We start from the raw sequence: 130,078 nt of genomic DNA, 5'->3' as shown, positions 1-130,078 counted from the left end.
AATACTTCCAATACACCTGTAAAATTGCATATACCAAGACATATTTTAATATTTATTTAGTATGAATTTTTTTTTTCTAAATTAATTTTTTATTGACTTTGTTGTCTTAGTCATATTTAATTGGCGTATTTATGTGCACACATTTATTAAGCATTATCTTATCTATTGATTCAGGAAAGTAACTCATATTTACCTGTCAACTTGCCTAACCGTTAGTATGAAGCTTATTGTAAAAACTAAACCTACAAACATACAAACGATTTCATTTTGTACCGATAAGATAAGAACTTAAATAGCTTTGCAGGTCTTATTGGCACAGTCAACGCATTATTTTTAGGCCAAAATATATATTACAATTGTGATGAAACAACAAATACTTACACTCAAGAAAATTAATGTGTCACACCTTGAAAAAATTTTTTAATAAATTATCATTTATATGTACATACATTAAGACTGAAAAGTTTTCGGAAATTCTCATTTAAAATTCGCGCGCTGTATATTTTTCGATATTTTAAGTTTATGTAGTTTGGCAGCACTGTCCTTAATTACTATGCCAAAAATGAGCGCGATCTGTCAGACAGTTCGTTTACGGCAGCTGTTGAACCCAGTTCCCCTCAGTAGTGCGTTGCGAAATGTCTTCGACGGTCGTACGACCGTCCTGAAAGGCTTTGTACCACTCATAAACTTGAGTTTTCGATAAAACTGATTTCCCATAAGCCTTTTGTAGCATTCGCAACGATTCTGCACACGAAATTTCGTTCGAAACACAAAATTTGATGCAAACTCTTTGTTCAATATTTTTTTCCATTGTTTTTTCGCAACGCACTACTGAGGTGAACTGGTTTCAACAGCTGCCGTAAACGAACTGTCTGACAGATCGCGCTCATTTTTGGCATAGTAATTGTCCTTAATTGCTGCCAAACTACATAAACTTAAAATATCGAAAAATATACAGCGCGCGAATTTTAAATGAGAATTTCTGAAAACTTTTCGGTCTTAATGTATAATGGTAAAATAAAGTAGAAATTGGTAACTAAAAAATATAATATTTTGTTACTAATAATATAATAATATATGTTATTATTATTATAATATAATATAACGAAATTAAATTCTCTAATGACTTACTCATTGATATTATTCAAAAAATTTTAATTTACAGAATATATATTTAACTTACATATATGCATAAATGTCAAAATACAGTTTTATCATTCTACTAACAGTTCCGGTTTTAGTACCATCAACGCTTTATAGTAGACAGGTTTTAATAAACATAAGCTTTGAGCTACTTCTTCAATTATTACATATAATGTTAATTATAATGTTATAATGTTAATATAATGTTAATTATATTCGTTGAACTATTTATACATTTGAATATCTTTCATGACAGTTTAGATATATCTTTAGGTCACAGTCTGCTTCACAGTGTTAGTCCAATACCAAATTTTGTGAATTTTGATTTCCATAATCCTAAGGTCTGCTTCTACTACACTGAACCATAGATTCCTATACCTTTAAATTGCACTTCAGACATTTTCGTTTTCTTCTGTTTCAAGGATCGATTTCAAGTGTGTTCTCATTCGATTTTTAGATAACTTAGCCAAGATATCTTAAAGGTTGTACTGTAGCAGGCCTTATATGTGCATTGTTGGACAGCTGTTCCATTTCGGCGCAGTATAGGAGTTTAAAATTATCTACATCGAGATTTAAGAAACCATTAATTTTGTTAAATAATTTTCTATCTAAGATTGTTTGTCCTCTTAAATCTTGAGCCTTGAACTTAGGTGTTCTTAAGAATTAAACCATTTTATATATTTCAATTTTTTTTCACTTGATAAAAGTTTCGACTTATATTACTAAAGACGTGTATAATAATCGATGAATAACTCCCACTAGTGAATTGAATAACGGCTATAATAAATAATGACGTTTAGATACTTGAAATCTTGTCAGTGTTCATAATTATAGGTTATATATACCGAGATATTTGAGTTCTACTTAAAATGTTTATATGTTATAAATGTAATATGTAAATTAGTAATAATATGTTGTATGATTTAGTATAGAAACCAAAAACTTGTATAGATTTTAAAAAAATCTTAATTATAATATTGATAGTTATTAATATAAATTAATATATATATATTAACTTATATATGTATGTCTAGAATTTTGATTTTTTTAATGCTTAATAACATACAAATTATTATTAATATACTTATATTGTGTACTTAGAATAGATATCAAAGAATTAGATATAACTGAAAATAAACTTTTACCATTATTTTACGTTTTTAGTTACTCTCAACAGTATCATAGACTACTAGTACGAAAATTAATTAAGTATTATTTAATGTGATTTAATTAATTTTAAAGTAAACTATGAATAAGAAACTGAACTTCTATGTCCTTTGCCTTATGTAAGTATTATATAGTTTATTAAACTCTTTTAAGTATCTGTTATACTGAATATAAAAGACCTGCCTGCTAGTTATACTGCTAGCGCTGTACTATCAAAAGAAGATATATAGAAAATATTATATTTTTTAAAAAATTATTTTAGCAAAAAATATAGTGTTACTAATATTAAAAATTAAAAACTAAAAATTTTAGACAAGTCGTTTAAAATTTCTTTTTAGAATACATAGAAACACTGCTCATCTTTCTAATATTACCTTGCCTTGAACTTCTTAATATAAGTTTCTAATACCTTTTGACAACATATATTTTTAAATAAAGTAATCATATTATATTATATCAGTATAATTAGATTTTAGAATATAAGTCGACTGTCTAATCAAATTTCTAACAAACACTAAACATTACTGTTGTTACTTCAGTAAAATGCTTACTATCAGCTTAGTAAGCAAGTTGAAAAAATTAAAATACTTTATCTAACATTTTTGAATGGTTGTAAAACAGCAAATTCTGCTTAAAAAATTGCTGCCTTTGATTGAGTATTTAATAACGATTTTTAATTTGAGATAAGTTTGTTTGCATAGAACCTGTTAACATGTACGAGTATCTACGAGTATATAAAAACCATAATAAATAAAATAAAACAAAGTGAACTGAACTCAAGTTAAAGTAATTTATAATTCATTTACTTCTTTGAAATTGTAGTACCTACACTTGTTCGATATTTATATCTGATTTATATGTATGTGATTTTCTGATATTGGTTAGACATGATATCATCGCTCGACTAATACCTATCAAAGTGTTTTTCATTTAATTTTGAATGTCACCTTCACTGAAAAAAGAAAAAAAAATTCTTTTACTATATTTTTTAATTTTTTCTGTAATATTGCATTTGCTTGTCAGTATTTCAACGCCAAGCAGTTGTGGAAAATTTCATATTAAACCTAAGCACATAGGTAGCTAAGCAGCTACCTAGTGATATTTGCATCCATTTATGCATTTTACGATGATAGTGTGTCATGCACACTGTTGGCATCATAAAAGGGATTAACGTATAAATTCAATTATGCACATGTAGATATGTAATTTTCAGATTTATGTGCGAATATTATAGTTTGTATTGGTTTATGGAATATCACAAGGTTAAAGTGGCGTAAAATGTGAAATTTTACAGCTTGGGATAGTGTAGTAAAATGAAATTCTATTGAATTTTTTGATATGTATGTAATTTAGTTGTACATAAATGTGTACCATAAAATTTGCTCAGATTTGCATTTATAGATATATAAATTAGGACATCAAATATTATACGAATTGTGTGAAGCTTCAACCATATTGATGTTCGAGCATGTTGCTACAACACTGCAACCCACTTGAAAATGTTCGAAGATCAATTGACGTTTGAACATTTGAATTTTTATAGACCCAAACAAAAAAAAAATTTAACTTAAGACAGTTGGAACATACTATGCCCTTAATTCAAATATTTGAATTCAAGTATACACAAGTTACTCCAGCACCTAATGTTCAAAGACTTCAAGGTACTAATAAAAATACTTGCTTTAAACAAAATTTAAGACTCCTAACATAGCCAAAAATTCAGTTGTGTTAATAATAGAATAAAGTTTGATTTCAAGGTTTAAGTTAAATTAGATAAAAGAAACCTTATATAGGAATTATTCAAATAATGGATAAGGATTACAGAACTAAGCATAGCTAATCAGGGGATAACAGGGATTTATTTAAAAGTATAAATGTTAGAGTTTCTCTTCCCATACATGACCTTGATATATATGGATGCTAATTTTGGCAGGTAGAAGCTCTGTTTCGAGGAATATTATGGGCTTTACTCAAACGAGTCTTCCTTTTTGGTTAGCACCAAATAACTATAACAGCTGCATTATTTTGCTCTATAAAGGGTAGTGTTACCTGTTGATATTCAATTTGAGACTATTCTAGCACATTATTATTAGTAAAAGGGATATTACACTGCGACTTAAAATATCTATTTCGGAACATTAAAGGATTGATATACATATATATAGAATTTATGATAGTATTTTATTGTGAAAGACGCAAGTAATTCTACAGTATGTACTTCACTAAAAGTGAACGTATCATCTTGTATTGATTATAAAATTAATAATTCTTTAATGGTTATTGCGTTACTTACTCTACTGAAAATTGTTAATAGACTCGTGATAGAGAAACTTTCTAAAATTATATCTATTTTTCTTTTAATTTCAAACTTCGAGATACTGAATTAATTCGTTATATTATAACAAATCTGAGTTATGAAATCTGAGTTATATTATAACAAATCTGAGTTATGAAAACATTGTGTAGTTCTAGAATCATAAAAATTCAGGCATTCTTAGAGACAATACCCATCAAACTCAGTAAATCATCCAAATATTCTTAAATTGTGATCATTCCTACCTTTGTCTCTAAGTGGTATATGATCATTCAAATTAAATGAGAATTTTTACGAAAATTGTTTGATTTTTATAGCTTTGAGTACCTAAATTTGGTAGTAAGGTCTATTAACAAATGAATCGCATTTCTTCATATTTTTCTAAGGTGTGAATAAAGTACGATCCCAAAAGATTTTATGTTAATTGCGTTACCTGAATTTACAATTTTGTGGTATAAATAAGACTACATAGTTCAAACATTTCATCAAATGTATTTGAACTTTTGTCCAACATACACGTAAAGTTTGTTAAAGAAATTAAGAATCTTTCAAAATGAGAGTTACAACGTTTAATTTTCAATTCTACTCATACAAAATGCCAACAAATAGAGAACTCGATTATGATGATGACATGGATGTTGATATGGATAATATCGATCATAATGGTAATAATTTGCAGACAGGTCATGACACGTTTACTATCGACGAGAATAAAGAAATTCCAAAACAGCCTGCGGTTTTTGAGAGAAATCTTCCAACAAATATGGTAGCTTGTGAAAACCCTAAAGTTCGATTTCGCACTAAAATTAAGGCCATGAGCAATAATTCATCCAGTACCACCAATACAGCAAAAGCACAACATCACGAATCTAGTGCAGTAAAAACAAACTCATCTTTGGAATTACGTGAGAAAATTTTGGAAATGTCTAAAAGAAATTCTGGTTCATTTGCTGATCAGTCATCCCTCATGCAAACAGCAACATCACTACCAACGCTTAACAGTTACGCTACAGCAGGAAGTTTTGGTGCAAATACAGCTGAAGAAGAATGGAATAATGGAAATTCCATAGATTCAGTGAAAAATAAAATCGTATTTTTTAATAATATCCTTCAGCCAAAAACTACTAGTAAATTTATAAATTTATTAAAAACAACTAAAGAAATTGGTGTCGCCACTCGTGCTGTCAATAACAACCGCATTAATACTCCAATGAAACGGTCTGATGGAAGTAATAATTTGAGTAACTTTTTTCAATCATATGATCAATTAACATCAACACCCTTGATGAAAACACCAACACCTCAAAAGTTTTCTGGTTCATCTTTCATTAATGGAATGAGAAATCCAACGAAGAGCTCAACCAAACGTTTGAATACTGTACAGAATATCAATGGTGCAAAACCTCAAATGCATGCTGCCATGGAGGATCTTGACTTAGTTGTTCCTGTTAGACTCAGAGTAGCTGAGTATGAAAGACGCATTTCGATGGCTTAAAAACACTAATGTTTTTAAGTTAAAGAACTTAATTAATAATTTATGGAACTATAAAATAATGTGAAAAAAATCAAGCAACTTGAACTGAACAGTCCATTTTTCAGATACCTTTGAAGACAAATGTGTAGAGCTGGAGATATGATACAGCCGGTTTTCGATTATTTAAAAACGTTAACAATTGTTTAAGATTCAAAGAATATAATTAAAAACTTTTAACATTTATGTGTATATATAAAGCAGCATCTATAAACAACCTATGTGTAATAATGTGAAATAATTTAAATATGTAATCTTTTGTATACCATAATGTAATACTTTGAAGGTATCAAGCACACCATGTAATACTGTAATGTACATTACTTTTCTTCAAATAAAAATAACACTTGAATTTATAAGTAATGTCATTTTATTGTAATTATATCATTCGAATGAGATAATTAAGATTGAATTCATCTCGAATACAATCTATTTTAAATCTATTTATTTTATTTTCTATATTTCTATAGTTCTATATTTGTTTCCGAATAGAGTTCTATAATTTAAAAGCACAAAAAATTTATGATAAAGGAAATTTTTATTATTTTTTACCTTTTTTAATACTGAGATCCATATGTTTAAGCAAAATCATTGGATCCATGAAATGAAACACACCCACAATAATTGAACTACTGTTATTTCAATTTCTTTTAGATGTATCAGAAATAATTGAAGATTGGATGTATTGGATGTTTTGGATATGTTTGGATGATATTGCTTATAGATTTTAAAATTATGTACCTAGAAAAATGAAAAAGAAAGTTCTCACGACTTGGCATAGTGACCGACATAGGTTATTAGTCTGTAAGATTTGGTTAATTTCGAAAACCAGTTGTTAGAGTCCAAGTCTTATATGTTTTATACAAAAATAAGTTGTTGATTTTATATATCTTAGGTTTTGTTACTCTGTTCACAAATTAATCAGTTTCATCTATTGGTAACGGAGAGTACTTACCAAGCAGTGGTTTGCAACTATTCGCTTTGTTGTTGTTAAGAATTAATCTTAAATAACTTGCTTAATTATCGTAAAATACGTAGGCATAGAAAACATACATATCATTTGAATATCATTTGAATCATTTGAATACTAATAAATATTTATACATTACTTGCTTTTGCAAAAATATACGAAGTATTATTATTCTAATATTTTAAGTTTTTAAAGTATTCAAAAAGTTTTTTGAGAGTTAAAATTATTTTTAGCTCATTTATAAGAAAAAATAATAATAAAGGAACAGGGTTTCGAGCCCCATTTTTTCTAATGCTTTCAAAATGAAATTCGGTTCAATTTTTCTTAAATATGTTTAGTAAAGATACATCTTTATATTATAAGTATTTATAGTTTTTAAAAACAAGTAAATCGTAGATTCTCACTTTGTAGATTCTCACATGATAAATACCAATGGCACCATTATGATTCTACAGTTTAAGCAGCACTTCCATATTGCTTCCAAAGTATTAAATATTGAAAACCACAAAGCACTATGATCTAATTAGATCAATTGTGTATTAAAGTAGAGATGTCTTTATTATGTACTTTCGTTTTTACCGTTACTGACTTCAAATCTATATCATTTCAATGCATTATTTGGACATGATATATTACAGTTAAGAAAATAGATCTGGTTTTGGTGCTAATAGAAAGAAAAATAGATTATAAAATAGATTAAGAAAAATAGATTTGGTGCTAATAGAAATTAATTTTTGGCCGATTACATTAATGCAAAATATTTGTAATATTCATTTAATTACTTTTTGTATGTAAAGTATTATTCATATAATATATGTATATCAATATAAAATACACAGCATTTGAAATATTTTTGCCTGCTGTTTTTCTATCCTTCCACCCAACGTTACTTAATCGAAACGCAGGTGCTTTGAATATGCAAATTGGATTTTATAGAAATTAAATTCGACTATATATTGTGGTTTACATTAAAAGTACATAGGCAGATACAAAATTGAAACCAAATCACCGGATTAAGTGCATTAAATAGAGAATTTATAATTATGCTGATTTAGTGGCAGTAAAATGTGGATTGTGCTTAGTTGGCGATTTTCTCTACTGCACTTATGACAGTAAATGTACATATATATATATGTATACCATATATCGTTTAAAAAAATTTATAAAATTTTTGTGTCAGCCTTTTAACTCTGGTATTTTTCTACATCAATAGGCAAAATATTTATCAATCAATGTCAATTAGTAAGTTTAAATGTTATAAGTAGAAAATTAATTTGAACTGATTTTGGATAAAATTAATTAAAATCAAATTAGCTCTTTAAAATTGACTTAATTATTAATGTGAATTTAATTTAATAGAGATTTTCTGGTAGAACTTTTATGAGTGTAAGTGGAAGTAGTTAAAAATTGATGTGTATACTTAAAGAATATATAAATAAATTAATAATATCTATTATAAAACAATACTTAATACAATGTAATAAAATATTTTATACAAAATAAAAATAAAAACCGAAATAGGAATGGGAATAAACCCAGCTCCCAACGGAGCGGAGCACTGCGACCATTGTTAATTTTTTGGAATAGGAATAAACGGGGTACCAGCTCCTAACGGAGCGGAGCACTGCGATCATGGTTAATCTTTTGTGCTGCGATATAAAATTGTTGGTTCAATATATTAGTTATATTTAGTTACTTTATTACATATCATTGCATATTTGAATAGATGTATATGGGAGGTTTTTAGAGAAAAACTACCTCTCAACTACCTCTCAAGTATGTGTCAAAGTCTTACCGTAACTCAGCAATTAGTTGACAGCAAAAGTCACTAATTTTCAAAAAAAAAAATAGTGATGCTTATATTAAGAGTTAGCTTTTGACAAATAAAAATATCCTTGAAGCAAAAGAATGACTTATTGTTTTATTGAATTTGAACAAAGTCGTGCAGATATAAATGACACTCAATCCTTTAGGTATCACATAAACATAACAAAATTCAAAAAATTGTCAAGCAATTGACCTTAAATTGTTAATTCAAAAAAAAGACATTAAACCAATATTTAGGTTTGGCATTAATTCGGGAGTAGTAAATCGGGAATTAACTGAGAGGACAGCAATAAATGACTATATAGTATTATTGCTACATTGAGGATGAGAATATATACACATAAAAAAATTTCTTTTTCGTCATCCAGATAATATACCGTGTCCCAATTCGATGATAACAATAGCCAAATTATATGAATTGTTTTATGAATTGCTTATTGATGTATCGAATTCTCGAGATCTGGTCCTCAGCATATAATAGTAACTTGCAAATCTCTAAAAGAATGCCATAAGAAACGAAATTTGTTTTGAATAAAGCAGTAGTCGCCGAAACAGAGGTCTATTTCAAAGGTTTCAATGAATTTTTTTGTATATGTTAGGAGTAAAAATTTTAAAAGGACGTTGGGTGCAGTGAAGTTGATGATGTATAAAGGATACATATAATATTTTTAGACAGTAGAAAAAAAAAGTTTATTGAAGTGATATCAGTTAATGTATTACTCTGATAATCATTGAATGAAGTTTTTCGTAACTGGCAAAGTAAAATAAAAATGACCTATTGAATATTACATGCATCATTGCTGCATTAAGAGCTTCAATTATAACAAAATTGAATTAGAATAAAAATACTAATAAAGCTTAATTTTTTACCAAATAATAGGTTGTATTATGTCAAAACAAAATAAATTTTTTACTAACCTCTTAATAATGATTATTATACAATAAAATAAATTTATTTAATTTACATGTATTTATTTATAAATTTATTAAATTTTATAAATAAATATTTTTAAGGATTTTAAAAATTTTGTATTTAAAATTTATAAATGTTTACATGTCTATTTTTTCACAGCACCTGATAATCCAATTGCACCACCCGTTATGCCCTCACATGCTGCTGGTGGTTACACGATATCTCAGGCACGGTTAGCGGAAATACGTTCTTACTTCATGTATTGGTATTTCGATCAGGATATGTATGGCGGACGTGGCGACTATCAATTTGATATACACGCTTCAATGACACAAATACACAAAAACTTGAATTTCCAGCTGCCGTTCTTTGGTTTCCGTTTCAATTACACACGAGTAAGTTCAATTTAAATAAAATATAAATAATCATAAATAAGATAAATTAAAATATATAAATGACTTTTTTTATTGCAGCTATCACTTAATGGTTATTTGGAATTCTCAGATCCACCAGAATACTTGACATATCCTTTGGTATTCCCCGTTAAAGATTGGCCCAAAAAGAATGATCCATCTTTCATTGGTATTTGGTTTTCGAAGTGCCGTGTCGGACGCATCTACGCAACTGATATCGACCAACGTACGCCCGGTGTATATTTCCGGTAAGTTTTGTGAAATTAGTTTCCGTTTATGCACATCAAACCATTAACGTGTAACGAAATTATAAACTCTTGCACACCAGTAATTTAAAATGCATAATTTTACTTAATTTCCTTTATTCTGTGCGAAACTTTAAATTGAAAGCCATTAAAATGCAAATGAATGAATCTTCATTGCTGAGCATGTAAAGTGCCAATAATACAAATAATACATGTTCACATACATTCATATTTTCATTTAAATTTTTGCAATAATATTTTGTTTTTATTTTAATATGGCAATGTATTTCCTCTTGTTATTTATTACTTATTGTGTAAAAACTAATAAATATGAAACATTTACCTTTTATTGCATGACATTTTGCGGTTTTTACTCGTTATTATTGCCATTGCATGTTGCAAATTTACAATGCAAAACGCACCCAAACTGCACTTACGCAGGACGAGCGGGTTTGTGAGCATGTTTGCAAAGAGCCAGGGTATGTAGCAGTTTTCAAATGTGCCAAGAGGGACTTGAGGGATATGTAAAAAGTTTTTAAGTGCATAAGTATTGCATATTTGTTGTATTGCAAATAAATGCATTCTAGATTCCTTTATTTTGTTTTTGTAAGTGTTATGGATTATTCAGCTTTAGTTGTGGCTTCATAAAGGCAGTTATTGAAAGAACCAAGTAGAGAGTATTTGTTTAGAATTTGTTTCACAAATGCGTGCTTGATTGTGAAAATATTTCCATAAATGAGCACAATTTTTTTTTTTGATTTTCAAATATTTGCATACAAATTTAAAAGTCATAAATTAAGAATTGTCATTGCTATATACTGCTAAATTTCATTTTTATTTACATACACACAATAAAAACAATGCATGTGATTTAACAAAAATTTATTAAAATATTCATAGTTTATATATTAATATTATTAATTTATGCTTTATTTTTTTTATTTTAATAACAATTATAACACACATACATAGTACCATTGAATCTGAATACGGTAATAAGAAATTTGTTACTAACTCGTAGCCTACGTATTAAAAATTTCATTATGTCACAACGACGTCAACAGATAGGGTACACGTATATAGTATATTCATATTAGCTGATATTTGTTCAAATATTTCTAATTTCTAAAAATTAACTAATTTAGTTGCTTTGTTTATCTTTAAAATAGAATAAATAAATATTTGAGAAAAGAATACGTTGATAAGATGTATCATGTTGACTGTCTGATCATTCTGTTTTATTATGTAGAGTTACGAAAATGATACTTTAGTATTTAAATATGATTCTTTAATATAAATATATTAAATATTAAAAAACATTCAACAACTTTTACTTAAATAATTACGTCAAATATTAAAACTGCATATTATATTTAAATTGCTCTAAGAAATAGAATTTATACCCATAATAAATTAGAATTATTAAGAATAACGAAATAAACTCTTTCACTTCTCTCAAAATTACAGTTAATACTCGATTTATCATAAACATAAACACTAATAAAAACTAAAGTTAAAGTGCCAGTCTACAGCATATAAAAATCGAAAGCATAAAGGTTGAAATGGGAACTGGTATACTGTAAAAAATAGAGAGAAAAATCTGAAAAATATAAAAATACAGGAAATGTGTATATTAATATATTTAGTATTAATAAAGGATTTTTAATGTTTTAGTTACTCATATAAAAAATCCTATAAGTATTACTATAAGTACCTTATACATATTCGTATTCTTGAAATTTCAAAAATTATAACAATTTGTTGACGGATTCGAATAGAAAAGAAAAGGCAAGGACAAAAATTTTATTTAATTTAATGAAATTTGGCTGACCATACAACACTGTTTTGAGTATTGCCAAGTACTCATTATCAGTGGTCTTAGGTTATATTCGAATTTCTTGCTTTGTTTATACTCCGTATATAATAAGAAATTCGAATATTTTCTAAGACCACTGATGAATAGTACTTGGCAATAGTAGAAACCGCTTTGTATGGTCAGCCAAATTTCAATAAATTAAATAAAATTTTTGTCCTTGTCTTTCCTTTGCTATTCGAACCCATCAAAATTTCAAATAGTTTCTTTTCGTCATAAAAATTTCATAACAATTTTTTTTATTACTGTTCATGACTAATTTTGTGCATAATATGGGTGGAAGTAGTTTCAAGATGAAAACTAAATACAAAATAAATTTTATTTAAAAAATAGTTTTATATGAATTATATCATATATCAGCTACTACATTTCGGTGTCTGTAGAACGTTAGTGCAGGTGGTGCACAACTGGCCAACGTTCGACCTGATTGTTAAAAAGGATGCTATTGCAGCGTTTGTTTGGTGATGCTGTCACTTTCGTTTCTGCGTCCTGATTGATATCAAACTCGTTTGTTATTCTAGTAAACCACAGTTTGGTACAGTACGTGGAAGTCACCGCCGGAAGTCATCTATGTATGAAAGCATAAAGCTACATCGTAATCGCTCAAGTTATTTTCAAGGTTGCTCATTTATACAACCTAAATGGATTTAACAGTTCAGTTCAGTACTCGTTATATGGTGTGGAGGCTACTGTTATTATTTTGAGACAACAGTGCAATTTTCAATATAATTGAATTATCAAATTTTGCACATTTGTGGTCTGGAAAAAGAATTTAATGAGTGGCATTAAGTAGTTTATTTAAAAGTTGTGATTAATCTTAGAAGTCTTTAGTTGTGTTTCATTAAACACTTAATAATATTTGGTTAAATATATTATTTAAAAAAGGTGGGAGACAACTGCAATTAAGTCTCGATATAATATCAAGGCCTTTTACATTTGTTATTTGGAGAAAAGTTTATTGTTATATTTCTTATTTACAAGTATTTGATAGTTCCTTACTCAGTGAGTTTATTGTATCGGTCATTCATTAATTCGAGGGTTTACTGTAGAATAACAACTTTAATTTTGCTATAAAAGTTCTTTAAGCAAAACCTTTAAGACTTAATTGCCAAACAATATTCTCTTAATAATATTAATCTCCAATTGTTTTTCTTAAATCGATGTAGATAAATAACTTTTACAAAGAGTAAATATGTGCATTGACTATATGCACAAGTGTAAACATTTGCTAAAAGAATATTAAATATTTACTAGAAGTAAATATACAACGAATAAAACAAAGTAGTAACAACAACAAAAAACTTCACACGTATTTATAAGCCCACAAATGCCATCACTGAAATCATGGATAATAAAAACTTTTTGCCACTTTCCCAACTTTCGTTCGGAGTAGATGCATAACATACGTGTAAAACTCTGATATGTAAAAAAAATGAAACTTGTAGTAACAATGAAAATAAATAAAAAATTAATCAAAAGGAAGCTGAGGGAAAAAATGGGCGAAAATATCTTTAGTCATGCCAACTTTGCGGTAGTGAAACAAAAGCACAGATTGCATATTGCACGCTATGAAATAAATGCATTGGCTTTTGTCTACTTTCACTGTGCTTATACTGCTTTCAACCATTGCAAGTATAGTTATGACTATATATGAAATCACATTATAATTTTTATATTAAATTATTTCCTATTGTAAATTAATGGTATATATTTTTTACTATTAAAGGAGTAAAGTTCATTTAAACTTCATTAAAACTCAAAATGAATTTTATGCTCTCGCATTTGCCCTTTTTTTTATCAGATATCAGTTTTATTGCTATTGTTTCAAGTATGAATTTATAAAAAATAGTTTATTATTAAATACTTGTATAAAAAAAATAAACAGTTATTTATATGTGCGACAAAGTTTTTAAAAATTTTTTATTATGAATGTAAATTGGTTAGTAAAATATTCATTTTTTGTTGGTTACCCACTGCGTATGAGTGATTTAAATATTTAATGTACTTACGATTCGCATGACTTTTAAAATATGTTTAAAAACTTTTCTGATTAGCAGTTAATTAAAAATTAATTATGAACAAAAATTAATATAATTTTTTTTGTGTTAATAAAATAAATTAATGACATATTATTCATTGCAAGTGGATTACTGGTGATTTATAGTTGTGAACATACTTAAGCTAATAAAAATACAATATTAAATTTGTGTTAAAAAATATCAGTTTTAATATTAGTATTGCTATTACTAATTTATTAAATTTTTTTTAATACACTATTAATTTATATGGGCTTCATTTATTATTTTCCAATGGCAGAAGTTAGATATGCAAAGCAATATGCCTGCAAATTTTAAGTTATTTGAATAAAAATAAAACAAAAAAAAATTTAAAAAACTACTATAAAGAGCTACTATTTTCTAAATTTTTATTTAAGCTAAAATATTTTAACTATTTATAAATACTAAAACTAATGGAAGGAAGTTTAGTTGGAAAAGTAAAAAATACTTTAATATTAAATAATATAATATTAAAAAATACTTCATGGAATAAAGCCTAGTATAGCCTTAATGACATTACCTTTTGTTTGAGATGACAAGGGTTGTTTAATTATATTTGTTTATTTAACTGTAAATATAATTTTTCAGGTAGACTTTTCTTTAACAACCAATACATTTGTGAATATTACTCTCCCTTGTATATTTTTTAAAATTTTTTGGACTGCACTAAATAACTTTGGAATTTATAGTGCTATAGTCTGTATTTTATCAACCTTGTACTTTCATTTTTAGCAAAACCATTAAAAATAGCTTACCCCGTAAATTACCGACTAAAACTAAAATCAATAAAAATATAGGTTAAGCAATTATCTTCGGAATTTATAGTATCATTCTCAATATAATTTTTTTAATTTTTTGTAAACTATTTAGATTTACTGGCTTTTGTTATTATATATTTATTGCCATAAATGCAAAATTTTTTTTTTTAAATTTTTCTTAATTTTTTCTTAACACAACCCAATTTTCTACTTATTGAAGCTTATAGAAATACGTTATTGTGGAAGAAATATAGTTCTTCCCTCTGAACTTTATATAAGTTTAAAACAAATATTTTTATACTAATTAAAGTTAGATAAGTGTTTATTAGAGCATATAACAATAATGACATAGCATGAATGTTTACGAGTATTTAATAAGTGTACACATATATATGTTTAATTTATGATATTACACATCAGCTAACATTTGCATTAAAATTTTAATTTCTGTAAGAATATAAAGAAAACATTTCATGGTACCACAGTAAATAAAACTAATTTGCGAGAGAACCCCTCTATTGACATTAAATTTGATTAATGTACAAAAATTTAATTAGAAAATTAAATAAAGAGGAATTAAGCGAGGCTGTCTTTAAACTTAATGAAGTAATTCTATTTCAAATTTGGTATTTAAAAGGGTGAAAAATGTGAAACCCATGTACATTTTACTGGTTTACATGTTGAACACAACAATTTTCTTTGATATGCTCGACATATGACTTATGAGATTTTTTAATGTTTTACTTACTTGGCTTAAAGCAATTCACTTTGTAATTTTCCTGTTGAATATGAAATATTTTTTATATTCAACGGATTTTTTGTTTTTTTAACCCATATAACCCTGTTCGTTTTCCTGACTCACTGTTCTGTACACGCACTCATGAAAATTATGTACGTTTTTTAATTAAAAGAAATGTAAACTGAAGCATACATCACTTTTAAGGGAAATTTATTAAAAAAAAAAATATTTATGTAAATAAATTCCTCTTTAATTGTATTTCATGACATTTTTAAGTGCTTAAATGTAAAAGGGGAAAAAATGTCGCCTGATTAGGGTTTGTTTTAAAAAATAAGTGTTATATTGTGGGTAGGGTGATCATTTTTATTTAAAGGAATTCAAAATTTAATAATTTTTGGGAACTGTATTTTTTAAATTTTTTACAGCGATTAATATTTATTTTGTGTAAAAAAAGTTTAAGGACTTTATTTTTTTTTATCATATTGGTTAATTAAGGCATTTCATTTAGCAAGAAAATGAGTTTGGTGAACAGTATATACAATTTTATTTTATTTTTCTTTTATTTTATTTGTATACAGAATTTAATATTACAAAAAAATACATTATCTTGTCAAACGTCAATTTTTATTTCAAAAATTGTGTGTCTTCTTCTTCTTCTTCTTCTTGAGTTAGTGCTATTACGCACTTTTACTCTATAATGACTGGGGGGTTAATCACTACCCCACACTAGGCTTTAACTAGGCTAAAAAATCATATCATTTATTTGTCTTTTTATGTTGATGACGGACCTTTAAATCAGCATATTCTTCCATGAGAAGTCTAGAGGACTTTGAGGATTGTTAGGGCGGGGTTAATTAAAGCGATAATTAACTTAGTGAAAATTAATTTTTCGTATATTCCGTTATTAAATATCAACAGTATGAAACTAAACTTAAACATAATAAATAATATAAATCGGAAAAACAAAATATTTATTTTTAAAATAATACGTCTTTATAATAATGCTCACTTACAAAAAAATTGAACTTGACAGACCATATATTTAACGATGCCAGTTTTGTAAGCAATTAATAAACTTATAGATTTTACCTAGCCAATTGTCAACAAGAATTGGTCAATAAAGTTTTTCTACAAGAAAAGACTAATAATACATATATAAATACAACCCTAAATAATTATATATATATGTAAGAGTGATTTCAGATAAGTAATTAGTCTTGATAATATAAATAAAAATATGATTTAATTGAAAGTTTAGTTTTACTGATATATATGCATCCTTGAATTAGAAAATAATTGATTACGGAAAATAAAAAATATTGCATTTATTCAAAATGGTGCTGAGACTGTGAACTGATTTATATATTATTACAACATTTATAATTTATGTTAGATAACTAACTTGAAATAAATTAAGAATATCATTATTATATAAGATTTTTATTTTATTTATAGCTATTTTTAAGTGGGAATTCAGTACATAAGATATATTTCAGAATCTTAAATGTGTGAGATTTATTATAAAAATATACATTATATTTTAAATAAAATAAAATTATATACAGTTCCAAATGGTGCTGACTTATAAACTGTTTTATTATATTCCATTTTATTATGTTAGATAACTTAACTTGAAATAATTAGTTTCATTTTATATAGTTTTATTTTATTTATGCTATTTTAAGTAGGAATTCAGTTTACATAGTTTATAACTCTTAAATGTTAGATTTTTATTAGTTTGTGAAATTTAATTACTTTGTGACATGAAATCAACTTTTTAAATTTAATTAGTTTTAGAAAAATAATAAAACAAAAAATATGAAAAATTTAAAATTTTAATGATTTGAATATTTTATTCATTTATTTACCATAAAATGTTACTCATACGCTATGTGGTACAAACAATATACTGCTTATTAAATAAAATTAAAAATTATATGTGTTTTTTTTGGTCTTGTTTTTAAACAAATTACTTTCCTTCTTTTGCCAACAATTTATGTTATTATTTACTAAACAACCACACTTTAGAATTAAAAAAAGAAGAAAAAAAAACTGCAACTTGTCAACTGCATAATTTTGTTGCCTGCATGATTATTTCCGCTAACAACTGCCTTCATCAGCAACACTGGAAGGCGAGTAGTGTTTCGTATACGGTATAAAAATATCAACAAATAGAAAACCTCACAATGGAACATAAGTTCAAGCTTGGTTGGTGAAAGTACTTATTTGCTTTATTCCAAGAGTCGCCTTTTTATATGTGAAGTGGATCCAGTACAACTGCTTCTGCACGCCAAAACAATGCAACTACTTGCAAATGCTTGCAAAAGCCAAGTAGAAATAAGTTGGTAGCTTAGAATAAATGCAGCATGTCAAATGACAAAGCTAACAATTTGAATGCTCATGTGTGCACAATTGCAAACAACATTTGCTGCATGGTGCAATGTTATTTTATGTATGCAATGGTGAGGAAACAGTTGACGTTGCAGCCACGTTTTGTTATTTGTTTGTTGGAAATTTCAAACTTACAAGTTTCACTAAATGTTGGTATGTGACTTCTCTACTGCAATATTTGGCATAAAATTTTTTGTTGGCTTTTTTTTTTGTATATTTTAACCTATATTTTTATTGATTTTTGCTTTAGTAGGTAATTTACGAGGTAAGCTATTTTTTATGGTTTTACTAAAAATGAAAGTACAAGGTTAATAAATTTGATGCAAAATTTCAATTGGTTTGGTTATTTTTGGAGGTAATATATGTGATTTATTGGGGTTTGTGATTTATTGTGATTAACTGTGACACATATTTTTTTTATTTTTACCATCTGAGTAGTATAATTTTTCAAAAGTCATGTTTCTATTTTTTTAATATGCTAAAATACATATTTTTATTTATTTTTGCTATCTGAGTGATATAATTCTTCAGAACTCATACTTCTATTTTTTTTAATATGTTAGACTACTGTTTACATACAAATATAATTAGTACCCTGTAGAATACTAAATATTGGTGACAATAATATATATTTTTTAAAAGTAATTTAAGAAGTTGTGTATTATTTAATATTTACATTTAACAAATGTAATTAGAAAACAAATTTGAAAGACATTTGTCTTTTTTTGACAAATCCTTATAACTGATGTCAAAACAGTAGGAGGCACTTATTTGTAATACTTTAAGTAAACTAGAACAAAATCGTCCTAGTATTATAATTTTCGCTAACAACTACTTTCACCAGCAACACTGGAAGGCGAAGAGTACTTCAAATTTGGTTACATATATACACCAGCAGTTTAAATATGTTTTTAGCAGGCTCTAAGAAAGTAATATCACTAATTAAACTTTACTTAGCGAGGACTAATTAAGTTTTACAGCCTTTATATACAAAATTATAGGATAACATTTAAAAAATAAGTAAAAAACTCTTCAAAATGATTTCTCTCACTTTCAGTGCATTTTGTTAGATAGAACTTTTATATTTAATCTGCAATTTTTATTGAATGCAAAATATTCAGTGCCTTTTTTAAGTTTCCTAAAATGAAAAATTCAATTAAATGAAATTCAATTTTTACTTTGTTGCTATACGCATTAAATTTCAAACAAAACTTTACGTATTTAGCAAATGCAAACTTAAAATGTATAGTGAAAAGTTTTCGCCGCATTTAATGCATTTTTGCATGCAAAACTTTAACTTGCCAACTATGAGACTTTCACTCTTTTAATTTCATTAGCAAGTATGTAATGAATTCACATTTAATTGCATTTTACTTTCACAATGCATTTGCCGTAATCCTTGCACACATAAAACTAATTTGATTTCAAGCAGCATTCGTCCTACGGTCGTTGTTGGCATTTGGTATTTAGAATACATAATAATAAGATTAAAATGCTTAAAATATTTCTTATTATTAGAAATGTCATTTAAAGCTATTTCAACTATTTAGCATTAATACTAGAAATTTTGCTGTAATGGACAAATCAAGCATTTAAATAAATTCAAAAATTCTTTTAAAATAAAAATAAAAAAATTGAACTGAATTGAATTCTTCAAACTTGAAAGAAAGTTGTGCATTATTTCTATTCTTCAATAAATCTTAAATATTTTATTTACATATGCAACGACGAGCAACACATTTAATGCTTATAAAGCTCTACAAAATTCCTTATATATAATGAAAAAAGCAAATGAGTAAAAGAAAACATTTGAAAAACTCTTATAAGCTTACCACCAAAAGATAAATATGCTTGAAAACGTTTAACACAAGATGCGACGACCTACACTTAGTACAACACTGCGTATGAGTAACAACATTCATCAACGAGATTTTTCGTACATATTAGCAGCGTAAAAAAATAAAATAATAAATCTTATATAGCATTTAGTTGTTTACATCGTCACAGGCATGTTTTATATACTTTTATCTTTAAAAGTGAGCGCATTAGCAATAAAATTTTATGCTTTATAGAGCGTTTATAAATCTTTATAAATTGCTCCTTGGCAATATTAAAGCATAAGCAACTTAAACGGATTTATTTACTCACACATCACATATAGCTATATAGCTCACATATATGACAATTTTATAGAGTTTTATTTGTGTATGAAGAGGACAGACTGTCATACATTTTAAAGTGAAATTTTTATTGAAATTTTAAACATTTTTGCGAATTCTTAAATAATATTTTTTTAAAATTCTTAAAATCTTCTAAAATTCTGAAATAATCACTCAATTTGCTTTAGCAATGAAATCGCATTGCTGCACATGTATTCCCTTTATAGATGGATTTATACATTTTTATATGCATTTTCTTGTTGGCAATTTAAATTTTTATTACATTTTTAAATAATGCGAGTGTTTGTATTCCGCTCACATGTAATATTCCGCACAACTCAAATCATTTATCTTCATATAAACAGCAGTACTGCATCACAAAAGAGCAAACAACAGAAAAAAATTTTATATAAAATATTTATGCAAACTTTCATTTATCAAAAAATTTTTATGTATTCCATTTCTTTTGTTTGCAGTATGGAACGTGATCTGTTAACGCGAACTGATAGATTTGGTGTTGAAGTACGTGAACGCACCATGTGGGACATTCGTGATGGCGTTGTAGGAGCCGATACTTTTGTGCCAAAACATGTTGTAATAGCCACATGGAAGAATGTCTCATTTGCTGGCGGTATTGATAATTCTTTATTTAGGGTAAGTTTTTGACATTGTTTGACAGATTTTTTACAGATGGCTTCTCTTTACTTTCATCTTACAGTGTTGTATATATGCATATATACTCATATATTTATCCTTAATGTTGCTAACTGCAATCGTGCAAATTTGTGTTAATGTGCAAATTGTCAATGTCATTGTCAGTTGTTTTTATATCCTTTGATTTAGTAGTTTTTGTAGGAAATATAATGTCAATCACAATCTAAGTCAAAATTTTTTTGTAAAATCCATAAAACAAAAAAACTTTGAAAAATGATATCAAAATGAATGATATTCCACAAAACAAGAAAAAAATTATATTACTTACTTCTATTGTATTACTTCTTCTATTGTAGTAGAAAATAACGCCTATATGAACATAATTGTAATATTGATGAAAATACTTCAAAAAAATTAAATGCCTCAAAAAATTACAAAAAAATAATTGAGTTACTTGCTAAAATTAATAGATGTTATCTTGTTTTGTAAGAAAGTAACTATATGTTATGCTTGGGAATCACTAATTGACATATCAATCGCATATTTGCTTAACTAAATGAACCTAATAAGTAGTTTGTCAGACAAAATGTATTGCTTTGTAACTTTATTAGCATATCAATAGCAAGTCAGGGATTAAAGGCATAGGCAATTAAGTTATTTTCATTTCCACATATTGGCATTAAAATCTCATTAGCATTTTGTGTACATAGCAAGCGTATCTATGTATAAATAATATGATTTTCTGAATACTTACTATATAAGCATTTATATATATATAAATTGAATGTGTATTTGATTGATATATTATATGTGTTATAAGTGAGAAGTGCATAATAATTATATGACATGAATATAACATTATGTATTGGTTTAGTACAAATAATAGTATTAAAATTTTAGATTGAATTATTATACTAAGTTACTAATTTAGTATGCAATCAAGACAAGTAGACTGTTTTAATTTTCAATTACATTGAATTTTAGATTTTTAATGATTTGGTAAAAGTCTTTGTGATAGTTTTTAAGCGCATACTTGAATACATATTATAAGTCATGCAATGGAGTCTGCAGTTCTATTTCCATATTTCAAGTATATTCTATTATCAGTTTCTATTTCTGCAAATTACAGAAAAGGATTGACTACGGATCTCCTTCTGCGGTGGCCATACATTATTTCTTAATTTAAAAAAGTTTGTAACGAACAAATATAACGTTTGTTCACAATTTTATATGACTACAGAAATTAACCACTTCATTAGTACAAAATTAATTCTTCTAAATAAAATATTTAATTTTCTTTCATTTCAAAAATTTTCAAGAAAAAAGACATTAAAAAAGGTGTTTATAGTAAGCTCACCTATTAGAATTTACATGTTAGTCCAGTTAGTAAAGTAAGTCCAAAATTTCATTTGGATTAATAGTAGTGAGAGTATTACGCCAGCGGCGATAATTCTTTAGACTGTAGTTCTTTACACGGTAGTAACATGATCTATATGCTTCAAATCTATAAACTAAATCGGAAGAAACAAAATGACAGTCTCTAAAATAATACTATTTCTCATCATATACTGCTCTGTTAGATAATAAGCTATGCTTGATATGATCGTTTTTTTACTAGATCATGTGGTGTCTGATAAATCGACATTTGAGATGAAACATATGTAAGAAATAAATTTTATTTTCTTTATCAGCTTAAGTACAGAAATTAGCTAAATACTAGCGTTTCTTCATATGTCTGGCGGTTTATAAAATACCCAACCATCTTCTCAAAATTACGATGAATGCAGAACAAGAAAGTTGACTCTTCCAAAATCTGAGTTCCTAACACTATTCAATATTATTGCAAACTAAACAAATATTTAAGCATTAGATAGAATGTTATAAACTTGAAAATTTGAAAAGTGGCTTGTGAATTACAGTTATAATCTTGAGAATTTGAAAAGTAGGTTGTGAATTAATGAAGTTGGTAATAACTAGCAGCTGTACTCCGTACTACAGGTGTACTTTATTCGAGCCAGAATTTGGCAATCTATGGTATCTATCTACAATCACTTTTATTGCGAAGCAATTTTTCTTTTATTTTTTTTATTTATTATTTTTAAAATAAAATACCACAGATATCAGCAAAACTTCTTTTCAAGTTCTGAATTCTTTATAGCAGAGTTGAAAAATTATTGTGATGACCATCATTTCGCTTAACTAAAGCGCTCTAAACTTGTCACATTTAGTAATGTTGTAAATAGAAAGATCTATAAGTCTATCTGACATAATTAATTATAATTTTTTTTGTATCACTATTTTTTAATTTATACAATTTTTATATATTATTTTTATTATTTAATAATTCCGATATAATTTTTCACTTATTTCAATTATTATTTCTAGACTAACACATTCCAAATGGTATTAGCTACAGATGAAGTCTACACCTATGCTATTTTTAACTATGATGTACTCAATTGGTTGACACATACTGAAGCTGGTGGTGATACTACCACTGGTGAAGGTGGTACTCCGGCATTTGTAAGTACAAAAATATATATTTACTTTATTGAAAAATATATTTTACGTAAGAAAATATATATAAATATAAAATAAAATAATATATAAAGAGATTTTATTAAATTTTATCAATTTTATTAAATTGAGTGTATTCAATGTATATTCATTATTCATATATAAAGTTAAATAAATAAATTTACTTGAGATTTATTTTTTATCCACTTTAAATTAAATATCTATCAACTGATTGGGTTGTAATGCATTAAAGAAAACTTTAAGAGTGACTAGGAGCAATAAGTTTATGCATTTTATTTACTTCTTTTTAATAAATCCACTTGGAATGAAATAAAAATAGTACGTTTTATGGCTTTTGATTTCCAATAAAACATCAAATTCAAGTGATTTCTTATATTTTTTGCGATAAAGTGTGTACGTGCCAGCTATAAATTTCGTATATTTTTAAATACTACTTAATCGCCAATGTAGTAGAACATAGTAGTTAAGTGAAAGTTAAAAGAAATAAATATTCCAGTACTTTTATTTTGCTAGAAAATATTTAAATCAGATTTTTGCTTATTACTTTACACTGTACATGGACAATATTTAGTTAATTTCATTTTAATTAACTAAATTTAGACAAGTATTTTTTTTTTAAGAAGGCAATAATTTGATTTATTTTGGTTATATGATTTTACATGGGGAAAATAATATATAATTTAATCGTTTAAAATTCCTTTTTAAAACTTATCATATATTATTTAAGTTTTCTTTCGTAATAATTTTGTTTAATTTATAGATTTCAGAGATAAGCTTTGTTAAATATTATAAATTTATTTATATGTGTATAACATGATTAATGAAACTCCTCCTGAATTGAATAGTTTTGTTTGTTCATAAAATTTTAATACTTGCCAATATGTTTGCATTAAGTATTTATACAGCAAAAATAGATATATATATATATATGTATTTATAATTGTATGTATATTTATACATATATATAAATGCTCAATATTAAACCAAGAATTAATTATTTGAGTTTTTTTTATACATATAATTGTTTAATTAGTGCTAAAGTATTTATTATAAATTTTTATTACACTTTATAATGCTGCAGTCACTTACTTCACAATGTACAGATACTGCCAAATTGATGGACTTTATGATTTAAAAACATTATTACCATAAATAGTGTAAATAAAATTATTTAAATATGCTATAAAAACATGAATAACTTTTGATGATAAAATGAAAATTATTTTATTTATACTATTATGTAAATTTTACTTTACATATAAGCAAATAATTTATTTATTATGAACGTAAATTAAATAAACGAATATGAGTTAAATATTCTATAAATGCACATCTAAATTATATTTACATTTTTCAATTAAATTCATAAAGTTTTCATGCATAAAATTATTTATTTAATATATATAAATTTCATAGGTTGGCTTTAATGCTGGCAACGGCACTCAATCGTATGAATATAAGCCATACAGTCAAAATATGGTTATTCGTGATTTAACAGGACGTGGCTGGGCAAATGGTTTCCCCGGACGACACATATTCCGTATTGATGAACGCATATTAATTGGCTCTTGCAATAAAGATATTGGTGAGTCTGATTAATGATATTAATATTTATTATTTAAATTTTCATTGATATTTATATTGAATAAACTGTAGCAAAATAAATAAATTAATAATTTTCTCAATTAAAGATATCTTTAAATCAATATTAATATAATATATAAAAAATTAATTTAAAATGCTAATTTATTTTAATTTAATAATAATTTAAGTTTTAACAATATTTTTTTATTAATATTAAATTAATTTTTATTTTAATATTATATCATTTTTTAACGTAATTAAAATTTAACATAATTTACAATCCGTTTAAATGTATATTTAATAAAATTAAGTTGAATACAATTTGCATTTTATTAAATTTCAACTTAAATAAGCAATATTTATAATATTATAAAATTTTAAATATAATTTAATATAACTCAGTTTTATATTCAATGAATTTTAAGCAAATATATTTTTTACTCTATTTAATTATTTTAATATTTGTGTTGTTAATTTCATTAAATTTTAGTTTTAATATTTTAATAATTTATTTCAATTTTATTTACTTTTAATATTCAAAAATATATTTATTGTGTTTTACTTCATTTATAAAATGTTATGTTTAAATTAATTAAATATTTAATAATACTAACAATTATTCAATCTGAAATTAACATAATTGCTGTTATCACTACATTAGTTTTAATTTAATCGTATTTAATTTGAGAGTTGTTTTAATAAGTTTAAATTACATGTGAAATCATGTTGAAGTTTAATATGCCTGAAATTATAAATTTTGTATTTATTTTCATTTAATCTTAATTCAATTTTAATACATGTTCAAATATTAAAATTTTTTTAAAATAGCCTGTAAATAAATTTTTGATTTAAAACAATCACAGCTTGCATTTAATTAAATTTTGAAGTAATCTTTACTATACAATTAAATTTTTGCCTTCATTTATACGACTTCATTTATTGTAAATGAAATCCTTCATTAAAATTAAATAATTATTATTTGATTCTATTATAACATATTTTTGATTTAGCTTTTTTATACTTAATTCAATTCATATTATTTGGTTATAATTTAATTTTTATTTTAAAAAGTTTGATTTTATATAAATTGTATTTAATTAATTTTTTAATTTTAATCCTTCATTAAATAATTGAATAATTATTATTTAATTGTATCATAATTTAAATTCTATTTACTTTTGATTTAGTTTTCTCACACTTAATTCTATTCTTATTATTTGGTTATAATTTAATTTTTATTTTAAAAAGTTTAATTTAATATGAATTTAAATTTTTTTATTTCAATCTTAATTTATACATTTCATTAATTTAATTTCAACTTACTTATAATTTTAGCGAAATTAAAAATTAAGTTTTTGAACAAAATTAATTTTAATTTAAATTTTATAAAAGCTTAAAATTTATTTTAATTTTGCTTTTAGTTTTTATTTTTATTGAATATTATATATAAAAACAAATTATTAATACTTTCATTACAGATGCGTCACATTTACCATTAACATTTGCACCTGAATCTGGTAATATGTTGGGTGGTACTATTGTTAATATAACTGGTCCTTGCTTTGATCCAAATATACGTGTTACATGTCACTTTGATACGGAGGATGTTTTGGGTACATATATTAGCACTAATCGTGTTATCTGTGTTCAACCATTTTTGAAAGCTGAAGGATGGATACGTTTTGAGATATCTGTTGGTAATCAACGATTCAAATGGCGTGGAAAATACTTCGTAGGTAAGTCTAAATTAATCTATGCAATTCATCCTTGTAAAATAGAAACTTAGTATGTGGTAAATAAATGTATTCATTTATATTGATATGCATAGATAGGTAGATAGCGCAACATGTTCATTACATCTCCCTTTACTAACAAAATGATACACTATTTAGTCCATTTTGATGTTATATTATCACATATCATAACATCATATGATATTTTAACATATACGAGTATAACATTTAAGTGATTTCTAATGAATAAATACATTTAACAGAAACACCTGCTGCCGCTACCGAGAAAATCTACTTTGAAACTGAGGATGTACACAAGAAGGCACCCAATGAAATACAAATCAGCTGGGATCGTTATAATTTGACCACAAATTTCAATGCAAACATAATGATTTCTTTATGGGGATATCGTGAAACTACTATATAGTATGTTATGATTTTGCAGTATTTTAATATGTAAATAATATTTGTTTTATTAAATTTTAGTCCACAATTAGAATATATTGATGTCATTGAGGCTAGTCTCTCTAATGTTGGCAAATATGTGATATCACCAAGCAATTACATCAATCGAAATAATATCAATAATGATTTGCAATTCGGCTTTCTACAAATTAACTTGACAAGCCCAGATCAATATGCTGGACTAAAAATAAGTCCGTAAGTATTGTTAAAATATTTTCTCTTTTTATATAGAAGTATGTATTATAGTTAAATTTTATATAAATTTATAGATGCATTTTGATTTATAATTTTTTATAAATACAAAGTCTTATCATTTTTAATATCTTCTATATTTATTTTTATTCGCAACTCCAAATGAGTTTAGTATTTCTATTCAATGAAATTCAATTTGTAGTTCGCTTATTTCCAGCATGTCTTACTCAAGTAAATTGAATTCAGAGTCCATTGTACATGCAAATTGATTTTCTGCAAGCGAACCAATTGAATGAAGAATGAAAGGAAATATGTAGTGTAAGTGATAAGGTTAGATATTTTATTAATTTCAATAGATACACATCACCATGAATCGAAGTTTATTAAAAAGTTCTTTGTGAAAAGTGACTTTTAGTAAAAAAAAACTGCATTATGGAAGTTTAAAAACTAATAAAAAAAAAATAAAATAATATTTTCTAGTTCTCAAAATAGATTATTCAATTAATTTTATATCTAATGGTGTAAAGCAAAATATGACTTATATTATACAGATGTGGTTTATAAACATAATTTATTAAACATAACATAAAATAATTATTTATACAGTGAAATTACTTACAGAGTTTACTTTACTTGGCTAAATGTTAATTTGAATTTTTAATAATTTTGTTCAAATGAAAGAGTTTTTACTGTAGATTATTTTAGTCTATCTTATAACTTATGACTATGATTTAGAAACATGGAATAAAAACTCTTTTAAAAATAAAGGCCTTATGTTTAACATAAATCATAAAGTTAATTCTTATTAACAAAAAAAAATGCGGCCAGGTATCCTAATCTAAATGGATCTAAGCCTTTGTTATTTAAATAAACTTTTATAAGGTTAGGTTAGGTTATATCGGTGATTCTATGAATTCACTAAAGCCTATTGGCCGATTGGGTAAAAGTATAATAGATTATAATAGATTATAATGGTATGGCAATTTATAAAGGGAAACGAATAAGCAAATTATGTTTTAATATTCATATATCTAATTTATTTAACCGTGACATAATACCTTAAGTCTTCGTAACTTTTCCATTAACGAGGTTTTTAAGAAAGTATTGGGCACTCATCAAAAAAGTGAGCGACTGTTCAGGTAGCCAGATTAACTTTTAATTGCTTTTTTGATCCATAATTCATTTTGTCATTATTTCGATTTATCTGCGTAATTTATTTATATTTCACCTTGCTGTTCGTTGTGAATTTAGTTTGGATAGGTAGATATCTTTTATGGTTGGTTGGTTGGTTGCAGTGGCAGGCCGTTAGATAACTTCCATGTACCTTATTTAACAATTTTTCGCCATTTTGCTATCACATTTCTCGCAAGAACCCTAGTATAGAAGAGTAGAGACTAAATCCATCCCGCCGAATTTAGGTAATTTAATAGGTCTTTCATCGTTACCCTTGAACAGTCTGATAGACTATCAAAGAAGTATTTTTATAAGAACCTATATCTTTTGGACGCTAAGGCCGGACATTTACAGAGAAAATGTGTTATTGTTTCTTTCTCCTGCGGGTTTTCACAACTTCTGCAGTGAGGTTATGCGGAATAGGTAGTTTCTCTGCGTGAGTTCCTACACACCAATGACCAGTAAAAACTGCAGTAGAGATATCTTTTATAATCAGTTAAGTTTTCCTGCCAATCTTTTTAATGCAAAATTAAATTCCGGACTGTCATATATTATTTACAGACACAGTAAATTTTTACGAAAGTTTCACTTAAAAGGTAGTCGGCATTTAGTATGATATTTGCATTGATAGTGACCTTATTATATTCCAGTAGAAGGGCTTGTTTCTTACTTAGTTCTTTTTTTTTAATTGGCTACATATCTAAAATCGATTAGATTTTTTTGATGCCCGAGTTTAGTTACATGTCGATTTGAATAATGTGACAACTGTTGAGCCACACTGGCTTAAAATATTTAGTCACTGTGTGACTGCCTGAAGCTGCAGCCAGAGGGCCTACAATTTCATTAATAGGTTGAAAACTCTGACTGTTTTTGGTTTGCTTTGTGGGTTTTGTTGGCCTATTTTGTTTTAAAAATATAAATAAAAGTCATAAACTCATTTCTGACTTTCTAACCCTTCTAAAAACCAATTACTTTTTCTTTAAAGTTCTAGCGACATTTTTAAGAAAGTTTTATCTAATACTTAAATACACATACATACTATATATATATATATAAAAGAAATATATGAAAATGGCAGAACCATTAGTGGAAATTACGCGAAAGAGTGACAATTTTATTTGTACTTTCTACGTATTTTGTTCTTCTGCATTACTTTCTGGTACAGAGCACAGAATAATCTGCGTGTAATAAAAGTATTTACAAGTATTTTACGCCTAAAGTCACCTTGGGGTGTCGTTAGGGGCTGTCAGATGTTTAAGCCAAAGTCTTCGTTTTGAAAGGGTGACAGAAAATCACTTTTGTTATTTTTTCGCTTTTGTTACTGCGTTACTCAGCTAAAATGAAAAGTAATTGTGATTTAGCAAATATCTTTTCAAAGATTTACTACCACACAAAAGCGACATTCGGAGCGGTAATTATTGCATGCATTTAACACAGTATTTTGTATAAATTGTGCTTCTGTTTAAATCAGCGTTAAATTTATCCTCTTTATTAAAATAATAATGACTTAGGCACATTTATTTATATATATTCTATTGTTCTTTTAGCGCTTGTTAGAATGAATGAATTCATTAAAGTTTTATCATTTTTTGATTTACAGCATACTTTGGTCCAGACCAATACCACTGGCTTGGTATTTTAAACCGCAATGGGAGCGCAAGCATGGCGTTTATTGGCCACGGGCACTTTGCAATAATTGGATTCGACAAGATAGATTTTTAAGGTAATTTTACATAAATTAATTTGTATTTGCCGCACTTCAGCTGCAACAACAATTCAACGCTTTGTGGTATTTACTATGCGAATGCGTTGCAATTTGGCGCGCGTATTTTGGCCACTAATTAAAATCTGTTCTAGTGGCCTCAGAGCGTTTGGTAATGGTGTTGGTGTTGGTATTAACACGTTAGTTATAGTATTTTAATTAACGTTTTTTTGCTTTGTATACTTAACTTTGAACAGAGAATTTACCGCTGATTTGCCAATGTGTCCTTGCACACTGGAACAGGCTTTGTACGATAAAGGACGCTTCAGACCAGATCGTGAATGTGACAAGGATTCAAATCCTACTTGTTTGAGACACAAAACGGCTATACATTGTGTTGTTAGTGGTGCACCAGTGTAAGTCAAAAAAAATATGTGTTTTTATCACTTCATCCATTTAAATTTTTTTACTTAAAATTAATTTCTCAAACCTTATTCTTAAAACTGAAAACTAATGTTTAAAATTATTAAATTCATTAAAACCATCTTATTTAATTTATAATTATTATTATATATTTATGCAATATGCGATAATCATTGACATCTAAAAATCTTCAACAGCGCTCAAGGAGCTGAACAACAATGTTGCTATGATCGTTACGGTTATCTGATGTTAACTTATGATCAAATGTGGGGCTCACGTCCACGTCGTAATCACAATCTTGGTAAAATGCCTTGGAATGAAGCTGGTAAAGTACCAACACTCTCTAATTGGTTCCACGATATGCGTCCATTCTACTCCTGTTGCTATTGGCAACAAGAACAAGCTGTTGGCTGTGAAACATTTCGATTTGAAAGACGTCCATCACAAGATTGTGTTGGCTATCAAGCACCTGGTGTAGCTGGCGTCTTTGGTGATCCACATTTTATTACTTTTGATGGTTCGCAGTATACATTTAATGGATTGGGTGAATTTGTTCTAGCACGCAGTGTTGCTATTGATCGTCGTTTTGAAGTACAGGGTCGCTTCGAACAAATGCCAAAGAATCAATATGGTGCTGTTAAGGCTTCACAACTTACAGCATTGGCTATGCGTGGTAATACTACAACAACAATTGAAGTACGTTTAAGACCATTATTCTCACGTTGGCGTTATCGTCTGGATGTTTTGGCTGATGGACGTCGTATTTATTTCGATCGTGAAAGCATGAAATTCCAACATTTCGATGGTGTCACTGTTTACACCCCAACTTATTTATTGAATCAATCACAAGTCGTGGTTATGTTTGATGCTGGCATTGGTGTGGAAGTTGTTGAAAATGAAGGTTATATGACGGGCAGAGTGTACTTACCATGGGACTTTATTGTAAGTTAAAAATGTTTCTAAATATTATTTATTATTGATTATTTAGTTGAATAGAATTTATATTATAAACTTTTTGACCTTTAGAATAAAACGGCGGGGTTGTTTGGTAATTGGAGCTTTAATCCTTTGGACGATTTTGTGTTACCGAATGGACAAATATTAAACTTAAATCTTAACAATCTACAACAAATTGCAACAGAGTTTGGTATGAAATGGGCGTTAGCTGATCGAGAATTGCCGGGTGTGGGAGCAGCTTTGTTCACGCGAGAATTCGGGCGAACGGCTAGTTATTATGCGAATGCTTCGTTTACGCCGAACTATATAAAAGATCCGCAGGACTTTTTACCTGCTAATCGATCGTATGATATTCAGAGAGCGGAGGAACTGTGTGGGGAAAGTTATCAGTGTAAATATGATTATGGCATGACGCTGAATAGGGATTTGGCACATTTCACTAAAAATTATTATGATAGTTTAATTAATATTAAAACATTAAATTCGAAGTAAGTTGGTTGAAGGAAAATTTATGCATAGATACATAAATTAATTTATTATTATTATTTATTAAAATTATGTATTAATTAATTAATTCAATTAATAGACGAATAGTTTCTTGTGGTGTGTTGGAAACACCACGTTTTGGTCGCAAACTCAGCTTCAATTTTATGCCTGGAGCCAAAGTATCTTTTGAGTGTAATGAAGGTTTTATACTTTTGGGTGATCAGAGACGTGAATGTATGTCCAATGGATTGTGGAATGTGCCAGAATATGGTTACACAGAATGCTTACGTAAGTACTTAATTATTATGTTCTATTATAATATGATAATTTGAAAAATATGAAAAAAATTATACACATAAGTTTAAGTTTAAGAAATTGCTATTAAATTGCAAAAATTTTACAATGCCTGCCCTTGTTACACTCTTAGGTGAGGTCTTCTATACACGTCGCATCGCTTTCATAGCAATTGGTATTATCGTTGCTGTTATATTACCTTTAATGACTTGTATTGTTTGCTGCGTATATCGCTATCGTCAGAAGCAACTGAAGGAGGATCCACAATGGCAAATGACAACTTTACCACGCTCTCGTGCCTCATCGCGCGCTAACTTACGCCAGCTAAGTCATGGACCAGATGATGATAGCGATACAGATGCTACGGGCACATTAAAAAAAAGTAGGTCATATGATAAAGTATATCGTACGAATGAACCTCTACCGAACAAACCACGTATTGAATTTCCAGCTAAAAAATGGGATCTGGATGACGAGGATGTGACCTCATCGGAAGGTAGTGAAAATAAAGATTCAAAAGTAGCTAAGGATATTGAATACATTAATAAAACAGGTGACAAGCCGAAACAAATGGGTCGACGCTCATTGCGTTCTACTTCTGGTACTGATCAAGATCACGAAGGTTCACCCATAGACGAACATGAGGATCATGATGAGGATGGTGAAGAGGCACATGAAGTTGGCAATATACATCCAGTAGGTTACCATCAACCACCTTCCCCAGAAGAGGATGAACACAATATACATCCAGCTCTGCATCAACAATATAGTCCAACATTTAGTGGCGTTGATAGTCGCAATAGTGATGGCAGTCAAATGAGTTATCAGCCAAATGCAGCAATGCAAAATCGTTTTGGTGGTGTACCAGTACTACCAAATAATACACAATATTTTAATAGACCACCATCGGGTGTGCCAGCGAGTACACCATTGCGTCCAGCACCGAATGTTGTGCCTGTACAAACAACTGCCATGCCCATCACACAAGAAAGCGGTTTGCCATCTCCGCCACATGCTGCTTCACCAACTCCATCCGTACAAAGATCCACAGAGGTCTAAGAGTTCATACAAAACGTACCTACTAACAATACTAAATAAATAAATTTTTCAATAACAAAAGCGCCCGTCATGCATTTGTCATAAATAACCGCAAGCTTCATGAGTTCTCGTGCAGCATCATGAGTTCATACAATTTGCCGCATGTAAAAAGCTTCAAAGTTCAAATATTTTTTCATAAAAATTTCTTAATTTTATACATAACTTTTTTACACAAAATATAAATTCAGTTTGTAATGTTTTTATTTAATTTTAAGTTGTTTTATGTTTTCATTATAATTATGTTTCAACAAATATTAAAACCTAAAAAAAAACAAAACAAAAAAACTTTATGTTCCATCTCGCACATATTGTTTACTTTCCCACCAAAAAGAACCTGTTAAAGGTCATACGCCATGACCACCTACAATAAGTCCATATAATACCATAGAACATACCTGTAACTTCTGTGTGTAGTATCAGATAAATTTCTTAAATATTAATTTTACGACATAATTTATACTGTATAGCATGCATTTAACACTATTAGTTTATGTACTATGTAATTTATGTTCACATCATTCGAATGCAATAAAATTTGTTAACGGCTGGGAAAATCTATTTGATAATTTTGTTTTAATTTTATTAATCAAATTAAATTTAATAAATATATATTAATACAAATATTAACACAAATGTCCTTTTTAGTTATTAGCTAATAATTTCATTACATTCAAATTTATTTTATTTATTTTCAGTTACGATAATGCCAATTGTTATACCAAAGTGTGTGTGTATCGAAATATCTTTACTTTTTTCGAAAATAATCTAATTTTATATTTACCAAAAATTGTAAATTATTTTTATTATTATCTGAATTATTTAACAAACACTTTAGTGTAACAATTTGGCAATATGCAACAAAGAGTGAATAAAAAAATGGTAAATAACGTATTAAATTTTAAATTTTAGATATTAGAATTGTTTTTGAACAAGTACCTATATCATATAAAATCAGTTTTTTATTCTAATATATTAAATTAAAACGTAAATTAAAATAAAAATCAAGATACCAATTTCATTATCTGAAACAAAGTTTTATACATATTAAAAACAACACTAACCATGTGTAACACATATACTACACAGAATGGTAATTAGTTTAATAATTAATTAATAAAAAAAAATTATTTTTATCTCAATTTGCTACAACTTCATACGACCAAATACAGTAAGCTCTCGATAACCCGCATATTGAGCGAATTAGATATTATGATAATTGAGTCACTTTACTTATATTAATTATTATCATTATATTGTTAGGTGATGTAGCACTGCGACCGTCGGGTCTATTGTGCCCCCTTCTGAGTTTAGAGTAGATCTCTAAGCCCTGTTGCTTTAATAAAAAGTAGTATAGAACCTACTTTAAAGAGTTTTATTGTCCCTTCCGTAAGAATATACATTCCCAGGAGAGTATTCCGTACGTGCATTTTAACAGCACATTTGTGACCGATTCCTCATTGTCTTTACAGAATCTACAGCTTACATTCGTATGTATATCGTATGTATACTTACTTTATTGCAATTTATATAATCCGAAGATAGCGAAGAAAACATTGACTCAATGATTTGTGGTCAAAATTTTTTACTTTTATTTTTTATTTTATTTATTGATTTTTTTATGTACATACTATAATTACCATATGTATGTATTAGGTTATTGACGGATTGCTTATTCAACTATATTAAATATAATGATGCAATCTATATAACCCGCAGATAGCGAAGACAACATTGACTCAATGATTTGTGGTCAAAATTTTTATTTTTATTTTTATTTTATTTTATTTTATTTTTAATTTTAGATATAATATATAATTAATATATAATAAGATATCTAAGAACATTTTTTGTTTTTTTTTTGTGGAGGAGTTATATTGTGTTTCTTAGTTGTTTAGAAAATAAAATAATTTTATTAATTTTCATCTAATTATGAAAATTTTATATTACAATATTATGAAAATAGTTCACAGAAAATAGGTTCTTATTGCAAAATTAATATGGATGAAGTTGGTATATAGATTAAATAATAAGAAAATAATAAAAAGTAATATAAGAAAATTGTTATGATGTAGAAATATTCATTTATAATTATTAGTTTATTAAAAATTATTATAGTAAAACAGCGTAACCTATAAAATATTTATAAATTCATATTTATTACATTTATGAAGAACTGTTCTACTTTACAGAAAAATAAGTTCATAATTTTTTAATTTATTTCAATTTTGTTGGTAAATCTTTTTAAAATTGAAAACAGGTGATGAAGAATATCCTTTACGTGTTGCTAGTATTTCTCTCGGCATGATTTTACTCATTTTGATACCTACGTTATTGCTATTAGTTTGTGCGGCTAATTACTGGATTCAAGAAAGAATCGCCAAGGAAGAGGCGGAGGCTGCAGCCGCTGCATTAAAAACTAAAAGGAAAATCTAAATTGACGTGAATTGAAATTTATGGACTGCAACCGAAACCATGGCAAAATATTTATTTTCTCTATTTAAGTTTTAAATTTATGATTGTGTATTCAATTTAACAGTATTTAAAAAAAATGATAAATATAGATCACCTATTTTTGTTGTGATATAAAAAAAATAATTTTATACTATGTTGTATTTTTACATATATTATTTAGGTTTAATTTTAATTATGTATATTATATTGCATACTCAAATAAAGTTTTAAAAAAAAATTATTTGAAATAATTTGTTTAATATAATATAAATATATGTATGGTATATCGTATGTATACTTACTTTAATGCAATTTATATAATCCGAAGATAGCGAAGAAAACATTGACTCAATGATTTGTGGTCAAAATTTTTTACTTTTATTTTTTATTTTATTTATTGATTTTTTTATGTACATACTATAATTACCATATGTATGTATTAGGTTATTGACGGATTGCTTATTCATCTATATTAAATATAACGATGCAATCTATATAATCCGAAGATAGCGAAGAAAACAGTAACTCAATGATTTGTGGTCAAAATTTTTATTTTTATTTTTATTTTATTTTATTTTTAATTTTAGATATTATCTAAGACCATTATCTATCTAATATATAATAAGATATCTAAGAATATTTTTTGTTATTTTTTTAAAAATAAAATAAAATAAAATATAAAATAAATAAAATAAAATAATTTTATTAATTTTCATCTAATTATGAAAATTTTATATTACAATATTAAGAAAATAGTTCACAGAAAATAGGTTCTTATTGCAAAATTAATATGGATGAAGTTGGTATATAGAATAAATAATAAGAAAATAATAAAAAGTAACATAAGAAAATTGTTATTATGTAGAAATATTCATTTATAATTATTAGTTTATTAAAAATTATTATAGTAAAACAGCGTAACCTATAAAATATTTATAAATTCATATTTATTGCATTTATGAAGAACTGTTCTACTTTACAGGAAAAATAAGTTCATAATTTTTTAATTTATTTCAATTTTGTTGGTAAATCTTTTTAAAATTGAAAACAGGTGATGAAGAATATCCTTTACGTGTTGCTAGTATTTCTCTCGGCATGATTTTACTCATTTTGATACCTATGTTATTGCTATTAGTTTGTGCGGCTAATTACTGGATTCAGGAAAGAATCGCCAAGGAAGAAGCGGAGGCTGCAGCAGCTGCATTAAAAACTAAAAGAAAAATCTAAATTGACATGAATTGAAATTTATGGACTGCAACCGAAACCATGGCAAAATATTTATTTTCTCTATTTAAGTTTTAAATTTATGATTGTGTATTCAATTTAACAGTATTTAAAAAAAAATGATAAAAATAGAACATCTATTTTTGTTGTGATATAAAAAAAATAATTTTATACTATGTTGTATTTTTACATATATTATTTAGGTTTAATTTTCATTATGTATATTATATTACATACTCAAATAAAGTTTTAAAAAAAAATTATTTGAAATAATTTGTTTAATATAATATAAAAAATTAACTACATATTTTCCATAAATGGTTTAATTTGTAATAAGAGAACACTTACATTACTATATTTAATTAGTATTTGAGAAGATAGTTGAATGCAATGAATTATTCAATATGAAAATTGCTATGTTGACAGTGCGTCATGTGATATAGGATGTCCATATCTGGAATAATATAAAATTATATTATTTATGAAATTATATCACAACTCTGTATGTTAGGTCTTCTCTAAAATCGCTCTTGCAAACTGACTGGTGTGCAAAATGTTCACAGTTAGACTATTAGATTGCTGTCTTAGTTTTCTATATGCCATATAAAAGAAATTATCATTTCCTTATAAATCAAGTTGTTTATTACAGATCATAGGGTTTTGACTAATACTTCTAGTATTTTTCTTTATTTAGCATTATCATTTGGCAACATATGAAATAACTCTATAGTCTATTTGAAATAGTTTCATCTTTATTTTTAACATTGACTAAATTAAACTGAATTTTTTCAAATAAAATCTTTTTTTGGTAATACTTAAATAAATAATTAAATAAAGATGGTCAAAGAAGTAGCCCGAAATATCTGTAACATAAGTAATTTTGTATAAAAACAGTTTTTTTTATAAATTTATGTATTAAATAAACGACCTAAGTTCAGTAACAAAAATAAAAACTAATTAAATAAACTTAATTTAATAAACTTAAGTTCTTAAAAATTATTTTTTTAAATGAAATCATTTTTAAAGTTTAATTTTTATATATTTTTTCTAATACTTAAATAAATAAATAATTAAATATACTTAATAAGAGTTTCTAAAAATATTTTTTTTAAATAAAATTATTTTTAAAGTTTAATTTTTATATTTTTTGTATAATACTTAAATAAATAAATAATTAAATATACTTAATAAGAGTTCCTAAAAATATTTTTTTTAATGAAATTATTTTTAAAGTTTGATATATATTTGTTTTTTGGTAATACTTAAATAAATAAATAAATAATTAAATAAACTTAATTAGAGTTCATAAAATTATTTAATTTTTAAATGAAACCATTTCTAAAGTTTAATATTTATATTTTTTTTATAATACTTGAATAAATAAATAATTAAATAAACTTAATTAGAGTTCCTAAAATTAATTTTTTTTTAATGAAACCATTTTTAAAATTTAATATTTATTTTTTTTTTTTGTAATACTTGAAAAAATAAATAATTAAATAATCTTAATAAGAGTTCCTAAACCAAATTTCTTTTAAATGAAACCATTTTTTAAATTTTATATTGATTTTTATTTTGGTAATACTTTATTTTAAGTAATATTATTTAACATTTATGTAATATTTTACACACATGAGATATTACTGCATTTATATTATATTTCATATGCCTGTATATAAGAGAAGTATATATCAATTATTTTATTTTTGGTATTGAAAATATTCTATTAATTTTTATTCATTTTCGCTTAATAGTTTTAAAGTTTGTTTATTTTAATGAAACAAAATTTTTTGGTACAAAATTTTACACATATAATAATAATAATATCTATAACAAATATTGTATTTTGTTTATAATTTTAATAAAATGGTAAAAATATAAAAAGATGTAGTTGGGTTATTTTAGGTAATATTTTTTAAATATATTTTAGTGATTTTTTAATTATATCCTATTTTTCGTTTTTGTATTATACATCTATAAATTGCTATTAATATATACTACATATTGATTTTTCATGAAAAATGAACTTAATGTTTATTGAAAGTTAAGAAGAAATTATTTTGGGTATTGAAATTTACTTGCTTGGTATTTTTTTCTACTTTAATATTTATATTATAAATGTATATTATTATAATGAAATGAAAGATTATTAGAGTAGAGTGAATCTGAGACTGCTTTGAAATGTTTGTATGATTTAAAAATTTTTTTTTAATTTATTTATATAATTTTATATATTCTCTTTTTACTTATAATTAAATTGTTTATTGCTAACGAGACAAGTTTTCGTTAAATAAACTTTGTTTGTTTAAGAAATACTTCTTCAAGCTAAATTCCAATAAATTCATTAAATCTTCAATTTTATATTAATATGTACAGCAGCTTAGTATAAGCATAGACTTAAAATACTATAAAGCTATTCATCAGTTAAGTTTTAAGTTCTTTGGTTTTGTACCAAAAGAATATACTTAAAATTCTAAAATAAATAAATCTTCATATTGATTGCTTAAAATAGTTTTCAGTTTGCTTTTTGCAATGGTTCCATTGTGTTCAGATTGTTAAGTATGTTATTTTTATTTACTAGATACACTTATGTATACATATTATTTGCTTATTAATTTATATATATGTATGATTAAATTTAAATATATTATTTATATAATGGTTATGCTATATTTGTGCCAGTGTTCTTTTTGCTCCACATTGTATTTTTTGATTTAATTTAAGCTAACATATTTTTAGTATTTTAAAATCTTGTGCCTTTCAATAAATATTTTGCACATTCACGATCTGAAAGTTTTTTTTAGTGCTCATTAAATTCTATAGTATAATTTAGCTATTTTATATTTTTATACAAATTTTATTAATAAACTTTGCAGTTACTTTAGCAAAAGGTTCTTATAAATGTATAAATCAATGCTTTTAAGTAAAGGGAAATAATATGAAGTATTTTAAAAATAAGTTATTAATTTTAAATATAATACATTTAGTACAATTTCAAAAAATAAATATCAAATATATCGAGCATAATTAATTAATGGTAATCCACATCAAAACTGTTTTACTTACGCTCCACATACATGATGATTGGAGTATAGTATGACTTAGTTGTAATTAAATACAATAATAGTATTAATAAACAATTTGTTAAAATTAGTAATACGAGTACCATAAACAGTATTAAATAAAGAACATAAATCAATTGAAATATAATAAATGAATGTATGTTATGAAGTAATTAATAGCTAAGAGGTCAAATGATTTATGTCAGTAACTATCAAGCATTTTCTTAATATGATTATTTGTAAATAAATAAATTTAATGAATATGTTTTCAATTTAATTAGTATTATGTAGTTATCTTGTAATGCAGATATGTTTCACACAGACACATACATGTATATATAAATACATAGATGCCGGTGGCAGCCCAAGTCTTGGAAAACAAACTCCCTACCACTCTGAAAAGTGTGCCTATTGTGATACCACAGAAAAGTTTAAAAGCTCCATATTTAACTTTAGCAATTTTGGTTTGATGTCTTCATATTTTAGATGTTTTTAATTAACCCAATTAGTTAAAGTCGCAATTTTAATGTTTAAGTATCAGAGAAGTTAATATTAGTCCCATTGTACTTGCTAATATTAACATACTATTCCTAACTGCAAAAGCTGTGAATTGAGTTGTGAAACAGAAATATTCTGCAGTTAACTTAGATATATAAATTTATTAATGATTGTTTTTAATGATAACAATAATTACTAATGAATTTATGAATATATTTTACTAACTTTGAATGATGACATTTTGGATCCTTATCTTTAACAAGGTATTGGTTTGAATTTAAGAGTTTAAAGACTGAGTACCATTTAGTTCTATATAGAAGCAAATGAAATCAGTTCTATATTGCATTTTTTTATAAAAATATAAAATAATTGTATTAAAGTATTTGAACATTGTAATGCTCAAGCAGTTTACATTTACCAGAACACGAATATACGGATCGAACCCTGCAAACAGATACTCTAAGTTTAACATATAGTTTTTGTTTCGATTTAAACAAATACATATGCCACCAAATCCCAAAACAATATGTAGTATTCGAGGATGGATGATCCATTTGAATATATTCAAACACCATATTCGAACATTTAGTAACCCAAATAATATATAAAGCATTATATGAAACAGAGCTCAGTAGACATACGATTTCTCAGGAGATAATTGAATTTATTTTTTTTTAGAGTTCCGCAGTGTTTTTTACTTAATTATTTTATTAATTATTGAGCTCCTAGATATTTGTGATATAATTCAAAAGATTTACTTATAAAAACCTCGATTACTTGCGCACCTATTTTTGCGAAATGTCACTCCAGGAGTGAAGCACTCCGTTATATTTTTGAGGCAATCACCATCTTACTTCGAATATTGTTTAATTATTTTAATACATGGGACTCATTCAATAAATTAAAATTATTTTTGTTTGAAACAATAACTAATTATTTATAAAATCTATTAACAAAAAAATCAGTAACTTAAGCAATGCGAGAAGTTAAGTCATGACATTCCTTCCATACAAATGATAGAGGGTTAATGTAAATGAGGTATTATCTATAATTTAAAAAATTAAAAAAATTGTACATTTGAAATAAAAAATATTTTATTTAAATATATAAAAAAAAAAAATTTGAAAAATAGTACACAATTAAAAGAATAAAGTTAGTTTATATATTTAGTTTCTGTACAGATATGTTAACTAAAAACAAATTATAAATTATATTATATAAATTTAAAATATACAATGGTGATAAATATTAATAAATATAATATTAATAATAATGAGCAACAAAAAAAAAACACATTTATAAGAACAACATTTATATAAATAGTTTATAGTTTATTTAATAAAAATTAACAAAAAAGTTTCAAAAATTTTTAAATAATTTTTAACTATCAACAAAACGAAAATTATAAAAATTTTACTTCAATTATTCATTTTAACTATAGAACAATATTTTAATATATAATATAAAATCAAATTTATGTTTCTTCTTAGTATATGAGATTTAGGCTTATTTGTCTATTAGCACTTTATATGTTAATATTTGTTTATCTACATGTGTTAATTCTTATTAATTTACTTAGTTTATTTATATATGTTTGTTATATTTGTTATATGTTATATATGTTATATGTTTATATGTTATATATGTTTTTTAAGATCCGTTCGAACAAAAATGGAAATTATGTAAAAGAAAATTGCTTTTATTGATGTTATTATATTTATTCATAATAACATTATAACGTTTATTAAATATTTACTTAAAAATTATTTTTAATTACATTAAAGCATAGTATTGCATTAGTTTTATTTATACATAAGTAGAATAAACACATATTTTAATTAATTTAGAACTGTTCATTCGAAGAAGGCAGTTAAACTTACCAAAAATAAATTTCTTTTTATTAAATTTATTTGCATAGAAATCCTTTATTCATATATTAGATCTGAAAGAGAAGTTGTAATAAATTCGATTAATTTAATCTGAAAAATTTTATTTTCAATACTGAATTACAACAACAATATTTGTATTTTTATTTAATTGAAAATATATAATGAGTAATATATATATACCATCTTTTTTATTTTATATATTATCTACCCAATTATCTACATATTGCGTGATACCTATGTACATAACTTTTCATAGCTTTATAAAATCTATTGCTTCAACATTATACTTCAATGATTTCTAATTATCGTATCTATTTACTTTTTCGTTTAGATTAAATTATACTTTCCCCTTTTTTTTAATGGAATTATTTTTATTGATTTTTAAATATGATGACGGTTTTTAGCCATCATATTACCATTAAGCTTATCCTTTCGGATTTCCATTAAACTTATTACAACAGGCAACAGCCCAAAAAGCATGTAAATAATTTATAAAAAGTATTAGAGGCAGCCTAACATTGGCCTTAATGGATACCATTTAAGTAAGCAAAACAAATGAAGTCAACTGTAATTCGTTCTTCGTATCCTTTTGACCAGCACGTTTATTTGCATGCCGTGCACAAATTCTATTTTCCACTTTGCCTACGCATTTACATATTCAGTTCAGCCCTTTTTTCTTGCTAGAAGGCAGCACTTTAAAATGTTTATCACGTAATTTTTCCGGTAAGCCCACTTGAAATTTGATTCCTTGAAAAAATAATGGCTAACACTTTTTATTTGTAATATCCTTACGGTAATGTCATATATATTTATGTCACATAAAATTACACTTCAAGTTGGTTTGAATATTGATAAATGCATTGAAATTTTTTATTCAAGGATTTCTACTTAAAATAAGTAGGCGTCATAAAGACAGAAAATATAAAATATTTTTTTTAGAAATGACTTATTTACAGTTAGTATAAAATTTAAGTTATTTAATAAAAAATCCATATTTATTTTCTTCAAGTTTTTGGGTTAAGTCGTAGTTTAAGTAATATTTTTGTGCTAAATTTGTTAATCCTTTTAATTGCTAATTTTGTAAATAAATGCACTGTAAATATTCTTCAAGTACATGAATCCCTTAATCAATGAGTTTTCCTCGACTTATTCTATTTCCGCAATTTTCATTGCAAATAAGCCTAACCACACTGTGAAGCAAAATACTGGCCACAATTTGTAACAAATTTTTTCTGTTACTTTTTAGTAAAACCAAAGGATATTTGTTACTTTATAAATATGTATGAGTATAGGTCAATGCTGTAGCTACTTCTCTAGTTCGTTTGGTACTTTTTTATATTTTTTTTGCGAAGTGTTCAACTATAACCAAATGGATGATTGAACGAAACAGTGTTGTAAGCAGCAGCACTGAAAGGATAATCTATTCAATTCACTTAGAGCAATTTCACAGACAATTTAGCAAAATGTTGTCGAAAAATTAAAAAAAAGATAAATAAAAAATATGAAAAAAATGACAAAAACATGAACAAGTATTATAAAGGCCACTGAAAAATGTTTGAAAAAATATTGATTTATTTCCATATGTTTTTCTCATATTTTCTCTTGCAATTTGGTTTTGTGGCTTGACACAATTTAAATTTTCCAATGCATAATTTATAGGATAAGGTAATAAAAAATTACATTTAACACTTTTGTTAAATAAAATAATGTGGAACTCTTTATTTATATGTTACCTTCATTGTGAATATCAAACTTTAATGTTAAAAAATATATGAAATATATTTAATACCGCTAATTGCATTAGTATCGATGTTAATTGAAAATAAACAATTAGATATATTTTTTAAAAATTTGGACATTTTTGAACACCATATGGAATAATTTTCCTAAAGATTTGCATACCAAGGTGTTTAGAATACAGTTGATCCACAAAATTTAACCGCATGACCATATATTGCATAGAAATTCTTTAAATTGGACTCTTGAGCAACTTAAAATAGGAAAAGTCATTTTTCAAAGAAATTTATTTCTATACAAATATTTTTTAAGTTGAAGAAAGCGCTGAGTTGAATAATACTTAACATAACGAATTTGGTATGATTGCTATTATTTGTTTTATAATATGTTCCCTAACATGATTGTAAGTGTAATTTCTTTAACTGCGATGTTAAATTCATGGATAACCATTAATTCAGTTTTTCATCCTCTATCTGGTGCTAGTTTATTCCCTCAAAACTGAATGCGTTTTGGATCCACAACTTCACTCCAGAGCCAAATCGGCTGATAAGTGGATAAGAGTAGTCGAATAACGCTCAAAGCGGTGAAAAATATAACAACGTTATGATGTTCATATTTTGAGATGCGCGTGGAATTTTGTTAATCGACTATCCTAAAACTGTTCAGACCATTAAAAGCGATAGTTACATGGCCGCCCAACAGATACGTTTGGAAAGGGATATCGCGAAACAACGATCCAATATCAAGAAGAAATAAGTTCTCTTTCAACAAGACAATGCGCTATGTCACAATTTGTTGGCTGTCATGTCCAAATTGCATTGATTATACTTTGATCTGCGTTCACCGTATTTATCAAATTTAGCCCCCAGTTTTGACTACCTTCTCGTAAAGCTTAAAAAATTCTTCCGGGAAAGAAATTTGGTTCCAATAAAGAAATCATCCTCGAAACTGTCGCATATGTTAAAGTCAGTGAAGAATCATTAAACAAGAGTGGTATCTAAATGTTAAAGTAGCGCTGGAGTGATTGTATTACTCTTGAAGGGGACTATGTTGATGAATAAAGTTAAATTTTGTTAAAAGAATGATTCCATTACTCCTGAAAGAGACTACCTGGATAAATAAAGTCGAATATTGCCAAAAGAGTTGTTTAATTGGTTATTTTGGTGGTATTGGTATTGGTGGTATCAAAAATGTTAAAGTAGCGCTGGAGTGATTGTATTACTCTTGAAGGGGACTATGTTGATGAATAAAGTTGAATTTTGCCAAAAGAATGATTGTATTTCTCCTGAAGGAGACTACCTGGATAAATAAAGTCGAATATTGCCAAAATAGTTGTTTAATTGGTTATTTTACAAATTATTCGGACAATGTTTTGATTCGAGCTATAGATGCAAAAGGAATAGGTGCTAACCTATGTGGGAAAATCTTTAGAACTGTGTTGCAGAATTGAATTTATATGAATTTATTCAGAATTTTGCAGAATTTTATAATTGAAGTAATTTATATAAAATTATTTTTATGTAAAAATTTTATAAATTGATTTAAAACATTTCATATATATATATTAGTTATTCACACTCTCTATTTTAAATAAGAAATCTATGGTCATTATTTAATAACTGTTTATATTTTGTTACCGTTGTCCATCGTTATTATAAGTAAATAAGTGATTATTTTAAATAAAATACGTATTATTCTTAATATTTTATGATTTAGTTTAGAACTGAATTCCCAGCTTTTACAACACAAACATCAAATCTAGTTCTGTGCTCTTAATTTTAATCTCTAACTCTTCAATAAAGCGACTAAAACGTTTTATAAACTAAAGATTTCCATCAACAAATTAACATATATGTATATATCTTTATGAAGATATGTTTAACTGATATTAAAAGACGAAAATTTGTATTTAACATGTTGGTGATTTGAAGTGGTCACTGATATTGCATTTGTTACTCATACGCTACGTGTGCTGATTTTAATGCATGCAAATTATTACGTTGTAAAATGAAATTGGATTGCTCGTCCTTGAGTTGGCAGATTTGATTCGTTGTTGTTGTGTTTGTTTGTTTGTATGCATAGTAAATGTGTATCTTATGTATGTGTGCAATTTTGCAAACATTTTAATGTGTCTGAGTTCAAATATATTTGTTTGGTTCGTTAGTGTGTATGTAAGTATAAACCACTGAAGCTATCTGCAAATTAAACTATTAGAAATAGAACGTAAAGTTACGGAATGGAATGGTTACGATTATTGCAGTTTAAAGTATGCGATTTTAAAATTTTTAAGCACTTCTTGAAATGATATTGTTTCAGTATCATTTTATGTTCATTGTTTATAGAATCATTTCTTGCTAAATAATTTACTTAATGAATACCTGATAAGAAATTTGTTTTGCACTATTATTTTGAATAGATTCGAAATAGTTTAATTTTGTATTGAGTATTTAAATAGAAAAGTCACGAGAAAATGTTCAAAATAAATTAAAGTTAACTATTAAGGTTAACAAGTGCACAACTTTTATAATTATTATTAACTATAAATGAATACTTAATAACTCTTAAACTAAATAATATTTGATCCTCTGTCTGACATTTGGCATAACTTTAAAAGTTGTTTATACCTTGACATAAAAATAGTTTCTTACTTTTCTTAAAATAATTGTAAGCTCCTTTATAATAAACGTTTTTTGAGAAATACCTATTCTTTGTATCTATGTTCAATGGAAAGCTGAAGTTTGAAAAATGATATCCTTTGCTGCGTTTGGCATTCACTATTTTTGTTCTTTAATTTGTTATAAAATTATGCTAGTGTCAGTAGAATTTTTTGCTACCTCTTTGCACAAAAATAATGATGTTTATAATGCCAACAGAGATATTAATGATAACGAAAATGATTATCATTGTAAATGCGTTGTCTTTTAGATATCATTCGTAACTATAACATTCTTTTTAAATTAAATTTAAAATTAAATTTAAAATTGAAATTAAATTAACTTAATTTAAATTACATTTAAATCAAGTTTATTTACAATGATAATCATTTTCGTTATCATTAATATCTCTGTTGGCATTATAAACAGCATTATTTTTGTGCACAGAGAACTTAATTTGAATTTAATTTATATAAAATAAACTTAATTTAAATTTAATTTAAATTAAAATTTAAAATTAATGAAATTAAAATTTAAAATTAATGAAATTAAAATTTAAAATTAATGAAATTAAAATTTAAAATTAATGAAATTATGAAAAGAAATTCAATTAATTTTAGATTTACGAGAAATATTTAATAAAGAGAAAGGAAAATATCTTCTTTAACTTTCTTAACACGTCTTTGATACTTAAAAATATCGCAAGGAGTTTAAATAAATCTAAAACAGGTATCAATGTATCATTAAGTAAACTTTTCTAAAATTTTTCATAACATTTCATAACATTTTAACCCCAAAAATTCCTTCATCACATTCTGGAATTACAGAAAACACCCACATACTAATGCCTTCGCATGCGAAATATCTATGAAATATGCTCATAACTCAGCAGCTGTTACTGCCAAAGAAATTTATGTTAAAAGAAAAGTTTAATCCTTATCTGTTTCCAAAAAAAAAAAACCAAAAATTCCACAAATATGTGAGGAATAAGCTTACACGTAAATATTTTTCTAAAAGTTTATGTATGTGAACAAAATACGAGTCAGAAATAAAGTTTTGATTGGAAAGTAACTTTTCACGAAATTCACAGAAAACACCTCACAGCAGTGTCACAAAGAAGAGAAAAGCGGAAAACCTTGAAATTTTTCCTTGGATTTATATAAATTTCATGGAGTTATTACTGAAAATATTATAAACTTAATAAAAATGTTAACATATTTTCTTTACTTAGGATAATTTTAATTTTATATTTACGAAGACGTGATGATTGCAGCCTGATAAGCACATAGCAATGTCAAAATGGGGGAGACACTGTAGAAGTTGTGATCCAATCATTAAAACCTTTAATAAAATTCTACGGTTTGAAGATCCTTTGATTTATTTAGGACAAAGGATAACAACTTCGATATAAATTTGCTAGCTACAAGATATTAAAATATTTCTTAACATCACCAAAGGTTTGTAGCAGATTAAAAGAGGTTTTCAAATGGGTAAGGGTTGGGTATATGTATAGATATCTTTGAGTATAGTCAAGGAGTGACCATGGAACAAGACATCTTTTGCAAAAACTTGACTTTAATGCAAGTTTATTATATATATGTAATTATATACATATGGTGTAGAACCTTGGACAAACACCAACAGTGATCAGAATGTGTTAGGTGCATAGGAGAGAAATATTCTTCGGAAAATCTATGGTCTCTTAAGCGTTGACGACGAGTATCGAATTAGATGGAACGATGAACTGTATGAGCTATAATGCGACATTGACATAGTTAAGCTTGGTCATGTAGTGTGAAGAAAGTGTTCCGGCTAGAAAGGAGCATGATACCCGCAGGTGGAAAACGCGGTAGACGACGTCCGCTTCTTCAGTGGAAGCATCAGGTGACCAATGATTTGGGGGCGCTCGGTACTAGCAACTGGCGACACCAAGCAACTAATCGGGCTGCCTGGAGGAGGCTACTCGACTCACGTCTGTAATAGCCAACTAAGCACTAACTAATACACGTATATTATATATGTAGGTATGTCATTTTGTTTTTATTTTAATAAACTTTTTTCGTTTTCTAAGAAATTTTTACTTTAGAGATAATATTATTTTTAATAATGCATTTTTATTCTACACACAGAGTAACTAGGAATCTTATTACACTGCACTATAATCACGTATTTAATAAATGAGAAAATTGTTTATTAGTTTATTAAGTTTTAAAACTTGTTGTAATATAATAAGGGAAATCTTGCAAAGTAGGTTGCTTTACAATTTAATATTTTTATGAAATAAACTTTGATTACAAAGTAACATAAGTCACGTTTCACTTCACAGTACTTAAGTTTTACTTCATAAAAAATTTTTAAATAAACTTTTTCTGTGAGAAATGATATATTGATTGATGTTATATTTGATGATTATTTGATAATGTATAGTTAATCAGTTTATTAAAAAAGTTTGTAAAAGTATTTACATTTTTTTGGGAAATATTTTAAATATCGTTCGACAGCTTTTAATATGATATGTTTTCATAATAGCAACATAATATATCAAATAACTTCTACACTTCATTACCAATTTTGTCCATCCAATATATAATCGGTATCTGGTATATAAGTATATAAACATATACACGGGGTATGGAAATAAAAGACGAAAATTTTGAAAATGTAAACGCAGCATCATTTTCATCAAGTAGAATCCTATTTTTGTGTATTGGTTGTACTGTCAGTAAATAAAATATTGGCTTTCAGGCAGTTGTGGTGTTTAGTTTATGTTAACCGAGCAATTTAGTGACAACTACATTAATGTATTTGATGAATTTTTTTTTGTTTCGAATTGTCGAATTAGAGGATCTCATAAATTTTAATATATTATAATTTCATAATGTTAAAGAAGGCATTAGACGACAATACTTTACCAAACTCAGTTTTAATAAGTGGTATAATCGCTTTCAGGAATATATAAAAAGCATAGTGGGAGTAGTAATTAGTGAATGGTACAAGTTGGAAAAAATATTGAAGATGCTGATAGGTTCAGACATTTTAATATATATAACAATTACGACAACATGAAATAATTATATAGTTTTTGCTTACAAGTAGAAGAATTACGTTTAAAAAGGTTGGTGAAAAACTAGAAATAGTATGCGACTTATGCGAATAGGTTTCTACAAGTACTAAAGATATCGAATAGAGGTATCACAGCTAGGTTTAAATATTAATATTAAACTATTTTTTAATCATAGTTTTACAATCATACATAATTATATTTGTATTTTTTATACAAAATATTATAAAGATCGTGATCCTGACAATCAAGGAGAGTCGAAATATAGTATATATTGAAAAATATTAAACAAACGTTGAATTATTTAACAAAATGTGTCCTATAGCTGGATAAAAAGATATATAAAAACCATTGCAAAAAAACACAGGTCGATAAATAAATTCAAAATTTTATTTTATATAAAGATATACTATTATTATTATCTAACAGATTTTATATAAGCATAATATTTTCTAAGTGGACCATAGGATCTGAATAATTCCTTTAAATATTATTCTATTGCCTGCTCCTCCCGTGATTTCGTTCCAGACGTACTGTGTGTCTTTAAGCTTTTGGTCCACGGCTGCCTTGTCCTTTCCACCGTAGGTCTTGCTTTGTTATGCAACATGATGACGCAATGATGCTATTCTTTATATATTTTATATTATATTATATTATATTATATAATATTATAGTATTGTATATTCTTTATATATTCTTTACTCTTTATATCTACCCTGTGACTTTTTTCTTTTTGTCCAAACTCAATAAAATAAAAAAAGGCCAAATATTTTTATCAATGGATGAGATTTAAACATAATCCCAGAACGCCTAACAAGAAGTACCAAAAGTGCTTCTGTAAAAGGGAATTGACATAAGTGTACAATCTCAAAGTGGAACCACTTTGAAATGGATAAAATAAACATTAAAGATAAAATAAATTCTTTTTGAAGTCATTCCTTTTTGATCACAACTGCAATATATTTTACATATTTTTATGCGATATATTTATTTTCTTTAATTTTTATTTAAAAGTCACTATTTTTCCCCAAACGTCCTCTTGTCATTCAAAATTCGTACAAAATATTCTTCTCTGATACAATCTAAGTGTAAAGAATTTTTGTGACCCCTTTCATGTGAAAACTTCTGTACTGAAATTCCATTAACACTTTTCAAATTTTCCCTCTACATTAACCTTTGTGTCCTTTCCAAAAACAAAGCAAATTTCTTCATGCATGTGGGTGTCGATTATAGAAAAAACAGAAGATAAAATTCTACTACACAATATTTTGATTGCTGTGAAATTTGAAAAAAGCACTCCAAACTGCTTCAATATAAATTGAAAGTAAAAACTGCATAAAAGTTCAGTTAACAGAAAAAGGACAATTAAAATCACAAAGTAGGCACACAATAACCTGACGACCATTTTTAATTAAAGTCGCCTATTTGGTGTTACCGACACTTAAAAAGGAATAACAGCCTGAAGGATATTTTTTGTTTGCATTTTTCTTGTTCGTTTATTTCTGTTTATTTATTTTTCATTTTTTTTTATTAGTAAATTTTTGTTTAAGAGTAAAAAATGTTTACTTAAAAAAGAAAACAATAAAAAAAATAGCAAATTTACCATGTTTATTTACTTTTTTTACACGGAAGTGCATATTTTTATGGTTGGCTGCCATATAACTTCCAGAAAGAGAATATTTAATAATAAGACAAGGAGTGTGAGGGTTTTAAATTTCACAAAAGTTAAAAAAAAATTAAATTTCAGATTAAATTTAGTTATAAGATAATATTAGGCGGCAGGTAGGATAGGTGAGCGTGGTTGTCGACTTCTCAATGTGACTTGTTAAGTGACTTACAAAGCTAACATACTTAGATCAATAGGATCCTTAAACCCTTAATAATAATAACACAATATTAGGAGGCAGGGAGGAGCCTGATTATCGGCTTCCCTATGTGGCTTTTCATTCAGATTAATAGGACTCTTAACCTTATGCTCTGCTGTTGTTATTAGTTAATAATAATAAGATAATATTAGGAGGCAGGTAGGATAGATTAGTGTGGTTGTCGACTTCCCAATGTGATTTTCATTGAGTGACTTTCAAAGCTGACATACTTAGATAATAGGATCCTTAAACCTTATACTCTGCTGTTATTATTAGTTAATAATAATAAAACAATATTAGGAGGCAGGTAGGATAGATTAGTGTGGTTGTTGACTTCTCAATGTGATTTTCATTGACTGACATTCAAATCTAACATACTTAAATCAATAGGACCCTCAAACCTTATCGGATTTTTGTTGTTATTAGTTGTGTTAACATTTAAAATAATAGTAACACAAATTATTTTGACTTTACTTATCGTTAATTTGATATAATTTATTTTGTAATTTATTATACATTCACAATCTCTGACATTGTAAATGTAAATATATATTCCATTTATCAACTGATAGAGAACGTGTTTTAATACCTTTTGCAAGCAAATATTCAAATGAATATCTTCCATTCATTTAAATTTAATTTGATGATAATCTTCGTCATCGTTACAAAAATGTCAATTCAAATATAGCAACATTAATAGTGCAAATGGCACACAATACATATTTTATCAATATTCGATTTGCTAGCATTCCTTTTGTGTGATTATCATATGTAATGTGTTTGCCACTTCAAATACATAAAATTCTAGGGTATGTGCCCGAAGTGGGCGTAAATCCATATCGGAATACACTATTAACATTAATTTTATGCTTTATTTGTTTTGTCATTGTAGGGCTATGAATGCATAAACAGGCTCAAAAATGGGCTTTTTATTGTCATATTTTGATCGCAAATACAAAGCGAAATATTTGTGGCCTACCATTTATAGATTAAATGGCAAAAATTATTATGTGATATTTGGAATAAATCAACACAATGTATAATCATAATATGATGAATATTGAATGCAAATTACTTAACTTGATTATGAGTCTATTTTATTTTATTTTTTTTATATATTATTATTATATCCGCATTATTATATCCGTATCCGTAGTTGAAACAATTTTAATAAGGATTGTTAAAATTAAGTTTGCGAGTAATACTAGCATGACTTTCTCAGTATTACGTACCTAGATTAGGTCCTATACATAAGAAAGAATATATAAATCATGCAACAAATAATGCCTCTAGGAACAGAATAGAATTGAAATTTAATAATAAAAAATAAAAATATATAATTAATTAATTCAATTAATAAACACAGCAATTTGTTAATAAAACTTTCGCAGCAAATCAACAAAACTCCAGAAAATGTGCGAACATAAAAGTCAAGTATGGCTTTGAATCAGTTGGTAAAAGAGCGCTGACTCTGAACTTCAAATTTGGCAGGGCATGAGTTCTACCTTGGTACATGCAGTTTTAAAAAAAATTATTTACGAATAATTAAATACAAGAATTATTTCCAAGACCACTGATAATGGATATTTGGCAATACTGGAAACAGCTGTATTGTCAGCCAAGAAATTAATTAATTAAAATAATAAAATATGGAATTTTTGTTGTTGCTTTTCGAAAATAACCTATTTGTGAAAATAGTTGTATTGAATCAAATGTAATAAAGTAGTGAAAAGGATGTTTACAGGGTAATATCACTTCTGTGGTTATTATTTTCAACAATACCGTTCTTTCTCTAGTTAAGTGTTTACCCATTATGTTTAAAGTTAAAACTAAATTGCATCTAGACCTATTCAGCGGAAATGGTATTTATTTTAGATCCTTTTAAGCATTCCAAGAAGAATTGTTTCGCTTCATTAAATAACATTGACTCAACGTAATTGGAATTGCATAATTCAGTCTAATTTACATCAAAATAGCATAAATTTTGAGTTACATTAGAAAGGTAAGAATGGACATTGTTACATTTTGAAATTTTTTAGCACTTACGTCAATTGCACTTGCTTCAATTTACACTAAGAGCATTTGCAATTCCGTAAGCAGTTGAACATTTAATACGATTTACCTTGACTAATGATCCATCCGCACTTATACAAGCCATACCCGACAAATGTCACGTGACAGCGATTCACGCGTACTTAAAGTATGTTTCAGCAACAGCAGGACGAATCTTTGCACATTTCCTATGTCTCAGTGGTGGCATTGGCACCGACAACTGCGCCTGTAGCGACAGTTGTGATGGCAGAAGTCGATGATGACGGTGTGCCCACATTCGAATTAGGAAAGAATGAGTTACTCGCTGTGTATTTGTCAGCGTTAGGCGTAACTGGAGCCGTTGTGATTGGCGGTGTAGTGGTCGTTGACGGTAATGTTGGTGTTGGTGGCGGTATTGGTGAGTCGATGCTTCCGGCAGCAGTTGTGTTACGCGTCAGAAACCAACAATCCATTGGTGTTGCCTTACCTTTCATAACAACCGGTCCACGATACTCAAGATGAAATGATTCGTCCTGGTTAATCTCCTCACATAGTAGCCTGCAATGAGCAATAAAAAAAAAATAAACATAAAATTAAAAATCATTTTATACTCTATTAGGTTGTAGAAGTTAATTTGATGCATAGAAGTACGGTGGTTAGATCTGAAAACAGCCGTTGCTGTGACTTATTAAATTGAATTTAAAAGCTACAGGTTTATGCTTTTAAGGGGAAATGCCAAACACGAATGGAAGTGAGAAAATATTTTTTGTTTTATTTTTATATAAAGTAGTGGAATAATTAAATTTGTTAAATATATTTTGCTATACAAAATTTGTATGGAAGTCTTTTTTGCAATACGTTTTTTATAACATTTGCTGGTAATTTGCTGAAGACGTGTCAGGATGCTGTGAAGATCCATCTGCCACTTAGCCGGGAATATTTATTCGGATCATAGTTGCAAATTTGCTTGTAATGCATAAAACATGTTGCTTGATGATAAGACGATTTATTCCATTTTACTGGGCACTTTGCCTTCTGTGTATGTTCGCATTTGCATGCACATTTTAAGTTTCTCTCCATGCAAATATAAGTAAATTCGTATGTTTTACAATTGAAGGCATGAGTGCACCACACAAGGACAATGACTACTACTGCATCCACTATGACTACGATAAGAACGCAAAGTCTGAATATATTGCAGTATATTGCCGGAATTACTTATTTCTGATTTTTCTAACAATTGTGCAAATGCGATACTGCTGCCATGTAAAAAATATAAATAAGCAAGGAACTTGTCATTGCTGCTGTTGTTGTTGTTGCTGTTATCCTTTCTTTATTTTTTTTATTTTATACATATTTTCATCATTTACGAAATATCTCTCATATGGAAAATTCTACATAAGCATTAAAACTTTTGCAGCTTTTTGTGTAATCCTCCGGAAATGCAATTAAACCACTTCGTTCTCGTGATAACTTCTGTAAAATTTTTGATTGCAACAGAAATGCATTTCCTAGCCATGAGAGAACCTTTTTTGTGCTTCAATTATTCATCAACACTTATAGTAATTGAAAATGAAATTTTAAATAAAAATACAAATTTTTTTAGTAATTTGCTTTGGTATCATTGGAAGTTCAAAAATGCTACTATTTAAGTTGTATCCATGAAATTAAAGCTAATATTTTAGATTTTAAAATTTAACAGATTTGTCTCCACGCATAAATCAACTATAGTGCGTTAACACTGTCTACATAGACGGGATTTAAGAAATTGTAGATTGATAACAATGATCTCGTATTCAGGATATATAAGTGAACTGTTATATTATATTAATTTTATTAATTAAAAATCATATTAATCATATTAAAAGAGATATATTTAGGATTTCTTTCAGATCATAAGAGTGTTTGCAAATTGTTTATATAATAATAAACTGTTTTAGAGACAAACAATTGCAGATCCTCCTGAAAAATTTTGTTTTATTGCATACCTTCCATTAAATTTAGTAAAATTGGATAGATATAAAATTAGATGAACTTTATTGCCGACTTAAAATAGGAAACTAATAGATATAAGAACAACCGAAATCCTCAAAATTATTTTTCATTTAATTATCTATTTTATGTACGAAACCATACACAAAGACTTGTACTTGTAGATGGCGGTTCTACTAAAATGAACAGGAAGAATTATCAAGCCTCTTTCTTATAATCAGATGCTTAGCTCTAGCAACGACCAGAGTTACATTTCTTGAAAAACTAGTCTTAGAGGGCATTGAAGAACTATCAGAAACACATATTGGAAGCGTTACAAAATCTGAAAAGAAAATGAGTTATTGTTAGTGATGCAGGTAACTCTTAAATCGGAAATACAAATATTAAAGTACTTCTCTTCCCAAAGGAATAGTAAAATTAGTAAAAGTATGGGCACCTTGGTTAAGAGCTCTATGGTAGCGAAATTGACCCATAGGCGGTCTATGTGGTATCTGTTACATAGATTCACCTAACCTAAACCGTACCTAACCTATGTTATCACGAAATACATTTGACTTACTACTTATAAAATTATTCAGAGAATTTATTTAATTCAATAGTAAATTAAGTTGTCTGAATATTGTCATAAAAAAACGGAATATCGATAATTTATCGATTTATGTTTTCTATAAAAGTATAGGTTGGCTTCCCCGTTTTAGCTTAAATTGATCATTAATTACTATCACAGCAAAGGGTATGATTTTGTATAAAGTTTTATTATTGTTTTTAAGACAATTGAATTATTAACACTTCAATCATTATGTAAACAGTTAGTACCGAATTTGACACATATGTATACATACATATACATATGTATACATATATTATAATTATACACACTCGTTAATAATATAAAACAGATTGTGCCAGTTATTAGCATTAAGGAAATGTCATATTACAATTTAAAAGTAATGAAAAAGAAAGCTAAAAAAATATGTAATTGAAATAAGAGAAAATTGTTCAAAATAAATTTATAAAAAACTTTTCTAACATATTAATATCTGTGCTGCAACGTAACATTAATTTCCCTTCCATCGCTGAATATGCAACTATGTCTATACAAATATTTTCATTGCAATAAAATAAAATTTTTCTTTAATTATAACTTAAAAAGAAGAATATTTTTTTATTTATATATTTTTTTAACAAAAGTATAATCCACTCAATATAAATAAATAAATATATATTTTTTCAATCCATAAATACATAACCAATAACATTTTATTTAACATATGCATGAATAACATTTATTTTTTAACAGAAAATGTTAGTTTCGAGTAATATTACAGAAAACTTTTTATTTGGGAGTCGCTGTGCTTTCTTGTGTAAATAAACAAATTTGACATTTGCTCTGCTGTTGTTGACATATGCGTTGTTAGTTTTGTTTCTCGCTTTTGTGTATGCGTTTTGTTTTGAGTCGAAAATAAATAAATTAATAAAATTTTTGAATGAAATTCAAGCAATTCTGTGAAATTATCTAAAAATATGATTATTCTTTTAATTATTGTGTGAAACTTATGTAAAAATAAATTATAATTCAAAAAATGTAGCAAACATTTTGTTATGTACGCAAAAACAAGTTCAATGTACGGGTGGTAAAGTTATGCGGTCAAAAAAGTGTTTTATTGGGCAATTATTAAGTGTTACATTACATACATATAATGCCTAATATTTTAAATAATTTCAATAATCATGTGCAACTTTTTTAATAACTCAAAATGAAATTATTTATATTTTGCTTAGCATAAAGTAAAATTCATTGTTTTGTTTACAAAAAATTTTGACAGTCACTATGCTCTGCTCTCTGCTCAGTGCGCAGTGTTGCCAATGTTAAAAAAGCTTTTAACATTGTACACAAAAATAGTGAATATATTTTCTGCATACTCTGCTATTGATTTTAAGAGCATAGCTTTATTGCTACTCTTTAGCTTTTTGTTTTCTTATTAAATTTACAATATACGTAGCCGCCTAGAAGAGCGCACCAATTTTTCTGTCCTTTGCATTTGAAGTTTAGTTATCTTTCAATATTCGCATGCGATACATAAAGAGGGAATTTTCGGATTGTAGCAAGTAACGTAGCTTAAGTAATATTGAAAGGATTTTATTGAGTTGTAAATGTGCGATAAGTTGTTGCTGATTTTGCTCTAATACGACGAGTAAATGTTAAAGTGCCGGCAATCATTGCGCGCCATTCACAGCGATTTTGTGTGGTTTTGCGATAACTTTTTTCAATGAAAAAATTATATTAAAAATTTAAAATAAAATTACCAATTTGAGATAAAATTGTAAAAAAAAAAAATAATATAATTTAAGATATTTTAAATATTTAAACGATATATAAAAATTATATTTAACTTAATTTAATCGATTTGATGTCTCACCGCCCGACCGCTCATATTTCTTTGATTACAAAAGGTCATTGTTAAAGCATTTACGTGAAATTGCATATTTATGGCTTCCTAGTAGTGCACAAGAAAGCCTATGTCATTTTCTTTTCAATTCATAAAGCTATTCGCTTCCACAAAACTGCCTACAAAACGTTCCTATCAGAAAATCACGAACCGTCAAATCAAAATGGAGTATATCTTCGAATGTTTCTTCGAGGATACCTTCGAGAAAATCACACGTAATGGCCTCCAGGACCGGTCGTCACGCCGTGATGTCTTGGATCATTTGAACGCCGTAATTGGTGGCTGCAGTGATGGCAAGTATTTCTCATAAACTTCTCATAAATATTGGTATAAAAAGAAAATCAATAAATTAAGTTAAAAATGGTATGAAATGTGTTAAAAAAAATATTTGCTAAAAAAATTAAATTATTTGGATTTATATGTGTTTATTACATTACTGCAAATATTTATTGATTGCAATAATTCAATGACATTCTTTTTATTATTTAGTTATTGAAGTTAAATTGATTTTAATGAAGTACAAAAATATTTTTTTTTTTTCTACATTGACAGGACAAAATATGCACACAGAGGAAGTCGCTCGCATGGCCGTGCTTGCTGCGGTTCGCTATCATCGCGAAAAAAAGAATGCCAATGGTGATGTATGTAATATCCTGTTATTATTCTTTTATTTTTTTTAAGAATTTTTTTTTTGTTAGGAAACAATAAAAAAATAATTTAATAAAAAAAAAATTATTTAATAAAAACAAATAATTTAATAAAAAAAATAATATAATAAAAAACAAAATAATATAATAAAAAAAAAATAATAAATCGAATATAATATCACAATGATTTTTATTTGATTTATTATTATTATGAATACTATTATAAATATTATTATTATTATAAATATTATAATTATTATTATAATTTTTATTATTATTATAAATATTATTATTATTATTTAAAAATAATTTAATAAGTAAATAATAAATCGGATATTATGTCATTAATGAATGCACAAACACTTGTTTATAATTTCACAATAATTTTTATTTGATTTTTTATTATTATTATTATAAATATTATAATTATTATTATTATTATAAATATTATAATTATTATTATAAATATTATAATTATTATTATAAATATTATAATTATTATTATAAATATTATTATTATTATAAATATTATTATTATTATTATTAAAAATTTATTATTATTAAAAAATAATTTATAAAAAAATAAATTAATAAAAAAAATAATTTAATAAATAAATAATAAATCGGATATTGTGTCATTAATGAATGCACAAACATTTGTTTATAATTTCACAATAATTTTTATTTGATTTATTATTATTATAAATATTATTATTATTATTATAAATATTATTATTATTATTATAAACATTATTATTATTATTATAAATATTTTTATTATTATTATATATATTATTATTTTTATTATAAAGATTATTATTATTATTATTCATTGTATTCTTGGTGTTAACCGAATATAACTTATCTTGATTATTAAAGAATAACACTTCCGAGCTTTCTAAATGTATGTATAAACACATTTCCTAAGTTGTCTGAATGTTAATACAAATATTACTTCTGATTCTAGAGGTAGTGAAAATAACGCTGCTCAAATATATAATACTGCTGATATCTACAACATTCTTCATTCGATTAAGAATATATCACCGTTAGACATTTTGATTTGGACCCACTTCGTTTTGGAGATGCTTATATTAAAACCTGTTTTAACCGATTCTCTGATCAATATAACTAGTTTAGGTTGTATATGTACATATCTCTGAGGAAGCGACTCTATAGTCTCTAATTAATATGAATGTTTTACTGTTAAAACTTCCTATATCCAAACCAAGTCTATAATCAAGACCAACAAGGATAAAAAACATGTCTTTCTTTAGGTCCGTGGTCCATACAAATCTGACGCTGCACAATAAAGTGCTATTGTGAAGTTTTCTGAATATTGAATGATTTGCTACTCATTTCCAACCGAACTGATTATTTTCTGAGAAATGTCAAACACATTGGAGAGATTTCCAAATATATGTTCTTTCAAGAGAGTCGAAAATATTGTATTGAATTATTAACTATTTTTGCATCTTTGGTGCCCATGAACTAATACTATCACAACTGTTTATTCTAAAGTTTATGTATTAGCTTATCATTTATTGTATGACTTATGGTCAATTAATATATTTCTGTAAACCACAAAACTCTCATGTGATGTAAATATACTAACTTTCTTAAACCGAGTTGAGAATATTGGATGAGAGCTTCAACGGCAGCCATTTTGGCCCTTTTTAGAAGGAGTAAATGTATTCTGTTCGGTAAGGATTAATTGTAAAAAAATCTTCTTCATAAATATATATTCATTTTTTCTTAAATTAATCTTATTTAAGCTTTCTTTTATTATACTAAAAATTTTACAATCTCATAAATATGTTATAAAAGGGAAGATTTTAAAAAATTCAAAGGATTTTAACTTTACGAACTTTCATTTAAATACTAAATATATACCTAAATAAATAATTTTATTTAGTTTTTTACATTTCCTGCATTTTCAGAAATAATTTGTAGCTTTTACATAAATTTATATTTTGTATTTCTTCCAGGTGTGTTTAATGGGAAAATTTCATAATATTTTGTATATTGCCTTACGCACCTGCTGGGATTGGGGAGTACGAGATTCCGCCGTGGTGGTCGAGCTTTTGGGTAAGCAATTGTTATGTGGTCTCGAAATAAAAATCTCTAATTTATTGACTTTTATGATTTCGGCAAAAGATTTGATGTTTGTGTAATAAAATAAAAATTTTTGTAATAAAAATGAATGAAGAAAATATTCAAAGATTTGTATTTGGATTTATAAAAACATACAGAGAAGTTACAGAAAAAATAAAAGATTTATTTATTTTGTTTCCTTTAATTTAAATAAATAAATTTTGTTCAGTACAAATGGCAATTTAGTTAAATGTAAATCATAAATAAAAAGTAATAAATTTTATGCATAAATTGCTGGTACATTTTATATAAATGTTTGTAAGACTATATATAAGAAGAATATTTTGAATATAATTTAATTTTATATATATTCAAAGTATATTTCAATAGTAAATATATCACTTTTTATCACTTTAATGAATGTATGTATGTTAGTACTTCATAGTTTTTGAAGGGTTACTCCATTCAACCACTAAAACGGCGCGAAATAATAATTGAACTCACGCAGTACTCAAGTATACTCAAATGCTCAAGTATACTCTCATTCGAATATTTCGATTATAGACTTTAAATGTTCGAAAATGTTTTAGCAGCTCGAAGATCAGAATGTATAAAGTTTCGAAAAATTTGAATAATATTTTAAACTGTAATGTACAATATTTTATTTCATAAAACTACTGGATATGATTTATGAAGATCGTCGATTGATAAAGAGAGATTTATTACAAGCTCAAGGCATGCTAGTAAGGACAGTGAGCGATATTTTATTTTGGGTTCCAAAAAACTGTGTGCTCAATGTTTGCTCTACTTCATAAACACAGAAAAATATATATCGAAGCAGTGTATATAAAGTATATAAGAAATATATATATTATGTATACAATATATATATTGCTAGCAACATCTGGAGCATTTCAGTAAGAATAGAAAGAATTTTTTGCATGTTTTTATTACTATGGACGAAATTTGGATCTATTACTATGATTCTACTATGAGTCTATATATTTCTTGAAATAGTGTTAGCGTCAGTTTTATTATTGAATATATAGAGAATTTTGCTAATATATTATTTTAAAACTTATAAAAGAATAAATTCAGTTAATTATTCCAACTTTTTGGAACATTTAAATGAGAAAATTTGGTATAAAATATTTGGTTTATTGATGAAATAATACTCTATTAAGATAATGCATCCATGACACTCATCTCTAAAAATTATTTCTAAAGTCATTGTTAAAATCAAAAAGTTATGGAAGGGACCTGGTTTACAAAAAAAAATACGTTTTTAATTGAGTTAATACACCTCAGAATTTACAGGTTCAAAAATAATGACTAAATCATTGAATGAAGTTACGAAATATCTCTCTGACTACTCGCTTTTCTTATGTCTCAAACAATTTTTCATCAAACAACGAGGTAATAGCTATAGTAGTGTTGTTTTTCGCAGATTTTCCAGAAAATAACTATACAGATGAGATTCTTAAATTGAAATATAGTTAAAATAAGTTTTGTAAGGTTAAGGGAGATCCATTTTTCATATCGATTCATCGAACTTATTATAGTTAAGATCCATTTTTCATATCGATTCATCGAACTTATTATAGTTCATATTTTCTTATATAATTGAATATTTCCAAATAATTAAATACTTATACCATTATATATTATATAGTGGCCAACCCTGTGTTTTTGAACCATTTACTCACATATCTACTTTAAAGCTAAGCTTTTCCAATTAGAAGTTTTATATCCTATGACAAGTAATATATTTCGCATAGAAAAGTGGTTGCAATAGGGAAAAGTTTTTCCATTACAAAACTTATTTCTTTATAGATATATATTGAATATTAATAAATTATAACAAAATTTTATTATTTATCAATTGATTGAATTTTTGGCTGACTATACAGTTGTTTCGAGTATTATCAGATTCCCATCTTCAATGGTCTTTTGAAATTATTCTTTTATATGATTATTCGTAAATAATTTTTGGAGACTTCAAATACCACGGGTTGAACTCTTACCCTGCCAAATTTGAAGCTCAGAGTCGGTGTTCATTAGCCGACTGAACCAATGCCGTACTTGACTTATATATTCGAAAGCTTAAGAATAATTGAATTAATTTTTTGTAGAGACATTTTTTTTTATTCAATTAAATTTTTCAGATATTTTTTTAAGCAAGTAAATTCTTGAATGAAGAATATTTGCTGAATTCGCAATTGCTTTGTTTAAATTTACTGGGTTAAAAAATTTATCTCTTGAAAAAACTTTCCTTTAATTCGCTTTGAAAATCAGTTGAATTTTTTTTAATATTCTTTCGTTTTTTCATTAAAATTGCGTATATCAGAAAAATCCTCTATCCTCTACTCTTTATTTTTTTTTTATAGCAAACATCAAATTCATAAAATTTTACACATATCCTTGTCGACCACTTCCAAAAAAATGTACAGTGCAAAGCATACTCATATTTTAGGCAATTTCGAAGGATATTAAACATTTTTCAAAATTTGCTGAACAGCAATTTTGTAGAATTATTAATTTTGAACATTTACACACTTACAAATGTAGAGGACGTAAGAAGGGGTGTCCTTATTTGCTTTGTACTATCAATGCATTATTGTAATTGCATTATTGCTTGTAATGCAGCAGTTGCATTTGTCCTGGCAGTTGCAGTTTTCGCCGAAATAGTGAAAAAAATCCCGCAGTGCGTGATATTTTACATATCCAACGGCTTAACATGGCAGTGATAGTCACAAGAATAACTGCGTTTGTGCAACATTTTAGTTGTGCAAATAATTCTGTGTCTGTTGTTGTTGTTGGAGGATTTTGCAACAAATTTCATGCAACAAGTGCGGTGAACGCAACGAATATTTTTCCATTTACTTTACATTTTGACACTTGAAACTGTTTTGTTGTTCTACGCATTGCAGTGAAGCATGTAGGGGAGTGTTGTGGTGTAATGTTTTTTTTACTGCTTTACTGCAGCACTTACAATGCATTTTTTTCTGTTTACAAGATTGTAAAGTGCTGAGCTGTGCCACAACAAAATCGTGTTATTCGAGTTAATATGCAAATGTTTTTAGCCAAAATTGTGTTGGCGATATTGAATCGTTGCTTCCGAAATGCAGCATTTGCAATATCAACTGACATACTGACACACAACAGCACTAAAAAAATATATAGGATTTTTGTAATTAAATTGAATTGTTTGTATTGAATTTTTTGTTTGAAAAATACAATTTAAAAAGGATTATTTTGCTTTATGTTGTATAGAACTATATTAAATTTTAGTAATTATTTAAAAATTTGTTATTCCCTTTACCTGAATTTTTTTATTCAGAAAAGTTTTTGTATATAACATCTATCAGTTCTTAAAAAATCTCACACCTTTTTTCGACTTATGATGTTATATTATATTTTTAATTGAATTTAAATAAATTATTATAAAATATATATTTCAGTATATAATTTTAAACATTTAAATTTTTTTTTATGTACAGAAGAAATTTATTCATGCGAAAAGACTTTTGAACGCATATTCTTAGGAGCTTTATTTGGCCCAAATGCTCCACATTTTATAGCAGGCTGGCGTAGTGACTTTCGTGATCAGGTTTGATATATTATATATATAGTATATGGATAATAAAATTAAAATTTATATTTTTTTTAAATATTTTAAATAGGATGAAAATATACGCGCTATGGTATATTTTCTACATCATGCCACAAACCTTTGTATGAAACTGCCAGTATGGATAGCGAGATTCGAACAGGAACGTATGATTAGGTAAGTTTATCTCAATTAATTTTTCGTTTTTATACATACATAGATAAGTCTTGTTTTTGCCCTTAAGTTATATTAAGTAAAAAGGTATTAATCTTTTCTAAGCTAACAATGCCTCTTAACATAGACCTACTAGCACGGTTGCTGATCGATCTTTTCTGTTCATTTCTATTAAGTAAGGAAATATCTACAGTTCATCAAAGCGCTCTGGTTCTACTAGCAAGGTTATTGTTCTTTTTTATGCAAATAATAAATAAATGATAATAATTGAAATATATATTCAGTGTACAAAAGAGTTCTGGGGCTACTAGTAACGTTGCTGTTTTTTTTCCTGAATTTATCTTACTTTCAGTCCTTTCTGTTTCAATTTTCTAATAACTAAGAAAATATTTCCAGTTTATCAAAGATTTAAAAACATGTTTGCTACTCATATTTTCTACAAGTTTGTCTTACCCTTAATCGTTAAACTATTTCAGTATCTATATAATACATACTTAAGTAAGGGTGGTGTTTGTTTCCTTGCTAGTTTATCAATCTTTTCGTGAATCTATATATTCAGTGTCTATATAATACAGACTTGAGTGTGGGTGGCTTTCTGGCTTACATAAATCTAGCTCGCTAGGTACTAAAACTTTTTGTTTCCTCTCTCCCCTGATTACTGGAATGAAGTTTTCACAATGCTGTGGAAATCTTCTCCATTCATTAATAAGAGGTGGTTTAGTGGGTTCAAGTCTCACACATTGGCTTTCGATGCTTCCACCTACTGTCAAAAGGCTGTGTTCATTTACTTTCTACTTTGTCAATCTTTTCATTATCTTCAATCTCAACACACCTCGAAACTCATTTAATCTATTTGTTTTAGATTTTTTTAAGACACTCTGTATCTAGTTTCGATATTCTTTGCTAAAATTTGGGTCTCTTAATATCTATCTGGATGACAATTAAAACAACTATTCTTTGATACCCATAAAATATATATAAAAGTCTTTTGAAAGATGATATAGTGAATTTAAGTAAAGAAGCACAATGACGGAATGACAAAATACATTGTAAAAGTGGTTCAATTATTGTTTTTAGTACGTAATTTGTTATTGTGCAGTAGCCTTTCCTAATGAAAATGGATTAAAACATTTTTGAGAAGATTTTAGGTATCTTGCCCGACCCAATTACACAATCACTGCTTTCTAATTTTAAATTCTAATATTAATTTGTATGAAAACTCTATTTCTCAAAAAATTAGTCTTTTGATATACTGTATAAGTGAGCATATAGTATAGTACATATCGCAGTATATAAGTTATTTGCTTTAAACCTACAACTGTGTGCCTAACACCAATACAAGTGTAACAAATTACAAAAACAAAGTACAGCAAATACTAATGAAATAATATTAATAAAAGGCAACATATTTTAATGAAATTTATTGTTGCCATTGACATAAAACTCCTTCGGTTGCGGTTTTTAATAAAAATCTTAACATAATTAAATTAAGTGACACACAATAAATACGACAATAATAGTATTACTACAATTCCATGTCGAGGGAAAAGGGAATCCGAATCTGACTGAACCCGAATGCGAATGAATTTAATTAAAAGATGTTTGTCCTGGGAAATTGCCATAATTTGAGCGCAAAATAATTAAATTAAATTCATTTTAATGAGCCCAAGCAGAAATTTAAGTAAAATAACATGTGAGGGCAAAAATTATTTTATTTCATTACAGCACCAGCACTTTTCCATGTTTTATTGTTAAAAATAAGATTGCATTAAAATGTAAAATATAAATTAAAAAAAATATAAAATATTTTTAATTAAATTTTGTTAATCAAGGTTATGTAAATATTGTTTTACTTAAGGCTTGAATGAAAAATATTTTGTACAGGTTTTTGCTCTTTAATTCAAATTAAAAACAAAGACTCAACCATGTTTTACCAGCTCAGGAACAACATTTAATACTTTACATTGCTTATACAATGCCTAAAAACACATACGCTAACATAAACACAATCATACAATCACTAGAATCAGAACAATGGCAATTCTAGTAAATTTATGTATGTATATGTGCACAGCTGTAACATACACAACTGTTCTGCTGCAGCATGTAAACTCATATGTAAAAATGTACACGTATGCGTACGAGTATGAATTTATAGTCGCTTATGTTCACAAATTCTCAGTTCGAAGGCGTGTAATCAATGCATAATGAAGTTGTGCCTGGGATTAAAGCTTAGTCGAATGTTAACTGTTATGCTGCTGCCTATACAGAAGTGCAGAAGCAGAAAAATTTGATAGAAAATGTAAACAAAGATAACATAAAGTAGCATTTATGTCAGACACAGCAGAGTAAATTTGATAAAAGCTGTTATGAAGCGACATTTAAGTCAAATCGTCAAACCATCAAACCATCAAAGACAACAGACTAAGGTGCAACACTAATTCGCATAATGGCTTAGAATTGAAACTGAATAGGAGCATTTTAAACACATTTTGCTTGAAGCCTGAAACTGGAAGGTTGAAGCAACTACCAAATAACTAACATTTATTGAATTATGTCCTAAAGATGTAGTTTTTGAAGTTATAATTAAACGAAATAGTTATCTCGTAATTAAAAGTTCTCTTATCTATACATATGAGTTAAAGTTAAAAGTTTCTAATATATTTTAAAGTTAAAAGGAAAGTTTAAAATGTTTATATTGTATGAATAACGTTTAAATTTAAAATAGTTTGAAGTTAATTAAACAAAATGAGAACTGATAGAGCAGTTTGTAAGGTACATATATGAGCATATAAAGTATAGGGATGTGGGTGTAAATGACGAGCTAATTTAATTTAGTGTGGGTTATGGTGAACAAAGTTTGCAAAGTTTGTATAAAACATATCCAAAAATTAATAGAGTGTCCAATAGGTGTGTTGATTCGAATATGTACACGTAAATACATGTGTACGGAGTATAAGCTGCAGTTTTGGTACAGATTGAGAAAGACGAGTTTATACGCACCTAATAATTATGTAGCTCATGACTATAAACTGAAATCGATTAGACAATAATTGCAGGTGGAAGAGGATTCTTTTATTCAGTTTTCATTTCTTAGTGATTTTAAAGCGATGTTTGTAAGAAATTTTGTTGCATTACAAACATTATCTCAGAGCAAACACTGCTTTGGTATGAAATACGTTTTTTTTACTAAGATATAACCTTACTTATATAGCCTCAGTTGGAATAGCTATTCATATATTCACAGCACAAAAGAAAAAAAAAGCTCGACGCATGCAAAGTGGAGAAAGGGCTTTACAAATCATAGCATCATTGCAATATCCATATTCGTGGTATGTAACGAGAAATCAGTTTGATAACAGCTGTATATATTGTTTCCAATGATGCATTTTGAAGTCCAATGTAGTTATAGAGTAATTAGATTGTTGATGTAGGCAATTGTATCAACCTTGTGTTATTAAGCACCTTCCTTCTTCATAGTTGTAGTTAATAGAAAAGTAATTAAGATCAATAGAGAACGAAGTATCTACAGGTCAGGCTAGGCTAATGACTTTCAAATCTGTTAAATATTGCATCTATCTTAGCACTGCCGTAACAAATAACAACAAGAATGGCAAAATAAAGCGTAGATGTAGACCATGTCTCCAATAGAGTGATCGGTTTGAGAAAGCACTAACCGCGTTTGATCTACGAGACTGACAAAGGCGTATACGCAATATAGGCGCCTAAAGAGAAATGCTCTTTCAGGCTGACACTCGATATAGGGTTGTTATGGCTATTTGAATAAAAGAAACTGTAAGAGATATTATTGTGTTGTGAAGTAATTCATTATATTGTATGACAACATGCCACAAATATTCTTTACAATTATTTTATTCTTTACAATTTTGATGTTTAAGTCTAGTGTTTTCGTGTCAGTTAAATTAATAAGCTATAAATCTATAAGGTTGAAATAAGTGTATAATTGGCCAAGTAAGATTTAGTGAACTTGTCTGTTCGTCTTGGTCACGGTCCAAAAAAACGAAATATTTTTTTTAAAATATAGAATGAATTGATAGAATTTTAGCTATAAGTTTCATGTAAATGAAAAATAGGTTCGGTTGATGAATAACTTATTATTCTATAATACTTGTACTTGTACTTTGCATATAAATTACAAAAATATAAATATATGACAAAATATCTTTAATTTATGTATATTTATACGTTAAGCATATTGCGATAAATTTAAATGGATATTCAACAAATATGAAGTGTTGTCCGCTGTAGAAACTGTAGCGTTTGTATTTGTCAATCTATTACAATGTCAATCATTAGGATAATATAAAATAATAATCTCTAAAATTGATACTCAATATTTTTCGTAATATAAAGAATTAATATCATTATTATAAATGTATGATTTAAATTATTTGACTGAATTTCTAACGAGTATATACTCATCTAAAGATCCTGCCGTAATCCTTCAGCTGTAGCTTCCATTAAAAATCTTTGTTGATGCAAATTTATAAGTAAATTAAATTTAACTCTCTTGTTATTCAAATTTTCAGTATATAAATATGAGATTAACTGCTAGATTTTTAAATAAATTACTTTAAAATCTTATTAAAAAAACTCTTAAAATAATTAGTAAATTAGAGTGAAATTGAATACATGTCAAGGGTATTTTTTATTCTTCAAATTTGCAAAGTGCCTGAGACAATTTCTGTTTAATTTTTGATATTAATTTTTTTGACTGTCTTCTGACTCAAATTAGCGAACAACAAACTTAAGCAGCTTAAATGTTATTTTCTTTATCTCATGTAAAACCAGGCCAAAATAGCACGACGGCTTATATCCTGTAGGATTTTTTGGTAGCACAATGACAATTTTTTTTATTGTTGCAAATAAAATATAAATAAATTTGTTGTTGCTGTTGTCATTGTTGCCACTGTTTAACTGCGTTTATCCTTAACTTTGTTTATTTCCTTTTCCTTTATCTTTTTATGAGTACGAGTATGTACTTTACATACATTTCGCATTTTATTTTTTTAAGAACTTTGTGAACATTTTTTTATTTTCCTTTTCACTTTCATTTACCTGAAAAATTGCTTTACTTCCGTTCTTTTGTGTCTGTCAACTTAAAATGCGTAAATTTATGCAAATATGCTTATATGTGTTAGGGTTTTCATGGCTTATATTTTCTACAAATTTATTTCATGCCTTAAAAAAATCGACCACATATATATGTATATAACTATACTGGAGCTTTTATATTCATATATATATATATTCATATATACATATATATATATATTTATTTTTATTTATTTTTTATAACCACATGTGTCACAGCTACTTTAAAATAATTTAATGCTTTTGTTTGTCAAGAAAATAGAAAAATAAAAATAAAATGATTTTTTTTGTTATTACTTTGTATATGAAAAATGAATAAAATAAAATTTATTGCATCGCATTGGTCTCTCTCATAGGTAAAATTTTATTGTCTCACCGATTTACCGATACAACAGTTTATGTGCCTTGGGTGCTTCTTTTTACTAGAAGCATATTTGTAATAAATAACATTTTTCAGATTGAAATTTAATGAAATTTATGTCAACGTAAAGCTCATTTTTTATTGCCAACATTCGTTTGGGATATTTTATATTTTTTATCGTTTATTATGATTAATTTGACAAAATTGTTACAAATTTTTAGTTGATATAAAAAACATTGAAATATATAAAGTAATATTAAACGAAAACATTACCTAAAGGCTGTAGCAAATAGAAAAATATTAGAGAATATTCTTCTAGAAAATAACAGGAATCCTTCTAATGAAGACAAAAGCATTCATATGTATAGAGAAATACTAAAAATAACGCTCCAAATATACATATACTAATACTAACATATACTAATTCGCGTTATATGGCGTGTGAAGTTTATTCTGGTAACCTAATCGACATACAACTTCCATAATGTGAGAAGTTTATATATATTGGTATATAAGTAAAACTATATCGACATATAACTCTAAATAACTGACTTTACTATAATTGATTTGAAATGGGTGTATCCTACAAAACCCTATCGCACCCTTAAATGTGTGGGTCGTATATCCAATTTTCTCAACTTAGTAAAAAAAATAATATGACAATTAGTCCCTTTAAATAATTTTAATTACAATACTCTTGGCGAATTGTTCCAGTACAATGTCTCTGTTTCTTCTCTTCTCTTTAATAACAGAGTTGCTACTTTCCTGTAGACAAACTTTCGTCTACAATAACGTTGTCAGAACACATAGAATTTAGACTTGATTATTTTAGTTAAGAATATTCAGTTTTTCAATATATTCAACAACCTGATGATATTCTTGATGTCACCTGATGAGAATTTGCTGTTCTAATATATAACAGTATTAATAGGGTCCAGATCTGATTATTTTGTTTAAGGATATTTGGTTTGTGAAAAATAATACATCACCAGTCTTATTATCTAGCCATCATGGTTGTTATCTAGCCATCATTTAACGTTTAAGCTTCGACTAAATACAACTGTCTACTGCGTAAATTTTTGTTATTTTTTCCAATATATTATGTATACTATATATATGTTAATGATATAACTAAATGAATAAATGAAGAAAAAATAAATATAAATGAATATTAAAATGCTAACATATTAGTAGTAATTAAAAAAAAGTTTATAAAAAATGTTTTTTTTTTTCAATTTTTTACAGTTTCATTGATATTCCCATAGAGTCCTGTGGTAAATCATCACCTTTACGCGTTGCCTTACAGGCCAGTGCGCCTGATTTGCTGTTAATATTATTAAGGTAAGTTAATGCAAATAAAAAAAATTCAATATTGAAAATTATAATAAAAGCGATTAAAAAAAGTTACTCTATTAAAGGTTGAAATAATATTAAAGTTAAAAAAATTTGAAACAATTAAATTGAATTAAAATGAAAGTCTTTAAAAATTTCCATAATGTTTGTTGTTATATTTAAAAATATCTTTGGTTTCACTTTAAGTGCAAAAGAAGTCCTTGAGACTAAAAAGTACTTTAAAGTCTTTGAGTACCGAAAAAAATAATTTGTTGTGGGAGAAGAAAAGTTTTGTGACTCCAAAACGTCTTAGAGCAACATTTTCTTTGGTCACATTATAATATTCAATATGCAAATAAAATCACTTTAATACGAAATGGTAAAAAAATAAGATTTAGGTCCATTGAAAATATATTTATGATAATAAGTTTAAAGAAAAGTTTAATAAGAGAGCATTAACTTATTAAATTATTTGTTATAAATTTTTTTAACTTAAAATATTTTTTATTTTATTTATGTATTCATTTATTAAACTTTACTCGAATACACACTATAAAAAAATATCAAAAAAACCAATTCAGACTAGTGAAAATAAAACAAAAGTGCTAGTTAATATCACTAAAAATATAATAAAAATAAAAGCTTTGTATGTTTGTCGACACTTTTTAACAGTTTTCGTCTTTGGGTTCCCGGTCGCAGGGATCATTTTTGGTAATTATGGTACATAGCAAATGTGTAAACCAGAATAGTTGCTTCTGGAATTTATTTGGAAATTTGAACGGTCTGGTGATACCGCTACGATCATTTAATAGTTGCTGAAATCTTTCTGTTTAAGTAATTTAATATAAGATGAGAAGAATTAATATTTTGCTGACTTTTATATGCAAGTTAACCTATTTTGTAATAAAAACTATCCAGCACAATTTAAACTAAACTTATAAGCTATATTAAGATTTCCTATAAAGATATCAGTAGATTTGCTATGAATAGTAGGTTTGTAGGTGGTTCACTGTTGGTTAGGTTATCATACTGGACGATTAAATAAACACATGCTGTTGTCGTTCTTGAAAACATTTTGGAATAAAGATATCAGTAGGTTTGCTATGTATAATTATTTATAGGTTTGCTATTGTGACGTGTCATACTGTTGGTTACGTTTTCATGCTGGAAGATTGTATTATCTTTCCAAGGATTCTCTTCGTTTCTTCGCGGAAAACGAAAAAAGTATTTATACTTGTTTTGGTAGTGTTCAGTAGAATATAAATTGAATGTGATAGGTACTGACCTAGATGTTTTTAAAGTAGATCTAGAAGATATTTCCTTAAAAAGCTCTTTGAGTTTACTCTGAGTTTTTTACGGTTGCACAATCGTTCAATAGGCTTAATTAGATTCTAGGACAACCCTTTTGACTTAAACTTTAACAAGTTAATTGAAATTTAGTGAGGTTCATTTAAAGTTTTTTTCGATACAGTATTTTTTTAGAGTTTTAATCAAATATTTTTATTTTTTTTAAATTTATTTGGTATAAAAAAAAATAACGAATAACTATATTTTAGATGAAAGAGTCACATTCACTTTGGCTTTATTTAATGAAATACTAATTGACTATTAAAGTGTAAGACAATTGCTTAGAGATACTTGACAATAAGTTGTAATGAAACTGTATAGTTTTTATATAGTATAAATAGAATTATAAATAAATAGTTAATTTAAAATTGTGTTTAAAATAAATATTTTGACTTTTGAATTTTCCTTTTCCAATCCGAAGATTTTTATTATTTTTGTGCATTGCAACAGAGCTACAGAAATTCATTCATTTCATTCCAAATAGAAAACTAACACTATTTGAATATTTTGACAATTTAATTGTAATTTGTACAGTAATAAATATATATGCAAAAACTTAAAAAAATATTCCAAAAGTTTCTTCAACTTACTGATATTTTCTTCTTTAAAGCTCTCCTCAATGGGAGTTGCATAAATTTTTATTCGAATATTTTGTTTTTGCAGGTCCTTTAAGCAAACATAAAAAAATAAAAACTCAGTTTTCTACAATAATTTAAACTGCAAAGTACTTATGTAAAATAAAATTTGCATAAATATTTCTCCTCAATACAAAAAAGCATTAGACGAGATAAATTTATATTTATATGGATATACATTCATATACATAAATATATTTTTTTAAAAATATTTGCACTCAAGTATAAAGTTCTTGCCAAGTACAAACTTTATTGATTTTACTTCGCATTGAAAATATGAGAGTAGTTATAAAAATACGATGACAATTTTATGGTTGTCTTATAGATATATATGTATATATACGAGTGTGTTCAATGTTTTGCATTAGATTCTTCTAAAGTTGCTATAAATATTATTTTCTTACCAAAAATTTGGCACAAGTTCGAATGTTATAAAATCTAGAACGACATATTGGTATTCGTAACATATTAATATCTAATACCAGTATTTCTGAGACATTTCTAACATAGTTTCGAGTAAATTACTTCTACTGAAGTATTTTAAATTTATTGATTTTAATAAAATTCTTTTAAAGAAATTTAATTGAATTAAATAAATATAAAAAACGTATTTTTTTTGTTAAAGAAAATATGGAAAATTGTCATTCAATACACAAACAAACTATGAATTCTAAGCCCTTAAGTGATTACTTTCAATACGGTGGCACATCTATTATTGATGCTTACCCTTATAGTTATTTACGTTTATTATTTTCCACATATTTGAATTTATGACCGAAGGCGTATTTTAGCCAAGTAATTTATAAAATTTCTGCCAAACTTTCAACCGCAAATATTTAATTTAAAGAAATTAATGCAAAAGGTTAACACTCAAAATTTCTACACATTCACACCTGCCGAGTCCAGTGACATATAAAAATTTACACAATAAAATACACAACTTTTACGCCCTGAACCTTATCTTGCGGACCTCATATAATATAGTATTATTATTTATTGTTACTTTGCTCTAATATATATGTATATAAATGCGTATAGTAGTATAGATATGTTTATTCAGATCGTATATCTTACAAATTATGTGTTCATATGAAAATTTACTTTTTATTTATTTTCATTTATCAAATCATGCATTCAAATGAAAAACGCTCCGTGTTCAAATGTAACTTCAAACTTGACTCGATATACGATGGCTGCTGTTTTGACTACAATAACAAATGCTGTGAATACTTCGAATATAATTCAATGTCGTTCGAAATTTCTTGTGTTCAGATATGGCGCCAATCCTAACCCACCGGATGGCGGAGCATCCGTAGTTGTGTCATTACTTGACAAACTGACAGAAAATGGTCGCAATTACGTATTTCAGAATGTGTCCTGCTTGCAAATTTTATTACGAAATATACCTATGATTGAGATGCCTTACAAGGTGAGTATTATACTACAAACACTACTATGTAGATAAGAGATATTTTCAGTTTGAATAGGTAAACACAATGCGTAGCAAGTTAGGTAGATGCAAATTGTACTACTTAACGTGTTTTGTATTTGAAGATATCATCATCAGTTATCAGCATCAGTTAATTTAAGAAAATAACATTAGTTTGTTATATAAATTTATTTAAAATAATTAATTTAATTAAATAATAGCATATTAAACATTAGACATCAAAAATATTAAAATTTATAAAATATTAAATATTATTTAATAGTAATAGATAAAATTGCTACTATTAAATAGTAGTAGTAGATATATACTATGTTCAGACAGCCAAATTTACTTAATTTCGTAAAAGTGAAATAAAGTGTGTTCATACTGCTCCAAATGAATCAACAAAAAAACAAAGTCAGACTAGTGAAAATAAAACAATAGTGCTAGGTTTAACAGTTCTCGTCGTTGGTTTCCTGGTCGTAGGGATCTTTTTGAAAATTACTTAATTTTGTAAAACTGAAATTTAGTTAATTTCGAAAGTGTTCATACTTTCATTGCTACTACTAAATTGCTACTATTAAATGGTAGTAGTAGCTTTATACGATGTTCAGACAGTCAAATTTCCTTAATTTCGTAAAAATTAAATTAAGTTAATTTCGAAAGTGTTCATACTGCCCCAAATCAATCAACAAAAAAACTAAGTCAGACAAGTGAAAATAAAACAAAACGGCTAGTTTTAACAGTTCTCGTCTTTGGGTTTCTGGTCGCACAGATTTTTTTGGTAATTACTTAATTTCGTAAAAATGAAATTAAGTTAATTTCGAAAGTGTTCATACTGCTGCGTGTGATTAAGAAAATCATGACAATAAAAATGAAATACTTTGGAAAAAAAGTTTAGGACATAAGCGTAATATATGTATATATGTATATTTAAAATAAAAAAAAATACATATTGAAAATTTTTTTTAATTTACTTTAAAAACAATAAATAGACTGACAGTCATTAAAAAAATGGCAATATAAAATATATAAATATAAATGATTAAAAATTTTAATTTTTAAATAAATATGATCAAATTTCTTAAAAACGATTTTTTAATAAAAGATTATATTTTTACTATGACAGTATTTATCAACTGTTTCATTGCTCTTAAACTCATCTTGTTTTACTTAAGTTTCCAAAATAATTAATTTTCTGCAACCTTCCAGAAAAAAATTATATTTGAAGTATCCTGATAAACATTCTAAAAATGGATTGGAATGGAAAATAATTACAATTTTGCTGTTTTTGACATTTGAATTGACGAGTGTGCAAAATACTTTTGACAATTGTTAATTGTCAACATCTGTCAGTTGTCCAAAATGTTTGAAAATGTTGCCATTTGAATATTAAAGAGTTAAATTATAATTTATTTGTAATGCGTCGCCACTTCAATTATAGAATATAGGAATATAGGCTGGCAGGAAATTACCAAACACAAAGGCAATTTATATAAATATATAAAAAAAAATTCAAAACAATATAAAATAAATATATTTAATTATTAATTCACTTAAATTATAGTAAAAATAATTTTATCACTTAATTATATTAAAAACTATAATTTTGAACCGTTTGTTGTTTTGATATAAATATCAACATACAATTTTTTATCTTGAGTTTATTCATTTAAATTCTATTTATATATAAAACTTCATCTTCACCATGAAGATGAAGTTTTATTGTTTATAAACTTTTCTCAGAACTATATGTCTAGATAAGTAAAAAAATGGTGGGATCCCATACAGTTACGGTTCCTCACAATTCAAACTTCACAACAATCATGAGATGTAAAAATATAATAAACATTTTTAATCTATAAGTATTTTTGTAATTAAAATTATTTTATTTTATTATTTATTTAAATTATTTTTTTATTATAAATAATAAATTCAATTTATAGTTACTGATCATTATATCTTTCTGTTGAATTTTAGCCAATGGTCTACAAAGTCAGAAGAGAAATGTTTTTTGAAAAATATGGCCGCCTTTTGATGGACAATCTTATTCCAAAGGAGCAAGTATATGGTGTAATGTCATTGAGGCATTTATGTCGGTAAGTGTACATTTAAATAAAATAGTAGTATGCATAAAAAATGCCTAATAAATCGCAAGTTTTAAGATACAAATGCATAAGAAACTTTATAACAAAAATAAAAGTAATAATTATATAAATAATATATAACGAAAAAAAAAAAGTTTTTTAAAACTATATTTATATTACTAATATATACACTATGTATATACTATCTATATAAATTATTAAGTAATATTAATAAATATTTTATTAATAAATATATTTAATTTTAATTTAAAGTATCTTCACAGTAAAAGTTGGTTGCTTAATAAATAAAGTTAAATATTTTACTTTCTAAAGAAATGTACAGTATGTCTTTTAATGCAGAAGTCACGAATATGCTGTGAAGTTAAACGTTTTTGCTGTAGCATTTTTATTCTAGTATATTTCAATGCTCTGTGGTCACATTGAAGTGACAATAAGTCACATCGTTTTCTAGGCCACTATCTCGGTATTCTGCCACGTATTACTCTAATTTGTGCATTCCATTTTTCAACTCGCTGCATTTGAAATGCTTACAAATTACTCGCCTTTTACAATGCGTCCGGCCGGTTAGTGACATTTTATCTCTGAAGTAATTTTTTAAGAAAAAAAAAATGGAACAAAAAGGTTTTAAGCAAATTGAGGATTGCTTGCATACCTACTTGTCATTATGAAAAACAATTAGCATGTAAATGAAATACGATATTATGTATTTCAGTTAGTAATTAGTATGAATTAATATATTACATATTTATGAATATACTATCACTTATGAATGAAGCTATATAAATTGAGAATGGCTCATGGCTATGTGCTTACCTACTTGTCTCTGTCGAAAGCAATTAGTATGTGTATAAGGTATAAAGTACTTCAGATACTTCTTTATAAGATTTGTTCATGATCCTTATTTAGAAGTACTTACGTTTATATCTAGTAGTGTGGTAGTGTTAGTAATTAAGTATGATAAGTTTGCAAATAGAAACTAGATAGTAAGAGAATATGACAACAAACATTTTATTTTTAATTAATTCAATTTTTGACTGGCCATACCACTGTTTCGATTATCATTAAATATTCATTGCTGGTAATATTTATTGATTTTAATAGTTTGTATAATTTTTGAAGTACTATAGAAGTGCCAAGTTTTCAATTTTAAAACACTGTCTCCAGTGTGAACTACTATATTCTAGACCAGGGCTATCCAAAGCACGGGCCTAATGCGGCTTGCGACATGTTTGATATTACATTATTTTATTTTTATAGTGTTGCAAATAAAAGAATCAAAACGTATTAATGGATTACACTTCATGTGAATTTATTTAATTTACAAAGACGTTAGTATATTTTTTTTTTGCACAACTGGTTCAAAAACCGCATATCCAGTAAGATAAAATATTTTATATGGCAGCAACTATTCATACTAATGGATAGAATTGTAAAAGATAAATTAAAGAATATTTAATTAAACTAAATTTAGTATTATCACCGTATTTTTTTTTTTCTGTTAAAATTATGAACGTATGTATTTATTTCTGCGGCCCTCCAACTTATTTAGTGATTTGAATTGGCCCGTGAACTTATCTGATCTGAACAGCACTGCTCTAGACAATGCTGAACATAATATACGTTATTCATATATATATATATAGGTTCGTTAATTTTTATTGTTCTTTCAAACATTAACAGCAACAAAATACTTGCTGTATTCAATTTAGAACGAGTGCATAAACCTCAGCTATATAAACTTCAATTAACTGCTACAATTTATTACTGCTCATTTCTTGCCTATTTAAGAATAGTTTTTTCGTAATATTTTACTGTGAATAAATTTTATTAGTATAATTATTGTTGTCAAACTTTATTATTAGTTTTTTACAAATATTTTGATTAATGAATTTCATTAGTACAATTGTTGTTGTCAGACTTTAGTATAGGCTTCTTACAAACATTGCTTTCATTTGCTCTAGACTAGTCATTTTTTGTGATCCTAGTATAAAGAGTTATATTTAAGTTTTAGTTCTAGGATTTGAAAAAGTAGCAATATTTTTTTTATTTATTTTTTTATGATCCTCTGATATCATTAATTTGAATAATTAGTTTGCACTATTAAAAATTGTTTGAAAGTCAAATGTACTATTGGAGAGATTATCCATTTAACAAATTAAATAGAAGTTTTTCAAAAGTAAATCTGTTAATGGTTTTTTCCGTAAAATAAAAACACTCAAATTTTAACTTATATTTTAATAAGTAAAATATAGTGCATATATATTCGTAAAATATTATATTTTATTATAAAAACCCTTTAAAAATAAGGATATAATTATGTTTACTTTACAATATCCAATTAAAAATACTAAGAAAATAAGAATGACCCATTTTTTTGACCCTTCTTAGTAAAATCATTTTTTACTGCTACTTATTGTGAAATACAGAATACTGAATACTGAATGCTGTAATAAAATTGTCTGTTTTGTTATTTTTGAAAGAAATTAATTTAATTGAAAATCCCTAAAGGACTTTGTCATTACAATTTTTATATGAATAAAGCTAAAGTAACTTAATAAGCATAAAAAATAATTTTTTTTAATACTTTTTAAATTTGAAATTATTTTTTCTTTAATTAAAAGAGAGTAAAGGAAAAATATTCGTAAAAGCAAAAATACTTTAGGGAGCCTATCAAAGAATCCTTTTATCTTAAAAGTTTGCAGTGATAAAAAGAAAATCGCTTTGCTGATTAATACTTGAGCTTGAATGCAAATACCTACTTTTTTGTTTAATACTTTTTCCTTCACTGACACTCCGATCCTATTTAACAAGATTTATTTAATTAATTATGTGGTTTATATAAAGTTAATAAAAAATCAACAAAAAAAAAAAATGTAAACGTATATATGTATATTTTAGCATGAAGTTCAAATTAGTAAAAATAATTTCTATATAAAATTTAATAAATTTGCTACTCTTTTGTGTGCTAATAAAATATGATTAAGTGGAAACTGAAAAGTAGTAGAAAACAGGATGGCAAGGAAAATGTTATGCTTGCCTGCGAGAAAATTAAGTAAAAATTTTAAAATTTGCTGAAAATTGTATTTCTTAAGCCAAAACAGTGTAGCAAAATGACAAAGTTTATATACAATATATATTTATATATATATATTTTACTTTTGTTATTTTTGCTGATGCTGTCAAATGCTGCTTATGCTGCTTATGCTGCTTATACTGCCGTTTGGTAGCTTAAATTGACGTTGGTTGGTGGCAGTCAGTAAAAATCCTGCGGTTGTAGAAATTCGATATCCTGCGCTGAGTGAGTGACTGACTAGTAAGAAGCAGCAGAAATGTTGAACAATTTTTCTTGCTGTTCTTAACTTTGTCATTTATTTAATTTAATTTTCCTTTTGTATTTTGTTTTGAGCTAAAATGCGATTAACTTTATTTTTGCGTGAAAATATTTTGATATGAAGCATAACGGAAGTATCGATATAGGACCTTAGAAAAAAAAGAAGTGTAACCAGCATAAAGATTAGTCTTTCGTAATAGTTAGATTGGGGATATGAGAATGGGACTAAAGTACTTTATTAAGCTAACGAAGTCACATTGCCGTGCTGATGGACAGCATATTTCATTTGTACTGCGACTATGTATCTGTGCCGTTGGGGATTTCAAATGGCAAACGAATTCCAGCCAATATTGAACGCAAACGAATTGAATTTCAATTAAATTGAATTAATTTTTTTTTACTTAGTGCTGACAGTGAAACAGGAACGACGTAAGTAAATTACTGCACCTGGTTTTAAACACGACTGTCGATGATATTTATTGACAGGAAAATGGAAAATTTAGAAAAAATGACTACGTTTTGTATACATTAACAAAGTTTGATTAATGAGATAAAAATATCTACTGATGGTACTGAATTTACTGAAGCCTACTAATATACATACTATGTAATACTTCAAGGTAATATATTCCGTTGAAATATATATATACAATGCTTTAAAAACAAGTGAAATAAGTTTAGAAAAAAAATTGAGAAAAAGTTATTTCTGAATTATAAGAAAAATTTTTTTTAAGTAATCAAAAAAATTTTTTTATATATTTTGCAATTTTCACTGTTGAAAACTTATATTTAACCGCATAATATTTCACTTTATCAATTCAAGCTTATCGAACTTTAATGACAAGTGAAAAACCCCTTTAGCACACTTTATGCATGTGAAAGCATATAATAAAATATATATAAATATATCTACTAAAAAAGTTTTACTCTAAAACACACTATATTGATATACTTTTTGCATGTCGTCGTCCATATGACAAATGACCTTTTTCTACCAGTTTCACCGAAACGATAAGAGAGTTTCCCTACTACTATAACTGCATTACGAGTATAATAAAATAAACAACATCACATCTAAAATGGAAAATAAAATGAAATAATAATAAGAGCAAACTTTGGTGAAAACTGTCAAGTGTACGTCAGCAACTTGTGTTTTTTAATGGGAAAGCATTGATGATTTATGCTTGGCAACGCTTGGCATTATAATTTGTCTTATTCACTTAGATCCGAGCATTTTGTCATAAACTCATAATACATATAAAATAATTGAATTATTTTATTATGTATGCAAGTAAATGTTGCAGAAAAGAAAATTTACTCTTCTAGTCATATGGCATAAGAAATTTCATTAAAATGTGCTTCATCTTAAGATAAACAAAGTTCGTTTCTATCTCACACACAAGTATAATATTCTCATATAGCACTCTGTTGCTGTATTACAGCACTATTGCAACAATGTACTTGAGTAAAATGAGTTTACTATAATTCATCATGCACTTTATTAAATTTGTTAAATAGATAATCAACTCAAGTTGAAGTTGTAATAAAAACTTTTGTTTTGAAGTCATAATACTGGTAAAAGAATAAAAATTTTTCACTTAATTCACTAACATAAAATAACAAGCAATTGTCAATAAAATTCTTCTTCAACGTTTTTCATGGAACTTATCTTAACTTTAGTAAAGCTGTTTTATTTTCTTGTGGATTTTTTTAAGCTTGTATATCTTTAATGTTTGTGGAGAACAAAATTTTTAACCTGAGAAATTTTCAATGTAAAAGTAACTTCATCATTAATACAGGGTTATGCATTTTGTGATTCCCACAATAACATTTTTTAATATTTGTGGAGAACAAAATTTTTAACGTGAGAAATTTTCAATGTAAGGAATAAAAGTAACTTCATCATTAATACAGGGTTATATATTTTGTCATTCGCAAAATAACAGAAAATAACACATATTTGTGGTTAAGATTTTGATCTATATCATCAATATATCATTTATATATACTAGAATACTATATATACTAGAATGCTAAAACTTAATCTTACAGTACTAAATAATTTTCGATGATTTATTGTTATATAGCTAGCAATAGCTTAGCCAAAACTTGACGGATATCTGATTTCAAAACATAAGGACTTTAAGTTTAGACAAATTGTATAATTTTTATGCCCTATTAAGCTTACCAAAACGCAAAATTGCACGGTCTAAAAAATTCTTGCGCAAATAAGTCAAAACTAGACTTATGGGGCTTGGTACCTGTTAAGGATGTTATACATCCTTATCTTGAAATTTACACAAAAAAACGGCAAATTAATATTGACAATTTGTGTTATATCCTCGTCATTTATAAAAAAAGTGGTTGGATCTATTACAACCCCAAACAAAATCCCACACTATACATTAACTTCTTATCAATGTAATTGACTTTTGTCAGTTACTAGTGATTGTTTACTAGTGGACATATCCACTTAGCGAGTAATGACTCTTGTCACCATTTTGGTACTAAGTTTTTACAATTTTTACAGTTAATAAAAGCTTTATATAGTAAAATGGCTAGTGTTGGACTCAATACGTAATGTTTTGGATGATAGTTCTACATAAAACATCTCATTGAAACAGTGCTGGACTACAAAATGAATAATCCTACACAATTCAAAAAACTTAAAATAACTTATTTAATTAAATATTTTAATTAAAGTCTTTTTTGCTTTTAATTTTCTACTTTAATGTATTTTTCTTGTTTTTTTAAATAAAAAACAAAGAAAATACTTAACGTATTGGTAAAATTAAATAAAATAAATCTAGCACACATGCAACAGTAACTTTAACTACTTGAGATACAATTTCTTTCCCACTAAAACTTAAGCAACTTTCTTCCTGTTTATTTACTTAAAAATTTTCAACTTCTAAACTTACAATTTTTTTTTTGGTCTTAATGTCTTGCAGTTGTCGTATACGTGATTTGCTGCGTAACAATGGACAACTACCAGATGGCATTGATACACTACGACTGCCGAGACGTTTGCAACGTTATATTGACTTAATGGAAGAGATTGAAGGACCCGAAAATAATAACTGCAAAAATCAAAAACAACAAAAGAGTGAAACTGAACAACGGAATACTGCAGCTGCCTGTACGAGTGCACATACTAGCAGGAGCAGTAGTTGTAGTGGTGGCGGTGACGGTGGCGGTAACGGCGGCACCGATGGTGGGAAAGATATTGGAGCTGATGCTGAATGCAATAGTGAAAGTGAAAATGATACCAAAATAATAGAGCAACCTTTGAAAGTTTAGAAGTTCTAAAGTTGTTTTTATGGTGTCACAAAAAGATTCCCTTTCGTCCTTTCCCCTTTTTCGTTTTATATCTTTTAATTTCATTTATTTACTTTTGTAGCTTTTGTAACTTTCAGTGAAAATGTTTGCCATTTTTCTAATTCTTTTTGCTTTTATTTGGTTTTATTTTATTTAATGCTGTTATGCTTTAAAGTAGCATTTTATAGTTTTATTAACCATAAAATATTTAAGTTTTAAATTTATTTTTACTTACTTGTACGTCTCCTCGCTAACATTGATGCGTCCGGGAACACCTGTTGTTTCGGTGCGACTTGTCAGATTAACGGTATTGCCAAATAAACAATATCGGGGCACACGATTTCCTATAACTCCGGTGACCACTTCACCGGAATGTATACCAATTGTTATTTGCTGTAATTAAAAAACAATTGAAGTGTAGTATTTTAAGAGTAAGTTTGTTATTTATATATGTATAAATATTACAATGACAACATCCACTTTGATTGGACAACTCTAAGTGTAAAATAGATACTTTATAAACATTTTTTTGTATCTTTATTTGGAGCAAGTTATTAGCCCTTTTTGAAGACACAAAAGTTAGTTGATGATGAGTATTCACTTAAGAGAGTTAATATTGTAATAATATACATTTTATTTAAATAACTTAAAAAACAATGAATTTATTTTATGAGAAAAATAAAAAGAAAAGATAATTAAAAATTAATTAAAAATTTATATTAGTAATATATGAATAATGTAAAAATATGAAAAATTAAATAAATACCTTTGCACCGATTTAATTTAAACTAAATATCAATACAGTTTTTTAATTCAGTTTTTTTTATTTAACTTTTAATATAAATAAATTTACAAAAATATTATTAAATATGTATTATTAACGAAAAATTTTGAATTTAGTTGACATTTTTTTGTAATGATTTTTATATATGTTTTTATTGCAATATAGTTAATAGAATAGAGAGGATGAAGTAGATATGGGTTTAGTAATATTAATTTATGTTAGATCCTGATTTTGATGGTGACTTTCAAGGAGGGTAGAAATATAAAATATAATAAAAAATATTGAACAACCTTGGAATTATGTAAAAAATAGTCGAAATATAGAATATAATAAAAAATATTGCACAAATGTAGAATTATTTAATAAATAGTGACCTATAGCCGGATAAAAAATATTTATAAACTATTATTAACAAATATATTTCAGTATTCAATTATTTTTTGAAGTCTGCCTATACATATTTATTGATTTTTGCAAGTAATTACAAAACAGGTACGTACCCAGAGAAGGGATTTGAATAGCTAAAGCCCTTTTTGAATAGAATTAATATATAAATACATTGATGTTAAGATAAAGTCTGCAGTGAAAACATAGTTTATTATACGATATGGAATAATTGTGTTTTTACAATAATATTAGGTACTCTTTAGATACTTTTTTTAATGTCAATGGAATAAAAAAAAATGTGTAAAAGTAGCAATAAGATTCAATGCGATTTAAAAATGGAAATTATATTCATGGCATCCATGAAAGGTCTGTCAAATCTGTTAATATTATATGGACACGAAACGAGTAGAATGGCAAAATAACACTTCTGAACTTGTATATAAGACTTCAACTTAGATGGCTGTGTAAAATTTCAAACTTAATTTGGATATTCCAGAATATTAGATTTTGTAGGTGACATATTATAAGAAACGCATATATTAGGGATTTATACGAGATTTTTTTCTGACAATCAAGCTTTATACTCTTCATATATCAAATCAAAAGTTGTCCAAACAAATGTTGTAAATCTCAACTATATTAGTCGATACACAATGTATCTCTTGTTTTGGTGAAGGACATCACTGTGACCGCCTATAAGTACGTTGCGTAACCTTGGGACTTTTATTATAAGATGTCCCAAGTGTTGCGGTTATTTTTATATAAAATGAGTTCCGGTGTTTCGTATACTTGTTCAAAGGCTACCTACACAATTTTACTCAATGTAGTTTCTACAATATTTTGTGGGGTTTCGGTTATAAGTTTAATAGATAATGTCATGTCTATTAATATATATAATATTATATATAAGTAATTTATAAATTCAAAAATTTGATTTTAATGAAATGAATTCTTGGCTAGACTATGCAGCTATTTTGTTTACCGACAAATATCTAAATTTAGTGGCCTTATAAAAATCTTTTAGCTTAATCCTTATAATAATTGGGGATTGCCAGTATTAAGAACTGAGTCCAGTCAGGTTTGAGCCGTAGATTCGTATATTAAACTCACATACCATTTAATTCTTGCCACTTGTTAACTACAAATTATATACTATCAGCTGAAGACTTTACTTGATTAGAAGTTAAGTTTATGGATTTGAAAATCTCTATTACTATAACTTCTTTTCGTTTTCAAATAAAATTCTTCTTAATGTACAATAAATTGCTTTAAATCAATATAAATTATATTTTTTTAATTTGAATTTCAAACTTTATAAAAACCTAATCACTAAAAACAATGTAAATAAAAAACAAAGCATTTAATGTCTGAACCATGAAAGTGCGTATCATGTCAAGTAATTGTTTTCACTTCGCTGAAAATGTATTCGTTTCCACAAAGAATTGCTAATGAATTTCTGAAAGATTTGGTATTCTAAATAAATTTTCGTAATACTCGGTTCCACAAAGCTTAATTATATTTATGAGAAAATAATAATATAAAGTGATTAGGAAGTTTGTGGTAAAGTTATATTTACGGTGCTGTGGGAGAACGTAACTTATTTTGGAAAGACAAAAGCGGCAAAGGTAAAAGTTTTGGAAAATAATTTTGTTGATGTCTTAATAAAGTTAAGCAATTCTAAATAAATTCCTTTCATAAAGGAAAATATAAGCAAAAATACAAATTTGTATCAATTTAATAAGAAAACGTAGCAAAAGTCAAATAAATTTATTTTCAAGGCAGAAATCTTTAAGTTTTCTTTATGAGAGTAATTGATTGCATTGAATGATGTATAATGTATTTTTATAAAACCTAAGCAAAAATTGCAATTTCATTATAAAATAAAAGGTTAAATAAAGAAATCATGTTCAAGGCAGTCATAATTAAGTATGAAAATGATAGAGAGAAGCACAGACAGGAAGAAAAACTATTTGCGACATTAATGAAGGAAAATTGTAGTGACATGATATGACAAGAGAAGCCTTAAAATATCCAATAAAAAGTATGAGGAAACACTGAAACTGCATAAATTGTGCAGTGAAAGTCATTCACGAATATGAAGGAGAAGAAAAACTGCACATAGACATATCTTATGTGCATAGTGAAAGGAGCACTTGTCTTTGTAATTGTCAAGGAGAAGTGAGACGTTTGCTAGTGTCAACGTAGAGGAAAAAATATGTTTAAGTGCATTGTTGATTGAAGGGCGTCTAATAAAGGATATCTTTATTAAGCCCAAACTACATAAAACTTGAGACTGCAAAATGCATGTGATGGTCAAGTGTGGAAAACGGAAACGTGCTGATATTGTAGAGCAAATACAAATATATCATTAGATCCTTACAACTACTGACTACAAATATACGTATTTGACTTTGTGCACTTCTCATCCATTTAAACATATTTCAACCTCAAACAAAACTTTTACAAGGATATGTGTCAGTAATATGTGCATATCCTTTATAAAAGTGTAAGTTGTGCCTTTCTTTGTGTACTTTCACTTTTCCTTTATGTCTTAACTGTGATTTGTGCTTAATGTTTATTACAGTGAACGAAAAATGTTGATTGTTTGTTGTGGTATTTATCATCTCATTGCTATTTAACCTTAAGCCACGTGATTATATTGCCACAAATCTGAGCAATTGTCATTGCCATTGGAGAAGTTCTAGTTTAATGTTAAGATTATTTTCAATAATCTTATTTTAGTTTAGTTAATAATTATGTAGATTAATTATTTGTTTTCAAGAAATAGAAATAAAAATAGGAATAGTTGGCATTCTATAAGAAAGAGTGTATTCTATTGAACACGTTGACATAGATTAACAGGGCAATTCTGGGAAAGGTCGCTAAAAGTCTTGCGTAAAATCCTTGTAATATCAAAATTTTTGCTATTCTGGCACAAAAGTCTTTTAAAAAATGTTTTACGCTCTTTCACAAGATTTTTGAGTGCGTTGAGCTGAAAGATCATCACTAGAATTGCCCTGTAGGAAGAATATATAAAGATTTTAATATTTATAAGAAATGTGACCTAACTCCTTGATTTCAGTGTTATTATAATACTACTATTATTTTAAGTGATATAGTACTGGTTTGTGTAAGAGCCATCTTATTCAGACAGTCATTTGATGAATGACCAAAAGGCTTGTACCACTGAGAGTCACTACAGATCATTTTACACGTTTATGTAATGGTGCTTATAGACTTTTTAATAGTGTTTTCACGCTAGCATTCCATATAACCCCATTTACATTTTCTTTATTTTGAAATAACTTGCGTTCGAATTATGGGGTAGATTCCGTCGAGTACAATAGATAATAGGTGAGTCGAATAGTGAAACTCAAATCCTTTCATTTCAATAAGAAATAATAACCCCTTTGCAATGTAGATAGCAAAGTTGGAGAGCAGACGTTGGTACTCCGCGCGGTAAGTAAATACTACAGCAGCTGGAAGGCAGAATATAAGAAACCATTATTAGGTTAGAGATATATATGTAGCTGTGTGACAAAATTATAACAAGAGTTTAATGTGTTGGATATACAAACATTTTGGCGGATCAACGAGGGACATTGTACAAAAGAACTTCATTTGAGGTAGTACCAAAGATGTTCTATCGGTGTTAAGCTGCAAGAGAACCATGTCAATAAAAAATATTTCTTTTCATATCAATATTTTAATGAGTTCAATTTTATAACATTTCAATACAATAACACGAAAATTACAATTTGATATCGCTTATTTGATATTATATAAATGAATTGCCTTATTTCAATGGCATTTAGAACGAAATAACTATAAGAATAGGTGCTACTATAAATCACTGTTAAAAGTTAAAGAGTTCCAAAATTGAAGATTTACAACTAGTCTATTGTACAAGATAGTAGAGTTGTTTCATAAGACTTTAGCAAGAGACTTGCTGTTCTTTTGCAGTGTCCAGCCAAAACATACACTTAATGTAGATAATTTTTCAATATTTTATTTCTACATGTAAAAGGGTGGCATCGCTGCAGCGGCAGTATGCCAATAAAGTGGAATGACATGACAGTAGTTGACAGGAGTAATCAAAGTGAAGTAGAATGAGGAAGTTGATCGGTTGCAGCTGAAAGCGTACGAGGTCTTTGGAATTTTACTGTAGTGACACTTTTATAAACATTTTATTAATTAATTATTTATTCACTTCTGTTCGAAAACCTCTTAATTATTTATTGATATAAACTAATATAAACTGTACATATATGGATGTCGGAACAAGTTTTTATTTTTAGATTGTATGTGTTGTATATCTTTTAATGTCACTTGAATATATGCGACTTTTTCGAAGCGAACATCACACTGAAGTTAATAGCAAATATTTTCATTCTGTTTTCTAGATAATTGACTTTAAGCTATATCTATTCAAAAGTTTATAAGCTTTAAACTATTTAATATTAGAAAAGGTGCTAAGGAAACTTTTAATATTTTTGGACTAAATTACTTTTTCAACACCTCGATTAAATACTTTTTCTCACAATTTTCTGTAATCATAAACTAAAAACTATTTAATCAACACTTTAAGCCATTCCCACTCACTCAAGACCTTGGTGAACTCCCTGCCAAAGTGTGAAAGTTCCGTAGTAATTAGCAACTGAAAATGATTGTTAAACGTGTTTAGCTAACTCTCAAGAACAGAACAAAGCGAAATCATAACCATCTGCACTATTTTGCATGGGAAAACTTTGTAGCGATAAAGTACAATTATCACTTCCATTTCAGTGGCAATGCCGGAAAGTTTAGATTTAAACTTTTGTTTTAAAAAAAAAAGAATATTTTTTAATGACACATGTGAGGATTTTGAATCATGTCATGTCAGCACACATGTTACGTGTCGAAGGAGCAGATTTCAAAACAATATGCAAAACAACTGACAGTTGCGGCTTGGATTTGCAGTTTTAATAATTAATTTTAGTTCCTTGTAAAATTGTTGTTGCTTTTGTTGCTAGTTAGAAAATAACTATTCGCTGTTATACCACAAAAAACATGGCGTGTTTTAATAATGAAAATAATTTTTTTTTCATTTTTGAAATATAATATGTGGGTTGCCACATGTTTGTATGTGCTTTGTGTAAACTACATTTTAACACAAATTTAAACACTAATCTTACATATATACATCAGTATATATCAGTATATGATACACATTTGTAATTTTCTAGCACGGTTTGAGGGAAGTGATGGTATATTCTTCAACAGATTAATACAACATATTTGTAATTTTACTAGATTAATCTTCACATTCTTGTGAGTATAAAGCAAGCATTTTCTTTAGCAGAACACAAAGATGAATCGATTTAACAAAATTTGTATATCCTTATATTCAAATATCTGCTTGTTGGTATATCTTTTTTTATATAAGTGCTACTCTCTGAAAATTAAGGTTAACTGTTTAGACATGGAGCAGCAATTGGCAAAGTAAAGCAGGCAAAAATGACCTAGTCACATAAAAACAAAAACCAATAAGTCCACAGACAATTTTGTAAGGGTTTGATCAGTCATATAGAGATAACATAATTCATAAGGACCTGATCAGTCATATAAAGATAACATAAGATAATTTCGTTAGGACCTGATCAGTCACATATAGATAACATAAGATAACATAATTTCGTTAGGACCTGATCAGTCATATTTAGATAACATTTGTAAAAAGCTACAAGCATTTTATAAATAGTATCCCACAATCAACTGCTCCGTATTTTGGTTGGATATAATCATCAGTTATATTCTATAGTACTGAACAAACTGTAGAATTACACTAAGAAAAATAAGTTGGTTGATTTAACCAGATTTTAACCAAAACTCACGTCAAACTAGTACTAGACAAACTGTAGAATTACACTAAGAAAACTAAGTTGGTTGATTTTAACTTAAAACTCACGTCAAAATATTCTTACTAGACACCTTATGTTGGTTCAACCATGCCATATGTTATTTTTCATATTTTCTTTACCACATGAACCAAAATTTTCCTAACAAAATGATCAATTTCATTTAACTAGTATGTGGGGAGAGTATACTATTCTGAGTGTATACATCAAAAAATAAAAATGGACTTGAATAGAATTTATATTAAAAAGAAGTGATGACAAAATATTCAGTGATAGCTACCACGAGGTAGCTATCGCTTAGTTCAATCACGGAATAATGGGTGTCGAACAGATCGGTCTTGATGCCTATACGGAATGACATGTGTGTGTCATGATCGTAGAATTGGATATATTGGATCGTTATATTGGATAGGAGCTTGAACGGTTAATTTGCGATCGCCTTATGCTTGGATTAAGAGCGCAAATCGTATAAAATTATTGTTACATTTATATATTATTAATTATTGATATTAATATTATTTTTGCATCTATATTTGAAGAGTAGGGAAAAAATAATAATAAGTAGTATTTAAAAAGTTTTGATTTGTTTCTTGAAAAACTGTTACGAAAATGAAATCATATTTAAAGTTTTATTTATTACTTCTATTGCTATGACGTTATTTAATTTGTAAAAAATAGTTAACACTTTATATATTATTAAAAGAAAATTATGGTACAGCGTAACTACCAGAATAAATGCAATAAAAATCTGCTTTTATCATTTGAAAATAGCACAAAGGTATTAATGAAAATGTTATTTTGAAAAAAATATTTTTACGATAAAAAGGAAGAAGTTTAAATATATATCAGATTACCGATTCCCAAGCAAAGCATCTTAAATCTTTTGAAAATACATCTCATAAAGTGAACAAAAAACTTTAGTTTATTATTACAATAAAAAATATATATAAAGTAAACGGACACAAAAACAAAAATTAAAATTCTTTTAATGATTTTTTAGCTAAAATAATTTTTATTACTTAAACTGAAGATAGTTTTTAACAATTAAAAACTTTGCTAAGTTCAGAAAGAGTCATAATAGATGCAACTTTATAACTTGATGTAATAAAAAAGATTTATTGCTATTGCAGGTTGCAGTCAAGTGCAATAAATTTTACCTTTAAAAAAACAAAATAATGAAAATGCAGTTAAAAGAAAATGCAAAAATAAAGGTTATTTTAAGTAAAAGGTAATACAAGACTAAATGGTTTGAATATAAAAGTAAGAATTTAAGTACGTCTTTAAAAGAATTTTCATTTTATTTTAGAATACGATTTTAGCTATATAAGTTATATTACTTACCACTGGATTTGAACCCATTCTAACGTTGTTAGCCATATCCATCATATCCAAAGCTAAGCGTGCTATACATTTCGCATGGTCCTCACAGTGATCAGGTAAGCCAGAAACTGCCATATATTTATCGCCAACAGTTTCTACCTACAGTGGAATAATAATAATACGTTGTAAGAAAACTATATTTTTTTTATATAAAAACTTTAATAAAATTTTGAAATTCCATTTTTACTAGTTACGATTAAAGTAACGTGTAAGATAACGAGTATATTGTTGAGGTTTTGATTTTGAAATGTACATCAAACTTGTTTGGGGATCTTGCAATTAAAAAGATTATACTAATGATTATCAAAATTAACAATTCATTATTGCTATCTGATGTGATATACTAATGATCATTTAAATTAACGACTTATTATTGCTATCTGATATGTCGTTTTAACTTTTTAATACCCAATGTTGTTATTAACGGGGGAAAAATCTAATAAGTTGATTTTATTTTTTACTGACTTTTAAATTTTTGTCTAAACGGCAGTCCTTTTCTTATAAAGAACGAACCAGTATTTATTATATTTATTTTAAGATTCATATACGATAATATATATATGCATAATCTAATATATTTTTTTTAAGTCTTTCAATTTTATTTGGGCCTTGAAAATGTTTGTGTACTATTTTTCTATTTGTTTTTGATTTCGAATAGCCACTTTTTCCTGATGAAGATAGCTACAAGAACAAATTCTAGTTCTGAGCATGATATACTTGTATGTTTGTCCTCAAAGGATTTCAAGGAAAACTGCGATAATTGAGTTGAAATACTATTCGGGCGTAATAAAGCAATTCAATACAAAAAATTTGTTTGACTTCGTTTTGGCCCACGAGTCTGTCAACTGAAAGTGCTTTTGAAAAGTATTTGCCTTATATAAAAAAAAATGCACACGAATTTTTTGTTGCATTTTTTGTTGCATTTTTTGTTGCATTTTTTGTTGGATTTTTTTGTTTAACTGAAGTTGCACAATGCATTAGTGCATTTTCTTTCCTACGACTCAATTGCCAACTCAGGCAATTTAAAAAAGAAGAATACTTTAGTTTTAGTTTCGAAATGGTTTTCCTCTTTATATTTTGGAAGTTTTTTTGTAAGTTTTTTGTAAGTTTACCTTGTAAACATTTGAGTTCCTCTTCGAGTCTGTTAGAGCATCGAACACTGTATAGAGTTCATTTAACATTTTAACAATTTTCATGGCACCCTCGGGATCTGTGTTTTCAGCGCAATATTTACTGAACCCAACGATGCCAGAAAACATGAGCGTCACCGAATCGTACCTGTTGTCAAAAAATAGAAAAAGAAGAAGAAGAAGAAAAAAGGTAGAAGAAATTGAAGAATTATGAAATGGAAAATTTTCATAAAGCATAGAAGAGTTATTAAAAGTTATTGCATTTTGTTGAGTATTGTTTATAGTTTCCTCAACGATTTTTCTATTTTTTTTTACCTCTTTGGTGCCACTGGTCTACGATGTCTTAATTCATTGGCCACAGATTTTGGTAAAACGGAATAGAGTAGTCTGCAAGTTAAAACAAAAACAAGAAAAAAAGAAAAGAAAGGAAGATGAATTGAAATAATAAACAATGAAAGAAAAATGATTAAAACTTCACATAAACTCAAATAACAAAAGTCATAGTTTTAGGTGATATATATTCCACTAACCTGTCAGTTTTTTGTTTTTCATTATCCAAATCCCGAAACGTTTGCTGCAATTTGTCCGTTAAAATTTCTAGATTTTTTGTTAGTTTATATTCCGCTTCGAATTTTTCAGACAGCAGCACTAAGTCTCTGGTGGCATCGTGCAATGGCACATCCGAGATATAAAGTCCTTTTCTGTTTTCGATTCATCATGAAATTAATGTGAAATTGTTATTTTATTTTTAGCATTAAGTGCTTTCGTTATTAAATTGCCATTAAAGTATAATAATTAAATTAGCAAAATGTGCATAAGAGGCCATAATGTTTTAATCATAAAATTTTTTTCTCAATTTTCGCAAAGCTACTGTGAACAATTGCCCCTCTATCTGAATAGTATATTTAGACACAAAGCGTTTGAGCCGAACCATTATTTTGGAGAAGGAATTTATGCGATACTTTGCCGCTTTAATTTTGTTTGTGGCCATAATTTGTTGGTGAAGCAATTCATAAAAAATTATAATAAAATTTAATTTCTTCCTCTAAAGGAGCAAATAAGTGTTTACAGTTAAAACAATAGCCACTGAATTTTACTGTAAGTTGATGGTAGAAAATATTTTAAATTAGAAAAAAGTAGCATATAAGAAAATTAAATGCGAATAAGGGATTGAAGTTTTTGCTTATACTTTTAAGAGTCTCATGCTTAACCGATTGAGCTAGCCGGGATTGTACCAACTATAAGCACAAGCCTGACGGCAAGCACTTCTCCATCTCTGTCCTTTACGACAATGAAAAGATCACTCACGTTGACGAGTACCTCCTGACGTCTCTACTCCTACTACCCTCGCTGAAGTACTTGCTCTAGCCTTGTGCTTTAAACACCTCCAATACCTGTCCCATTACTTCGATGAGTGGGACCGTAATCTCCACTCTATCCCCCTAAATAACCGCGACTTCCGTGACCCCAGTCACAAAGTTTATAGCTAATCAAACTCCCGCGCATCTGCTCCAACTCCGTTCTCTTCACTATAACCCAGTTTGCCTAATGTACGGTCTTACTTTCTGACTAAGATTAATCTAGCTCGCTAGGTACTAAATCTATTTTTTTCTTTCCCCCCTGATTACTGGTATAAAGTTTTCACAATGCTGTGGAAACTTTCTCCATTTATTCCTTAGAGGTGGTTTAGTGGGTTCAAGTCTCACATGATGGCTTTCAATGCTTCCACCTACTGTCACAAAAAAAAGCTTACACTTTCAATACAAAAAAAACACATAAATGTCTTTCAATAAAAGTATAAACTGTTAAGATTTTTTGCTTTTTATTCTGTTATGATTAATATGTTATAAACAAATAATTTATTTAGTAAAATTAATTGGTTGTTATAAGATTTTTGCTATAAATTCTTTATTGTGTTGCACTTACTTGGTCAAATCATCTAGATTCATTACACTTGGATAGCATTGAAATAAAATCCGATCGGTTTCTGGAATATACATCATTTGGCCCTAACATAAAAACAAGATCATAAAATAAAATTTATAAATAAAACCAACGTTTACGAAAGGCTTTGATTTGTACAAAATTTGTCAAGAAATAATTTTCTGTACTAAAAAATAAAAATCGAATTGTTTTAAAAATGATTTTTTTGCGGAAATGATTTTTCTCTGCGTTTTATATTTTATAATAAAATTTGCCACAAATGGTCACATACTAAAAGCCAAATAACAATGCCGAATAAAACAATAACACAGTTTTTGGAGGAAAGGCGGAGGCATTAAAAAAATTGTAGAATTGTAAAATGTAATTGATATTGAAATGAAATTGAGGAATATATAACGTGTTTGATTTTGCGGTGTTGACAAATGCACATTCTGAGAATGTAATAAAACCCAGCCTGGTTTTGGGCAACGTGGCAGTTGGCGTCGTCATCAAAGCATCAAATTAAAATTTATGTTTGTACATTTGACAGAAACCGACATAATCGAAATGGTAGCCACAACTGGAATCGAAATCAAGTCTGACACATACGTATTTCGGTAATAGGCGGCACTGCAAAGCAGCAAATGATGACAATGCCAATCGAAATGAAGTACCAGTACATCGCATTTTTTTCGACTAGTCCACTCTGCAATCCTGCTAGCATTTTTTTGAGAACTCTCACAGAGATTCATTAGAATTCGTCGCACGTACACTATTTCTGTGGTTTCATTTACCAAATTAGTAAAATGGAAAAAATTTTTCAAAATAATATCAACATGTTAGCTTTTGATGAAAGTTTTAATTTCTTTCGCATTCCGTGTGCGTACCATAAGCGAAAAGTAATGCAAAGTGTGTCAAAAATTCAAAGCACATTTGAAATAATACACTACACACAAAGCCATTTCATAGGGATTGGTCGGTAGTCCTTGTTATGATGTCACCGACCAATCATGTCTTTGTGCCGGAGTGCAAACATTGAAAAAAGTTAACGACAATGGAGTCAAAATAGATAATTTTGCTAGAAAGTATAGTTGAGCTACTTTTATAGTTTTCGCTGTCCATTTCATTAATGAAAACGTTATTGATGATCAATGTGGTTTCAAAAATATTTAATTAAATTTAAAAATTAATACAATAACTTGCCATCCATCGCTTACCTTCAGTCTCAAGTAGCGTTCATGTTTACCCATCGCACCTTGCCGTGTCTGTAGCACATAAATTGTATTTATGTGTGCCAAAATATTCTCGAATGTTAACTGTAAATGTGGGCGGATTGCCTCGAGTACCTCTATTAGGGAACAATTGTCGTCGGCCACTCTGAAAATTTATTTTTGAATTGCTTTTAAATTTATTAATATATAAAATTTTTTTTTTTATTTTGATATTATATTATTTTATATTTGGCAAAATTTTATTGCAGTTCAAGTTTCTTTCTTTCGTATGCGATGTACTTACCTCGGTAAGACTCTTGACACTGATTTTCCAGCCTGCACAATTTTCATTTGTCGATCGAATATAAGATGAAAGGGAAATACTCTACAGAATGTTGCCGGAGATATAAGCGGAGCTGAAAGACGAAATTGAAGAAGAAGAAGAAAAATAAAATTGAAAAACCAAAATGACCACAATTTTCTTTTTCAGTTGTGTTTATTACTCGTACATGAAAATGGTTTCAAATTTAATTCGAAATTTTTGCTATTTGAAGTGCACTTTTGGATTTTTAGCTTTTTATGGCATTTCATGTCATTACTCAGGGAAATTAAAAAAGTAAGTGAAAAAAAATCAATATTTATTTTTATATACTTATATATATTGAACTCTCACAAATAGTTTAAAGGACAAAAAAGAAAATTTACTAAGTTTTGTTTTAAATAAATGAAAATCAATTTAGTAGAATCAAGTCTTTTAAAAATTATGATTATCAATTATCTTATAGTTATAATAGTATATAAAATATTATAATAATAATATAATAAAATGCTATTCTTAAACATACAGCAGTTTCATTGGAATAGAAGTATCAGTACAGTCTTAGATTCTAATAATTATAGATTTAGTCTGTGATCTTAAGAGTTATCAAAATTTCCCAAGTTAATTTAAATAAAATGTTTATATTTGATTTAATGATTTATGATATATAAATGAAATTTTTTACTATAATATAACAACTTATTTATATATGGGAATAGGAATGAACGGGGTTCTTGCTCCAAACGAATCGGTGCACTGCGACTATGATTGATCTTTTGTGCTGTTATACGCCCTAACCGAACAGAAGACATTCCGCCTTCCAAATGAAGACTAGAATGTCGTCTGTTGAGGACCTCGTAATGTCAGAAAGGGAGAGTAGTTCTCGACCCAGTGACCTCACATAGAATGTGACTGCAAGCCTCATCTGCTTCTTAGCAGAGTCGACAATCTATCTCTTCGTACAGATCCATTTTGTTAAGGTAACAACGCAGCTCATGGTGAGCCGTTAAATATCCTAGCAGAAACCTCAACTCTGTTCTGCTGAAAAAAGATATATTGTCAAAACCAAAGATGTCAGATTTATTATTATTTTAACAAATGTTTAGAATAATGTAGTAGTAGTCATAGCAATGGTTTGATTGCATATTCAAATTTATAGGAAAACTTTTTATGAACTTGATATTTGCAGTATTTTAAATACCAAGAGTAATTTTGGACCTGTAAATATGACATTCAGTAGTCTTTCAATTAATACAAGTACTCGTGCTGGGAATGTAAATTATTTAAAATAATATCCCGGGTACTTTAATTCGTAAAATAAAACTCACTTATCGAATTTTTTTTTGGATTAATCTAACATAATAAAACATATACTATTTATATCTGGGTAGTGTTGAAAAACACTATTTTTTTTTATATGAATGTACTTATTATAAAAAATTAGTGCTATGTACTCGTAACTTTCACATTAAAAAAAAACTAATTATATTAAATACACAACAAGAGTTGTACTTACAGTCACTTGTGAAGTCAATCTCATCCGGTGGTTCTTTACTGTCATCTTTGGTTGATACATTTTCACTAGATTTTGCATCGGAGCTTATTTCTTTTATTAGAAATTGTACGTGATCGTAACGTTCAATGTCGTCGCTTTTATTTTTCAGTAAACGTAAGCATTTCTGTTCCTTTTCCGCATCGCTATCAAAACTTTCTCTTTGTGAAGAGGCGGAAGTTGATTTCTTCTTTAAAAAAGGACATTGTTCTGCAAGGATATGAAATATATCAACAAAAAAATAAAGAAACAAAAAATTAAAAGATAAACGACATTCCACGCAATGTTTCTCTTTAAACTTAATATTTATTATGATTAGTATTTACGGCTATGTGGCATGTAATCTTCATTAAGTTAACAGCCGTTCCATATGTGCTAACATAGCTAACATATTAAGGCACTGACACAGACACAGACACATACACATACTAACCTTGATTTCTATTGCTTACATCTGTGCTTGTCACATTAGCTAAATTATTATCATCAGCTTCGTTGTTATTGTTATTAGTGACATTAATGTTGTTGCTATTTTGATTGTTATTTTCTTCTGTTGCAATTGTTGTTGATGTTGTGGCTGATTGTTGTTGCTGCTGCTGCTGCTGTTGTAATTGCAATGAGAATACATCATCCTTTTCATCTTCCTCCATTGGATCACCTTTCCTTTTGATTATTTCTATTTCAACTTCAACGCCATGTAATTTTGATGCTACAGCCTTTAAATTAAATCGTATATATATGTATAATAAATTTAATATAAATTTCCAAAGTTAAAAAGAAATGGTGTAAATTATATTGATAGTATTATTTATTAGTTGCGAATTTATTTAATATATTTTAATCAAAAGATAAATTATACTTTTAAGCAGTTTAAAAGTTACTTTTGACTTTAAATAACAAATATACATCAAGAGTCATAATAAATCCGCTTAAACATCACTCAAAGGATATAAAAAACCATACATCATATTTGGTGATATCCTACCTTTACAATTCCAATGACGATGTGTTCTAAACCGGGTCGTTCAGAATAGTAATGCAGTAAAAGTGAGCCATCCTTCTCAGTGCAGCGAAACGAAGGGGCACGCATGCCAGGATATAAAGTACCCAAGTGGTCATGTAAAGCATCCAAATTCTATTCAGCAAAGTTGGTATTGTAGTTTGGTGTGGCAGCAATGTAAATATGTGGGCGGTGGCAGTTGCAGTTGCAGTTGCAGTGAAAGCATCAGCAACAGTGTTGCAACAGCGATTGTGAGTTTTTATGTAAAAAGAATTGAATTTTATTCAATTTGATTTTCCATTATGACAAACGTTCGGATGAATGAGTATTGAACAATGTGAGCATTGCAACAACAATCGAATACAAGTAAATAAATAAAAAAAAGTGCAATATTATCAGCAACAAGGCCACTAGCAACAGTAGCATCAATAGTAGAGCAATAGCAATAGCAAGAGCATCAATTGGTTGAAATAAAATTAAAAAGTGGAAAATTTAAAATAAATCGATTGAAAGCTAAACTAAAAGGGATATATTATTAACAATTCCTCTCACAAAAAAAAAAACTAATATAATTGTTATCGCAATAGTGGTGGGAATATATGTATACAAATTGAAAAAGTGAATACAAATTATTTATATTGTGGGTTAATTAATATTTATACACTAATAAAAACAATAGTATTCACAACAACAGAATGTTGAGGTTTTGTTATACACGACTAAAGAGTAATTTGACTTCTGTGACATCCTTTTGAAATGTTTTGTATGTTACACTGAAGCGATGTAGTATGGTGAACAATTTTCCACTATTGGAGTCAATATTTAGTTTGACAACACTTATACCTACTGTAAACTATAGTTGCGACATTATATTATATATAATTATTTTTGTTTTTTCTTTGTGCAAAAAACAATTAATTTATTCACGACATTATTCGTGTTATTTTATATAGTAATTAAACTATTTAAGTGATCTGAGAGATATTGTAATTAGTGGTTTAATACTGTATATTGCTTAATGCCTGCGTAATATACAGTATTTTTATTCGAGCAGACACTTCAAAAGGCTCCTACCGAAATATGTCAACAGGCGTTGTTATACAACCCCCAAGGAAGCAGAGAAACAGGTCGTCCAGAAACAATATGGAGAAGGTCAACATTAAATGCAATAAACACCGTTTTGCAGCCTCTAGGAAAAAGAATAAGCAACATTACTTATATAAAGGACGTAGTGTTGCGGCGCGAAAGGTGGAAGTGACTTATAGACAGCCTACGCCAAGTATAAAAGGCTGCTCGAAAGCATTGACCTCAAGCAAGGCTTATTATTATTATTAAATCTTAGCATATACCAATTTGTTGAAGGAACTTGTTCTTTTAGGAAAGAAATTTTTATTACAATGAACTTTACTATTATTAATATAATGCTATCGTTTATATAAACAAGATTAATATACTTGAAGAATGATTAACAGTAAAAAATGTAGTTACCAGATTGTTGCACTTATAGGTATATGAGTGTATTTACTTCTAACTAAAACTAAATTAAATTTTTATTTGATTTATCGAAAGTTGATGTTGCTAGATTGTTACTGTTATAAATAAGTTTATGTACTTTGACACTAGATTGAATTTAAAGTGTCTGCACTACAATCAATAAACTAATAATTTAATAAAAATAATAATTAAATAATAATTGTTTGAAATAAAAAATATTTTTAACTGTACCTGTAAAAAATCTCTGGGTGTAGCACCTAGCACTTGTAATATTTTATCATACCCAGAATCTTGACAAAATTCAAAAAATGTCTTTCCAAATAATTCTAAAATATCATCTGCTGGAATATCTGTAATTTAAATATAATTAATATGCTATATTGATTTATTATACATAAATCAAAAAATTAAACTGAAATATAGTTCATTAAAATATTATGTGGTCACAATATTTTAGGTCAACAATACTTACTTAGTATCTCTACTGCTGCTCCAATTAAATTATATGTAATTTCATCGTCATAAATTTGTCTTACCAAAAATTGTCCTTCCATGTTGACCATTGCTTTTTTCCTAAAATGGAAATAAATACATTTTTAAATCACAAAAATATTCATTTTAAAATTAAATATTTTTAATTTTTATCATTTATGAATAACTTATGGCGTTTTCGATTGGTAAATCTAGAGTAATTTTTTCGATCGAAATACTCTTTTAATGTACTTTTAGTGTATCATTTTTGATTGCTAAATCTGGGACAAAATGTATAACATTCGAGATTAATTTATAACACTCTAGATATTTTGTCAGAGTAGAAAAATTACCCTAAAATTAACAGCTGTTTTATATAATTTGAAAAATAAACTATGACTTGAAACTAACATTTTTTTAGTCGTGTTGATAGCCATTTGTATTTTTCACAAATTATTTATATTTTTATTTATATATATATTTTTTATTTATATATATATATTTCACAAATGGCTACTAATACGACTTAAAAGATTGTTGTGAAATGTTTGATTGGGCAATGAGATTTGATAGATCGAGAGCAAATCTGGTTTGAATCCAGACTTAGCAATTAAAACGCCTTTACTTTTCAATGAATTATACTAATATTAACTGTAACTATGAAAGCGAAAAGTGTTATAACTCACTCAATGCAGGATTGGATTATTTTATATCCAAATGAAGCAAATGTTGTGTAAGACTGATCGAGTCCTTGCAAACACCATTCCCTAACCAACTTTTCATCTTGAGAGAATTTATAAATCATATTTTCTGTTTGATAATATATGTAAAGAAGTATACATTTACAGCGACATGGCAACCCCGAATACAGTTCAGTGGTAGTTGTGAGTAGTTTTAGCATCGGTAGTTGGCAGTTGTTAAGGTGTTTCATTAGAAAGTAGAAGTCAAGAAGTTGTCGCGTGTTCGAATCTTGCTCATTATTTTATTTTACTCATTACTTTATATTACTTTGTATTTTACATTGTTTAATATTAAATATAATTTAAATATATTACATATATATAACAATATAATAATAATATAATTTTTCTTTTTGACAGGAGAGATATTATATAGTATATGTGTTTTCTAAATACATGTGATTATTAACTATTACAACTGGCATATCCTGTCAACTAGAATTTTTATATTCTAAAATTTTTATATTATATCGCAATTTCAGTCATAATTTATTCAAAAATTATTCATATAATTTACTAATTAGGATAAATATTTTTTTTTGCTTAAAAAAAAATAAATAATTCTCAAAAATTTCCATTAAAAAATGTGGAAAAATTATTTTACATAAATTTTACTGAACATAATTAATATGTTACTCGTACTGTAAATAGTCTGGCGTACCGCAAATATCTGATATCTGCGCTGACGTCATTTGTATAAAGCAACTACGTAAAAAATTCCAATAAATTACTTTTAAATAATTTTTTTTATACATTATTTGAGACTCAAAATAAAAAAGAAAACTGTTTCCATAAAAAATCCATTATAATTTTCTCTTTTTTTGTAATAAAACTTTTTAATGAGATATCAAAAAATTTTGATTATCCATGAAAAACAATGAAACGTCAAACCTTCAAGTGTTATACGCTATAGACTTTTCTCGTATTTTTTTTTAAATATTTTAAAGCGTACTCGACTGTCAACACATTAACACTTCAAATTGATAACGTGCCTACATAGCCTGTAAACAAATTAACAAAATCAATCAGAATTTTTTACGGAAGTGAAGCTGTGGCGCCATTATTTCCTCTTGCGACATTTTATCACCGTTGAGCGCATAGCCCATCCATAAAGGTGTGAAGCATAAAGCATCCTCGAATATCCCCAACGACACAGTATACGCCAAGAAATTCGTGAATTTATATTTGAACGTTTCATTTAAGTTTAATGAGCCAAAAATGTTTTACTTAAAACAAAAAGCAAAAGGACAAAAGTATTTTAAAAAATTACTTAAATCATGCATAAAACGAAATAGTAGAATTCCAAAAAAATCAAGAAATCAAAAAATCAAAAAATCGAAAATAAATGAAATAATTTATAAGTGAATTCTATACATTTTTCTGCTTCCGCAGACTCAAACACAACTTTTTTTCCTGACTATTATATTACAGAAATTGTGCGTGAAGTCTAACAAACGATTGGATATTAAATTCAAAATGGGAAATGGAAAATGTACTTCAAAAGTTTTGAATTTTGCGGCAATTTAAGTATGAACTTTAAAGCAAAGAATCTGAAGAAGCTGAAAATGATGTATGGAAAGCGGCAATAAGTTCTAAGGAATTTAAAATGTTTTCCAAGGAAAAACGTAGGCAGTGGGAGTTCAATTTTGTCTATCTTATAATATCTGGTCAGAACGAATGATTATTTAAAATTTTTGAAAAAATTTAAAATTATTATTATTTCCATACTCCATTAGGAGCTTAAGGAGTCTACAAAAGTTTTCCATTGGTTTCTATTTTGAGTTACTGCTCTCAACTCGTTAAACTGTTTTTCTCCATGTCATTGCTGGTCTGCCTTTGCGCCAAGTTCACTAAGGGTTCTAAGTAAGTGCAGCGTGCTCGATATTTTTATAAGGCTTACGCAGTATGTGTCCACTTTATACATACTTCTTTTGTCTTATCTCGCTGTTTACGTTTGTTTGTGCGTCATTCTCCATAAGTCTTCATTTGAAGTCATTCTTGGAATAATATATTGCCCAGATATCGATTGATAAATGATTGCAATCTTCTTTCGATTTCGGAGTTAGCAAGCCAGGCATACCGATTTGACGCATACATTAAAATTTCTTACCTTGGTGTTGGTACGTATATTGTGGGTCAGTTATATGTTGCGCAACCTAGCAAATGATACTTACGCTTTTTAAATGCTTCTATTCATCCATCTATCCATCCACTGATAGAATACTGCCTAAGCAAGTAAAGCTCTCGGTGTCTACAATGTGATGCCCATTAATAGTTAAGCGAGTTGAGTTTTCGGTTTTTATACGCATTGCTTCAATTTTACCGAAGTTTATCTACAAGCCAACCTTCGATGGTTCGTCTTGTAAATGATTAATTTTCGACTGCATTTTTCTGATATGAGTACGAAAGCAGTATAACATCGTCCGTATACTCTAGATCTTCCAACCTAGTATTAAGCCTCCAATTGATGCCGCGGTTTTGCGAATTGTGCATTTCTAAAATGCAGCATTGTTAGACTCCGGTTGTTGAAGTGAACGGAGCAGAACTCTGCATTTCGTACCTTCATAGCTTTTCTTTAATATATTGATTTTTTTCATTTATTCATTTATTGGTTGAATAATGCGTTTCAAAATCATTTTGTTGGAAGTTGTGCTTATTATGGAAAGAAATGAAATCCCTCTCCAGTTACAATTGGCATGGTTACCATTTTTAGGTGGCTTAACTATCAAAGCCTCATTCCAATCGGATGGCATCTCATTTGAATGCTACAAGTTCTTAAAAAGCGGGAATAAGAGTTCGCTAGATTGTGTGATGCCATCCTCCAAACATTCAGCTGGTATATTATCGGTACCTTTCCGGTTCCAGATTCTTCTGCTCACAGCTCATGAGTAGGCAAGAAACTCTTTACATACAATTGCTCATGCTCACAAGCGAACCCAATTACAGAGCTCACGCTCATGAGCAAGAGCCGCCAGTTGAGCTCTTCGCTTATGAGATCTCATGAGTAGCAAATTGTAGGCTGAGCAGCTCTTCAATATGAACCAATTTAAGGCTCACGTAATAAATGGCTCTTGCTCATGAGCCTGCGCTGCTAATGAGTGAGCAAATACTAACCCTGGTTAAAAACGAAATTATACCACTCTGACATTCATGTCAGAGAGGTATAAGGTATCCCACGCCCAGAAGCGTCTACTAGACCCTTCAATAGAATTATTGATGATCAACTAAAGGGGGCGAATTATTTTTGGTATGACATTAGTTGGATATAAAATGATGACGGAGATAGCATATTTCACTGGGACAAAAGGAACAAGAGAGAAACAGAATCATATAAATTGGAATTGAAATGTTGGTCTACTGATTATATTATACATAAGCTCATAAAGAAAATTATGTGCCAAAAGTATTATGTTGTAAGCTTTAACAGAAAGGCCAAGTTTTATTTAACTTCATTCCCGCACAATTTTGTTATGATCTATTAAATATTTAAACTTTAATTTGATGTTGTTTTTAATTACAAATTTTCTCTGAACTTTTTCACTATACAAACAGCAACACAGAAACGGAAATGTGTTTCATGTTGTCAATGTCTTGCATTTTTGATGTACTTTTCTCGATTTGTTGTTGAAATTTCCATTCAGTGAACTTAAAAACTTTTCATTTTAAAAATGAAATCATATTTAAAAACTTTACACGTATTTTGTGTTTTCAGTTTACTTCAACTTTTCCTTTCTCCACTTTTTCATTTCAATTTACTTTCTTTTTGATTCAAAGTTTTTATGTGCACATTCAGGAAATTATGGAGTATTAACTTTAAACAAAATTTGCCAATAAATTGTATGTTCTTGTAACTACGTAGCGTATGAGCAATCTTTTTGTCATATTTCAAAGTGAAAAATTTAATAGGTTCCAAGTTGCAACTTAGAAAGTTACTGTAAACATTGTAATTTAATACGGTATTAGTTAAATTTTATGGATAACACAAACTTTGATCTTTTGAAGTAGATAGATTTTTTAAAGTTTTACATTCTGCTTCGATGACGGTATAATATTGTACATATGTTAGTATGTATATGTCACACTGATACAAAATAAGTTAAGAGTTTAATGGAAAATGAGGGCATGTGTGGGTGTTAATCAAATTTGAATATTTTAAATCAGAAATATTTAAACATTTAGTTGGATACCTGAGTGGGATTAGATGGTGGAGTAGAATACAGTAATATGTGTGCATATCAAGTACAGGTGTACTTTACGAAAAATATTGATCGGAATACACAGTAACAAAAAAGTCACACAAAAAGTAAAGATACTCTTATAAAAAATTCTTGTATTAATTTTCATGCACAGCTAAGGCTGGTGTCACCTGGTGTGGTACATTCATCTCCCTCTTCAGATTTTTAACATAGATTACTTCTTGTTGAATTAATTTAACATTTCAAATATGATAAGAACAAAAAAATTTGAACATTCTTTTTTTTTTGTTCTTAGAGCTGCCTGTCAATCAATCCATCGATATCAATATCCGTAACCTTATCTGTCTCAGTTGATAGAAGAGTCCGAAATAGAAAATAGTATTACATTGTATTGCAAACTTAGCGTAGATAAATACAATTTGATGAGAACGGCACATTGGACAGTTGCAGTAGTAGAAAATGTTTTAGACTGTATTGCCTGTGTATGCTCAAATAAAAAGATTGGTAGTAAAATCAAATTAGAAAACCTATTAATAAATAATTCTTTATTTTTATTTCTTTATCTTAGTTTCTTAGTCTTCCCTTCTTTAAATTGGATTGCTTATCTTAGTTTCTTTATCTTAATTTATTTATCTAATTTTTTTCAACTTAGCTTCTTTATCTTAGCTCCTCTATTTTAGTTTCTTTATCTTAGTCTATTTATCTCAATTTTTTACTTAGATTCTTTATTTTAGTTTCTCTGTCTTAGTCTCTTTATCTAAGTTTCTTTATCTTAGCTTTTTTGTCTTAATTTTAGCGATATTAACTTACTTCATATTACGGATAAAGCCTTATCAAAAACTTTCAAAATAGCTTCTATTCATAGGTTATCTAAAATTGAACTATACACAACGCTGAGTCAATTTTATTATTTTTTGGATTTGCAAGTTTGTTAGAACTAATATTTTTAGCTTTAACCTTAACATTCACATTATTGATTTTCATATATCTGATCACTTCATCTGAGGTATGCTGCTTATCATAATACTAAAATATCTTCTGAGAAGGTTTCACTTGAGTACGTAGAGTTCGAGATGCTGACTGAGCACAATTTGGCTCAAGAATTCTATTAAAAAAATCAAAACTCTGAAAATTGCTTATAAGCCTGAAGATAATTAATGCTAAAATAGAATAACAACGTGATAATTTACAAGGCATGCTTAACGTATGAAGCGTACTAGTCGAACCTATTAAATAATGGAAGTAGTGTTCTGACTGAAGGCGAATCTGATCCCAAGTTTTTTTAACTACATTGATGAAGTTAAGTGTATAAAAACACAGCGGTTTCACTGGCTTGGTCATTATTTGGATAAATAAAAATGCTTTGGCTACAAATGGGTTTAATTGAATTTTTGCTGGTGGTAAAGACAGTAAATGACCTTCATAACTTTGGTCGAGTGGTACTATGAACTTGCGGTATCAAGACACTGATTGGGTTGAGTGGAGGAGGCTACTGGATGTCGCCAAGGACGAGTTACGGATGTAATGACCAACTACATACTTAGTAGGTAAAGAGAGTTATAAACTTTTTTCTATCAAAAAAAGTATTTAAAAAAACACAACTTTTATACTGAAGTAAATAGGATGTTGTTCATATATTATATTTTGAAAAAGTGAAAGACCGAAGTAATCTGCGGAAGGACAGCGTTTATTTTGAAAGGAAAACCTTTTCATTAAAGTAAAAGTGATGTTATTTGAATACCACAACTGAAATATTACAAAAAAGTGTAAGAACGAAGTAGTCAACTTACTGAAAGCGTTTGAATCTAAAAGGTTTGGGTCGTTATTCATGTCAAAGTATCGCGACCATCTAAGTGTTTAAACTAAGCTATGTCCGTAATTTAAAATAGTGTGCAGTTCTATACTAAATAATAAGTTCTAAATAGAATAACTATTACTTTACTACAACGGTTATAACTAAGGCGTATATAGTATATGTTTTAAAGCAAAGTATTTTACACGAAGAATCATATCTCAAATGCATTGTATTAATCTTACAGATAATTGCATACTTATTGAGTTTGCTGCTGGCAAGTTAAGCTTCATTTTAAACTAAGAAGATTATGTCTGCATACGAGATTATGCATTGCGATTTGAACGCAGTACAAATTATAGCAAGCGGAAGGGGGGGAAGAAATAAATTTGTTCAGCGAAGCAGTTTCTCAAAATTTTGGCAATAGATTTCATGCTCAATATGCTGCTCGTGATGCATTTCCTATTCGCCACTGCAGTTCTGCAGTTGTGGAATTGTGCAGTTGTGCTTCACAAAATGCATTATTTATGTTTATGCACTTAAACGAGAACACAAATAAAAACTTCAAATTTATATTTCACAACAAAAATTACACATTTTGTTGTGTAATCTAGTTTATGCATGTAAACGGGAACGTTTTACTGTGCAATAAATTATATCGGTTGTAACTTTCAAAATGTTTGAAAAATATTTATTGCAAAAAAAGTAAACAAAAAGAAAAAAAATATATAAAATAAAAAAAAATAGAGAGTAAAAAACAGAAATGTTTAACGCTTAACAGTGTAATTCCGACATAATGTTTTTAACATTTTGTACAAATTTTGTAGGTGGGAAAAAGCTTCAGCTCGTTTATGGTGCGGTTGCTTCGAAATTTATGGCAATTTATTATATATTTTTTTTTAATATATTTTTGGAAGACAAATTTGTGCTAGTTTCGCTGTCAGACTGAATTCCGTCGGTTTTTGTTACTTTTAGTTTCATTAAATTTTATTTTCTAGTAAGAAAAAGATTTTTATTAAATTTAAAAATTGCATTTGAATTTAAGTCTCAAAGTTTAATTACATTCAAGCGTAGGAAAATTAAATCAATTAAACTTGAATCCTTATAAAGCATTTTCAATTACACATTTTTGATGACTTCAGTGAAGTGAATTTTCATTGATATAACTAATTTGTAATGTTTACGACCCACAAAGCTAAGGAGTTTCATCCTTAAAGACGGCCATATCATTGCTAATTCAATTTCATGGTATCACTTCTGCCTTTTCTTAAGACACTACGTTACGCAGTCTTGTGTATCGAATGTTATAAAATGAAGTACAAAATTCTTTTTATGTTTGCTACTTGAAGGATATAGTGTATGTGAACCACAGCCCCACAGCCCTACAGTCCTACAGCCCCACAATCTAACAAGTAGAGGAAATTAAATTTGCATAAATTATTTTACAGCAGTAAAGTCTACTGCTTATTAGAGCGTCGGAAAATGTTAAATTTTATTGCATTTAAATTGAATGTGGCAGACTGATGACAGCATTAAGACAATATTTAACCGAAACACATATGGCTTTGCCTTTTATTATAGTTTCGGATAATGAAAATTGGCAGGATATTGAATAAAATGAAATGATTTAAGTTTTGACATTTTAATTCTATTATTAGTGTGAAGATTACGGACAAATAGATATATAAGTTTAACCTTTGTACAGCTTTTTTGGAATGTTATTTATATATGTCATTGAAATTTGTATACTTTTAGTATTCTGAAGATAATGGAAAACTGTATAGAATAGCTTAACTTTTGTGTGACTTGTTTCGAAATTAATTTTTGTATTTTTTAATATTCTTTTATAATAACATAACTGAATGTATCATTAATTACTGTACATGGAAACTTCCAGCAACACCTCAAAAAGATAACTCTCGTTGAGGAAGGCACTTGCAGACTGTGCCTAGAAGAAAAGAAGACAGCAGTGCATATATTGTGCCAATGTCTAGCACCGGCAAGCAGGAGAATAACTGTCTTGAGACATCATTGAGTTAGTAATGACTTGGAAGATGAGCTGCTTGCAATAACAAGAGATGTCGTTATGCAAATGGAATCCCCCCTAGCTTTAACTCAATAATGACATCCGACAATCGAAGGACTCAAAAGGATCTAAGCCGTTTCGTGGTATACTTCGGCTAATCCTTCACTTTAGTGGGGCCACTTGCTGCACGATGCGCAGTCCCAATGTCCCAGAATATTTGTATAAAACGCAACTTCCATGAGACTTGTTTAGATTGATATGCTGTTATTCGTTATTTTTAAGGGAGTATTTTTTATTTTGGTATATATTAGTGGATATATTAAACTTCACTCTGTAGCTAATAATACTGTTATTTTATAATTTTCCTAAACAAAAGTTATCCTAAATTGTTTTATTTGAACAGAGTTATGAAATGACGATAGCCCGTACTTATGTAAAATGACTAAAATTATTTAAAAACCTTACATCAAGTAAATTTCAGAGCATGAACCTACTTACATATATACATCTATTTACGTTTTTTTGAAAAAATCGCATGAGTAGAAATATTTATGCTTTGAAACAATTTAGTTGAATAATATTTCTATATCATACTTCTATTTTATAACGGATATACATATATTACCAGTACCTTCATCTGCTTTCCCAATGATGATTAACATCTTCAATATCCTCATTAATGTAGTTTTCATAAAGCCTCATAAACAACCCTAAACATCAAACAATACTGTTTCATAGTAGGTGAATCTTCTACCAGTAACTGTTTTGAAAAAAGAAAATAGCCCGAGAGTAATAAATCTGCCGAGTATGGATAATGTGAATTGATTTATGGTAGACATATGGTACATTTGTTTCAAGTTGAAGCACAACTGAGTTCGAATGCAGGTCTGCACTTAAGGGTGCAGTAATAATTTAATGATGCTTAAAGCTTTTGAAAAAGCCTTTTCATTTTTGGGCAGATAATCACGTTAACAAGAGTTTGGAATTTTTATGAAGTTATCTGAAATGAAAATAGAAACAACCTTACTAGCTGTGATAATATTTTCTATTGGGACAAGAATGGGCTCGGGCACTAAGTGTTCATATACTGTACATGCACACTGGTAAAACAGGTGTTTTGGAAAGATACATGCTTAAAGAGCAACTGTCAATCCTAGTTTATACAAATTGTAGTGGAACGAATAAAGTGAAGAGAATTTTTTTTTCAATAAAAACATATAAATTTATATATTGTATTAGAATACTATACATTATACTTTATTTCATTGAGTCAGAAATATTAAGAAGCATCATGAACCTTAAAGTTTTAAACTAATAAAACACTTTAAGAGTTATTAATGAAATATTGACTATTACTATTGTTATTGTTATTATTGTTGTTGTTATTTATTCGTTTACAATTTTAATTTTGTACATTATCAAAACAATTTTTATGTAAAATTGTGTCTTATTGCAAAAAACTATAATTATTAAATAATAAAAGAATCTTTTAAATACCCCTGAAGATGTTCGAAAGAAACCAATGAAACGTAGGGTGAAAAATTAAATAAATTTAAATAAGTCATAAGACCAAAGTAGCCTAAACAGAAATTATAATTTGAAATTTTATTTTTAGTAATAAATATCTAAATCACTATGTATATATTATTATGGTAATACATATTATATTTTATAAATATTATTATTAGTATAATTAATATTATTATAATATTATTATTATAATTATTGTTATTATTATTATTAAAATTATTATTATGTTGAGAGGGTTTGCTTTCATATATTGTGGGATCTAACTTAGAGTATTTCTGTAAGTCCAACTCTAAAGAATAGAAAAGAATAGGAAGGTATATTATTTTAGTCTGTGTATATGTAGTTTGGGATTAAGTATTCTTGCATAGGAAAAAATCTAGAAAACAAGAGAAAAATTGAAAATATCGCAACAATAATAATAATTGAAAATTTTTGGTAAGATTAGTTTCAGCTTATGGAAAGACTATCAGTTTTTCTATCAGCGTGATTATATCGTCATAAAAGCATACCCTTTAACTCAAGCTTTAATATGTTTATTTAGTTTTAGAACAGATTTGTTATTTATATAACTTTAAAGCTAATGCTTGAAGAGAAACTAATGACATTAAGTAAATACATACATTTAAAGCACTAAGGTATAAGTACAACTGCATTAATATTGTATAATTTTGGTTCGATATTCCAACATTAGCTTAAAGAATGAAATAACAATTATATTTAACCTAATTTTCTGTAAATTTATCTGAATAATCCATTATCAGAAGTCAACAGAGCTTATATTACAGTGAGTCACACAAGGGATCACAGATAGTATTGAGTAAAAGTGCTTTAGAGACTAATCAAGCAAGGAACGAGTTATATATTTAAATAATAACAACTTTTTTAATGAAAACTCCATATAACGTTTGACCTGAACATTATATCATCTGCTATAGTAGGTCACCATTGCACATCTTCACATCTTATTAGCAATGAAATTTCTTTCGTGCATTAACGGTCATGATATGTATAAAGAACGAAATTTATAAGTCCTGTTCAGACTATTTAAAATGACTATTTAAATTTAAATTCAATTTTAATTTTAATTTTTGCATTTAATATTTATTTAATGGATTTGCACTTTAGCCTTTTTTTATGTTTCTTCTTACGAAAGTCAAGGATAATTTTATTCACTACGTCACACAAAAATATTGAACAAAGTTATATTAGTTTGAAGTTAAAAATAAGAAAAAAAAACAAAATATGACAAAGTTATTTAAGTTTTTCATATACATATATATTGAAAATATATGTATCTGTATAAATATTTATACAATATACTAATATTGTACTTGAACTGCGTAAAAATATAAAATATATTTTAATAAGTTTTTAAGTTATGCTTCCATTGTGTCACGAACAAATTTGGAAGCTTTGCCTTTCTTTCTTCAAAACTTTCCGGAACAAAAATTTTGTATAAATTTGATAATTAAATATGATTAAAAGAAACTTAAGACTTTAAGACTTTGTGTAAGTTTTCATTTTGACTAAAGTTACATGCCTAGTATATGGAATTGTAATTTATGTAAATTTCCCTGCACAAAGCCTGAGCAAAACCATCAACACATATTAAAAAAATAAAATTTTATTTTTATAGACAACTTGTAGGTTGTTCCACTTTCTCGAGCAAAGCTATTATTATGCTTTTACCTATTTTTACTATGCTTTTATGTAGAGAATAGAAATATTCATTTTTTTGTTTTGTATACATTTGAACATCTTTGCATCATGTTTCTGGGTTAGTCATGCACATTTAATGTCCCCAAGGAAATTTATTAAAATGATTTAGTAACTTTATTTTAATGAGTTTTCACAACACTGTCAAAAGTAAGTGAAAGAGAAATTTAATTTATATATGAAACTTAGCAGAGCATAAAAAGTAACATTTTGATAGACTTAAAACCATTGTCCTTACGTTTTCCCACACATCCTGCTGCAACAACAACAGCAACAACAACAACAACAACAATAGACAAAGTGTCACTTGCTAATCGATAAAATATGTGCTAAAGCACTTTAGGCATACGAGTAAGTATAAAACGTTTAACAACATTTTTGTAACAAAAGCTTTTTATCCATAAAATAATCTTAAAACTATTACTTAATTTAAGCATAAAAGCAGAGATACACAATTTTCTAGCGTTTTATTTGCCGCTTTAAAACAATAGCAAAAACAACAACAATTAATAACATTTCTAGTTGAACGTATGTATTCGTATATGTAGTTGAGTAGTTGAGATGCTGCTGACATTTTATCGCTGAACTTGTATACAAATTTCAATGGCAGCAGCAGATTTTACGAGTATCTCAAGATACAGATACAAACACAGATACAAAAATGTTGTGTGCATGCATTAACATAAAAATGTTGCACGGAAACGGAAGCGAAATAAGGTTAAAAGCCATTTAAAGGCCTTGTACGAGTCTTGAGAGGCACACAAGTCAAGTAAGTCGCTGGTTCTCATATGTTTGATGTTTGAATGCTTCAGCATAAGTGCATGTGCAGGCTGGCAAGGCAGTTACTTCAAAATGATAAAAACCATAAAAACCGTATTTGTTTTAAATTTATGAGTATGAAGCACTCGAAAGGAACTTAAATATTTATGGGAAAATATTTTAATTTATCTAATGTTGGTTAATGGTTATTAATCTCATCGAATGAATATACAATATCTTCTTCTAGGAAGATTTTAAATTAAAGTTAAATCAACTTAAATTTTTTTTAAAAACTTTTTAATGTAATGTATTTTTAATTTCTCTGAGAAATACTACTTTCTGCTACATTTTAAAATTATATACAAAAAAGATTAGTATGTGAATATAATTATAGATTACATTTGTGTGTATCCTATTTGTGATAATAGAAGATCTGAATAATGTTAAATAATTTTGATATTGGAAATTGTATATATCAAGCAATGTTGATAAATTCGTTGGATAACAAATAAAACAAAATAAAACAAATAAAATTCGACTCTATGTTAAAATCAAAGAAAAAGAAAAACAGTTGTTATTAAAACTATTAGTCACTGACTATGATATTTTTTTTCTTCTAATTTTTATACATATATTGAATAATGCAAACTACATATAATATATAATTTTTCAAGGTGACATTATATTAGCATTTGGTATATAAAGCATTCGGAATAAAGTATAATGAAATCACTAATTAAAGATTATATTGCCACCTTTCAAGTTCTAGATTTTGACAAATCTTTTTTGAAATTTTCAAGAAAAACTTATTTATATAACATAAAAGAAAAAACAATTAATTAAAGTTTAATTGAATAAATCTACTGCTTATGACTGGAACCAGAATGCAGATGTTTTAAATAAAAATTGATACAATATTGGCAATTGGCTATAGAATTAAAGAAGTTAAGATAAAAACTTTTACTGACATTACCAAAATATATTCACGAGCCAACACGATAGATAGAATGATTTGTCTATCTATCTACTATCAGTCAGCTTAATCAATCATCAATCAGCTTGATCTGCCTAATATATAGATATTTTAGGTTACGTGTCTGTTTAATGATTTGTATGTGATTAATTAAATTTTATTCTCAACGCGATAATTCTACTAACATTCGTATAACTATCAAACTGCACCCAACATGCTCTGATTCACACTAAGAATATTTCACAACTTTCCATCGAAATTTGTTTTTTCAACCGTGTTTAATTGGGCACCCGAAACGTGGTAAGTGGATTTGGTTATTTTTTTTTATTAGTTAGTTTTAGTCGCTTCATTTGAAAAGTAAATTGAATTGTTTCTTAAAAACTGCAAATATTTATAAGTTTAATGGGTGATCAAATAAGAGATACTTATTATAAATTATTTACTTAATAAATTGTGTTTGGTGCATCCATAACATGTTGGACAATATTATTGGAATGATATATTATCTAATTAGATATCATATACAGTGGATTTGTGATTATATAAAATCAACATAAAAATTCAGTGGTCATGTTTTTATAGTATTCTCCGCTGAAGGTAGAGAATAATATTGAACGTTCAAATTGAACGGAAGAAAGGTGCAACCACTGCAGCTCATGTATATAATTAACCAATTTTATCTCATTATTATTATTATTTACTTATTATTTTACCAATTTTTTCAAAGACTGCGATTCAATCATATTTTTTAATCTATACACTGCATTACCGTTACCACAAAGGTGGATGCCATTAACAGCATGAGATATCTTCATTCTTCACTACAAATATGATCATTTTTTATTTAGTAAATCAGGAATGAGTTTTATTGCTTAAGATAATTTTTTCATAACATATATGATCAGCTTCAAATTGCTTTTAACTTGTTTAATTTATACACTAATTAAACTTGCAAAATTTCTCTCTAATAAAAGGTTATTTTATTTTACTTTTTGGATTAACCTAATTTTATACCCCTCAAGTTAAAATCTCTATGGTGAATGTTTCATGTAGCACCTGAAAAAAGTCCATGTTCCTGAGAATGATATCCAGTTGAAGTTTCTAGATTCTCATTTAAACCACATCCATATTTTCAGTAGTAAGTTTATGTTTTTGATATAACGCATTTTCATCATCACAAATAATAAATTTGTTTTGAATTTCCGAATCACGAATAAATTCCGCCATAGACGGTTCCAAGCCCGGTTGAGAAGTGACATCAAATACCAAAGAACATCTTGGCTGAGCAAGCAAGATGTTATTGTTTTATTCCTTTCATAAAGGGCAGCAACCTTGTCTTAAGGTTGACAACATCATACCTTAAAAAACTTTACTCTTTATGAATGTGGAACAACAGCCTCGGATGAGATAGGAACATGATGAAAGCACTCGGAACTGTAAGAAATGAACATAAAAAATTGGAAAACAGAAGCAAAAAACAGAGAAGAATGAAACACTGTTGTTAAACCGGCTTAGGTCCTACATGGACTGTATAGTCACGGCTGATGATGATGATGAGTAAGCTCTGTAGGTCAATTGTGTTAATGATACCATTCATATGGTAGGAAAAACGTATTCTGATTTATTAACATCATATATATTCATTATATATTATATTGTTATAATAAACTTTAACAATTTTGCACCATATAATCTGTGAAGCTATATATACGATGAACAATTATATAGTTTTTGCTGGGAATTTAAATAAAAAATACCTCTACTATTCACTTGAGATTTATATTGTACTAATTTGATCACCATGTATATTTCTTGTTTTCAAAAACACCATCAATAGAATATTTTGTATTAGATGTTGAAGCGAGTATATATAATAATATATTTATAATAAAAAAACTCTTAACCCCTTCCAAATGTTTATATGTTGCCATTGTTTAAGCCCGAATTAAATAGTTATCAAGTGGTTTAGCCTATAAAAATATACATAACTTTTTTATTTCAGTTTTCGAAAACAATTACTACAAGAGCTGTGAGTAATGAAGTTCTTAAATTTCGGGTCGTTTTGTGGCTTAACAACGCCGATCCGCAGGATAACGTTAATATAAATTTCTCATATTGGCGTGCGTGGTAATGCAGTTTTGCCTACACAATGCCCCGGCCTGCATGCGAATGCTAATCTTACGCTACACATCCCATCCAGTAATTTACTCCAAACTAGCTCACTTGATACGTTGGCTGGCGTGCCAAGTACGACCGAAAAACGGAAGTGGCATAGGCGGAAGCAAAAACTTTTTCCACTTTTTGTTATTCATTGCTTTTTTTAATGGCAGTTCGCAATTGGAAGTACTTTTCATGTTTTGTACGCTGTTAGCCTAATTTCCAACTGCAGTTTTAAACCGAATTGTTGGCAAGAATTTCACGAAATTTAAGTGCATGGATGGCGCTCGAGCGGTGGGAAAGCAAATTAGGTTCCCCTACACTTTAAATTATTAAATATTAACTTACTGAACAGTATAAAGTGAACGAAATATATAAATATGAAACGCATGCACAGTGTGCGATGATAATAAATACTTTTTTTTTATTAAAAAAAATTTTAAGGTAATTATAATATTTTAAAATATTTCGAGTTTTGCATTTAATGTGTTCTCAACCGAAATGGAACAAAATTTGAATTTAAACTTCTTCAAATACTTGCGTTTGCTTTTCTTATTCTACCAAGAAAATTTATTTAAATAAAATGCGCTTTTAATATTCATTTCATGTTATTTTTCTTAATTTTGTGCATTTTATTTTTGTTTTTAATATTTATTGATGTTTTAACTTTGAAAAGTTGTATAAAAATATTACATATATTAATTTTAGTTTTGCTAAAATTGCATTTTATTTACCAAGTAAACATTTATATATGAATATATATAGAAGTATATGCAGAAGTAATATTCCATAGAAATATTAATTAAAAATATTATGTATACAGTTAAAAATTATTTACAGAGCTTAAGAAGAGCGAAGGCAAGAGAAAAAAAAAACGTTATTATATATCATCATTATTTTTGAATGATTTTAAATTTAAAGATTACATCATGATAATTAATATGATGATAACTAAGTATCTCTATGATAACTAAGTAGAAACTATGATGTACAATCATAGTGTAAGTTGTAGCTAAATTGATGGTAAATTGAGGAAAATAGTAAATAACCATTGTGAAAATTTTGTAAGATGTTTAATAAATAAATACTTAAATTTGAAAACTTTTAATCAAAAATAATAAACATGTGCAATAAACAAATAAATAAATATTTACATAAGTGCAATGCAAAAAATCCGTAGGAAATTTCAAATTACTTAACCTCAATTTACTCGAACTCACACAAGACTTAAGAATATGTTTTTGAAAATGTATTTCAAAAGCATATGAAAATATTATATAAAAAAAAATGCATTTTATCTAGTGAGTACTGAACGCCAAATTCACTTTTGTGTACACTACTATGAGTAGAATATATAACAATGCACATTGCTTTCATATGCTAATCAGATAATAAATATATATTCATTTTAAAGTGAATTTATTAATTTAGTTTTAATATTTTCTTTGTGTAAATAATTATATTTGCAAAATTTTAATTAATAATAAAATCAATAATAAATAAAAATATTTAATTTTTATCAGTATTATAGTAAAAAGCTAACTATTTCATCATAAATACAGAAATATTGTTGTTGTTCACAAGACTACATCGTGTTTATTGTAAATTTATTGCTTGTGTTTACATTGTTGTTGCATTGTTATTTCTTATTCTCTAATACGAAAGCACAAAATTAAATGTATACATAGAAGTAATAAAAAAAAAAGAAATACAACAAAAAAAATTAGTTTAAGAACTAGAAGATAAGAGAGTCGTTAAATATTCAAGAGAGATATTAGTTAGAGAATTTATAATAATAATATGGCAAAAGGGAAAACTTCAATATACTTTTATAAAGCAACTTATAAAGTTATTAAATGTTTTATATTTTTAAATAGTTAGTGTTGATACATAAGGAGAATATAAGTAATATCCTTAATAATTTCAATAATCACACATAAAAGTATATGGATATTGTTGCATAAAAGTAATGATGTGATCCGATGATGGCCTGCTTTATAGTACGTACATCTAAGAAACTTGAAGTAAGGCTGAACAATATTATTAATTTGAGATTTAGTTTTTTTTAATATAACAACGTTCATGTTACATTATATATGTACTTCTGCTGAAATGTGGTATTATTAACCATCGCATTAATAACTGTGGCGAAATTCTGTAAGACGTGTGTTAAATTGAAAAAGTATTGGCATAGATCATACTAGTGTTTAGAAGTCAATTGTGATTAGAAGTTTTGTATTATAAGTTTACTTTCTTCGTTTTAGATACTTTGTATATCCAAATATTAGAAAAAGCCGTTTTGATTATATTCTATCAAATATTAGTCGTTTGCTCTCACGAAATGATGTCACACAAATGAGAAGTGGAAGTAAGTTTTAAAAGCAAAAAAATTAAATTTAATTATTTGATAAAAATAATAATTTTTGATAAAATACTTTAGATTAATGCATTAACAATGCATCGAATATGTCAAATATTTCTTAGATCTCGCAAAACTTTTGGAAAAGGAGGGAAATAAGTTTCCAGTTCCTAGTGAATTCCAAAGGAGCTTTTAGTTATACATAAAAAAGCATATTTCAAATTTTAGAAAAGTTATAGGTTCGCATTATGATATAAATAATTAACGAAAGAAGTAAGAAACTTCATAAGAACTCTTCTCTAGATTTAGTTCTAGACTTTATTCACAAAGCTCTAAGGGGCTTTGTTTAATCAATAGTGAAACTGGTACAATAGGTCTCTTCTGACCGCAGTATCGGCTGTTGGGCAATTTTCACGTCAATTCTTTTATTATTATTGAAAAACATCATCAGCAATGTCTTGAAGTAAATGTGACGACCTTATTCCTACATGCTCTTCAAATCAATTAAGAAGATAATACGAACATAAATTAACTTTTAATTTTAATTAATTAAATTTAACTAGTTTTTTGATGTTTGATTTTACGAAGTGTTTCATATCATCGTTATCTTTTTTGGTTTTAGTGTAGGTGGATATATCATATAGCCCTAGTACAGCTAATATACTAATAAGTATATTACAGATTCAATAAAATCTACTGTTTACAAAAACCAATAAAATTAGTATCGAACTAACTGCTCTGATAACGACAACCGACATCAAACAGGGAACGGTCTTAGAATTCGTCACGGTCCTGTATTCCCTGCAACAATTCTAAGGAAAAATTTTATAAATCTATGTTAAAGACCTGAGGTGTTCTGTTTAAATATTATTCAGATTTTTTCGAAAAAGTTATTTAATCTTCGCTGTACCTACATACCATATTTATTTAGAACCATACAACGTGCATACATTACCTTAAAGCACTTTTTCTTTGTGTGATACATTATATTTCCCTAAACAAAATATGGTCCTCTGTTAATAATCGCTTCATTTATTTACAAAATCATTAAAATAATTTTCACATGCTTATTCCGTATGCAGTAGTTTATCTGAGAAAGTCAGTGTTAACACATTTGGTTGAATGCAGTGTCAAGTCTCGTGAGTGTGATTTGATGACATTTTGTGTTCCACTGTCAGTTAATCATAGCTGCGAGTTAACTAACCTTGTGTATTGTTTAGTTTTTGTTTGGCATTATTAAGCAGTTTATACAGTTTATACAGTATATATAACATAAAACTAACTGCATGTATCTTTTCAAAGATGCTTGTGGCATAAGCTTAATATCGTATAATGTCCTTGTTGCTTAAGCTTTTATGTCATATTTGAAAACTAATGTAGCTTGCATACTTCAAGCTTAGATGCACTTCATGCTATGCATTAAAAATATAAAAAAAGGATATAAGGAAATTTATTTAATCCTCTCAAAAACAAAAAACATAAATGAAATGCTTTAAACGAATTATGCTTAGATGGATTCGAATAGTTATATTCAGATTTTGCACGTATATATTTTTTTATTTAATTACTTAGATTAATATAATACCATATTAAAAATGTTTGAACAATAGAAGTAGAAAAAACTTTTAATAACTCTTTTAATAACTCTAAATTTAGTAAGCTCTAAATTTAGTAAGATTAGCTTCATAAGTTAATAAACGAAAATAAAATGTATATTCACACTTTTCACAGAAAACTCGTGTTATTAAAAGTTTTTCGCTTTGTTTGAAATGAGATAAGTATTTTCATAAAATACTGAATAATTATATGAAATGAAATAAAACATGAAATGTACATTTCATTAAGACAAGCCACTTCCATTTTACGCACATAACAAAAATAATTTCATAATATTTTAAGACGGGACAGCGCGTCAGATAAAAGTATCTTAAGTAGTAGTAGACCGAAATAACTGGTAGGAAGGACATGCAAAATGGAATGGTAAATGGAAGGAAACAAAAGCTGCTTATGAAACCAAAACAGCAAATAAAATATTAAATGAAAATAATTACCATAAAACATTGAATTATATACCAAAAGCCGACAGGCAGTCGTTTTGGGGCGACTGCATTGCCGACTACATTCAATGTTTCGTTTTGTTTTAATAAGGATATATATGTCCTTAGATATTTGTGTGTGTGTGTATGTGTATGTGTGCGCGTGGTTTAGTTTATAGTAAGCATTACGCAATTAGTTGTTCATTAATACTAGCGCAGTGCCAGGATAATACGCATTATTCGCATTATTTTACTGATATATATACGCCATTAACCCATATTCAATTACAATAAAAATGGCACTTGGACTTGGATTTTATGGAATTGCTGGTTATATGATGGCATTGGAAATGAGTGATTTGCAATATGCGAGTATGAAAGCGCTTAAAGTAATTAACAAAGATTTATGCTTACTATTAGCAACTGAAGGGGTCTGATTTGGTTTTTATCATTTGAGTATACTTAATAAACTTTTATGTACACAAAATGCAGGACGCAAGGGAGCGAATACCAATTAATTAAAATAAATTTATTTTAGAGAGAAACATGAAGAGTAAATAGGCTAATATAATTAATAAAATTGCTGTTCAATTATATTTATTATGGAAAATGTAATATTAATAAATCAAATTGAAGTGCTTGAATTACTAAAAAAAAATTATGGTCTGCACGAGTTAAAGAAAGAGATGAGAGTTTGAGTTCAATGTCAGACGCTTGGGTTCGTAAAGTTTACTTAGTTTTATGCAGTATTTGTATTTGTTAACATTAGCTATTTTTGGTATAATAAATAATTTCATTAGCAAGACGAAATCAACTCTAATCACATTTTTTGTAGGACCATAAGCCACATACCTCTCTGATATTATGATTTCTTTTGCACGATACATACTGGAACTTGTTTGAAACACTGATTGTTTTTTATTCGATTACAAATACTTGATCATTTGAAAAGCTAATTATCTTCAGTTCGTCTAGAGTCACAAATGCTTATTATAGTTGCAGTGCCTTGCTCCATTGAAAGCTGTCCGTTTCTTTTGTGTTCTATTTTCAATAAGTTGAAAGAAGGTGATAATACTTTTTTGTTGTTTTGGTCAGTGTTGTGGTGGTATGCTTTATGCAACGTCATACCGATCATCACTGTTATGTTGTCCCCTACTGTATAGTACAGAGACTAAAGTACTCTTTCTTCTTTATGATTGTTCTCCGCGAAATCATATTCGCACTATTTCATGGAACGTTATCGTCTTTTGTCTATATATGGAGCATACTTCTTATAAAGCCTGTGCCCAAACCTTTATTCTTACGCACAATAGGAACAGTATTGCTATGGTTGTCGAAGATACACGAAGATAAGTTCCAAAAAGAAATAATTGTTAGATGTAGAAGATTAAAGTCATACACAGTTTTACTTCAAATGAACTCAGTAAGTCAATCTGTTATAATTATAAACGTATGTAATTATTTAAATTACATACTGGGAATTGTTAGAAACTAAATAGTATACTAGTGAACCATGTGAAATATTCATTGTTTATATTAAAATAATGGTTTTGTGTTACTTATGGCAATCTGTACTCGCATATGAAGAAAATTTTAACACTTTTATTGTTATTTGAGCATTGTTATTATTGTATTGTTCCTATTTATTGGTTGGTTATAGTTATCTAGTCGCCAGCTATTAATCTAATTCAAACATTACTATTGCCTTGGTTAAAAGGTAATTCAATCAATCTTGCGGTTGACATGGACTTCAGATTACTCAAACCTGTAAATTTATAGTGTGGCATTAAAGATATTGTGTGAATATACTCGTATAATTTCATTGAGATAGTGGTTACGCCGTGAAATGACAATTAGCATAATAGCTTGTTTTCGAAAAGCACATAACAATAATTTTGTACTTGTAGTGGTTAATTATAATTATTGATTCATTCTCTTCATTGATTTGATTTAATGATTACGATAGTTTCAACTTTAAGTGAATAATGTCCCCTTAATACAATACTATGAGAAAGATATGCTGCTAACTAACATAAGTCAAATTGTTACTTGATTTGCTGTATTTATATTACTTCTTTTTGGTTGTTTCATTCCAATAACATATGTTATATTATACTTATCATTATGAAAAAATCGAGAAGCTACCGAAAAAAGTCGGGATCTGCTAAGAATTGAGGATTGATTGGTTGGTAGTTACATTGCTATGATTATTTAGTACATAACCATTTGCTTCTCCGTTATATTTCGCCTATTATTCTCTGTTAAAGTATTTTTTGTTTGCAAGAAACCATTTAAGATTAGTCCAAATCCATCTTGTTGAATAAATGTAGTTTGTCAGATTTTTTGTTATTATTGATTAATTATTTGACAGAATGATAAGTGTGAGGCTAAAAACCTGTTGTTAAGCTGTGTTATCGCATTAAAATTGCGTTATTGTATCTTTTTTTTGACGAAGTTTCTGTAACTTTAACAATAAATGTTAATAGGGATATGCAGTTTCTCTGCATGGTTTCCTATACAGTAGTATGTCAGAACTGCCACTAGGGTAGTAGTGCATCATTGTCGCAGTGGCCTGATCCTATTATGGAAATACCCATTACTCATGGGAATACTATGAGTAATTTCCATCTTTTATCTAGCTGAAGAAAATATAAAAAATAATTTTATGTACTTTACAGACTTGTACACTTTTTGCATTTTCTTTGTGAATGCCCAGCTTTGATCTACAGAAGAAATAGGTTTTTAGGTAAGTACTTTTTTGATGGTTTGTCAGACGGTAAATATGAAAAGTTTTTTAATATATTTAAACTCGACGAGGTAGAATAAGTTTTTGTATTTTAGGGTTTCTTGAGAGGAATGTCATAGTAAACCGCGAAAATGGCTATATGTAGTCAGCGGAAAAAAATAACTGTTGACTTGCCACTGTAACCAACCAACTAAACAACGCCTAAGGTGATATCCATTATAGCAGCAAGGCGAGTTAAACTATTTCTTTTTCATTTTCTTTATAGCTAGATTACTATGACCGGGAAACCCTAATAAAAGTGATTTCGGCGTGTTGATTTAGACCGTTGATTTTCGACCAACATGGTCTAGCTAGCTTAGATTTTATTGTGAAAGATTAAGGAGCCTTAATTTATCTTTGGCCAATAAAAATGGCGTTCTAATAGCTATACTTGATATGGTTTGCAATTAACAGATATGTGTTTTCACTAGGTAAGGCTTAAGATTCGAAAAATGTTGTTCTGTTCAGTTACCTGCAAGATTAATTTAAGTAATCGAAAGGAAAAAAATAAATTAGAGAATGTGTTGTGATTTTTAAAACATTTCAATAAATATTAAATAATAATTTTATTTAATAAAGCTAGTTAATCAGAGAGACGCTATTTTAATATGTAATTGGTTATAAGAAATAAGTATATTGCTTAAAAAGACATTGTCGTATTCCTGACAACTTCTAGTAGAAGTAGTTCTAGTAGACAGCTCAAATGCAGATCTTAAGAGTATAATCTCGTTTATAAACCGCGTAGTTTTGGCACTATTAGCTAGCACTTTTTGGTTTGTTCTTGTGTAATTATTCCTGTCTACATTTTTGCTTCATCTTTGTGGTCCCATGTTCGGTACTTTTAAATAGCACATTGATAGCACATTGGTTATAAGAAATAAGTATATTGCTTAAAAAGACATAGTCGTATTCCTGACAATATTATGATAATTATCAACTTATTATAAACAATTTAATGCATAATAAAGCAAATATAATAGCTGTGGAAATATAGTATGTTTTACAGTTTTTATATATATTATTATATATTAATAAGTAAGTTTATTTAAAAGACTTTGTTGTGGTATTTTCATTGAATTTGAAATAGACAATGCTTTTGTTAATCTTTTAAAAATGCTTTGAGTGGGATTTGATCCTACTTAGGAGGATTTTTCATAAAGGCAAATAAATTAACATATAATTAATGTTTAAATTCAATTAAATAACTGAGTTCAGTTAACCGTTGATAATTATTCATTTAAATCGTTAAGGGAGTTTTATCTATTCTATTTCAAAAGAATGAAGTGGTTCTGCTCATTGACATAAAAATAATTGTTTGGCAAAGTTATATGAAAACACTTCAACTAGTGTCATTGCTGTGACTCAAATGGAGTGATAAAATTTTTACGGCCTTCATAAAATTGTACGCTGAGACATCAGAAAAAGTTGAATAAAAACAAAAACAAAAACAGAAGCAGTTTTTGTTTGCTGACAAAAACCGCAAATAAGCAGAATATATCTAAGGCAATAAAGATAGATAGATGAACATATATTCAGCAATAGAAAACTACAAGTACGACAGATAAATTTGTATGTGCACAGCATTTCATATGGATGGGTTTTTATAATGTCTGAGCTATGCACTAATGTACTCGCTTTGACCAAAGGTCAGCAAGGTCCCGTGATGGGCATCTTTGCGTGTGCTGCTGGGTAAGTGTGTGTACCCTAATGGCCATTTTACACACATGTTAAATGCGATATGAAAGCGTGTTGTGTTCGTTCTAGTGTTGCCATATTGTTCCAAATGAGGGCTTTTGTGCGGCATCCAGTAGAACTTATGTTCGTTTGTATTGCAAATGGAAGCACCAAAAGGATCTGGATAGAATAAATGAGAAATGTGTAGACTTTCCGTTTTATTTTTTTGGTTGACAATTATTACTTTCCTTATCTCTTCTACAGGGATTCATTTGTTCTTTTTCAATGGTTTTATCTTCTGTTGGCCTATGTTGTTTGTTATTATTTAGAATTAAGTAGAAATGTTACTTTTTGCCATATATGAAAATTATTTCATGCTTCTGTCGATAAAAAGTGATAAATGAGTTTTCATGTGGAAATATTATGTGATGCATGTCTCTTGATAGGAACTATAATTAGATGAAAGTAATAGCTTCTAGTAATTTACATCCGTTTTTTTGAAAGTTTCTAGGAAATATTTTGTAATATTTAGACAATTATAAAGTAGTAAAATATATAAATTAGTTGTTTTTTGTTTTTTTTTAATTTTTTTACTTCTAAAAATTTAGGTGTTAAATATAAATAGATTTTTTGAACAGTAATGAACTACAACAACAAAAATTGGTTTCATATTATTTTAATTAATTGAATTTTCGGCTGGTCTTGGAAATAATTTTTGAGACTTGCAGTTTCAGCAAGTCCCAGGAATCGAACTCGTTAAATATAATTGACTGCATTATAATATAATATAATTGTTGATGTGGATTTCGCACTTAAAATATGTAATTCCTTTTTAATATATATATTCTATATATCACATATTTAGCGCCTTATCATTTTATCACATTCGCCGTGCCTTAAATATTTTCTTTTAACCTTTACATGACGAGAAAATAATAAAATCTTACATAAATTTATTGATTGTGAAATGTCCCTGAAATGCAAATCACGAATGTGAATCACTTCGTCCATTCCAATGACATTTTAATTAAATATAAAAAAATTATGGCAGAGTTAATGACTCATTTTTCGAAAATGTTCAGATTGTCAATATGAAATATTTCAATTTAAATATGGACATGACAAGTATATTTTTACTTAATTTGCACAAGTATATTTCTTCTCAATTCAATCACAAGAACTTTTGGATGATATGCATCATCGTAGTTTCGACATTTTATTTTTACGGTAATATAGCGAATCACGGTATATAAATAAGTGTAAAGCGCTTAAAATTTCTTATGTATTGAAGTGTTTTTAATGAAAATTATATGAGTTGGTTAATAATACTAAAAACGAAGGTCTAATAATATAATAATAATTATAATAATTATTATTAAATGGTAATAATAATAATAAAATAAAAAAAACACCAGATAAAATACTTGAGAAACTTAGTCTGACAAGCTTAACTTTAAAAGAAGTCTGAACAAAAAACTGAAAATTATTCCTACAAGTTTTTTAGTTTACACCACGTAACAGAAAAATAAGTACTTCCGCACAAAGAAAATATACATATTATATACAATTTATATTATATAAAAATTTGTTAATAAATAATATGTATAATGTAGTGTGACACTACTTTTCTCTAAATAGAGATGGTATTTTATAAATATTCAAGGAATCATACTTCAATTAAAGTCTTTTGGCTAAGTCAACAAGAAAGTCGAGAAGTGCACAACTCGGTGAAATGATTAAAGTAGAAATAATAAAAAGAGATTTAAGCACTTTTGATACTTATTATAAGCTAACTGGTTCTAGTAGACAGCTCAAATGCAGATCTTAAGAGTTTAATCTAGTTTATAAACCGCGTAGTTTGCACTTTTAGTCATATTTGGCACTATTAGCTAGCACTTTTTGGTTTGTGCTTGTGTAAAATCATTCTCAACATTTTTGCTTCATCTCTGTGGCCCCATTTTTGGTACTGTTAGATAGCACTTTGATTATTGATAACTTTAGTGAAGTGAAATAGATTTACTTTACATTTAATATGAAGTCGATTTAGTAGCGTATGTTGATTCATAATAAAAAATGTTTTTAAAAAATTATGATAGTGATGTTTTTAGAAATTGTTATTCCTTTATAACACATACGTGCCTTTATATAATTATCTAAATGTTTTTATATTTTTTTTATGTCAATGACACGTTTTATAAAAACTGTTCTTAAAATTTACTTACTTATTTGTTGAAAGATAACTTTATTTTATAAATAGAAGAGGAATAGACTGTTTAGCAAAATATTTGGTTTGAGAAAATAATGAAAAAAATACAACGAAAGCCAGATTTAAAGGTTGTCTTATGATATTACTCCAAACAACAACAATAAAGTAAAAACAAATCAATATGAAATTTTATTGTAATGTTGAGCCTAGTTGTGTCAGTGCATTTGAGCACTTTTACACTCTGTTAACTGCGAGGTTTCTTCATAACCCCTCTCTACGTCTTGACTGGATTATTGTTTATCACTTCATCAGTATAAGCTATAATTGACCTCAGATCTGCATACCTCCCAGAGGAACCTGTAACCATTCCGAGATTCGATTTTTATAATTACGTTTTATTAATATTATTTTATATTTCTAATTCTAATAAAAAAGGTTCTCTTTTCTATATATATGATGCAGTTCAATTATTTTAATTTTTGATATAATTATTGAATATAAATTCGGTCTGTTTAATTTTGTACGTTAGCCTTTTGCCTATTTGGGATATTAATCTATCCATTATACCTGAGTTCGGATTAATAAAAGTAAAAAAGCATGTGTACAAATTCAATTTCCTTATACAATATCTATATGAAAAACTTTCAATAATTTCTTTGTTCATTACCCAAATCTCATTTGATCAATAAATAAAAAATTACTATATACCATATATAATAAGATAAATTACAATGTCCATTGAAAATTAAGAACCATACATTCACTCATCCATTCAAGTCATAATAGTGAAATCAGTCAAAGTCTATGAAAAAAGAAACGAGCAGAAAAAAATGGATTTTCCACTGTGCTGAGTTTCATTATGGCAAACTACAAAGCGATTGTCAATTGTCATATCCTTTTTACGTTGTAAATTATCACCAGAGTGGTTTGGCTCCAGGAGAATATGTTGAATCATATCCGAAAGTGTTTGTTAACTTTACAAAAGACTTTGAATTCAGTGCCGGACGTCTGCACTCAGATAGCTTCATTCAGTACTGCCAGATTGAAAGGAAATATCGTACAAATATAGGCGTTCCAATTGCTATTGTTCCATGCTCAATTGAATTAAATTGTTGGTCTACTAATGTAACACATGGAATCGTACCACAAATTACAGTATAACAGTTTGTTAAATTTTATTAAAGAAATGGAATTACACATCAAGTAAACAAGCCGAAAAATCTACTCGTAACAATTCAATTTGCAATTTTAGGTTAATTTTAATTATTTTCAATTTCATGAGTTTGTTTGTTTTGCTGAAATAAGTATCTTGTGTACGAACTATAAAATACTTAATCAGAGAATTTTAAGTAACGAGTAGAGAACGC

At 27.4% G+C, this 130,078-nt stretch overlaps 4 protein-coding genes and 1 pseudogene across 6 annotated transcripts in view; 4 read left to right on the top strand and 1 right to left on the bottom strand.

The window, feature by feature from the left end:
- The first annotated feature begins 5,177 nt into the window (after positions 1–5,177).
- Positions 5,178–6,119, top strand: LOC119676651 (protein bottleneck). The gene has a single exon (XM_038087902.1). It carries the CDS (start codon positions 5,178–5,180, stop codon positions 6,117–6,119), a length of 942 nt encoding a protein of 313 aa, XP_037943830.1.
- A 3,911-nt stretch (positions 6,120–10,030) lies between these two features.
- On the top strand, positions 10,031–33,978 carry LOC119679582 (protein mesh). 3 transcript variants are annotated; one of them, XM_038092027.1, is made up of 16 exons: positions 10,031–10,260; positions 10,339–10,526; positions 20,977–21,154; positions 23,540–23,677; positions 25,109–25,277; positions 26,755–27,012; positions 27,273–27,435; positions 27,496–27,669; positions 30,440–30,562; positions 30,799–30,957; positions 31,162–31,906; positions 31,991–32,409; positions 32,508–32,695; positions 32,835–33,083; positions 33,153–33,197; positions 33,255–33,978. In XM_038092027.1, the coding sequence occupies exons 1-16, from the start codon at positions 10,054–10,056 to the stop codon at positions 33,758–33,760; spliced, it is 3,909 nt and encodes a 1,302-aa protein (XP_037947955.1). In that variant the 5' UTR covers positions 10,031–10,053; the 3' UTR covers positions 33,761–33,978. The 3 variants fall into 3 exon arrangements, with proteins under 3 accessions (XP_037947955.1, XP_037947954.1, XP_037947953.1); XM_038092026.1 differs by having other exon boundaries at positions 33,153–33,978; XM_038092025.1 differs by having other exon boundaries at positions 32,835–33,197.
- A 24,684-nt stretch (positions 33,979–58,662) lies between these two features.
- LOC119681302 lies at positions 58,663–84,343 on the top strand. Its single transcript, XM_038094455.1, has 9 exons — positions 58,663–59,006; positions 59,266–59,354; positions 61,349–61,448; positions 64,955–65,064; positions 65,138–65,241; positions 71,960–72,055; positions 75,301–75,457; positions 77,438–77,556; positions 83,848–84,343. The coding sequence occupies exons 1-9, from the start codon at positions 58,784–58,786 to the stop codon at positions 84,194–84,196; spliced, it is 1,347 nt and encodes a 448-aa protein (XP_037950383.1). The 5' UTR covers positions 58,663–58,783; the 3' UTR covers positions 84,197–84,343.
- A 41-nt stretch (positions 84,344–84,384) lies between these two features.
- Positions 84,385–117,848, bottom strand: LOC119676650 (annotated as a pseudogene).
- Positions 117,849–122,342: 4,494 nt separating this feature from the next.
- The window catches only part of LOC119676649, a 21,635-nt gene continuing 13,899 nt past the window's right edge, over positions 122,343–130,078 (top strand). Inside the window, exon 1 of the mRNA XM_038087901.1 lies at positions 122,343–122,418. Within this exon, the coding sequence (XP_037943829.1) occupies positions 122,343–122,418 (76 nt within the window). The remainder of the gene's footprint in view (positions 122,419–130,078) is intronic.

Source organism: Teleopsis dalmanni, chromosome 2 (assembly GCF_002237135.1).
Source record: "Teleopsis dalmanni isolate 2A chromosome 2, ASM223713v2, whole genome shotgun sequence".
Classification (NCBI taxonomy): domain Eukaryota; kingdom Metazoa; phylum Arthropoda; class Insecta; order Diptera; family Diopsidae; genus Teleopsis; species Teleopsis dalmanni.
Note: the sequence above shows the minus strand (reverse complement) of the source record. Positions and strands in the feature narration are given on the sequence as shown.

What these genes read in the sequence shown, in the direction of transcription:
- LOC119676651 (XM_038087902.1), top strand. Translation starts at nt 5,178, where the DNA reads ATGAGAGTTACAACGTTTAATTTTCAATTCTACTCATACAAAATGCCA.
- LOC119679582 (XM_038092025.1), top strand. Translation starts at nt 10,054, where the DNA reads ATGCCCTCACATGCTGCTGGTGGTTACACGATATCTCAGGCACGGTTA. An exon ending in TTGATAATTCTTTATTTAGG is followed by an intron (nt 21,155 to 23,539) that starts GTAAGTTTTTGA and finishes TATTATTTCTAG; the next exon opens with ACTAACACATTCCAAATGGT. An exon ending in GTTGTTAGTGGTGCACCAGT is followed by an intron (nt 30,958 to 31,161) that starts GTAAGTCAAAAA and finishes AATCTTCAACAG; the next exon opens with CGCTCAAGGAGCTGAACAAC.
- LOC119681302 (XM_038094455.1), top strand. Translation starts at nt 58,784, where the DNA reads ATGTCATTTTCTTTTCAATTCATAAAGCTATTCGCTTCCACAAAACTG. An exon ending in AATTGGTGGCTGCAGTGATG is followed by an intron (nt 59,007 to 59,265) that starts GCAAGTATTTCT and finishes CTACATTGACAG; the next exon opens with GACAAAATATGCACACAGAG. An exon ending in TCATTGAGGCATTTATGTCG is followed by an intron (nt 77,557 to 83,847) that starts GTAAGTGTACAT and finishes AATGTCTTGCAG; the next exon opens with TTGTCGTATACGTGATTTGC.